The sequence below is a fragment of the Sinohyriopsis cumingii genome, chromosome 1, assembly GCF_028554795.1.
Source record: "Sinohyriopsis cumingii isolate HCF-2022 chromosome 1, ASM2855479v2, whole genome shotgun sequence".
NCBI lineage: Eukaryota > Metazoa > Mollusca > Bivalvia > Unionida > Unionidae > Sinohyriopsis > Sinohyriopsis cumingii.
Window position 1 is genome coordinate 72,537,558 of NC_142961.1, and position 141,544 is coordinate 72,679,101.

At 38.0% G+C, this 141,544-nt stretch overlaps 1 protein-coding gene and 1 long non-coding RNA gene across 2 annotated transcripts; both read right to left on the reverse strand.

Moving 5' to 3' along the window:
- Window positions 1–32,424: 32,424 nt before the first annotated feature.
- On the reverse strand, window positions 32,425–76,408 carry LOC149807111 (pancreatic lipase-related protein 2-like). The gene is made up of 9 exons (XM_089962142.1): window positions 76,252–76,408; window positions 67,059–67,381; window positions 65,863–66,091; window positions 64,902–65,021; window positions 47,280–47,405; window positions 45,638–45,877; window positions 42,976–43,090; window positions 34,147–34,341; window positions 32,425–32,972 (listed from the first exon to the last, which is right to left on the reverse strand). Exons 1-9 carry the CDS (start codon window positions 76,286–76,288, stop codon window positions 32,864–32,866), a joined length of 1,494 nt encoding a protein of 497 aa, XP_089818268.1. The 5' UTR covers window positions 76,289–76,408; the 3' UTR covers window positions 32,425–32,863.
- On the reverse strand, window positions 49,026–56,234 carry LOC149807112 (uncharacterized). The gene is made up of 2 exons (XR_016421809.1): window positions 51,090–56,234; window positions 49,026–49,390 (listed from the first exon to the last, which is right to left on the reverse strand). It is a non-coding gene; the product is annotated as an uncharacterized LOC149807112 (long non-coding RNA).
- Window positions 76,409–141,544: the final 65,136 nt, after the last annotated feature.

Below are 141,544 nucleotides of genomic sequence, written 5' to 3' on the forward strand. Positions count from 1 at the left end.
AGCTCAGGTATGTTAGTGTGAATAGTAGATTATGGGTTTTTTAGCAAATGTGGAGAGTATAGTTAGGGTTATATTATATGAAATGAGAAAGTAGGGGGATGTTTTCCTTCACGTCCGCGCGATGTTTGGTCATCATCTAGGTAAGATCCATTTTATGTTTTAGGGGGATGTTTTCCTTCACGTTCGCGCTTTTCGTATAAGAACCCACAGTATTAGTTGTTCAAACCATTCTGCAAAGAATACAAAGAAGATGGCGTCAAACCAAATGGACAAATTACAAACCTTGCAAGACGTTTTAGACAACTTAGGAATAATGGAACAGATGCTATTAAGACTGGTTGAAGACCATTATTCCTATAGTCCCCATCGTGTGAAGATGGAAATTAATAACTTAAGGAAAGCAAAGGACAAAATTAGTGGTGTCATGAAAGAGATCAAGGAGGAGAAGGAGGATGAAGAGGAAAGAATAAGAATACGCAATTGGAACGAAAAAATTGAAAAAGAAGAAGAAAATGAAAAGAAGAAGAAAGAAGAGGAGGAAGAGAAGAAAGAAGAGGAGAAGAAAAAAAAGAAAGAGAAGAAGAGTGTAGGAGATAAAATAAGAACTTGGTGGAGGAAAAGAAGAAATTAGAAGAAGAAAACCCAAAGGCCCTTTTCAGGGCCAGCCATATTTCTCGAAAAGAGATAGTCTTTGAATTGCCTACCCCTTTTTTAAAAAATTTTTTTTTAAAAAAAATCCCATGTTAAATTCCCCTTGTCCGTAGAGTGTCCCACGATTTATTCCCATGTTAAATTCCCCTTGTCCGTAAAGTGTCCCACGATTTATTCCCATGTTAATTCCCCTTGTCCGTATATGTTCCCACGATTTTTCGCCATGTTAAATTTCCATTGTCCGTAAAGTGTCCCAGGGGTGTTTTGACTGGAATTTCCATTGTCCGTAAAGTATCCCACTTCACTACTGTTATGTGAAAGATGTAATGAAAATTGAAATTACTTATTGATCTGCAAGACTGCTACGCCAAAAAAGATACTTGAATGTTGTGAGGCATTTTGTCAATAACCAACATTATTACAGTGTAGTTTTGGAACTGAGTCAATAACAATTGATTAAAGACTATGCAATGTTCCTAATAACTGAATCAGGAGTTAGATGAGGAAATAATATAGTACCAAATATATACTTCAAAACAAATAACGAATGCCATGTAGACGCTGAAGGTGAAATGAGAAATGGCGGAGAATATTATCAACCAAGATCAATCCCATGTAAATGTAAATCCCATGTAAATGTACTAGATGATAATACTTACAGCAGGGGATGAGCCAATCTATGCCTATCATGTATTTTACATAGACACCCCCCCCCCCCCGAAAAAATCAAATTCATCAAAGACACATTGATTTACTTTGATTTATTGTTTTGAACAGAGCTTTAGTGAAAACACATTATTGGCTATATCAGGCCGAGGAAATGGGAGTTAAGCAGCTTCCCAAAAGACAAATCGAGACAGCCGACCCCGGCTGACCTGGGAGCGTATATCATGAAACACAATCTAATATGAAGGAAATATGACGAAAGGTTTAGTGGCATTTTGATGCAAATGTAAAGCTATCAATACATATACAAGAAGATTTCAACGACTACCCATTAGCACACGAAAAACCAATTCAGTGTGAATTTTATTTATTACCACTGAGGGCACACAATATTCAAAACCATCAGCACTAAAGTTAATTTACACATTGAAGAACAACGAGAGATACGCTATCCACCATAGTAATTTAAAGTTTTATGTTATGGAATTAAAGAAGATACATATGGTTGCATTTTTAACCAAAGACATTGGCTAAAATAATTAATTAAACTGAATACCGCTCTAAAACAAAAATCAATAATGACTTTGAAAAAGATTTTCAAACACATTAATAATTCTTATTTCACAATATAGGTGGAAAATAAACGCAAGAGATTTTTTTTCTCGCATATATCAGAAACATTTATTACTTGCAAGGACAACATTTATAGATCTGATGCTCGACAGCTTTTTTAAGTAAAAGAAAGTACCGAAACCTATTTGTGGTAACTTCACTGTGTTAGAAGTAAGTGGTTAATGATATACATATTCTTTATGTAGAGACAACCCACTTTTTTCCATGAAATTAAGGTCAGTATTCAAAGGACGTATTCAAAGAGAATTTAAGATAGATAATACATAATATAAATCAATGAAGCCACGTCGAAACATTGATGGCGAAACGACCACGATGATGATGATGATCGCCAACGACACATTTGAGCGTGAGACAGAAAAAGATATACATCTCACAAATTACATAAAATCTGTCACAGGATGAATAGCTATGGCAAAGTTTAGTACCCTAGGAATACAACATATTCTAAAAATGTCCAAATTAATGTCGAAGTTATTCAGACTTCTTTCTCTCACCCTTACACACACACACACGCACACGCCGTACGTCAGAGACGCAACCGATTTAAAGAAATCGTTATAGTTTACTTTGGATATGTGACAATTATTCTGTTGTGAAAGAAATATAAATATGTTTCTGATTATGCATACATGCCGAAAACAACAAATTAGCCTCAACGAGATTTGAATCTTAATGAGGCACGTTTTAAGTAGATTCAATTTTATACAAAACAATATATAAAGTAAAGGACTTACGAAATGTACGAACAAAGTTATTAAGTGACACCACAGTGAGAATATAGAAGTCATACTTGTGCGCAAAATATTGGTCTTGAAATTGTAAGAAATTTACAGATATGTTAAGTTAAAGCTTCCTTGTTTTTCCGTGTATGCATAGTCTAGTCGTCTGATGCAGATAATGTCGATAATATCTCTCCTCCTCATGCGATCGTGCGTCTTTTATAGTAAACTGGTACCCAGACGTGTCTTGCGCTCGCTTCACAAAGAATCAGTAAGCGCTAATAAAACAATGGTTCACGTCAGTAGCTATCTAAGCCAATGTAAAACATTACCGAACTGGTGATTTCTACGAAACAATAGATGGCTCTATGACGAACTGGTAGACATATTATATTAGGATGTCTTAAATCATTCATGTTAAGTAATGCCCCCCCCCCCCCAACTTTAATTTTTATTTAATAAATATATATAACCTTGGTTTAATATTACTGCTCTGAGAGATAGATAAGTGCCTGTAGCTGTTGTCTCAAGTGGACTCAGTATTAAACACACATAGATTATACTTGTACGGGTTTCTTAATAAGAGAGGAAAATGTCGTATCGGTATTATGTTAATCAAAACCATACGTATGACGTATAATATACACAATACAGTGCCAATGGTAAAGTCTAAAATGTGTAATCAAAGTTGTTCCTTGTCGTTATCTTCCTGTCTACACATTGTAATTTACACACAATAGAAAACTTAAAATTTTTGTTCCAAAAGTTCTAATCAATGGGTGAATATTTGAGAACAATGAATAGGATTGAGACAACACAAACACAACTGCTACCGCCACTACTACAACTGCTACTGCTAATATTACTACTACATATAATTACTACTACATATAATTACTACTACTACTACATATAATAATAATAATAATAATAATAATAATAATAATAATAATAATAATAATTTGTAATACTACAATTAATAATAATAATAATCTTTATTTTCTGTAGTATATGTCTCCGGCCCAGGTTATATACATATATGAAACATCCTGAACAATCACGAAATATAACAATTCCATGATAAACGTACACTCTCTAATATTTATAGATTTAGCTAGATAAAGAACAACATTTTATAGATTCTTACTATTATTATTGATTATCTGCATAAAACTTCATGTGATGTGCAATACAATGAACATACGAAATGTCGGGCAGGATATCTTTGCTGAGGCAAGTCTGTCGTTGGAAGCGGGTAAGTATTTCGTTGATAAATAGTTATAGCATCTGTTAATTGAGTAGTAAGTTGAGGCATGGTATCACTTACTGATAGTTTTACCTTATGATAGCAGCGGAAAGACAGGTGATTAAAGAATATCGCGCCATCGGCATGGAAGACTTCGGTTACGAGGGAGTCCGTCTCGCAGCGTTCATGGAAGAGCGAGTTAAAAAATGGACGGCATAGAAATCAGAAGAAAGAGAAACCCAGAAAGAGCTGGTCAGGATATAAGCGGCTGCGAAGGAGAAGGAAATAGAAGCAGAAAGAGAAACACAGAAAGAGCTGGCCAGGATAGAAGCTGCTGAGAAAGATAGAGAAGCAGAACGACGAGCGGCTGAGAAAGAAGCATAACGACGAGCGGCCGAGAAGGAGAGAGAGAGCTCGGTCACGCTCTCGAGATGGAACAGCTGAGAGAGATGACACAAGACCAAATCGTGCAGGAAATGGACGATCAATTGCTGACCAACGTATAGCCCAGATTTAATGAAAAGCAAGAATCTATTGACGATTTCCTCGTTCAATTCGAGAAACTCGCGTGCGTGCATAAGAATCCTGAACAACATTGGGCAATCAACGTTTCGGCCTTTCTGCAAGGAGCCTATAGAGACGTTTATCACAACTTAGCAGCAGACGATGCAGACGATTAAAAAGCATTGAAGAAGGCCCTTCTTTGCCATTATCGGCTCACAGCCGAAACATACCAGAAACGTTTTCGAGACTCAAAAAAAAAAAAAAAACAACAAACAAACAAACGGAGACACTCACAGTTTCACACCCGATTTAGCGGGTTATTTGAGAAGTGGATGAAAATGGCAGAAGTCGACCGGTCATATGAAGGCTTACGTGAAGCGATACTCAAGGAGCACGTCCTGAGTACGTACACGCGAGAGTTCACAGTTTTCCTAGCGGAGAGGGAGCATAGGACGCTCGAAGAGATTGACAGCATGGCCAAAGGATACGAACAAGCGCATTCAAAGACTGAAGTATATGTGGCTAGGGACAGAGTTCGTTCTACTGAGTCGCGCCGTGTGCTTGAGGGAGAGCCAACCGTACGTAACCGTCCTGGGGATGGGAAGGTCGGAAGTGGATCTACGGGTAAATATTCCATTCACCTACCCGGAATGCTTCTACAACGGAAAAGGCTTTGCAGGACGGCGAGAGACGCCGACGTGCTACAACTGCGAGCGTCCTGGGCATTTTGTCAGGGACTGCCCCAACGGCAGGTCGACCCAGGTGAATGCTGTTGCCAGGGAGAAACGTGGGAGCGAGGCGATCTGTAAAACAGTAAACCTCGCATCCGCCACCGTCAATATGGAAGGTGGCACCATCTTGTACGACACTGGATGCTCTGTCCCCAGCCCTTGTCCACAAGAAGTATATGAAGCCAGAGGACTATACAGGGGAGGTAATTGAGGTCCAGTAAGCCAACAGCACGCGTGACTCGATACTAGTTGCCCTCATTAATCTCGAGTCACCTTACGTAAAAGGGAAATCGAAGCCGCGTGTTTATCTGGGTTGGCACATGACGTCATACTGGGATGTCGTTATGTGTTTCTGCAATCTAACCCTGAAACCTGTACACCGGCACCGGTGAGTGCAGTGGACACCAGTTCCAAGAGTCGTCAGGCGGAGACGACGCCGATAGAAGTTACGTCGTTGCCGGATGGTAACGTACTGCCAGCCGAGTTGAAGAAACTTTAGCAAGAAGACGCAACACTCGCGCAGCTGCATAAACACGCTGAAGAAGGGACGGAGAAGAGAACTCCGTATGGCGAGGTGAGGCTTTTTTACAAGAAGGGGATCTTTTACCGCCACCCTAGGAAAGGACACGAGCACTTCAAGCAAGTCGTATTGCCTAAGGATATGCGAGGCGAAGTGTTGAAGTTCACACATGAAAGTCTCAAGGGAGGACACATAAGAATTGCCAATACGCATGATCGTCTTGTAAAAGGATTCTATGAGCCGGGGGTCCCGGGCGATGTTAAGAGATTTTGTTTCTCATTTGACACGTGTCAGATAATGACACCGAAACGTATCATCGACCCGTTCCATTGGGGAAATACTCCTCTTATTGATTTACCATTCCGCCGAGTCGCGATGGACTTGATCAGACCCATAAAACCCGCCTTCGCTCAAGGAAATCGGTATATTTTAACGGTCATTGATTACGCTACACGCTATCAGGAGGCGGTCGCGTTGTGTAATATCGATTCGGAAACCGTCGCTGAAGCGCTGGTTAGAATTTGGTCACGAGTCGGAGTACCCGACGAAATCCTGACCGATCAAGAGACGCAATTCATGAGTCGCGTGATCGGGCAAGTGAATGGACCAATGTTGATTAAGCATCTCACGACCACACCATATCACCCCCAGTACAACGGACTGGTCGAACGGTTTAACGGGACCCTGAAAAACACCCTTAAAAAGATGTGTGAGGGCCGTCCCAAGGATTGGGATCGTTATATTCCCGCAATACTTTTCTCATATCGGGATGTACCACAGGCGAGTTTAGGGCTTTCACCCTTTAAACTCTTGGATGGGAGGACCGTGCGTGGCTCCATCGCCGTGCCGAGGCAACTGTGGACCGACGATCACGCTGTCAAAGAGGTACGACAAGGAATTCTTATGTCACTTGTTTAGGCTCGAATAAACAGTAACACAAGAAAGAGTGAAAACAACAAGCTTTGAAAAATACAATAATTTTTTTCCCTGGAAAAATTCTGTAAAAATGAAAAAATATGAACTTACGGTTTTAAAGAATCAAATCCAAAAATAATCCGAGAATAATCCAGGAATAAAATTGTATTAGTCCTAATAACAAAATGTTCTACTGATTTCACATTCGAATCCCGACGAGGAATCCAAGATGGAAGACGACAACGTATACCGCAATATGTAGTGTTGAAGTCTACAGTTCCTTGTAGAAATAAAAAGTATTACTCCTGTTTCTGATAGCTGAATAAATTTTTATAAAATAACTGTCCTTGTTTTACAATATTACATGAGCACACGTATTTTCCAGAAAAATAACAGATTTAATCCTTTTGAATCCAAATAATTTGAAATAACTCCAAACAGCACAACATACAACTAACCGTTTAACAGCCCAACTTCTACTGAGATTAACTCTCCATAACATGGGTTATATGGGCTGTCTAAAACATAAACAAGGGTCACGTGATCATATTCTGGAAGTTTATAGAAGCAAATACTTGTTACAGATCACGTTTACCCAGTGTGACCCTGACGAAAACCAATCATTTTTACTAAGAAATAAAAAATAAAACAAATTGTTCATATCTTAAAGACAAGGTCCATCATGACCTTGGAAACAACCAATCATTTTAAAATAAAACAGAACTTGTTTACGAAGGTTGCTACAAAATTCTGAAACAATGTCAGGATTTAGATCATCTCCTGGTGTTTATAAACAAACAGTCAAGGTCAACCTATTTTCTAAGAAAAGTATCATCTCTAGTGAATAAATTTACATTACAATATCATGCAATGAAAAATTATTTTTTTAAAAACTGACAAAAAATTATATATATATATATATATATATATATATATATATATATATATATATATATATATATATATATATATATATATATATATATATATATATATATATATATATATATTAAATTAGATATAATTAAATCAAATATGCATAACACTTCCCCCAAATAAAAAGAAAGATTTATACTTAAAGCTTTCTTTTTACCACAGAATAATTATACATGAGGATTAAAAGAACACATATAAGTGACACGGTGTACGTGAAATAATATATTGTTATACACGGGAAAGTGCGTCTGCTATTAAATTATATATTCCTTTGACGTGCCTGATGTCAAGATTATATTTCTGTAACAACAAACTCAATCTTAGTAGTCTTTGATTTTTATTTTTCATCTTGCCGATGAAAGTAACGGGGTTGTGGTCACTAAATACAATAATTGAGGAAGGAGCTGAACTAAGGTAAACTTCAAAATGTTGTAATGCCAATATCAAAGTCAAGCATTCCTTCTCGATTGTTGAATAATTCCTTTGGTGCTTATTTAATTTCTTGGAAATATAGCACACTGGATGATCAATACCACTTTCATCTTCTTGAATCAAAACTTCTCCAACCACAACATCACTTGCATCAACAGACAGTTTAAAAGATTGACTGAAATTCGGAGCTGTAAGAACTGGTGCGCATTTTAGTATGGCTTTCAACTTGTCAAAAGCCTCCTGACATTTTTAAGTCCAAAGGAACTTGTTTTTCTTACTCAATAAATTTGTCAGAGGTTCAGCAATTAAAGAAAAATTGGAATAAAATTTTCGATAGTATCCGGCCATACCTAAAAATCGCATCAGTTATCTGATCTTAAAAGGAAACGGGCTCCGAACAAATTTTTTTCGGGTCCTGGAGCAGTGTTACTACAGGAGCACGATGGGGCCCTTTTTGCGTCCCCTATGGCAGTCGGAAACTGTCTGCAGTGGAGAGGAGCTACTCCATATCCGAGAAGGAGTGCCTCGTAGTCGTGTTCGGGATATCACAGTTCGAGCGATACTTGTACGGGCGGAATTTTATATTGGAGACCGACCATCGATCACCCCCGTATCTCGCACACGAGAAACAATCGAATGGGCTCTTGATGAGATTGTCGCTGTTTTTACAACAGTACCAGGTGCAGATCAGATACGTAAGGGGCACCGAGAATGTAGGTGCGGTTTGCATGAGAAGGAGCGCTGAAACTGCATAGTTCGCTCAGTAGAAGATTATGTCGTGTGTATGTTCGTGTCCGTCATCAGCGTGAAGCGCTGTTATGATTTTGCATTTCATGTTGCGAGTAACTGCACATATTGGCACTTCGAAACTAATTCCAGGGAATAAAAATCCTATTTTATTCTCAAGTGTAGGGAGGTGTCATTTTGTGAAGACAGCCCTCATGTATACAACTTACATGGGGTGGAGAATGTCGCCACGACATTGGCGCCTGACCTTTGTTGCGCAATATTGCGGCTTTAATCGGCACTAGAGTAACAAAGCGGGAGAGGAAGTAACTGGTAAAACCGAAAGAGGTTGTTTATTCACACCTAAGCTTCGGCCTAGCCGCGGGAGAAAAAAATTTGACATGTGCACGAGGAACTAGGCAGAATACAGTTCAAAGAGACCTCATTATCAAATCAGGGCTGAGTTAGGGAAATATGGGTGGGGCACCTGTCCGAAGCAGGCCCTTATTCCGCAGGTCATTTTACGATCACTTCAGTACCACCAGGACTTTGACCAACGCAGAGTTAGGGAGTGAATTCTAATAGGTATGCTCCGAATGCCCGGCATTCGTAAAAAGGTAGAGCCGGAATTCAGACTTTCGGTGCTCTATGGAGTTGTTCGGGTTGGACCGAGTGCCACCCAAATGTGACGAAGTAGGGAGAAGTGGTTATAGAGGTCACGGGACCGGATAGAATAACGGAAGCAGAAGTTCGAAGGCAGACCGGTGTACGGAAGTGGAGGATGTGGAAGGGTGATGGAATGAGTACTGGAGTACCAGTCACGGAAAAAGAAATAATACAGATGAGTCAAGTAGAAGGAACAGGTGAAAATACTCTCACGTTTCACATCAAATGATGAAACTGGCATATTAAGAAGGTCGACTAAATGGAGAAATTGTGGAAATTTACTTGTGTTGTTTGAATATTTAGATCTGTTATTAAATTGTTATTCCTCACATTTTATTTTTGGTATATTATCCAACTAGACCGTCGCCATTGCTGACTGGGGGCTAGGAGCTATATATATATATATATATATATATATATATATATATATATATATATATATATATATATATATATATATATATATATATATATATATTAAAAAGAGTATACTTCCTCCTACGATATTAACAAAAATACATTTGGAGACAACGTTAGGCAGTTTATCAAAACAATTTAGTCTTATGTTCCAATTATCAAGTGCTTTTTTGTGTGTGCTTGAGCTGCTAGCCTTTCTTGACGCACATATCCCAGAGTTTTAGAAGAGAATGTTTAATCTGGTATTCACTAAAAATACCAGCATTCATATCCACTCAAATGACTTTCTTTTCGAAAGACTGCAATTTTTATTGTTCTCCTTCCCCACTCAATGTTGATCTGTAGTTTCCGAGTGCTGCAGTATTCTTTTATTTTATTTAGAATTCTTTGAAGTTGAAAAACAGTTTCAGCAAATCCAAGCAAATCACCTGGATACAACAGTGCAAATAAATGTGAAATAATAATAATAATAATAATAATAATAATAATAATAATAATAATAATGCAATTGTTCCAATGTTGCCTGAATTTAGTTGTTCTAACATATAGTAATTGGATTTTTTTTTAAAAACAATTTCCATTTGAATGATAAAAACTAATTTACCATAGTAAATCTTGCAGCTACTTAGATTTTTTGATTGATTGATTGGATTTATGTCGCGTGCGCCAAGAAGGGAATATGCGACGGGTTTATTCCCGCACAGCGGGATGCTAAATGTTCCTGAGGGTAGGAATTAGTGCCACATCCCCCAGGCGTTTATGTGCTCAAGGAGCACTGCTAATTTAGCCGTTAGGTCGTAGGACTATATGTCTCTAATGACCTGAATGAAGGGCTTTCATGAGTGGGAATGGGCCCAACGCACACTCATGTTAACAAAGAGTTGATTTCAGTCCGTTATTGACTGTACTAGGTTTCGACCCAAGCAGTATGTAACGCCCGTTGCGATTGGTCGCAACGATGACGTCACATCGGGACACCTAGCTTTAGGCGGGTGGAAATTGTTCCACATCTCCGCCGTGGTACATGTCCGAGAGAGACAAGAGGGCAAGGATCTCGGCAAGCCAGCCATGGATGTCTTGCACTCCCAAGAACGCCAGCCCGTACTTAGTCAAATTTAGTCTAGTTGTACTAATGGACAATAAAAAAATGCCAATAATGTGTTAGCCACCTGTGCAATTGGGTCAAATCAAAACAAGTTGTAAAATTTTCCTACGTCCTAACAATCGTAAAATTTCTAGTACATAGTGTACATTATAGGTGCCCTACAAAGTTTTAATAACTAATATGTCTTAGCGACATATAAAAAGTTTGGTCGCTGTTAGGTCATAAAAGGTTTGAATTTTGAACCGGTGGATTGAAGGATCAAGTTAGTGTACATAATAGTTTTATCGAAACGGGATACCAAGCCAAAATGGTTCCCTGGATAAGAGGCAATATTGATAGCCCTTAGAAGGGCTTTTTAAGCAAAAGTTCCTCGTTTTTCTTCTGCTTCTTTACATTTCTCCGCAGTCCTTTTTCCTCTCAGGTAATTTCAGGGAAATGGTAGCAGTGTAGCGTAGAAATGTAGTTAGCTGCTTCTACTAGCTGCTGAACTGGGTAGTTCTTGTAGGCCTTTTGATAGAATTGTGTAAGAATTCCGACACCATAGTGCCACTCGCTATTCATTTATTTTTGCTTTTATTTATGTTAGGTGTTTCATGCGCGCGTTGCACGCTTATTTGTGTCCGACTGAGGCAAGGGAGGTAGTGACCAGGAAGGCAGGCGACCATCTGCAGGCAGGAGTCCGCTCATTCCAGGGTACTGGTCTAAATGGATGTACTCACTTAGATGCTTATAATTATAGCTTATTAAAAATTGTTGATTTATTTTCCGTATAAAAAGTGATGTTTTGTTTTCCGTATGCAAAATGATGATTTGTATTCCGCAAAAAATGTGACGATTTGTTTTCTGCATAAAATGTGATGATTTGTTTTCAGTGTAAAAAGCCATTGTTGATAAATTCCGCATTCAATGTGATAATTTGTTTCCGTGTTCAAAGTAATGATTTGAATTCTGTGTAACTAACTGATGAGAGAACGTTTTTTTCGTATACAAAGTGATGATTTGTATTCCGTGTAAAATGTGATTCCGTATAAATTCTGTATAAAATAGGATGATTGGTTTAACTCGACACAAGAATATTAGGCTTTCCAGTGTACTCATATTACAAAAAGCCTTCTAAGTTAAGCATTCAAGAAAACAATTCTCCTTTCATCTTGATATTTTATGTCACAAATTGAATGATTTAGCAGATTAATTATCATCTAGATTTATGATTAACCAATTTCCATTTACTTAACCCTATTTTCGTGGTCAATAACATGTTTGACTAACTACAGGGTCTCATTACAAATGAAATTCAGACAATATGTAAATTGTTATTGTGATGGAGTTTCAATATTCATACAAAGTTAGTCAAACATGGAAGATCTGTCTCCCAGTCCCACCTTCACCCCAATCATTACCATCAGGGTCGGCGTCGTACGTTGTGGAACTAGGGCTGAAAATCTTATAACGTTAGTCTTTGAACTCTCTCTCTCCTTCCACAATTCCTATATCCATTTAAATGAATTTTAATTTCCTTTCGATGAGCCTCATTGAAAGCGATGTCGTCCCAGTGGTTTTCATGGTAAATTTTGAGATTCCCAGCTGTGAGATAGGGTCTACACAAGAAATCTTACTCTTTTACATAGTTCTGGTGTCTGGTCAATCTTCCTTTTGAGAGATTTACATCGTTTTAGCTTGTGCTAATCCTTATGCTCAAATGGCAAGTGAATAATGCTTTGAAGGTTCTTTCGAAATGCCATAACTCGGCTTGTGAAATATCGTTCGCTTGAAAAATCACGTCAGACAATGTATCCAGTGTCTTCATGTGTGGAATATATTCTCAAGTATCTAACACAGTGCTGTCCAACCTGCGACCCACGGGCCGCATACGGCCGCGGGCTGATTTCAAATGGCCCGCCAGAGCTCTAGCAGCTATATAGTCGTTGCTTTTCAGTTTTCTGCGCGGCAATCGGCTTCAAAAAAATTATTTTTCAGTGGCCCATGGTGTCAAAAAGGTTGGACAGCACTGATCTAATATGTCAAATGTATCGCAATATTTTAAGAATTCTGCCATCTGAGACAGAACAATGGGATGCATAATACCAGCGACACAACAGACCTTCACCTACCTTCATGCTACAACTGTATTCATATTTACATCAAATAGTCCCCCAAAAATGCTATTTTCAGAAAATAATTACAAAGATTTGTTGATTCTGTCGAAATCAATTTATACAATTTTCAGAAGAGGAAACAAAACCCACGAACATCTAAGGCTTGCTCTGTGTTTATCTTCACTTTGAGTGTTTACATTTGTTACTTTGCACGTGACCCTATTGTGGTATAAAGTTTTCCTTACAGTTTATCCAGAAATAAACGCTGCTCAACCGGATCACATGGTTTCTTTCTAACCAATGGAAATCCTCGTTACATTTAAAAACAATGCAATTGCAGTTAGTTCACGAGAAATCCCGATGGCTGAATTACATCGACTGAGATAGCTATTACTAGTTGTCTAACTCTGGATGCCATGGTGATGACCACACATACTCGAAAACTTCTTTCCTACCTTAAATTATATTTGCATGGAATTCAACATTTTAGAATTTACAGACTCATATTTCCCCTCCAGATTTCAGTAAGCACTATTCCCCTATCTCTAAAACATTTCGCTACATCCTGCCTAACTAATCATTCCGCTGTAATGAATGTAAAAAATTTTGCTAATTTAATTACACCCAACGATTTTCCCTTTGGTTTTAGGGTAAATCTAATTGCTAAGCATATTCTTCCAAAAAGTGATGAACTTAAATGAACCGTTGCTACGCTTTGTATTATTGATATCGTTGGTCTATGTGTTAAAGGTTGAGACAATTCTGCTGACGATTTCTTAAATACCATTATAGGTCACGGTTTGGAGAGAAAAGGCAGAATGCATGACCGGTGGGATTGTTGTTTATATTTCGATCCAGTCATTCAAAGTAAACACGTATGTTAATATCTTTAAAATGATATCATATAATCAACATGGATAAAGGTTTCCCTGTCTAAATCAAAACCCTTTTGCTCAGTTTACCGTCTCTCTAACTCTAACTCGCGGGATTCCCTGTCTAAATCAAAACCCTTTTGCTCAGTTTACCGTCTCTCTAACTCTAACTCTAACTCGCGGGATAATTGGATATATATATATATATATATATATATATATATATATATATATATATATATATATATATATATATATATATATATATATATATATATATATATATATATATATATATATATATATATATATATATATATATATATATATATATATATATATATATATATATATATATATATATATATATATATATATATATATATATATATATACAGACCTTTCAATCACTCTCATAACAATTTGTTCCGTTATGAACTATCCTCAGCGTTGAGGAACGCATAAATTGAATCACTCGGTCAGACCAATGGGATAAAATTTCGTTTAACGGATTATTACTCTTACTTAATAAACGTATTCGAACAAAACCTGATCGGAGTCAAACGACACACATAAACGGAATGTTACTCTGATGACGTGAAATTTGCTAGGAAAGTGGCAAAACTTTTGCAGAACACAGATTGGCCGAATTATGAAACTTTGAAAAAATGAAAAGAAAAACATTATTTTTGTTGACTTTTTCACAGAAAGCATATAAAGCTCACTTGGAGGCATTTTAAAGCATATCATTCTTTCTCTGTTGAAATTACAGTAAATAATGAAACTGTACATAATGAATATGAAATTGCAAACAGGATGAAACATTTTTCGTATCTATTACCAATCACATGAGAAGCTATTACCATCCAACAACTTTTCCTTCTTGTCTGTTTTGGAAGTGAAACGGGAAGATTCTTCTATTGAATAATCATACCTAGTTTCTCTGTTGATAAAGTTTCGAACATTCTTTTCAGTAACGACACGAAGAAAGGAACTAGTGCCAAACTATTATAGCTGTATGTACATGTTTTAGCCAACTCTCTGAGTTCTTCAAGTTTTATTTAGAAGCTGGTGTATTCTGTGATACCTTGAAGTAAGTTAAAGTGTTTATAATAAAAACAAATTAACTTATTCGACTTATGTCTATCATGTACGTCATTTGAAAAAATCGAGAAACACATTTTACCCACACGTGTAGCTATCTCAATAAAAATGACTTTCTACATCAATCTCAGTCAAGGTTTAGCATTGGAAACCACTCATCAACATTAGAACTAATAAAAAATGGCGTTCGGCAAGGCTCTATTTTATGACCTGTTCTTTATCCATGTAATACTCTAATTCCGACATATTTACTAATAACACATCAATCCACCATTAGGGTAGCTTTGCATTCATTATCATTTATCATCTTCGGAAAGTTATTCAATCTACACAAAAGTGGTGTACACAAAATAAAATGAACATCAAGCAATAGTTGTATTACCATTGACACCATTCAGAACCTACCGTCAGTTTCTGCATGGACGTAAAATTTGTATACTCGCGAATATTGTTAGGTATCTACACTGACAATAATGTTCATCGAGACACACAAGTAATAACATTTGGTATTTGCTGAATCAACGGATTCACTTAACAAAATTATTTTTAATTCTGTTTCTGAAATTTTTTACTGAAGTACCAGCCAAACCTGATCAGATTACTTCAGTGCAAGAACGAGCTGCCCGAAGAATTTATATATATCTTTTAGTTTTACACCATCGTCTAAAATGTATTCGATATTAGAATGGTTACCATGTTGGGATTTTTTTGAACTGCAAAAATGGTTGCGTGATGAACAAAACGGTCAATGGCAATGTACTTCATTATCTGTCTTATCTCACCAAACTATTAACATATGACTGACATTCGCTCTTTTCAAAATAATATTTCTTTTTAACAAGATCAAACTCTTCCGGTTTCAAAAAATTATTCGTTGAATCGGGTAAAAAATTACAGAATACTACTCATAATGAAATTACAAATTCAACTTCGTACCGTAATTTCAAGGCCGAATGACTTCCCTTTGGATTACAACTAATGACATTCAATCTTATATTCCAATTTAAAATATGCAAATATTTTCTTTTTTCCCCTTTGTTTTAGTCAATGATATCATTTTTCATTTTTACTGGAATTTGGAAGAGAAATAATTTAAAAAATCACTGGGTTTTAATGTACGAAACATTTCTTCACCATCCCGTCAACAAAAGCAGCAGAGAGAGTGGACAGACCTTTGTCTGAAAAGCGTCGAAACGTCGAAAATAAGCCTTCCTACGAACGATCGAAAAATAAAAAGCGTCGACAGATTTAAAAAAGAGTCGACACTTTACTGAGAGAGTCTTACCGGCATTTGTCTAATTAATATTACTCCATTGTCGTTGGTGATTTTTTCTAGTTTATTTTGCACGCTGTTTACGCAATTACGTCTTAATTGAGGTCCCACCCTCTCTGCTGCTATAATTAAATCATTATGTTATATTAAAATAATGGTACATCCGGAATCTCATACTACAAGGATAGCTCGAGAACGATTAGAAGCAATCAAAAAATTTCTTCCTGCCAGAGACTCGTTTAGAGAAAACTTACGAAAGCAGCAACAATCACAAGTTGAGTACGAAGAAGACACTAAAAAACTATTAAAACCCGTCACTGCAGCTACTAAGAAAGCTGCAGCGGCTGTTGAAAAAACTATATGGGGAGATATTAAGGAGGAAGATGAGAAGAAGAAAGAGGGTATTTTTCCAGTATTAAAACAAACCGCAGAACAAACTGAAAAAATAGCAAGTTTGATATCAGGAAGTGGAACTTCCCGAAGTGGAATTTCCCGAACGCGGTAATCAACGTGTTAGACGGAAATAATTATAATACATGTAAAATGTTTAAGCGCGTATCCGACACAGCATTTGATATGGAAGCACCTGTCCTTAAAGATGAATCGGTACGTGATTATCAGTTTTATTCTTATGACGCACGAATGCCAGATCAACGTGGAGGAAGAATTGAACTACAAGTTCATGACACAAGTAGATATTTTCTACCTGCTGAGGCTTTTATTGAGGTAGAAGGTACAATTGTAAGAACAAACGATGCTAATTACGCAGATGCAGTAAAAGTTGGTTTTGTCAACAACGGGATCATGGCATTATTTGATAGCGTCACATATATGATCGATGGAAAAATATTGAATCAATTCAGAATAATGTCGACGTTGCTACAACAATAATAGGATTATCAAGATATTCTGAAGATTATACAAGATCAGCATGTCCCACAATGATGTTTGTAAAAGATAATTCTGGTCACCCCGATGATATTCCGTATAATATAAGACAACCAAGAAATTTTGCCAATAACGCTAATGCTGATGTGGCGCCGGTGGTTCATGGTTCTAATCCAGATTTCAACCTGGGATTTGCAACGCGTAAAAATATGTTGCTAGGAGCCAATAGAAGTTTTCATGTACAATTCCACTATCGCATATTTTTGGATTTTGTAGAAATGTTAGAAACGTTATTTTTGGAACTAGACACACGGTTGTTCTTGTAAGAAAGGGTGATGATAACGATGCTCTGTGGAGACCTGCTGGTGATGCTGGTAAAGTAATACTAAAAAAACTATCGTTATGGATGCCGGTAATGACTCCAACGATCGCAGAAGAACAAAAATTGATTTCTTTCATGGACACAGGTGGTAAATCCTTGTTGTCATGGTTAACAACAAGCACAGATAGTATACAAACTGACGTTAACGGTCAGTTTACATGGCATATAGCATCACAACAAGGTGTTTCTGCGCCACGGCATACTTTTATTGCGTTTCAGAACTATGATCGTTTAAATAATCAAGAACGTACTCATATGATATTTGATAAACTAGGTATCACATATATTTCTTTACGGATAAACGGACAACAAGAACCAACAGAGAATATACAACTAAATTATGAACAAAATAGTATAGGACGTGTATATCATCGTTTGATGTCATTCATGGGACGTGATCAAAATGTAGATACTGGGTTGCAAATATCACAATATGATTTCAGAACTTTGTATCCGATTTATTATTTTTCACTGGAGCATCTTGATCTATCAAAACAATCTGTCGTTGATATACATCTTAAAGCAACGTTAAATACAGGTGGTGTTAATTATAGAGCAATCGCGGTTATACTCAGCGATAAAGCCATATTACTAGAAGGTGGTAATGGTCAAATGAGAGTCGTTGATGCACCAGTGGAAAATCTTTAATCATTATTTGGAGTGTGGCAAGTATTTATCATAAAATACCATATCATCACGTTAGTGTCAGTCTGACTCCTGGTCAGATTAAAAACCTTCAGTCAAATTCAGCAAAAAACTGCGGAATGAAAATATCACTAAAGCGAGATCAGATCACTGGTGGTCAAAATAAATTATCATTATCAGAACGTCAACTTAAACATTTCAACGGCGCAAAACAATCAAAAACAGGAGTCAAACTTAACCTCTCTGGGGTGTGATTAAGGAATCAGTTAAAACCGGTGCTATTTTTCCACTTCTCGCGACTATTCCAGTGTTAATAGCTGCTGCCGCTCCAGCCGTAGCAAAAGCAGCCGCATTAGGTGCTGTTGGAACAGCTGCTGGAATGGTTCTAAAGAAAGCAACAGGAAAGGGGGTACAAGAAAACGCTGCCTAAGATTACCGGGATCTCGTTGGGAAAGAGGTCTGAGGCTTCGAGGATCACTTCGTTAGATGCTCCAATATCAAATTTTGATTTACTCGATGCTGCTAAACGATTAAAAATAAAAAACTTCAGAGGTGTTTTTATGCGAGATCAATTACCGAAACAACCGAATGAATTCGAAACAGGTATTATTAATCTTGACTCGAATTCAGGACCTGGTACTCATTGGGTATCATACGCGGTTGATCCACGTGGAATCGTTTATTTTGACTCATACGGATTAGCTCCACCGCGTGAGTTTATCAAGTATGTTGCTGCCCACACAAACAATGACAGATTAGCTAATATGCGGCCGTGAAGTAATTAATGTACTTAACGCTATATCAAAATCATCCAAACCACCACATAAAGTCGTGCATGATTATACAAGCAACCGATTCGTTTTAAACAGATCTTAGATCTTATATAATGGTTGATATTTTCGGAAGAAGATCTGTCGAAGTACGGGCATATTACCAACATCGTATACACAGTATCCTCGGGATTCGCAACCTGGTTGCAGAAAAATAAAACTATCAAATATACCTCAACAGTCACTGGCGTGTACAGGCTGTCTGTGTTCAGTGCTGCAAAATTTGAAATATTTACAACGTATCCATGGCGTCATTCAACTTATAAGTTTTCCTGGGTTGTATCTATTATATTAAATAGCGGAAACGAAGAAATATTTATTCTGGAAGCAGCTGATAAAAAAATTAACCGCAACATCTTACTGGTGGTGTGTAGAATTTGTAGCTGAAACACCTCAATTGGTTACTGTATAAAATATAATGAGTACCTCAATTGCATCGCAACATTACAGGTACAATCAAGCGCGTGAATGGCAAACGAACTTAAAGATCGAGTCGAACAATACACGGTAAAAGTAAAGAAATATCGACGACTAGTTATCGTTGACGTGATCGTTTATTCAGTATTCGCTGTTGTTGCTTGAACCGGTGTGATATTATCAACAATGACAATGATGGCACCAGTAGCGGTAACTATTTGTATTTCAGCTACAACAACGATTGCAGGTGTTCTCAATATCATTGCAAAAAAAACATGTACTTGCACGGATGAAAAGTTATCCGATTACATGAAAAGATTACATACAGCGACGGTCGCATACTCGAAGTTATCTTCGTTGTTATCAGCAAGCCTCAACGATGGAATTATCTCTGATTCTGAGTTTTCAGAGATGATTAAAATATACAACTGCGCTGGTATTAAAGGTACGAGCATTAATAATGACGGAATTACTCTAGCAGATCGTGACGAACACAGCCCCGCACAAGACCACGATGATCTCGGTAAGCTCGACTAATCCCGAATTTAGTATCAATTTTCCAACTGCAATTCCAGTAAAAGAAATTGCACTAGCGCAATTACGAGTATACCATAGTTGGCCAAATATCAGATCGAAATCATTTAATGGTACACCAGCAAATAATTCACTTGTATTTGCTAATAAGAATAAACCCGATGGAACACCTGACTGGGTTGTTGTTGGAATACCAACTGGTAGTTATGAGATAGAACAATGAAGAATTTGCGCGTAGAATAAAATCAATAACACGAAAGGATCAAAAATATCGATTAACATTCATGAGCCGACGCTATCTTCTGCAGTCGAAATAAACTCTCCTGATTATGTCGTTAATATTTATCAGTCCACGATAAGATCCGTACTAGGATGGCCGGATGTTCCCCTACTGCATGAAGGACCACCAGAACCAAAATTAATTGAATTTATCACGGACGAAACAAAGTTTATAACAACTCCAGAATACCGAAATTTGTATCCATGGACCGGTAGGGATACTCGTATTATTCATGATGGAAAATGATATCCTATGGTACCGTTTTCTATCATTAATTTTGATATAAAAACTTCAACTAATATTGTTTATGAAAGAGATTTCAAATCATCAGCTAATAGAATTAAAACTGAATACACTACTACATTAACGACATTAGCACACTTATTTAAAACTATATCCTGGAGTATCCCAATATCAATCTAAAACATCAGATCATTGCAACGATACAACATTTAAATCAAATTGTATTAGATCTTAAATACGCTAATCAGACTATTATTGAGGTAATAAATGCTAATAATTATATAGAGACAGGAAGAAAAAGTATCAAACAAGCATATATTGATCATTATAAAATAAATGAAGCAGATTTATTAAATTTTACACCACCAGGATTTGAAACCGGCGAATTGATAAGATCACTCAATGATCGTTTCAATAAAAACTTTCCTGAAATACTAACTGTGTGGAGAAAAATAGCCCCACCAGCAACTGTTCTTAGATATAATAATGATCCACACGGAGGCGTTAGACATGTATCTCCGGGAATCGTTAATATAACTTCAACGATCGCGGTTAATCTACTTTGTGATCTGATCGATGGTAGCTATCAAATAGATCTCGGAAAATCAAATCGGGCTCAACAAGGATACATTTTATACACGTTCATACCACAAGTTCCCCCTGGGGATTTGATCATGCAAGAACCAACTAATCCTGTTTATCTGCGGTGTCATAATACTATGTTAACACGAATAAATTTTAAACTAACTGACCACCTTGGACACTTAATTGATCTGCGTGGGGAACAACTAGTTGTGAATCTGTATGTGAAATCTTAAGATTTCTGTCGTAAGACTTTTATCGTAGATTTTTCAGAAATATTTTATTTTAACAGAAATATTTTATTTTATCACAAATATTTTATTTATTCTGAAATTGATATGGTGGTTGATACTCAAAATCATATAAATCGATCAGTTTGTTAATTCTGATATGTATTTAGGTAGTCAAAACCATGTAAATCGATCAGCTTGTTAATTCTGATGGGAATTTAGGTAGTGAAAATCATGTAAATCGATGTTTTGCAAAAAATACTACAAAAATATCTTATCATTCTGAAATATTTTATTGTGAAATATTTTTTAATTCTGAAATTGACATGGTAGTTGATACTCAAAATTAACAAAATCAATCAGATTGTTGATGTGGTGGTTGGTACTCAAAATTAACAAAATCAATCAGTTTTGCAAAAAAAATACTACAAAAAAATATCTTATTATTATTCTGAAATATTTTTATTTTATCAGAAATATTTTGTTTTATCAGAAATATCTTAAATTGATATGGTGGTTGGTACTCAAAATCGTGCAAATCAATCAGTTTGTTAATTCTCACTAGTAAATGGGTACTTAAATTCGTGTAAATCAATCAGTTTGTTAATTCTGACTAGTAAATGGGTACTCAAAATCGTGTAAGTCAATCAGTTTTGCAAGTAATCTGAAAGAATTATAATCTGAAATATTTTATTTTGAAATAATTATTATAATCTGAAATATTTTATCAGAAATATTTTGTTTATTCAGAAAATGACTAGTAAATTGGTGCTCAAAACTAACAAAATCAATCAGTTTGTTAATTTTGGCTAGTAAATGGGTACTCAAAATCGTGCAAATCAAAAATTTTGTAATCCTGATATGTAGTTAGGTACTCAAAATTAACAAAATCGATCAGTTTCGCAAAAAATACTACAAAAAAATATTTTATTATTATTCAGAAATATTTTATTTTATCAGAAATATCTTATTTTATCAGAAATATTTTATTTTATAAGAAATATCTTGTTATTGTTCTGAAATTGATATGGTGGTTGGTACTCAAAATTATACAAATCAATCAGTTTTGTAATCCTGATATGGTGGTTGGTATTCAAAATTATACAAATCAATCAGTTTGTTAATCCTGATATGGTGGTTGGTACTCAAAATTATACAAATCGATCAGATTTTATGAAAAATAATATATTTCTGATAAAATAAAATATTTCAGAATAAATATAAAATATTTCAGAATAAATATAAAATATTTCAGAAAATAAAATGGAAAATATTTCAGAAAAATAAATTATTTCAAAATAATAAAATATAAAATATTTCAGACTAAATAAAATATTTCAGAATAAATAAAATATTACACGTGTTCGGTCGTTTCATCAGTAACGAAGTTATTCGCTGACATAATTTTTCTTAATTGTCTTATACGAGTACTAATCGTTTTCTTTGCCTCGGATTAGTGGGATAACTCCGATCTAATTTTTTTCTACTGAGGCAGAGAGAGGAACAAATTCCTTGACCTGATCATCTTTTGCTGCAGCTAGTGACCGGAACATATCCGCCTGAATTCGTTTTATGAACTTGTATTCAGACGATATTGTAAAACTACCATCTGTTTTGCTTTGTTCTAAGAATTCAAAATCAGAAATAATCTTTTCAGGATTCAGTTCATCAGATATATTAATACTGTCTTTTTCAAATTTTTTAATAGCAACAATTACATCATTGATATTTTCATAGTTCATTATTTAGTATATATATATATATATATATATATATATATATATATATATATATATATATATATATATATATATATATATATATATATATATATATATATATATATATATATATATATATATATATATATCTTTAAAATAAAAAATATATCCCCATGTGAACCCCTAGTCGAGTGTTCTAGCGAGTTCAGAAGGGGCACAGCACAACATATAGTATTTACATATTTACAGTACAACCCAGAACTCATAGCTTGCCACCGCATTCTGCCCAGTTCAACACGAAACACAATCCCCTATGAGAGCCCCTAACCCGTCAAACAACGGTCTAGAGGCTCAAGAGGATGTATTTGGTGAAGACAGCACAACATATAATCCCCTTATGAACCCCTAATCGAGTGTTCTAGCTAGTTCAGGGGTATATGGAATATATACAATGAATGACAATCCGCACATGAACCTCTATTCGAGTCTTTTAGCAAGTTCAGGGGGTATATGAAATATATACAATGAATGAATGACAGTACAAACATAAATCTTAATTAAGGACAGCATATTAAGGACACAACATATACAATATCCACATAATCGAGTGTTCTAGCGAGTTCAGGGGGTACATGAAATATATGCAATGAATGAATGACAGTACAAACATATATGATATATATACAATGAATGAATGACAGTACAAACATATATGAAATATACACAATGAATGAATGACAGTACAAGCATATATGAAATATATACAATGAATGAATGACAGTACAAACATATATGAAATGACAGTACAACACGTAGTATTTATAATATTTACATATTTACAAGGACGGCACAACATATACGGGAGGCCTTCTCTACACTCAACAGATTTTGACACCCACCCCCGAATAATCAGCCCGTGGGTGATACAAAACATGTATCCACCACCAGTGACGTGGTAGGTGGGTATCTTTTTTCTGTTGAGTTTCGAGGCTTTAAGCGGAACCCCCCAATTAATTATAAAAATCGCAAATACGCGTAAACCACGGACAGTTGTCAGTCATGGGATTCGATCCTGGGACCTCGAGTATCAGGGTCCGATACGTTATCAACTGAGCTATCGAATCATGTAACAATTATACGTTCCAGAAATTATTATATAGCTACGGTTTTTGAATAGATTGTAAGTTATACACATTTCTGCATTAAAACAGCGGTTTCTGAGTAAATTGTAAATATTTCTGTATTAAAACAGTGGTTTTTGAATATATTGTAAATATCTGCACTAACAGCGTGTTCTGCCTCGATTTCTCTTAACAGATTGTAAATATCTGCACTAACAGCGTGTTCTGCCTTGATAAAATATATATACATCTCCTACCACTGCACCATCAAACGTTTTATCACCTACAGATCGGTTTAAATATTTATGCATTATAACAGTGGTTTCTAAACAGATTGTAAATATCTGCACTAACATCGTGTTCTGCCTCGATTTCTCATAACAGATCTAAAAATAACTCGCTATGTTGTGCGATGTAAAATACGTTTATTCTTCTATTATGCAAGCTAAAAAACCATAAATATCTTTCTCCGAGTATTATTATTGATATTAATTACGACGTAGATGGCTAATTGACTAATTACGACCATAAAAATCAGAAATCTACGGAGAAATATATATTTAGAGAATTATCTCCCTTTCGCATAAGTTCAAAAATAACTAGTATACGAGTGTACAATACTGGGTCCATAAAATATATACAATTTAAGGTAATTGCTTGATAGTGATGATAGTTTATCTCATTAACAATATTGGAAAATAATGTTTATATTTCTTGGAAAGAGTGGATTTGGTTATATTTTCCGCGACAAATTGTACAGAAGGCGGATTAACATTAAAATATTTCGCAGCTAAAGTCATTGATTGAAATATAATTTATTCGCCAGTTTCTATGTTTTAGATTTTACCACCCTCTTTCTGGTTGTTTTACATCTCCCAGTATTACCACGTGTATTATTCTCGCTCTGTGTAACATCTTGAAGATTGGATAAATAATTATTTTGACCGATCACAAGACCGTCTTTGATCAACCCCTTGTGACATTCATACACAAATCGATGACAGAGATAAGGTTTCTTCCCAGCAGTAAACAATAGGTAACCAGTATTATTAATATAACCAACTGGTACTTTCTTCTGACAATTTCTGATCATACCATCAATATTTTGATTCGTAGTTTCTTATTATATAGGATGTGGGACAAATTCATTTTGCTCCATTATACAATAATATCATTTGTTTAAAACATAATTTGTCTGAAAACTTAGTTAGATAACCTCCATGGATTTTATAGCGTTGTCATTGACTCTGTCAGGGTCATTATTTTTTATCATAATATCTTTTAAGCTCGCGATATCGTTTACCACCACAACACGCACACAATTGTGTTTTTCTCGTACTCCAGCGCCACATCGCAGACATGGTATTGGTCCTAAGCTTCCACGGTGAACGGACTGCAAGTGAATCCCGCAGAATAAATTTTTACAGGATTTATTACAACGAGCTAATGATCCGATCATCAACCATTTGCTCTTGTTCTGTTGAGACATTGTATATATAATATTTTTTATTTAAATACTTGTCAGAAATATAATATGGATGAGTTTGAGAGATTATCCAGAATCAAGCCTTGGAAAACAAGTAAATTCAACCTCGACAGGATATCTTCTGATTTACCAATACGAGATCTGGTTGATCGGAGAAATAAAAGTTTGATCAATAAAATTCACGACGCCAAGAAAAAATTTCACGCAGATGGTGCATCTCATGTCGTTCAAGATTATTCGCATTGACAAAGTCAAGGCCAAAGGTGTCGATGGTATCATCGACGCTACGATGAATGACGAAATAGCGGCAGCTATTATTAAACAGCTCGATGATAGAAGTTATCCTTTCAGAATAAAATTTGTCATACTTGCAGAAACAGATAACTGGATTATCCGTAACAAATATGATCCTGTCCACGGTAATAAAAAAAACTGTCATACTAAGTAGAAATTCCAAACCAGGTCTATTCATCGGTATTGACAAATCGTATTATGAGCGAGCGTATCCTGTAACAGCAGTTATTTATGGAATCTATGTAATAAATGAAAAACCTAGCGTTGATAAACTGGCGCCGATGAAATTTTCAAAAATAAACTGTGTAGCTGAACGAGTAATAGAACATTTTACAAACGCGGCCCGTGGAAACGGTTTAACAGATAAAAGACGTAAAATAATAAACACGTGGGGAGAAATTGTTAAAGATACCGGAGCGTCTATCAAAAATGTCGTTGAGTTAGGAAAAAAATAAAAATTCCCAATAACCGTAGCGACGATAACAGGAGAGATTTTGTATGAATCAAAATATAAATCAAAAGGAGCTTCGATCGAAATTATTGATCATAACGCACACGCGTGGACTGACGCAGTAACAATATTTCCACGAAATCGAACTGTTAAATTTTATGATGATAACATGTTTGATTTTATTAACAAAATAAATAAAAACGATCCTGTGTCAGTGTGGTTATTTAAGAGCTCAGATGATGAGAAATATGATCAATTTGTGCGACCCACGGTCAAATATATCGTAAAGAATCCCTTCATGAAGAAATGAAAAATCTTGCTCAAAAATATTCAGAAAATATTGATGAGTTGCTCACCAACTGTTTTACTGTTCCATCTGTTGCAGCTCATGTTGCTAGAGAAAAAAATTCGTGGAAACCAACCCGAAATGAATTTCTTTCGGATATACAATCAAGTTGTGTCGAGTATGGCCACGGCGGATTGTGGAATACCAAATATAATTACAACGATTTGATATCTGTTGATATGGTTGCGTGTTATCCAGGAAGTTTTCTCTGATACGGAGATTGTTCTAAGTATTTTGCAAGGTTCGGTCATCCAACACATGAAATGACGCGAGTATCGATAAATGGACCATTGCCGGATTTTGATCTAACTGGATTTGCTTGTGTTGAATCATTCGCGTTTGCTATGGATCTTCATACGATATATTATGTTTGGTTTGGTAGACATTTCTCAGAAAAAACGCTGGGCACCAATAGTTTTATTACGATATATGCTCGATTGTGCGATATTGGTATCATTGGTGGTTAGTGAGGCAATTATGTCATATAAGAAACAAACCGAGGTTTGCTTACCACCGAGGGAAAATATCAGTCTCGATGAGGTCATTAAAGAATTTAGAGAAAAATGTCCTGATGCTTTCAAGGATGATATCATCAAAGAAGCTCCTAGAATCCTCGAGATTAAACTCAATAATAGCGATAAAACAGCAAAGGATCTTGGAAGAAAAATAATAGGAAAGTTTACTCAAGGTGGAGCATATGATCATAAACAACGTCATGCACGATTAATACTGGATGATACCGAATACGATTTTATAGTTGCTGATGCAGCAGCGAGAAATATATTTATAAACCGCGAAGATGTTTATTTATCAAATGAAACACAATTAGGTACGATTGTAAGCATATGGATGGAGAATCGCCTCAGTATACGCATTTAAGATCATCGATGTTGGCCTACGTCATTTTAAATTTACTATCTATGATAAATAAATTTCCTGATACCTCAGTTAGGGTTGCAACGGATTCGTTCTATATAGATAAGAAATATTCAACGTTGTTGGGTGATTTTACGGACGATGATGCACCGTGGGGTTCATGGAGAATAAAGAAAGAAAATATACTTGATTATTCAGAATCAGCAGATGTTACAATCAAAGATGATTATTATAAAAATCAACGATCAAATATATCATCGACAACTTCGTTGTACTTATCACAGCTTCTTCCGATGGAAGGGTGATACATGGACATCTTTAAGGATGGGCGAGAAATACATTCCAAGGATTATAATCTGGGATGAAATATGTACTGTTTCGTTGGAAACACTAAAAACATTTCTTGATTGGTTATTAACGAGAAATACTGCTGTGATAATGTGCGGCGATCATGGTCAACCACCACCGTTTGTTGGACCATCTCCACATGGATGGCTAAAGAACTTTGTCGATTATTACGAAGAAATGAATGATGATCATAGAGCACTTGATGCAGAATTAAAGGAATTTAAAAAATTAATTAGAATACAACCGAATAAAATTCATTGGGAAGTAATGCGCGAGATAATTTCAGAAACATCCATGAACGACCTTTTGCGCGCGTGGAGACCAACCGATTTAATAGTTGCAAGTAGAAAGATAGTTCGTGATAAACTTCAACGGGAATTGTTTCAGTTGCATAAAGAAAAATATCCAACATTGCCAGTTCCGTTATGTTATCGACCAGCAGATACGCTACGACAAAATATTGACGTTGATATACCAGGACAGACCGAGTCAAGGAAACAGAATCTTGTGCTGAATGATATTGTCGCAGTTGATGTTGATGTTGTTGAAGATGCTCTACGTGCTGATAAATCCCCGTGGACGCTTGGATACGCAATGACGATTCATTCATCTTAAGGATTAACTATTACTGATACAGTTGTTTGGATCGTCGATGATCACATCGAATGGTCGAACTTAGTTTATCTTGCAGTGTCTCGAGTTAGAAAAATATCTCAATTGAGACGAATCGTCATGGACTCGTCAGTGATTAATGATGATATTGACGAATGTCAAAATGATATAATAAGAAAAAAATTATCTGGTTATAAACAAAGTGACAAAAAACATTTTGATCTTGATATTGAATATATTAACACACTGAAACAATAACAGAATAATAATTGTGCAAGTTGTAATTGTATAATGTTATGGCAGTATCTGAAAAATGATCTAAGACAATTTACCGTAGACAGAAAAAATAACAATCTTGGTCATACACAAGAAAATACTATGTTGACCTGTCTTGAGTGTAATCGACGTAACGGAGCTAGTTAAGTGATCGCGGCGGTAATTGAGTGACCTCGGGAATTACTTGTAATTGTTCACGTACAAATCCACGTTGAGGAGCAGTTGAATCTAATCGGTAGATTGCAGGTCTACCAGTGGAACTTGTCACGGTGGGTATCTTGTGTGTGGTAACACTCCAAAGAGGATCAGTCGCTCTTTTTTTACCACCTTCGAGTTCACCGGGCTCATATAAATACCTGACAGTGATATTACCTAATACTGTCTGTGCTGAAAGATCACGTCGTTGGGTAGGTATATTTTTTTTGTAATTGCATTAATAGGTTTCATGTTGGTTGTTCGAGTGATCTCATTATTTAATGCAGTTATCACACTTGGTAATCTTGCAACCCATTCACGAGATCTCGTATCCTGAATAAATTCCTTCGCGTATTGATATCCAAATAACCGCTCAGCGAGTGTTCGATTAAATCGTTCAACAATTGCCTGATCACGATGAATTGCAGTATGTCCTCGTCGTATTTTGGTATTATGTTGTTTCATCAGCGATGATACTGGACCAAGAAATTCCTTGCCAGGATCAACCTGTAGCAGCTGTGGCCATCGTAGACCACCTCGTTGATAAATTCGTTTAAAAGCATCGGCTACCTCAGCAGCTGTCTTCGTTGATAGCGGTTCTGCTTCTTTATATCTACTTGCAACATCAACAACGGTTAGCGCGTATTTGTACGTTTTTCTACGTACAGTATCATGTGGTAAAAACAGAATATCAGCTTGATGAACTTCATTAGGAACACTGACATTGAAATGTGCAGAGTGAATTTGCTTAGGTGGCGGTAGGTAAATTTGCCATATTGCCTGTTTGGATAACCACGTTTTAGAAGTAGAATGTTTAACTGCTGCTGCATCAGCAAGTTTACTCATTGCTGCTTTACCTTTCCAGTATCCAACTGGGGAATAATAAATCGATTCCATTTTATATATTACCAGCCCCTGGCGCTAATTTACCTTTCATCGCGGATCTTACTAACCAATTAGCTAATTTTTCTTTGATATCTTTATTTTTTATAGAATTTAGCGCATGTATTAATTTCACATCTGCAATATGCCTATGTTGTAGATCATTGCTTTTATACGCAACATCATGAGCATGACATGCTTTATCAATAGCGTTTATTCGTTCCTCGCCTGGTTTTGGTTGATCCTGATTATCAAACCTGATATCGAGTCGAGTACCAGGACCGCAATAATTATATCCTGGTAGATGTTTTTCTCCTGGGTATTTAGCCCACGGAGTTCCCGGTAATTTTCCTAATTTTGCTGCAATATCACCTCCTCTTTGCTTTTTTTTTAACGCTGACTTTGTCCCTGACTTATCACCGGGAATAAATTTAAATTTATTTGTACCACAGCGCGTACACTTACCCGTAACCGCTGATCTGTTTTTTTTTGTGGTAATAGTTGTTAGTGTATCCGTCGGGGTACGCGTTCTGCACTTCACACAATATAAATCCATGGATATTTTATACAGCATGGATATAATTGATTTCTCAGCGACAAGAAAACGAGAACCTGTCAAGCACCATCCTGCGTTACCGAATTCAATTAGAATGATAATAATTGGCCCATATGGAAGTGGAAAGACACGGTTGTTACTTAATCTTATAATGAGATGGTTAAAGTGGGATAAATTGTATTTGGTAGCCCCGTCAGTTGATGATCAACGATGTTATGATGTGCTCAAGGATTTTAATGAAAACGCGCGATTACTGGATGACGATGTTATCAAGTTTATAACCGATATTGATGAAGCACCATCAGTAGATTCCATAGACGGATTTATTAATAATTTGGTTGTATACGACGATGGATGTGATGTTGGACAAACAATCAAATCCAGCTAGGATTTTTTCTCGAGGTAGACATAAAAACACCGATGTCATTTATGTTACTCAACGATACACACAAATACCAAAAGTGATCAGAGATTCCTATAATATTTTAGTTGTGTTTAATGGAGTTGATACACACACGATGAGAAATATTCATCAAACTTGGTGCAGCGGTGACATGGATATAATTAAATTCAGAAGCTTCTTTTCACGAGCGCAAGCTACTCCGCATGGATTTAAAACAATAAATTTGCACGATCCTAGAACAAGATATCGTATTGGACTTGATAAAATATTTGGATAAATTAATAGCAGCAGAGAGGGTGGGACCTCAATTAAGACGTAATTGCGTAAACAGCGTGCATAATAAACTAGAAAAAAATCACCAACGACAATGGAGTAATATTAATTTGACAAATTCCGGAGAGACTCTCTCAGTAAAGTGTCAACGCTTTTTTAAAATCTGTCGACGCTTTTTATTTTTCGATCGTTCGTAGGAAGGCTTATTTTCGACGTTTCGACGCTTTTCAGACAAAGTTCTGTCCACAATCTCTGCTGCTACAAACATGAATCAAATTATGACCAAGAAATTTTAGTTATTTTTTACATTTGCGTTAATCATGTGGTAACTATGGCCACCTCGTAAACAAAAGAAGCAAGTTCAAATCCCACAATGTGCATTTACTTTTATTTTCATAAATTTGTATGTGTAATTCTCCTTTAATGGTGTGTGGGGGGATTATGTTGCCACTGACATTTTCAATACGAATATGCACAAAACACAACACTGCATAAAGGGTAAAGCCCTGCTATTTTCGTGCGGGATGCAGTAAGAAATCTGCAACTTTAATATGGTACATATGTTGCTAGCGAATAGATTTCAGCATAAATTTAAAAATAAAATTTGCTGTCAATAACGGATATATTTCATCCTGTGGTAAGTATTTTCACTGTTTTTCACGTACTCGATGAAATATATCCGTTACTCACTCGTGTGAAGCAAACATCCGCTCTTAATTATTTTACATGTTATTCTTCACTGCTTTATAATTAGGATTACGAGCGATTTTGAACTGATATATATATGCATATGCAGTTTGTATACATTTTCATGAGGATCATATGGGAGATTATTTTTAAATCTACAAATAACATGCTCTTAAAATAAAGACACTCTTTCTTCTTCTCCTTCTTCTTTTTCTTGTTCTTGTTCTTGTTCTTCTTCTTCTTCTTCTTCTTCTTATTATTATTATTATTATTATTATTATTATGTCCTTTCTGAATTTTGAAGTCAAAAGCTGAAGATTTAAGGATAAAGACTTTCTATCAAAGTAAACATTATTGCTGAATTTGCGCTGAAAAATTGTACAGAATTTTCGTACTCTAGAGGTTTAATTTGTGATTGTACTGAACAACTTCGATAGCATGTAAATTTAAATATTCTGACATTTTGTTTTCAAGGAGTGTACAGTACCTATGGATATATGGCTTGACAATATTTAGCAATTTGTTCAGTGGACGATTGAATCGACGTTAGTCATAATAGTCCCTTCTACATTCAAAGCAAATCATTAAACTGCGCTGGTTTTGTTTTTGGTGATATCTTTATCACTTCATAGCACAACAAAATTCATTCCCCAAATTTTCTAAGCTTTATTTCGAATAAGACATATTACTAGGGTTAAGAGGTCTGATGTGGCAATGGGGTCAGTGCCGGATTACCACATAGGCAGAGTAGGCACCGGCCTATGGGTCCCACGCCTTTTAGGGGCCCCGCGAAAACGGATCAAACTAATATTGATAAAACGTATTAGGAGATAATTTGCAATGGATGGGCCCCAAGATTTCGACTACGTAATCCGGCACTGAATGCGGTTAAGGCCTAGTTAGACTGAATGTTTCATCTACGTAACTTCTACTTGCAATGTGTCAGCAAGCGTTAACTTTTATGCAGTTACATTACATTTAGATGTGACTGACGTAGTCTTACATAGTTTGATGTAAATATGTTCAAGTATATATATTAGAAATAGTAACACGAATTTATATCCCGAATTCTTCTTATCATATTATTCCATTAGAAGGAGCCTCGCCGGCCTGGAACGCATTTTTCGAGGCTGTCTTGTATTCGTAAGTAAACAGTGTTCCCGTTCGTGATTAATCGGTCATCCCCGCAGAAATAGGCCCTGAAATGGTGAGAAGTCTTCAATTTACTTAGTAACATGACAATTTATTTTCTGTCTACGCATCCCGTACGACAGATTTTCTCTACACTTTCGTAAAAATATGAGCGACTGTATTAATTAGTCAAAAGCATATTATCTACAAGATTTCGTGTTATTTTGTCAGTTCATCCTTGAGTCGTTTTTGTTGACGAAAATCTGTTTATTTCTTCTGTGCTAGCATTTTCTTCTACGCCTATCTATATAATTGTGACTTAATCTTGATTCCTAGCCGTGGAAAGGCTTATTAAGCTTTATTCCTAACTTCTTATAAGCTTATATGTAGAATTGTGTTTTAATTTTTAGTCGTATTATCGCTTAATAACCATCAAGGTAAGATGTATTGAAAATTATGTTATGGTTCTTTCCTTATTTGTAATTTTTTTACTAGTATTACGGTGTGAAGATATCATATAAGAGCAATTAGGGCAATTATTGCTAGCCAATTTATGTTAAAAGCACGAATACACAAACACACGCGCAGACACACTATATATAATCTTAACGGTACGTTAGACTATTATTATATATTACAATCAAGCGTTGGCCAAGTCAATGGCCAATCTAGTCACAACATATTTGTGATGATGGTGGGAGGTGCTTCGTCTGAGTGAAGATGTCATTTGTGTGTGACTCGGTACGGTGCCTGCTGAGGCGAAAATGGTTAGCATGTGCAGAACGGGTAATTTGTACATGATTTGTTGGATAAACATATAAACACTAAACTAATTTCTGATACTATTTTATGTTTGTTTAAAATTTCTTTTAAACGGAACAATTTGGAATGACTAATTTATTTTATTAGGGCCAAATCTGGGATGACAAATTTATTTCCAAATGCCATCTTTGTGTACAAAATAATATCTGATTTTTTGTTTTTATACCGACTGTGTGAGAGACTGAGCAACACTACCTGTCATCGAAGCTGTGATATTTATAAGAAATTGGATTTTAAATGACAGTAACCAGAATGTCGCAAAACATGAAGGAACCATCGAATATATCTTGTCCAACGTTTTCTATAAGCACAATTTTCAATGAATTAAATTTAAGCCGCTATTGCAATATAATACTGAATATTTCCCTACAAAACTCTCCTTATTAACGAAGCCAATTAGATCAATGTTAATTCACTTACGTCTGTCCGGTCTGTATAGAGGTGACAGTCACATGACGGATAGAAACGGATGCCGATGTATAACTGTATCCCAACCACCAGAAAATTCCCCAAGTCCTCGTAAAGGTCACGCGAACTTCCCGGATTTCGGTCAAAGGGTAGATGTCATCATAAAGGAAATGTCGTTCCTGACCAGCCTCAAACTGCTTGTTGCCGCTGCAAAACAGGCAAGATTTGCTAATACATGTATTCCGCATTAAAGCACGTTGATTAAACCAAACCAGTGTTTAGTATCGGGGTTAAATTAAGTCGTTATTTAATAATTGTTGCGAATTTCATGGAAATCATTAGCTCTCATATGTTTCCAAAACTATATAATAAACATACATGTACCTCCGAATTAAAAAAAGAAGATTTTTTTTAGACAGCTGTGTGTATTTTCTACAAATCAGAAATTACGAAGAACTGAGAAATAGCAAATAACCATGATTTCCCTATAATTAATAGACACATTAATTTAAAAAAACAACCAACAAAAACATGGAAAGTAACATTTTAATTAAGAGAGAGAAAGAGAGACAGAGAGAGACAGAGAGAGATAGTCTCCCTAAACACAGTAATGGACAGTAATGGGCAGTAATGGACAGTTGGGCTGTAATGGACAGTAATGGGCAGTAATGGACAGTTGGGCTGTAATGGAGAGTAATCGAAAGTAATGAGGACAAAAATACAATATTGCGAAAGAAATTACAGTAATGTACATTAAATATTATAATTTTTATTGTATGGATTTAAATACATAAATCATAAATAACAAATGTGGTTGTTATATTGTATTATTAGTACTGAGAATAAGTTTTAATGAAAATAATAGAAAATAAAATGTAACAACTCTCTCTCTCAACCAAAATTTGACCAAGTTCTATTGCTGTTATGGGGTTTTAATGAAAGCATTACAAAGATGAACAAGTTTCTCTCTTTGCTCCAGATCTGTATTGGTTACAACTTTGACAAACTTTCATTGTATTTATGTGGTTCGCTCAGCTCTCATCCTTCTCTCTGGTGAGGATTTTCCCTCCTGAAGGTGTCTTTGATGTAGTGATTTTACCATTTGTAGACCTTATTGTTAGCTTATTTCTACCCTTGTCTTTGAGAAACTTTGGAAATAATGCTTCTCGTTCATTTCCTTTTTTTTTTACATCTCACGTCAATAGAAACTCTGTGGTGCATATAATCGGATGCCAGCTTGAAATTGCCTCTTCCAATCAACGATCTTTCGGCGTCTTTATACTGGGAACTGTAAGATCGATTGTAGTGCGTCTTTAAGATCGGATATTTTTGTTGCTTCCAATTGCTTCCAATCTTCATGATATTATTGTCAGACTCTGCATTATTATTTGTCCAGTGGGCGTCCACATTTTGTACCCTCTGAGAAAGTTAACATGATCTTTCAGAATTGGTAACATTCGATTTTCAAAATATGGCTGGAAACCCGATTCTTTTTCCGCAATGACATCTGTTGCATATTTTATGCTTGCTTCTAATACTACAGAATTATCTGCACGTGAAATTCCTTCGTCACCGAAAAGGGTGTTTACAATTGACTTTCTGTCTTGCACGTTTACGCCGACCCTAGTTTTTAAATAATCAGTGACATGCTTCTTCAAGTGAGGGGTACGAACAATATGTGTCGCTCCAGGGAATGACCGCTTTAAACTTATACGAACCGCAGTTTCGTCATCTGTGCCGACTATCAAGGTTTCTATTTCTTCATCTGCGAAATGACTGGCAATTTTTGAGAAGAAAGCAATGTAAGTTTCAAAGTCAGATTTACCATATAGAAAAAACTGGTTCTTTTATGTGCTGTTTTTGAAAACTGTTGAAGTTAAGTACATTTCACCAAGATTTATTGTTTTGTCCACACTTAATACCGTTCCCTCCTTCGTACAACATCGTTTTATATCCTGTATCTGTGCGTAAGTGTACATTATGATGAACGGACCGGAATCAACGTGTCGGACACTTCTAATGAAAGGGTGATGAGAATGAACTTTACTTTCTACATTTAGAATGTGGTCGGCAGGATTTCTGTTGTATACACATCTTTGACGGGTTGTCGTTTTTGTTTTTTTGTCTCTGTTTAATGTTTTGGACAACCTTGATATTTTTGGGAAAGTCATCAATATCCTCTTCTTGGTTTATTTTTTAGTACACGTTTTTTGCAGAGTCCTGTTTTGTCATACTTGCAGCCAACTCTTTTACGCGTTGTGTATTTCTTATGTATTCTTCATGTACTTCTGGTTTTAATGCGTTTCCATTAATTGTTCTCCCGGGAAATGCATTAACATGCTCCATTAATTGTGACAGACTTAGTGTCATAGAGTGTGGCACATTTCCTATCCAAGTTACACCTCGCTTGTATTCTAGAGAGTTCTTGTGTTTGCTATATGTCCGATGCAGAACTAACACGTCCAAAGCATCTGGTTGTGGTTCAAGTGGATGGTAGACGCGCACACCGTTTAATTGTTTTTCAGTGCAATATTGCCAGTCTCTATTTATAACGCTGACCAGTTTCTCGTTTATTGTAACAAAATAATTTGTGGGAGAAGTACCTTTCACCCACGTGCCACAGTCATCCCAAAACTCTCTCCTCTTACTAGTTTTCGTTCTCTTCTCATTTAATGTATTGCCAACTATAAAGAACACGTTTTCCTTTATGCCAGGTGATACACGTGGTTGTGCACTGTGATATTCATTCAGGTTTAAAAGTCTCAATGTATCTGTTATGTCCATAAACTTCTCGTTCTTAAAAATCCTGCTGTGAGGCCCAGCAACGGTAACTTTACTCGAATTCTTGTAACAGAAACATTGTTCCAACTGACCTTGTTTGTCTTTATTGATTCCAGTGCAGGGTCAATAACGTCATCTTTGTCAAACTGGCTGGTATATCTGTTTGAACAATTGACGTATGTTGAAGCATTGTTCTTGAATGACCACGAGGAGCGACGGCTACGTTTCAGAGTCTGCCAGTCACCGTCATCAGATTGACGCTTATGTGTGGACGTTCCCATGCTAACGTCACGTTCAGGCGTGTAATTACTGGATATTCATTGATGGCCAGGATACTAGTTGACGCTGTGAATTTACTTGGAGGGTCGCTGACGGTTGGGTTACTGACGGGTCGTTCAGTGACGGAAGGGTTAATAATTTGTGGTTCTCTGACGATTAGTGGTTCACTGACAGTTTCAGTAATGATGGTCAGGTTCTTGATTTGTGGTTCACTGACGGTCCTGGTACTGATGGTCGGGTCACTGATTGACGGTTCACTGACGAACGGTTTATTGATGGGTGTATCATTTACATCGTTTTCAACCAAAAGCCACGAAATGGTTAGGGGTCCATTTTCTTAAATATTTTTTTTTACCAAAAGAACCTTAGCTGGTTTGGCTAAATTGCTCCACATTACTGAAAGCATTGATCTTTCTGCTGCATGGTTGAAAGTTGTATTTAGAGCCCTAAATGCCAAGTCCTTTGTCCCGTTTACAGCTGGATAAACACTACGTAACGGACGCTTCGTAACCATGGCAAGAGTAATCATAGTCCACACCGAGGAAAAGCTCCCAATCTGAGCGCATTCTAACACGGCATCGGAATAATCTGGCGAAAACAATTTAATAGTTGATTTATTTGGATTCCCATATATCACTGACTCTCCAAGCACCATCATTAAAGTTTGTCTTGTAGCGCAGTTCAACGGACTGGGATTCATTACCGCACAAAAGGATTGAGACGGCATTGGAAAGATTGTCTCCGTCCCCAGTTGTTCTTAATTGTATTCCTTTCTCAGCATGATACCGAAACAAGATGTCAGCAGGAATTTCATCTATTGGGAGACTGGGATGTTCAGCAGACTCGCAAGAAAAGTACCTATCATCAGTCAACAAAACCTCGCTCAACTGAAGCTTTGAGTTCTAGGAAGTTTATTACCGGCATTATAAAAAAAAAAAACTTGAGTCATTACAACATGTATGATTTGCAACATATACAGACACAGCATAATACATTAATACCGTATAATACAGACACAGCATAATACATTAATACAGTACAATACATAATATATCATTTAATTTTATGTAAAGTATGAATCATCTGATAATGAATTTGCTGAGCTGTATGAATACCACCATGAGAGAGAGAGAGAGAGAGAGAGAGAGAGAGAGAGAGAGCTTGTTTTATCGAGGTAATTGAATTCATCAATCATAATGTTATTATGACATTCGGTACATCTTCCTTTATATTGACTTTATTACATTACATTGATCATTTTCAAGATATATACCGGTATGTTATCAACAGCTAATAACATCGAGTTGATCAAATTTTCTTATCGAAGACTCAATTATAAGACGTAAAGATAGAATGTTAATTTAAAGGCTAAAAATTACCATTCTGCAATCGGTAACATACATTAATCAATCCGATAATAAAGCCAATGATAAAATGCAATTAATTCTGAAAAACATCTACTTTACCAAGTTTAATTGAATTTAAGAAATGTACCGTTATTAATTATTTGTTACATTTGATGTTGTTAACATTGCAAAAACAGGACTTATATACGATTGAGAACATGTTATTTATTATTGTAATCCTTCTTTCATATTTCCTGTTTACATCTGATAGCATATTAAGGAAGCAGTGCAACAATTGATAAATTTTATAAGAAATTTTGAATTTTATGTAGATACTGTATAATGTTAAATACGGATAACAGGAGGTTTGCACATTCAAATGAAAGATTGTACTGACAGCTCAAAGAAATTGCAAGCAGAATATAATAATAGTAATATAAATTAAAGATTGTAAAATATAAACTAAACAATGCATAAGCAATCCAAAAGAAAACATGCCTCACACAAAAGACAACCCGACTCACAAGCTTTCTTACAGTCACCACAGATTGAGAAGTTTAACACAGTGATATACAAAAAGTAAACATATTAACAGAATCTTTTTCAGTTAATAATAAATTTCTGCATTTTTTGTATCAAAATGTGTTGTTTTTTTTGTTGAACATTAATAAAACAATATAACAACCACATTTGTTATTTACGGTTTATGTATTTAAGTCCATACAAGAAAAAATTATAATAATTTATGTACATCACTGTAATTTCTTTCGCAATATTTTATTTTTGTTCCTATTACTGTCAATTACTCTTCATTACAGTCCATTACTACCCACTGCTGTGATTACTGCCCATTACTGTCTATTACTACCCATTACTGTCAATTACTGCACATTACTGTCCATTACTATCCATTACTGTCCACTACTGCCCATTACTGTGTTTAGGGAGACCGACCACAGCCACCCCAAAAATGTGTAAAATACTTTCTTTCAAAACCCTTATGCGACTGCATTTTCAATAAAGAAATTGTTTAATAAAAAAGGTTCTATTTATAATAACATACGCCCCCACCAAAATATTTTTCAAAACAACGATTGACCCCCTCCGCCAAAGATCTTTCACGAGATTTCCAGCTAACCACCATTCTATCCTCAAAACAGCATCCTGAGCACAAAATAATAAAATCTGGAAGACTGACTAAATTGTCACAAGTAAATGTAAAATATAAATTAAAAACGCACAGTTTATAGTTATAAGTTAAACATTACACAATTCAGCTCTGAACTACGTAACTATATGGACTCTGAAACTGAGAAGCAGCGACAAATCAAGTCAAGCCCATTAGTACTAAGAAACAAAACAAATAACCAAATATATAAAATATAGAATATAAATTTTGGTACTATGGCCATAAATCTTCAAACAGAAATTATTACGTAGCAATAATATAGAATCTCAAAAAATAAATTAATATTGACATTTCAATGTAAACAACTGGACAGTATTAGAAATGAGCGACCCAGCTTTGAATTTTGTAGGCATGAAATTCTCGCAACTGCGAAACAGCTACAGTTATCTCTCCTTCCATATTTATAACCACCAATAAACAAATAAACTTAATATTATTTAGAAAAAAGAAAATATAAGTTGCTGTTTGTGACTCACTTGCCACCACTAAACACTAAATCTAACACAAATAAAATGTTTACTAATTAACAATTAAAATATTGAATAATATAAAAAAAACCCAATATAATAATAATAATAGTGATAGTAGCAGTCATAGTAGTAGTAGTAATAGTAGTAGTAGTAAATAAACAAGAAACATCCAAAGATAAAAGGAAATAATCAGGTACTACATGCCCCGTTAACTCAGCATTGCTCTGCTTAAACATTTATAACTGATGTGCAATATTCCTATAAAATAAAAAGCAAACAACGCAATTTCGATGATAAAATTTTAGAAACATTAACTTTCTTACTCTACACTCTTTTGTAAATATTGTGTAATGAAGTAAACTCGGCACGACATATACAATTATGAATACATTTTGTAAATATTATGTATTGAAGTAAACTCGACACGACATATACAATTATGAATACATTTCGTAAATATTGTGTAATGAAGTAAACTCGACACGACATATACAATTATGAATACATTTTGTAAATATTGTGTAATGAAGTAAACTCGACACGACATATACAATTATCAATTCATTTTGTTAATATTGTGTATTGAAGTAAACTTATAACATTTTTCATTGTAGTAAACTCGGCACAAAGTATATGATTATTATAGTATATGATTATTATAACATTCTGTACTGAAGCGAACTTGACGTATACAATTATCATAACATATTGTATTGAAGTAAACTCGGCACGACATGTACAATTTTCAGAACATTTGGAGCTCAACAACCATCTACAAAATCTTAGGACCAGAATGACTTTGGATTTGTGGGGTTAAAATCCATTTTAGCATGCTACGACTCTGTGGTTTGAACTAAGTAACTTAAAGAAGCAAAATGAACAAGTGTAGTAAAAATAACAATTTAATTATCTCAGTAACAAAATGAAAATTTAAGAGCAACTTACAATATTGTGAATTAAATCCCAAATAATCCTAAATGATCTTTCACAAGTTCAAAATTATAGAGTGTTCCGAATTAATTAAAGTCCTGACTGTGTTAAATTACCAATTCTTGAATAAGTTGATGTACTAATATTCCTGATTTATTTCAGTAATATAAGCCAGAATGCCTTTGAATGAATTCACAATAATCCGAAAGTAGTGTTTTAGTCCAATATGTGAATGAGAGTTTTGTAATTCCAGTGAATAATTTAAATAAATGATTCCTCTCAAATTATACATGAATACAGCTAAACTGATTCTATAGAATGATATTAAAATACGATTGAAAGCATTGTTGACAAAACCCTCTTTATATACATCCACACTTGACCTATGTCGTAACAGCATTTTGGGAAATAAAAAGCTCAATCATTTTAATGAAAACGTACAGTAAACTGTAAACAAATTGAGGTCTTGAACTTAAATTCAAGGAAACATCAATAAAAAATCAGGTCGATAACAGAATTTCCATGTGAAAAACCAAGATCCAGAACTCACATCCAAGTAAAAATATCTTTAGAAAATGATATTAGTCAGGTAGGCCCAAACACGTACCTTTAATTATACCACTCGACATCCGATACCTCCCCCCACCACCACCACCAGGAATACAAGTTCTGACTACTAAGAACTGGAAACATTACAACTTAAAGTTACGGCTTTTTATTGGCGACGTGAAGAAAAAATTATGATGTTAAAGTTATTATTCACTCAAAACACAATACCTAATATTATTTTGCACGCACTAAGATAAGATTACTGCAAGTAAGTTAAAACTATAAATACCCGTGCATACAAAATTCATAGGCTGTCATCTATAATGCCGAAATCAATTTATTATTTGAAATTTTTCTATCACATTATGCTCTATATCTGTTTATTGAATCATTAATGCCAAAAATTGAAATGTTTTGATTTGTAAAGGCTTGAAAGTAAAATAAAATTTTCTGTCTAGCGTACTCCCCCTTTAAATAGTGTATAATATTGTTATCAAATGGAGTGTTAAACTGTATATCAAGATATAGAAAGGGTACAGTGCTTATCAGTTCTTTTTTCTTCAAATCTCATATTCATTATTTAACTGTAGCGAATTCATAACAAAAGTGTCAAATAAATACAAGGGCGCCAATGTGGTCCGATTTTGCATCTGTCCAAAAAGACCTGTTAAGATCTTCTACTGACTGGCCGCGGCTACACACACACGCGCGCGCTCGCGATTACCGTGGTGGACAATACAACCTTGTTCCAGTCAATCGGCAGGATTGATGATTAGTAGTGAAAACTAGAAGTGAGACGCAGCGTTCTACATATTACTGTCTATCAATATTGGAGAAAATTCTTAGTTCAAAGTTAGTCTTAGCGAATTTATACAAACTGAAAACAGAATACAGCCATTTACTTCACGTCGGCAATCAATATTGCTATTCAGTTTGCGATTTCGTTGGATTAAAGAAAGCCACTGAGAGCACAAATCTATCTACAAGAATGTTGCAGAAATACCCTCTATTGTTCTTCCTGTGCCATCCTAGCGTTTCCTCAAGTACATAAGTTTATCGAAATTTTATAACTTTTCAATACCATTTTAAACCCCGTCATTGATGATTTGCTTCGTCTTCTCGAGTGTACATTTTTAAAAAGTGGGAAATATGGTAATACCCTTCACACGAGACATGCCCAAGTTGAATGACTATTTAAGTAGAAAGATGTCTAAAAGGATGACTGTATTTTAAGCTCACTGGTGGCAATACTGTTAAACATATTGAACAATAAGTACGACTGATGTTTACAAAGTACCTGTTGATCTCAAAGAAGTCGGAAGGTCGACCTGGAGCTACCAGCTGAACCCTGACGCGACCGTTGGCGGGGGCCATTCTGTCACCAAAGTGCACCGTCACATGTTGATAGTATCCTGTAAAAAGAGGTATTATAAGCATGAGGTATATTTTTATTTTATTAACTGTACAATTTGCTTTATAGCTCATTTTTTTTTGCCTTGCCAATATTGGCGGTTTTCTTAAAATAAAATTAATGGTGATATTGGACTTTTCCTTGATCGACGCCTTTTGGTTTATTATAGACATATTTTGTGCTATTCAGGCGCTACCTTTTGTTCCTATAGTCCAAGATAAAATCCCGTCAAACGTATTCATTATAGACAGTACATATAGACCTTATTATACCATTGAGCTAGGGCCACATAATCCCTTATTATTAGTGTAGCAATTATACCATTGATCTATGGCTACGTAATCAATTTTGTATTAGTGAAACAATTATACCATTGATCTAGGGCCACGCAAACCTGTTTTAGTAGTGTAGCAATTATACCATTGATCTATGGCTACGTAATCAATTTTGTATTAGTGAAACAATTATACCATTGATCTAGGGCCACGCAAACCTGTTTTAGTAGTGTAGCAATTATACCATTGATCTATGGCTACGTAATCAATTTTGTATTAGTGAAACAATTATACCAGTGAGCTAGGGCCACGCAAACCTGTTTTAGTAGTGTAGCAATTATACCATTCCTCTAGGGCCATATACTCATGTTTTAGTAGTGAAACAATATACATTGATCTAGGGCCACATAATCCCTTTAATTAGTGTAGCAATTATACCATTGATCTATGGTCACATACTCATTTCTTAGTAGTGAAACAATTATACCTTTGATCTAGTGCTACATAATCCTGTTTTAGTAATGTAGCAATTATACCAGTGATCTAGGGCAACATCATCCTGTTTTAGTAGTGTAGCAATTATGCCATTGATCTAGTGCTACATAATCCTGTTTTAGTAGTGTAACAATTATACCATTGATTTAGGGCCACATAATCCTGTTTTAGTAGTGTAGAAATTATATCATTGATCTAGTGCTACATAATCCTGTTTTAGTAGTGTAGCAATTATACCATTGATTTAGGGCCACATCATCCTGGTTTCGTAGTGTAGCAATTATACCACTGATCGAGGGCCACATAATCCTGTTTTAGTAGTGAAGCATATATACCATCAATCGAGGGCCACATAATCCTATTTTCGTGCCAAAATCTTGAGATAATTATTTGTGCTATTTGTTTAGTTCGGTAACATTCCAGTTTATTTGTGACTCAAGAGCATTATGGATGTCAAAATCGACTTAAAGACCATTTAGCGTCAGGGATCAAACATATGGACGCAGTTGGGATACCTTTCACATGCTGTAGTTTTTAAATACGCCTTATGCAGAATAAGCGCCATTTCGTCTTTTTTCTACATGGTCAATGCAACTGAAAATTACCAATTTCGTTCTGTCTGTAAGAATATTGTAGAACATTAGTCAGTTAAACATTAAAACATTTTTATAAAAAAAACAGTTCAAACGCAAACTATTAAGAATTTCTTGCCCTGCAGTTTTTGTCAACTATTTGTGTAGTCCTACCGACTTGGAAAGAAAAGCAAATAAACAATCCTGCCTACAATCGAATCATTAAGTGGATTGAAGTGAAGAAAATCATGGGACAATGAAGACAAAATTGATCTAAAATAGGAAATGTTCAATAAAAAGTAAACCTTGTGTTTCATAATATAATGTTTGTTTTCCTGATATATTCAACACGAAACCTCTCCTTTAGAAAGTTGTTGTGTCCGGTTGTGGTTTAAACGAAAGACGATTATTCCGACTACTGTGTCCATATCAATGCTGTATTTAGTTTTTTACTTTAAAAATTAAATTAAAAAATCCTCGGGAAATAGTTTTCAAGACAAAAGGCAATAACGAAAGAATTTTATCTTAGAATACTATCACTATCAATGTAGTTGTCTCTTCAGAACTAAAGAAATCCGTAAAAATAATGTACAGCAAATTTAAATGAACCAAAAGAAAAGGGGCATAATTGTGAATGATATAGCGTTTATAAAACAAAGACCATGTACCGCTGTTTGTAGCGATAATTCTTTCAAAACACTATTAACGACATCTCTGTTCCTAATGTCACCAACGACCTTTATGTAGCGTAGTTTCTAATGAGGTGGACCAAATATACACCATAGCTATTGTGGCCATCGATGCGGTGCTGTTACTACAACATAGAGAGCCATAGATACACAATCGGAAACAGTTATCAACAGTTCGTTCCATTTGTAGGTAGTTACTCGTGTTATGAGTGAAATAAAATTTTAAGACTCAGATCCTTCAATCAGAAATAAGATTTTACCCTATTCTATCCTCTTGACCCCAATATTCTCTTACAATCAAACTAATTATTCAACATCAGTTCTGAGATGTTACCATGGTAAAACGTATCATGAACAAGCTAAAAAAATAGGTCATGTGGTTTCGTCGAAACAATTCACGATAATTTGCTGGTATAAAAATACCCTTCAGAACGAAAGCTCGAGCTCGTATGATGAAAACACGTAATACATTGGTACAATTTAATTCGTTGCTTTTATAAACAACTGTACGACATACCGCAGTATGGATCGTCTGGTCTGGTTCTCAGATAGAAGCTCCCCCTTGCCAGGCTCTGCTCAGCCAAGAAACCCAGTTTAGGACAGCCATTAGGTTCGCATCTCAAACAGTTTCCATCGTTTCTGTCAAGGGCTTCGAGACTGGGACACGGGAAGGCAGTGAAATGACATTCTGAGTTGATAGATTCAGTGAAGAGGGCGATGGCACGACTGTGACTGCAGCTCAATATGTCCTCGGCATCTAGGTGCGATAATGAAAGCATTTACATGACTCTACAGAATATATAATATCTATGAATATAAAAGGACGTACCATATGGGTTCTTATGATCCAGGTAATATGTAATTGTGTTTTTCTATAGGCATCGAGAAGATAAGGTCCAATTCGTTATGTTGTAGATGATTTGAACTTAAGCCAAAAATAATTTGAATTCATGTTCATATATTTGCAGCTAAAAGTGAGTAAAAAAAAGTTAGTGTAAGCGAAACCGAGTATTTGGCCATTTAATAAAAACAACCGTGTATTTGCCATTTTTAAAAACAACCGTGTATTTTGTTCATTTTAATAGCAAACAAACCTTTTGTTAACACACATTTTCGAAAACAAAACACGGTGATATTTCAGCATTATTTTTGTAATGTCTGCCTCTACAACATACTTAAAAACGTCTTGGTTCTTACTAGAGCAATGCCCATCAATAGAAAATAAAATTACAATTTTGCACTATAACACAAATGATCTATAAGTCTTTGATTTCTTTCACAGAATGTGCTTTTATTATTCATTCTATCACATTTGTATGTAATTTAATGCTTATATTCTTGTTCAACAGTCCAAGGTCAGTCCCGAGTTTACTTTATTGATCCGACACTACAATGGACCATAAACAGAAAGAAACATGAAGTAATATTGACCCTTATAGTACGTCTCCGCTAATTTTAATTTAACTGAGGGTATTCTTTGAACATGAATTCGAAAAAGTTTTGAAACTGGAAGAAAAGAAAAAAAAACATGACATCGGGATATTTTACACAAGTACGTAGTTCGCATACCCACCCACCCCGCCAAAGAACCCCCAAAACTCCACAATGAAAACAAAACAAATATGCCAAACAAAATAACAAAAACAATAACAACAGTGGCAAAAGAATCAAGCAACCAACCAAACAAAAACAAAACAATCATTACGACCTGTCTCAAATAGTATTTGAAGAAAAAAATCAAAAGATTGAAATAAAGTCATGATTCTCTGACATGTATTTTGCTTGTCTTTCCATACTGAAAATTTGCAGGCCACGTTAGGAAGAACGGAACAGTTAATTGAAAAAAAAATACATTACAGCAACTCGAGTATGTACAATTAAAAATCAGTTATGACTTATAATCAAGATTTTAATCAATAAATAGCAATTAACGTTACGAAAGTAAGAAGAAAAAAAATCTATTTTCGAATATTGAATTTTCATTAGAAGAAACCAACTTTATAAAAGTTAGCGTGTAATATATACAAGAATCATCTTTGTAAAATGCATGTGTACATTTAGTGTGATGCATGTACGGTTGAGCTAAACTTGTTAAAAAGAAAGTGAGAAAACGATTTGATAATAATAATGCTACATGCAATACAAATTTTGTATTGTACTTTCTAGTCCTTTGTAGTATGCCGTTGACATTAAGTTTGTTACAGTCTCTTCGATGCATCCGGGCTGGTATTTCCCACCATTAGGGTAAAAATCGACGTGTCCCACGGAATCAAACATTCCATATCCTAGAGAAAAAAAGAATAGGTGGAAAAATATATCCTAACAAATGTATGTATGTATGTATGTATGTATGTATGTATGTATGTATGTAAGCACACCATTACATATCTACGGTTAAAAGCTTGCTTAAAAGACAGACATGCTGCTAAATTAGCAAATAGGTTTGTAGGTAAATATATAGATTTTTAGGCAATAGAAGAAAAATTGACATAACCTTTATTTTTCTAAATCATACTCATAACTGAGACGCATCAGTATAGCTCTGTTTGGAAAATATGCAAAACATCATTATCAAGTAATTGGTGTAGATTTTGATCATATTGGACTAGTTAGTAAATTACTTGATTAGCAGGTTTAGTTACAAACTTAAGGAGAACAAATATTCGCTTTTGTCTTGAGCTTGGAGCCAAGCGAACGCCGAAAATGGTCTGCTAGTAAATAGATACAATTTCATAAATTATTCAGTTTTAGTATCTGAGGCAGCGACGATTACGTCTATCTATAGCATCTGTACTATATATGTGTGGCCTAGGCGTAATGCGTACGATTACATCTATCTAAAGTATCTGTACTATATATGTGTGGCCTAGGCGTAATGCGTACGATTACATCTATCTAAAGTATCTGTATAATATATGTATGACCTGGGCGTAATGCGCACGATTATATCTATCTATGGCATCTGTACAATACATGTATGACCTGGCCATAATGCGTAATATTGCATATACCTATCGCATCTGTACAATATATGTATGGCCTGAGAATAATGTATACGATTACAGTTATCTATAGCATCTGTACAATATATGTATGGCCTGACCATAATGCGTACGATTACATCTACCTATAGCATCTGTACAATATATGTATTGCCTGGACGTGATGCGTACGATTACAGCTATCTATAGCATGAATACAATAATTGTAAGGTCTGGGTATGACTCGTACTATTACATCTACATATAGCATCTGTACAATATATTTTTTGCCTGGGCGTAATGCGTACGATCTATCTTTAGCATGAATACAATAATTGTAAGGTATGGGTGTGATTCGTACTATTACATCTATCTATAGCATGTGCACAATATATGTATGGCCTGGGCGTATTGCGTATGATTACATTTATCTATAGCATGAATGCAATAATTTTAAGGTCTGGGTGTGACTCGTACTATTACATCTACATATAGCATCTGTACAGTAACTGTACAGCCTCGGTGTGTCTCGTACGATTTCATCTATCTATAGCGACAATACAATATATGCATGGTCTGGGCGTAACTCGTATGATGATATTTATCTAAAGCATCAATACAATACTTGTAAGGTCTGAGTGTGACTCGTACTATTACAGCTATCTATAGCAACAATACAATATCTGCATGGTCTGGGTGTAACTCATACGAGTGCAGCTATATTTAACATCAACATAGTATATGTGAGTGTTAGACTGACCCAATTGTTACGTGGCCTTTAGTTTGGTAATCGTTAGCTAGGGGGTTATTGACCACAGTGTTATTGCCCGGATCGAGTAAATAGTAACATAAAATATGAAATTAATGGTTGGAATAACAGAGATAAGAGCAGAGATACAGAATAGAACAACACGAACCCCCGTATGTAAAATATATCGCTTTAATCATTTACACAAACAAAATTAAATTGATCATGACATTTGATTTATAAACTGTCTCATATATATATAAATTTACCAAATTTATAAGAAATGCAATTAGCCGTTCTGCTCTTTAAAAAAAGCGATAAAACAAACTTCATCACAGAGTCGAGTGAATGACCGAACTCATTATTTCAGCATGCTTGCATAACCTGGTTGTTTCCCGTCTTCACGAGGTCAATGTCGGTGACAGGTTGCCGTATTGCATTTCCTCTTCTCTTTATCTCTCCAGCCTCTTCGAGTCATCAATCGTCCCCTTTTTGTCAGCTCTCTGTCCCACTGCATGGTGCGTATATGGAGCTATTTCTCCTTTTAATAAATACAAACAAACACGCAACCTAAATATTTGCGAGGCTTTTTCTAAAGGATTGAACAATAAACCCCACGCGTGTTACGTCACATATCGTATTATCGTAATTCAACAGAAACTAAGCCTAATATAGGTCATTTTGCAACTGGTACACATAACCGTATTACCATGAAATTAATGTCTTTAGCCACATCCCTAAACGAAACCATGACATAACTAGACATCTAAGTAAATAGTACTACGCCCTATAAACCACTAACTGGAAGATGTGTCGGTCGGTGGGCGTTACAAGGCCAAATACCACTAAATCTCAGTTAACATAACTCAGTTCTTAATTATACAAACGAATTAATGGACTACACATTTTGTCTCACCTACATTACTTGCTAACTAGCAATTCACTGACATAACATTTCCAGACACAGTAATATCAATTCCTAGCTTCCATATAATTTAAAACAGATGAAGCTACATAATTCTCACATTTAGTATCATACGTAATGCATGTCTTATTTCACTTGTTTAGGCTCGAATAAACAGTAACACAAGAAAGAGTGAAAACAATAAGCTTTGAAAAAAATACAATAATTTATTTCCCTGGAAAAATTCTGTAAAAATGAAAAAAATATGAACTTACGGTTTTATAGAATCAAATCCAAAAATGATCCAAAAATAATCCGAGAATAAATTTTTAGTAGTCCTAATAACAAAATATTTTACTGATTTCACGTTCGAATCTCAACGAAGAATCCAAGATGGGAGACGATGACGTATGCTATAGTCTGTAGTGTTGAAGTCTACAGTTCCTTGTAGAAATACAAATAATGACACTCCGGTGTTTGAAATCCAAATTAAATTTAATCAATGTCTTTCCAACATTTCTGTGTGAGCACTCCTCAAAATATTTGCAGAGAAAAAAGAATTAATCCTTTTGAAATCCAACTGATCTGAAGAAAATTATGACTCAAAATCTGGCTACAATAAAATAACTTAACATCAGTGGAAATAGCCCAAAACAGAGAAATCTCTCTCTACGCATCTTTTTAAAACTAACAGATACTCAGTAATGGTAAAACCAGAATTGCGAAACACAAGGCCACGTGACCGTGTTTACATATAAAAAAAATTACGTACACAGAATATGGCATTGATTAGACCAATGATTTTACTCCGAGATTTTAAAAAAAATTGTTTACATCTTAAATCATGACCTCGACAACAACCAATTATTTTAAAATAAAAAAAGAACTTATTTACGTGGTTGCTACTAATTTTGAATCAAGGTCAGGATCTAGGTCAACACCTGATGTTTAGCAGAGAATGATTCAGGTCAACTGATTTTCTGGAAAAATATCATCTCCAGTGAATAAATTTACATTATAATAGCATATAATGTAATAAAAAATTTAAAACTGACAAACAATTAAATTAAAATAAATATGAATTAAATCAGATGTTCGTAACACATGAAACTCCTAAATAAATTATTCCTATTACATACATTCGAACAAATTCATATAAATAAAATATTGTATTACATTCTTAGAATACACGAGTCATATAACATTTAAGACAGACAAATGTAAACAATTTGTGTCCGAACTCAAGGAAAATTGATGTATGAATTTAAAATTAATACATGCAACAAATAATTAAAAACTTATGTCAATAAACATATTGTATGCGATTGAGACAAACCTTGTGTTTCCGAGACCAGCCTTCTTTCTGTGAAACCGAATCTCTATTTTTCCTCAAGTCCAGTGTCCCTCAACTTCCAGATACCCGTCCCTTGGACAATTTAACTAGAAATACTTGTTATTTCCAGGAACCGACTTCTTGCCTCCCTGAAGAAACTAAGTCTGATTACTTTCGCGAAGGAAATTATTAAAACTTGGAATTTCTGCTGCGAAACACACTCCTCGTTTGGCTTAGCCAATTAGGGTTAACTTTATAAAAGCGCCAAAAATTTAACACGCTCACCGAAGTTAGAATAATTATCTCTATTCCTCTTTTACTAATAGCTATTTCTGAAAAAAAAACTCATTTTATCACACGTATTTCAAATGGCCCAAAATTGTCTCTAGATTGTCTCCGCCTTCTCGTTTCCCCGCTACGTATCCCCAATTAATATAAACGTGTGACTGTTATCCCAATGGCTTCTAATTAAAAATCAATAATGCGCCAAACCAGGAAGTTTAAACCATTGCGTCTAGCACATACGTTAAAGTTATTTTTTTACTTGTCACGCTGATAGCGACAAGACTGACTCGTGTGTGTGTTGCAATAACATTTTTCTTCAAAATTCACTTTGTCACAATAGACATGGTCTGGGCGTAACTCGTATAATTGCAGCTATCTATACAATCAATATAATATATGCACATATTTATAACATCAATATAATTTGCATCATGTGTAGTTCTTTGGATACAAAATGTCAGATATGCGTATAAACAGCTATGAGAATGCTAAGTGCTTTGGTGGGTCGGTCACCAGTGGGATTGCGGATATCATGATTCCCGCGAATCGGCATGTAGACATTCGAACAGAGAAATAGAACGATGCCAGGCGGTCCTCCCTCCGAAGTTCCCCATACCAGTGATAAATGCACAACTGATGGACGCAACAGCGTCAAGATTCTTGATTGCTGGGGAACGTAACTAATCAGCAAGGCTAGCACATGGTAACATACTTGGCTTTTACTAATAATGATGCCAGAATTTAAAATATTGAAAACCTTGGACAGATCTAAAAGAATTGGAAATTTTGTAAACATATGAACTACTTGTGCGAAGCTACATTGCACAAAAAAAATGCAACAGTTATCGCAAAGGAGATATAAATATTTAAGGAATTTAAGATAAGAGAAATATTTTAACATAAAAGAAATAATTTCTGCCTAGAGACATAAATATTTATTTACAAGTTTGGACGCGATAAAGCTCTGTTCAAATTTGACTTAATTTAAGACTATCGATTATGAGAATAAAAGTTTAAATTTATTGGCAGCAAACATTAAACACAATAAAATTAAAAAGGAAAACACTCTAATGTTCTCAGAATGATGCAGAATTACAAAGTGCCCCGAAAAAAGTAGCAACCTCTTTGAATATATTATTCTTAAAACAGAGTAACATGACGAAAGAATAAAATTCGAATTTAATATGGGTAAATACAGGAATGTTAATGCGGCTAGATGAATAGTACAATTTGATATGGGTAAATACAAGAATGTTTATGCGGCTAGATGAATAGTACAATTTGAAGATCTCGTAAACTGTACAATTTCAATCTAAAATAATTCGACAAACACTCAGAATTTATGGTAAAGAAAATTCAGCTTAAAACTGACTTGGTATACAAGGAAACTGTAGCAGAGCAATCGGTAAAAATATCAAAATTTGACATAAATTTTAAATCATTCCTAAGTTTGAAAGAATTGAACAAAAGCTGCAGACTGTTGAAAATTAAAGAACAGGTTTAGAAGGTGATCCCGTTGGCCTCTTGAAAACACCAAAATACAATTTATTTGGCATTAACTATTCTTTATATTTAAAAAAAATCCACATAAAACGCTTATTTAAGTCACGTATGTGATCCGTGGCGTTTTGGTGTTGCACTGATAATTGATATTGGGGTTGTTTATGTAGCTTTCAGCGGATTTGGTACAACATTGTTTGGATTTGTTGCAAAAAGACATGATGAAATAGTAGCTGCACCCCTCCCCCAATAACACATACATTTACAGATGTGTCAAATTATATTTCAACCCCCCAAAGTCCTCTAATTTTTACAGATACATAATAATAATAATAATAATAATGATAATAATAATAATGAGGACTTTGTATAGCGCCTAATCTTTAGAAGTTCTAAGCGCTTTACAACATTACACAATATCTATAAGATAAAAAACATATAATAATATTATTACAAAAACAAACACCATGAAATTAGAAAAACATTAAAAAATAAAAAACATGCTGAGAATATTTCAGGTTGGAAACATTATTAGGTCTTTAAGTTTGTTCTTGCAGTCGAAATAAGTGAGTTTTGAGATCCCTCTTGAATGTGATCACTGTGTCTTTTTGTCTAAGTTCAGTGGGCAATTCATTCCACGTTGCTGGGCCCTGGTATGCAAAAGAACGCTGTCCATATGACTTTGTTTTCATAGTGGGAATAATGAGTATACGATTGTCAGAAGAGGGGCGTAAGTATCTTGCTGGTGTGTACACATGGGTGAGGTCGGATAGGTATGTTGGACTAGAGTAAGACAGTGAAACATAGCACAGAGAACAAATTTTGTGTTTGATTCTGGATCGAACGGATAGCTAGTGTAGGGTACAGAGCAGCGGGGAGATGTGCTCTGATCGTGGTACTCTCTGTTTTGAACTTTTTGAAGTTTCTGGAGTAGATATTGAGATGAACCAGATAGAATTGAGTTACAATAGTCCAGTCTTGAAAGTAGTAATGAACACACAAGTGTTTTAGTGGCATCAACTGAAAGATATTAGCGAATTGAGCTGATACGTCTCAGCTCAAGATATGCAGCCTTGCATATGTTCATGACATGTTGGTGCAGTGTGAGAGTACTGTCCAGAGTAACAGTTAGGTTTCGTACTGATTGTGTGAATTTAATGTTGGCGTTGCTGATATTTATTGTTTGAGGTAAAGGATGTGAATGAGAAAGTCTTTGTGTTGTGATCAGAATGGCATCATCAAATAAATGACCATACCTAATTGTATTTTGAAGTCTATCTACTTGAACATTTGGTATATTTAACGCAGATTCAATAGCATGAAAGAAATACATACTCTCTTTAACGTTCGCATTTAGTACAAGCTTTATTTTAACCCATTTAGTCAAGTCTGTATAGGGGCTTCTTCTGAGAAGATGATATCTGTTTGCATAGTCCATCATGTCAAACATCCATTTAGTACTTTCCCTTATTTCCATCTCAAATGTCTATCATGTCAAACATCCATTTTGCACTTTCCCTTATTTCCATCTCAAACGTCTATCATGTCAAACATCCATTTTGTACTTTCCCTTATTTCCATCTCAAACGTCTATCATGTCAAACATCCATTTTGTACTTTCCCTTATTTCCATATCAAACATCTATCATGTCAAACATCCATTTTGTACTTTCCCTTATTTCCATATCAAACGTCTATCATGTCAAACATCCATTTTGTACTTTCCCTTATTTCCATCTCAAACGTCTGTCTATCATGTCAAACATCCATGTTGTACTTTCCCTTATTTCCATATCAAACGTCTATCATGTCAAACATCCATTTTGTACTTTCCCTTATTTCCATCTCAATCGTCTATCATGTCAGACATACATTTTGTACTTTCCCTTATTTCCATATCAAACATCTATCATGTCAAACATCCATTTTGTACTTTCCCTTATTTCCATATCAATCGTCTATCATGTCAAACATCCATTTTGTACTTTCCCTTATTTCCATGTCAAACATCTATCATGTCAAACATCCATTTTGTTCTTTCCCTTTTTTCCATATCAAACGTCTATCATGTCAAACATCCATTTTGTACTTTCCCTTATTTCCATATCAAACGTCTGTCTATCATGTCAAACATCCATGTTGTACTTTCCCTTATTTCCATATCAAACGTCTATCATGTCAAACATCCATTTTGTACTCTCCCTTATTTCCATATCAAACATCTATCATGTCAAACATCCATTTTGCACTTTCCCTTATTTCCATATCAAACGTCTATCATGTCAAACATCAATTTTGTACTTTCCTTTATTTCCATATCAAACGTCTATCATGTCAAAGATCCATTTTGTACTTTCCCTTATTTCCATCTCAAAGGTCTATCATGTCAAACATCCATTTTGTACTTTCCCTTATTTCCATGTCAAATGTCTGTCTATCATGTCAAACATCCATTTTGTACTTTCCATTATTTCCATCTCAGTCGTCTATCATGTCAGACATCCATTTTGTACTTTCCCTTATTTCCATATTAAACATCTATCATGTCAAACATCCATTTTGTACTTTCCCTTATTTCCATATCAATCGTCTATCATGTCAAACATCCATTTTGTACTTTCCCTTATTTCCATCTCAAACGTCTATCATGTCAAACATCCATTTTGTTCTTTCCCTTTCTTCCATATCAAACGTCTATCATGTCAAACATCCATTTTGTACTTTCCCTTATTTCCATATCAAACGTCTGTCTATCATGTCAAACATCCATGTTGTACTTTCCTTTATTTCCATATCAAACGTCTATCATGTCAAACATCCATTATGTACTTTCCCTTATTTCCATCTCAATCGTCTATCATGTCAGACATCCATTTTGTACTTTCCCTTATTTCCATATCAAACATCTATCATGTCAAACATCCATTTTGTACTTTCCCTTATTTCCATATCAAACATCTATCATGTCAAACATCCATTTTGTACTTTCCCTTATTTCCATGTCAAACGTCTATCATGTCAAACATCCATTTTGTTCTTTCCCTTTTTTCCATATCAAACGTCTATCATGTCAAACATCCATTTTGTACTTTCCCTTATTTCCATATCAAACGTCTGTCTATCATGTCAAACATCCATGTTGTACTTTCCCTTATTTCCATATCAAACGTCTATCATGTCAAACATCCATTTTGTACTTTCCCTTATTTCCATATCAAACATCTATCATGTCAAACATCCATTTTGCACTTTCCCTTATTTCCATATCAAACGTCTATCATGTCAAACATCCATTTTGTACTTTCCCTTATTTCCATATCAAACATCTATCATGTCAAACATCCATTTTGTACTTTCCCTTATTTCCATCTCAAACGTCTATCATGTCAAACATCCATTTTGTACTTTCCTTTATTTTCATGTCAAACGTCTGTCTATCATGTCAAACATCCATTTTGTACTTTCCATTATTTCCATCTCAATCGTCTATCATGACAGACATCCATTTTGTACTTTCCCTTATTTCCATATTAAACATCTATCATGTCAAACATCCATTTTGTACTTTCCCTTATTTCCATATCAATCGTCTATCATGTCAAACATCCATTTTGTACTTTCCCTTATTTCCATATCAAACGTCTATCATGTCAAACATCCATTTTGTTCTTTCCCTTTCTTCCATATCAAACGTCTATCATGTCAAACATCCATTTTGTACTTTCCCTTATTTCCATATCAAACGTCTGTCTATCATGTCAAACATCCATGTTGTACTTTCCTTTATTTCCATATCAAACGTCTATCATGTCAAACATCCATTATGTACTTTCCCTTATTTCCATATCAAACGTCTATCATGTCAAACATCCATTTTGCACTTTCCCTTATTTCCATATCAAACGTCTATCATGTCAAACATCCATTTTGTACTTTCCTTTATTTCCATATCAAACGTCTATCATGTCAAACATCCATTTTGTACTTTCCCTTGTTTCCATATCAAACGTCTATCATGTCAAACATCCATTTTATACTTTCCCTTATTTCCATATCAAACGTCTATCATGTCAAACATCCATTTTGTACTTTCCCTTATTTCCATCTCAAACGTCTATCATGTCAAACATCCATTTTGTACTTTCCCTTATTTCCATCTCAAACGTCTGTCTATCATGTCAAACATCCATGTTGTACTTTCCCTTATTTCCATATCAAACATCTATCATGTCAAACATCCATTTTGTACTTTCCCTTATTTCCATATCAATCGTCTATCATGTCAAACATCCATGTTGTACTTTCCCTTATTTCCATGTCAAACGTCTATCATGTCAAACATCCATTTTGTTCTTTCCCTTTTTTCCATATCAAACGTCTATCATGTCAAACATCCATTTTGTACTTTCCCTTATTTCCATGTCAAACGTCTGTCTATCATGTCAAACATCCATGTTGTACTTTCCCTTATTTCCATATCAAACGTCTATCATGTCAAACATCCATTATGTACTTTCCCTTATTTCCATATCAAACATCTATCATGTCAAACATCCATTTTGCACTTTCCCTTATTTCCATATCAAACGTCTATCATGTCAAACATCATTTTGTACTTTCCCTTATTTCCATCTCAAACGTCTATCATGTCAAACATCCATTTTGTACTTTCCCTTATTTCCATGTCAAACGTCTGTCTATCATGTCAAACATCCATTTTGTACCTTCCATTATTTCCATCTCAATCGTCTATCATGTCAGACATCCATTTTGTACTTTCCCTTATTTCCATATTAAACATCTATCATGTCAAACATCCATTTTGTACTTTCCCTTATTTCCATATCAATCGTCTATCATGTCAAACATCCATTTTGTACTTTCCCTTATTTCCATGTCAAACGTCTATCATGTCAAACATCCATTTTGTACTTTCCCTTATTTCCATATCAAACGTCTGTCTATCATGTCAAACATCCATGTTGTACTTTCCTTTATTTCCATATCAAACGTCTATCATGTCAAACATCCATTATGTACTTTCCCTTATTTACATATCAAACGTCTATCATGTCAAACATCCATTTTGCACTTTCCCTTTTTTCCATATCAAACGTCTATCATGTCAAACATCCATTTTGTACTTTCCTTTATTTCCATATCAAACGTCTATCATGTCAAACATCCATTTTGTACTTTCCATTATTTCCATCTCAAACGTCTATCATGTCAAACATCCATTTTGTACTTTCCCTTATTTCCATGTCAAACGTCTGTCTATCATGTCAAACATCCATGTTGTACTTTCCCTTATTTCCATATCAAACGTCTATCATGTCAAACATCCATTTTGTACTTTCCATTATTTCCATCTCAATCGTCTATCATGTCAGACATCGATTTTGTACTTTCCCTTATTTCCATATTAAACATCTATCATGTTAAACATCCATTTTGTACTTTCCCTTATTTCCATATCAATCGTCTATCATGTCAAACATCCATTTTGTACTTTCCCTTATTTCCATGTCAAACGTCTATCATGTCAAACATCCATTTTGTTCTTTCCCTTTTTCATTATCAAACGTCTATCATGTCAAACATCCATTTTGTACTTTCCCTTATTTCCATCTCAAACGTCTATCATGTCAAACATCCATTTTGTACTTTCCCTTATTTCCATCTCAAACGTCTATCATGTCAAACATCCATGTTGTACTTTCCCTTATTTCCATATCAAACGTCTATCATGTCAAACATCCATTTTGTACTTTCCCTTATTTCCATCTCAAACGTCTGTCTATCATGTCAGACATCCATGTTGTACTTTCCCTTATTTCCATATCAAACGTCTATCATGTCAAACATCCATTTTGTACTTTCCCTTATTTCCATCTCAATCGTCTATCATGTCAGACATCCATTTTGTACTTTCCCTTATTTCCATATCAAACATCTATCATGTCAAACATCCATTTTGTACTTTCCCTTATTTCCATATCAATCGTCTATCATGTCAAACATCCATTTTGTACTTTCCCTTATTTCCATATCAAACGTCTGTCTATCATGTCAAACATCCATTTTGTACTTTCCCTTATTTCCATCTCAAACGTCTATCATGTCAGACATCCATTTTGTACTTTCCCTTATTTCCATCTCAAACGTCTATCATGTCAAACATCCATTTTGTACTTTCCCTTATTTCCATATCAAACGTCTATCATGTCAAAGATCCATTTTGTACTTTCCCTTATTTCCATATCAAACGTCTATCATGTCAAACATCCATTTTGTACTTTCCCTTATTTCCATATCAATCGTCTATCATGTCAAACATCCATTTTGTACTTTCCCTTATTTCCATGTCAAACATCTATCATGTCAAACATCCATTTTGCACTTTCCCTTATTTCCATATCAAACGTCTATCATGTCAAACATCCATTTTGTACTTTCCTTTATTTCCATATCAAACGTCTATCATGTCAAACATCCATTTTGTACTTTCCCTTATTTCCATATCAAACGTCTATCATGTCAAACATCCATTTTGCACTTTCCCTTATTTCCATATCAAACGTCTATCATGTCAAACATCCATTTTGTACTTTCCTTTATTTCCATATCAAATGTCTATCATGTCAAACATCCATTTTGTACTTTCCCTTGTTTCCATATCAAACGTCTATCATGTCAAACATCCATTTTGTACTTTCCCTTGTTTCCATATCAAACATCTATCATGTCAAACATCCATTTTGTACTTTCCCTTATTTCCATATCAATCGTCTATCATGTCAACCATCCATGTTGTACTTTCCCTTATTTCCATGTCAAACGTCTATCATGTCAAACATCCATTTTGTTCTTTCCCTTTTTTCCATATCAAACGTCTATCATGTCAAACATCCATTTTGTACTTTCCCTTATTTCCATATCAAACGTCTGTCTATCATGTCAAACATCCATGTTGTACTTTCCCTTATTTCCATATCAAACGTCTATCATGTCAAACATCCATTATGTACTTTCCCTTATTTCCATATCAAACATCTATCATGTCAAACATCCATTTTGCACTTTCCCTTATTTCCATATCAAACGTCTATCATGTCAAACATCATTTTGTACTTTCCCTTATTTCCATCTCAAACGTCTATCATGTCAAACATCCATTTTGTACTTTCCCTTATTTCCATGTCAAACGTCTGTCTATCATGTCAAACATCCATTTTGTACCTTCCATTATTTCCATCTCAATCGTCTATCATGTCAGACATCCATTTTGTACTTTCCCTTATTTCCATATTAAACATCTATCATGTCAAACATCCATTTTGTACTTTCCCTTATTTCCATATCAATCGTCTATCATGTCAAACATCCATTTTGTACTTTCCCTTATTTCCATGTCAAACGTCTATCATGTCAAACATCCATTTTGTACTTTCCCTTATTTCCATCTCAAACGTCTATCATGTCAAACATCCATTTTGTTCTTTCCCTTTCTTCCATATCAAACGTCTATCATGTCAAACATCCATTTTGTACTTTCCCTTATTTCCATATCAAACGTCTGTCTATCATGTCAAACATCCATGTTGTACTTTCCTTTATTTCCATATCAAACGTCTATCATGTCAAACATCCATTATGTACTTTCCCTTATTTACATATCAAACGTCTATCATGTCAAACATCCATTTTGCACTTTCCCTTTTTTCCATATCAAACGTCTATCATGTCAAACATCCATTTTGTACTTTCCTTTATTTCCATATCAAACGTCTATCATGTCAAACATCCATTTTGTACTTTCCATTATTTCCATCTCAAACGTCTATCATGTCAAACATCCATTTTGTACTTTCCCTTATTTCCATGTCAAACGTCTGTCTATCATGTCAAACATCCATGTTGTACTTTCCCTTATTTCCATATCAAACGTCTATCATGTCAAACATCCATTTTGTACTTTCCATTATTTCCATCTCAATCGTCTATCATGTCAGACATCGATTTTGTACTTTCCCTTATTTCCATATTAAACATCTATCATGTTAAACATCCATTTTGTACTTTCCCTTATTTCCATATCAATCGTCTATCATGTCAAACATCCATTTTGTACTTTCCCTTATTTCCATGTCAAACGTCTATCATGTCAAACATCCATTTTGTTCTTTCCCTTTTTCATTATCAAACGTCTATCATGTCAAACATCCATTTTGTACTTTCCCTTATTTCCATCTTAAACGTCTATCATGTCAAACATCCATTTTGTACTTTCCCTTATTTCCATCTCAAACGTCTATCATGTCAAACATCCATTTTGTACTTTCCCTTATTTCCATATCAAACGTCTATCATGTCAAACATCCATTTTGTACTTTCCCTTATTTCCATCTCAAACGTCTGTCTATCATGTCAAACATCCATTTTGTACTTTCCCTTATTTCCATATCAAACGTCTATCATGTCAAACATCCATTTTGTACTTTCCCTTATTTCCATCTCAATCGTCTATCATGTCAGACATCCATTTTGTACTTTCCCTTATTTCCATATCAAACATCTATCATGTCAAACATCCATTTTGTACTTTCCCTTATTTCCATATCAATCGTCTATCATGTCAAACATCCATTTTGTACTTTCCCTTATTTCCATATCAAACGTCTGTCTATCATGTCAAACATCCATTTTGTACTTTCCCTTATTTCCATCTCAAACGTCTATCATGTCAGACATCCATTTTGTACTTTCCCTTATTTCCATCTCAAACGTCTATCATGTCAAACATCCATTTTGTACTTTCCCTTATTTCCATATCAAACGTCTATCATGTCAAACATCCATTTTGTACTTTCCCTTATTTCCATATCAAACGTCTATCATGTCAAACATCCATTTTGTACTTTCCCTTATTTCCATATCAAACGTCTATCATGTCAAAGATCCATTTTGTACTTTCCCTTATTTCCATATCAAACGTCTATCATGTCAAAGATCCATTTTGTACTTTCCCTTATTTCCATATCAAACGTCTATCATGTCAAACATCCATTTTGTACTTTCCCTTATTTCCATCTCAAACGTCTATCATGTCAAACATCCATTTTGTACCTTCCCTTATTTCCATCTCAAACGTAGTATCAAAATGTTAACCAAACGTTCAATGTCATTAATCATTTCACTTCTCTTTAAATTGTCAATAGCTTTGGTTCTATGGTAACATTTTTGTATCGTCTTTTTCTCCTGTTTCAGCTGATCGTTTTATAAACCTGGTCTTTAAATCAAATTGAGCTTTTACAGAATCGAATTGGTGAACTGTTTAATTTTTTATTGATGATGTTTAAATTTGACTTAATATCATTTAAAAAGCCATGCAAATCCTGATTGTTCAGGCCTTAAAATCTGTGCATAGTTTGTTTTTGGGATATTTTTGTTTATGTCCTGTCTCTTCACCGGCCCAATTTAGTTTCTTCTAGTTTGTTAACGTAGTTAAGGAATTTTTAATTATTTCTTACATGATTTGGTATTGTCATAACATAATTTAAATGTTCATTTAAGTAGAATTATATACAATAAGTTTTACAGTTCAAAATTTTGTATATGTGCAATTAAGTAGTTTTTAGCAAAACCCAAGCCCGGTGACCAGGTTCTAGTCTTGCTGAATATTTGAACTCTCCGGCAGTCATAGGATATAAAGGTTATCAAGACAAAGATATCTACATAGATATGGTAGCATATCAAAACCTTGGCTAGCCAAGATGCAGTGTGAACGACTGCTCAGGTCAGGTCACTCGTAAACTTTTAAAATCCGTGTGACCATTGATGCCATACTTATAACAAAAGTTACGCCATATCTCCCAGCTGCTTGTCTATTAGGATGAAGCTGGAGTCCTGTGATCAGACAGGTGGCGAACAAGCAGAGTACAGGGTGTCCCACAACCATTCATGCATATTTACAACGTTTATATGTAAACCATTGTGGCGCAGTTTATAAAGACAATGTAGGTAAACTTTTATATATATATATATATATATATATATATATATATATATATATATATATATATATATATATATATATATATATATATATATATATATATATATATATTGTGCTGACGATGCATATACTTGCAACCTTTGGCATTACGCCTGGACAATGTGGTTTAAGTTTCAAACACAAAGAACATTATGACGTTTATCCGTTTACTAGAAGACGATATATTGTATTCGGTGCATTCAAGCCAAAACCAGCATCGCTCATCATACTCGTAGTCTAAATAGTCTAGTAGCTGTTTGTTGGCTTGGAATGAGTCATTAAGTTAACATATATTGCAGACATACATGAGGCAAAGTCCCTGTTTTAGTGGCTTTTGTAATTAACACTGTCAGTTGAATCATTTACTGACTGGTCTGTATGTTCAAATGGGCACTACTTAATAAACATCGAAGTATGCAGAGCACCGTTATAGAAGCAGTCTTCTTGCAAACGTTACTTTCCATTTTTGATTGATAGGTCGGTAATTTGCAGTTTATCATGTTGCTCTCTGTAATGAATATTCGTTACACAGAACCCTCCAAACAAGAACCGCTTTTACCATTGCGTGTTTGAGAAAGTATATTTTCATAAGAACGTTAATAAGATTTTAAGCAATAATTCATTATAGTTCGTTAAACCCGGGGCTGTAATAATTAGCACCAAATGTAGCTACAGAACACAATCCTTCCACGAGACACCCTCGGTTCAAGCTGATTAAAAAAAAAAAAACCCCACAGCAACAACAAAACCCCAAGCAATACGTATGTTATATTGAGAGTCATACCCTGGACAAGGAAGATAGACGTGTAGCAATATCAGAGTTATAGCCCAGAAAGGGAAGATAAACGTGTGGTAAAAATAGAGTTATAGCCATTATTAAAATTAGAGTCATAGCCCAGACAGGGAGAATGGACGTGTAGTAATATTAGAGTCATAGCCCAGACAGGGAGGATAGACGTGTAGTAATATTAGAGTTATAACCCAGGCAGGGAGGATAGACGTGTAGTAATATTAGAGTTATAACCCAGACAAGGAGAATGGAAGTGTAGTAATATTAAAGTTATAACCCAGACAGGGAGGATAGACGTGTATTAAAATTTTAGAGTAATAGCTCACTATTAAAGTTAAGTCATAGCTCAGACAGGGAGGATAGACGTGTGGTAAAATTAGAGACATAGCCTAGACAGGCAAGCTTTCTGACACTCCCACGTTGGCCTAGGCTGAGACTCGAACAGCGCGGACAGAGGGGAACTGTGAGTGATCTGTAAAGGCGAGCACCTTAGACCATTCGGTCAACCGGGGCCTCAAGAGAGAATTGATGCATATTAAAATTAGAATTATAGCCCATACATTGAGGATAGACGTGTATACAAATTAGAATTATAGCCTAGACACTGAGGATAGAGTTAAAAACCAAGATAGGGAGGATAGACGTGTATACAAATTAGAGCTGTAGCCCAGACATTGAGGACTGAGTTAAAGCCCAGACAGGGAGGATAGACGTGTATAGAAATTAGAATTATAGCCTAGACACTGAGGATAGAGTTAAAGCCCAGACAGGTAGGATAGACGTGTATACAAATTAGAGTTGTAGCCTATACATTGAGGATAGAGTTAAAGCCCAAACAGGAAGGATAGACATTTATAAAAATTAGAGTTAAAGCTCAGACAGGGAGGTTAGACGTATATAAAAGTTAGAGTTATATCCCAGACAGGGAGGATGAACTTGTATACAAAATTAGAGTTGTAGCTCAGACATCGAGGATAGAGTTAAAACCCAGACAGGGAGGATAGACATTTATAAAAGTTAGAGTTCTATCCCAGACAGGGAGGATAGACTTGTATACAAATTAGAGTTGTAGCCCAGACAACGAGGTTATAGTTAAAGCCCAGACAGAGAGGATAGACGTTAATAAAAATTAGAGTTATAGCCCAGACAGGGAGGATAGATGGAAGGATTAATCAAAGCATACCTGATATGTAATCAAACTCCGAATCATCTGTATGAATGACATCCACAAAACCAGCATCAGTTTGGTCTAACCTGACCAAAGGGTCTGTGTCAATAAAATTAGGTGCCGCTGGATCCAGACCTTATTTGAAACAAAGGAAACTAAACTTTATTCTCTCTCTCTCTCTCTCTCTCTCTCTCTCTATATATATATATATATATAGTCTGGAAAGAACACTTGATGATAATAATAACAATAATAATAATAATAATCAGAGGATAATAACTTTACAGTATGGAAAGAAGTTAAAATATTTTGTGTGATCATTGACTTTAATTCAGTGATTGCTGGTATTATGAAAAGTCAGTTAAATATGGGGATGACAAACTGTGACATTTACAGCAGTCATAGCTGCGTGTTTTTGTAGAAAGACGACACCTCCGTGTTTAATAAATTTTAAAATCAGTTGTTATTTAGTAAATGATGAAAATGAGTATATACGTTGAAAACCATTAACCTTTCTAGTAACTGATTACAATAAATGTATTCATTGAAAATCATCAATTATTTTGTTAAAGATGAAAATAAATGTATACGTTACTTCTGACTAGAGGGCTTTCATAGACATTTAATTAGCTGATCCAAATATTCAGACCCTAGTCTGCCTCAGAGGTCATGAATCTACATTACTAGAGTGCAATCTGATTACTGTTACTAAATATTAACCACAATGTGCATTGGAACAAGTTGCACTAAAACAAAATCACACGCAGAATACTGATATAAAACTTAAAAGAGAGCCTTTTTTCTTCCCTTTCTTGTTATGTATGTCCTATATTATTTTCTTGAGAACCAATAATTATATTTCACCATCATACTCCTACTTTACTAATAGAAAAAGACTCTCATTTTATTATAATTTGGCCGCCAATAACGTTGTTCTAATGTTTTATTATTATTCATAAAGTGAAAATAGAGATACCCGTAATTCTTCCGAGACCATGGATGCGTTCACCAACATATCCCGCCACGTGAGCGCCTAAACTGTGACCAATCAAATGTATCCTTTGAAACAGAGTCTCCTCCCCCTGAGCCAGAGAGTGGATCAATAAGGCTATCTCGGCTCCAACTATTCGTGTATTTGCCACAGCCTGGGTATAAGGAAGCCACGCCCCATCACCCCAGTCTACTACAATCACGTTGCAATCCTCCTTAAATGTAAAGCATAAATTAATGTACACAAGTCTAAGGTATGCAGATATATGCAGTTAATCCAAATGTTCCACATTGGTCAATGCTGGCTTTTTTCCGTCCATTTTGACTTTGAATGGTAATCCATATTCTATGAGAAAGAAAACAATTCTTGTCAAGAATTAGCATAAACCTGTTAGATAGGTAGAAGACGAAGAGGATGTAACTCTATTGTCAATAACCGTGAACTGGCACAAGTGTGCCTCTTACGAGTCCATTGTGTAAAGAGAATGATACTTAAAGAATGCAAAATAGAATGAAGCAATATATTTGCAAGGCAACTATGCTTTCGTGATCGATGGGAAACTGCAATGCCAATTCATGAGTTCTATTTCACTTCTACACCTTGTAATTAAAGTGGCCGATAAACTGACTTATTTCATAAACGACACATTGAACGATGATACCTACTTAAACTCTATGGCCTTCTTATTTGGTGAAAGGATATATATTTAAAACGTTTACGTAATTATTAGAAAATTGTAGTCCTGAAAATAAGAGAGAGTCCTGTTGGCAAACCAAGTTTGGAAAGTGTCCAGTTCACCACTGGCACATACATTATCACTATATTACTATACCACCATCCCCTCCACGAGTCCATGGTGATATTATGGACAGGGTATCCATTACTGAAGTTGAAGTGAATGATAGCTGTATGAAAAATAATTACTGAAGTTGAAGTGAATGATTGCTGTATGAAAAATAATTTTACCAGCTTGTAATCCGGGTACTATGACCATATTTGTCTTTAAGCAACTAGAGAATTTAACTATTTCTCACACATGATTGATAAAATAAGCTGACCTTTAAGGCAGATTGTACTTTGTACTTTATATTTTTTATATATGTATAATGGTGTTGTAAACATTCAGAATAAATGTTATATGTCTTTCATGTCTGGAAGACACGAAACAAGAGTTATGATACCTTTTTCAAAAATTCGTCGGTCATGTCCTTGATCCACTTAACTTGACCATGTTGAAGGAAGCCATGAATGATGAAGCGGGTGGGTCTCGCTACGATGAAGTTGGATGAGCGGAGACGTTCCGTGTTGCCCGCCATCAGAATCTGAGCTTCGATCTGATTAGAGCGGGTGTAGAGGAGGAACTTGGTCCGAATTACACTAGGTGGTTCAGGCAGGTCGTTGGTGTTGTTGAAAGGAGGATCGTTTGAGGTGCAACCAAGATCCGGTTGATAGATTGAGTTAGCATCAATTCTTATGAAGACAGCATAGCCCTGAGACGCTAAGCCTAGAGCAAAAAGTATGGATTAGTTCAGTGTCAAATGTAGAATGCTGTCACATATAATGTATCTAGCATTAAAGGGTTGCTGAAGCTGAGTTAATTTGCGTTCCATCCCAGCTTTCTTAAAATAAACCTGAAATGACAAGGCTGTGAGTACTGAAAATTATCGTATTAAACTCAACACATACCTTGCAAACAGTATCCTAAGCTAAATGATGCTGCGTATTAGGTAAAAGTGGTACAGTACAGGTAGAGAAATTTTAAATACTTCATCAAACCATTCGGAGAAAAAAAACTGAGTCAAGCATAATTCGGAAAGTAACAACTTTCTCATTAATGACTACATGAAGTTTCACGATAGCTTCATGTTTCAAAAAATGGTGTTTAAAAGCTATGTAAAGTAGTGATGCTTGAGATAAAGGGGGAAAATGGAGATTAGGAATGCTTAAGACATACAAGAGGTATGGAGAGTATGAATGCTTGAAATACACGAAACACTATGGAAAGTAGGGATGCTTGAGACATACGAAAAGCTATGGAGAGTAGGAATGCTTGAGACATACTAAAAGCTAAGAATATTATGAATACTTGAGACATACGAAAAGCTATGGAGAGTAGGGATGCTTGAGACATACGAAAAGCTATGGAGAGTAGGGATGCTTGAGACATACGAAAAGCTATGGAGAGTAGGCATGCTTGAGACATACTAAAAGCTAAGAAGAGTATGAATACTTGAAACATACGAAAAGCTATGGAGAGTAGGGATGCTTGAGACATACGAAAAGCTATAGAGAGTAGGGATGCTTGAGACATACGAAAAGCTATGGAGAATAGGAATGTTAAATACATACAAGAGCTTTGGAGAGCAGAGATGCATGAGACATACGAAAAGCTTTGGAGAGTAGCGATGCTTGAGACATACGAAAAGCTATGAAGGGTAGGAATGCTTCAGATATACAAGAGCTTTGGAGAGCACGGATGCTTGAGACATACGAAAAGCTTTGGAGAGTAGGAATGTTAAATACATACAAAAGCTTTGGAGAGCATGGATGCTTGAGACATACGGAAAACTTTGGAGAGTAGGAATGTTAAATACATACAAAAGCTTTGGAGAGCAGGGATGCTTGAGACACACGGAAAACTTTGGAGAGTAGGAATGTTAAATACATACAAGAGCCTTGGAGAGTAGGGATGCTTGACATATACAAAACGCTTTGGAGAGTAGGAATGTTAAATACATACAAAAGCTTTGGAGAGCAGGGATGCTTGAGACATAAGGAAACCTTTGGAGAGTAGGAATGTTAAATACATACAAGAGCCTTGGAGAGCAGGGATGCTTGAGATATACGAAACGCTTTGGAGAGTAGGAATGCTTAAGCCATACAAGAGCTATGGAGAGCAGGAATACTTCAGACATTCGAAAAGCTATGGAGATTAGCGATGCTTGAGACATACGAAAAGCTATGGAGAGTAGGAATGCTTCAGACATACAAGAGTTATGGAGAGTAGTGTTATGTATATTTGATTTAATTTAATTGTTTGTTTGTAAGTTTAAAATTTTTTAATACTCCATTACTTGCTATTGTAATGTAACTTTATTTACTTGAACAGAGTTCAGTTCTGACTGATTTTTTTTTGACGTAAACAACTTAAACAAAATAACTATGTATCTTATGCTGACCTAATTCCTAACCTTGAATCAGAACCAGTCAGGGTTGTAGTAAACAACTTTTTTTTAAAAATTCTTTCCCAGAGTAAGATTCATAAAGTGATATCGAGGTTATACTTGGAGTACGTGACAAATAACATGCAGCAATTGTTACAAATTCTGTCTTTTCCAGAATATTGACCCACATCCTGGCATCTGTTTTGCGTTGTAGCCAGATTTATTATTGCTGTTTTGAGAAAGAATAGTCATTAGTGCCTTAACACTTGAGAGGTTAAAGTGTTTTATGTTGTGACCAGTTTTTTTTACTAATTATTTTGTTTTCTTCAAATTATTTTGATTCCAAGAGATTATTTTTCCCTGGAAATACTTATGCTCTAAATTAATTCTTGGACAAGGACAGTTATCGAAATTTACACAGAATTCAAACACTAGAATATTATTTTCTGTGATTCAACAAAGAAATTTTGACACACCAGTACGACACTGTCCACATGATACGTCATCGAGTTCCATTTTGGATTTCATCAGGATTCGAACTCAGTTTCATTAGGACATTTTATTACTAGGACTTCTGCTTTCTAATTCTTTGATTATTCTTGGATTATTTTTGGGTTTGATTCATAAAACCGTAAGTTATTTTTCTCATTTTTAACTTGTTTTTCTAGGGAAATAAATTATTTACTAAATTTTACAAAGTCTGTTGTCTTCACTCTTTTCTTGTTACTGTTTGAAATAGACTAAACACGTAACAGTAGGAATGCTTTAAACATACGAAAAACTATGGAGTGTAGAGATGCTTGACACATATGAACAGCTATGGAGAGTAAGAATGCTTGAGACATACGAACATCAATAGAGAGTAGAAATGCTTGAGACATACGAAAAGCTTTGGATATTACGAATGCTTAAGACATACAAGAGCTATGGAGAGTATGAATGCTTGAAACATACAAAAAACTGAAGAGTAGGGATGCTTGAGACATACGAAAAACTATGGAGAATATGGATGTTTTAGACATACGAACAGCTATAGAGAGTAGGAATAGTTGAGACATACGAAAAGCGTTGGAGAGTAGGAATGCTTGGGACATTTTAAAAACTATAGAAAGTACTGATGGAAAATAGTAGATGTACGAAAGCTGTGCGGCTGTGCGAAATCTACCAGACTTAAATGTCAATGGATCAATTTTTTGTCTGTTAAAAGTAGATTCACAGTTGTTCGGTTTATTATGTACAGAGAGAAATGTGGCTATATTGGTCTCGTTCACGATATACAAGAAGACTTGTATATTTCAACAGACAGATACGTAATGTTACTGCGTAAACACTGAAGTTATTTAGTAGACATATGGACATTTGTTAAAGAAAGTAAAATCGGATATCTTACTTGCACGCAAATTTTAAATAAAAATAATCGGCCACAGGTCTTTGATAAGATCAATATTCAACAGACTACGGGCCTTTGATATGCACAATGTTTAAGAAAAGATAAGATTCGGCCGTGTAACTGAAACTATACTGTATTTTGGATTAACTTATACAGCCTTTGAATATCATAAATTTCCTCTGCAAGATGCATAAGTAAAGCAAACAATTTAGCGTTCGGTTAGCTCTGTCATGCATAGATATAGATGGAATTTATGCCTTGAACGTGATGTTTAAAATATGTCTTCGGGGCACCGTATATATCTCACTCTGATTTCCTAATACGCTAGAGATTTTTTTTTTTTTTTTTTTTTTAATAAATTTCTTTGCACTGCTTCACCAGGTTCAGAAGTAACTAGAATGTTTTAAAAGAGTAATCGCTAAAAGGATCAGACTAAATCTTCGCCCCTTAGCAGAATGTCATGCACCTTTACGTATAGTATCTTTTTATTTATGACTTCAAACCCGTTGAATCTATGGAATAAAATTCCATATTAGGGGACCTGGGTGGACGAGTGTTGTAAGATGATCTCCTTAAAGACAATTCACATTTCACCTCTGTGTGCGTGGATTCTGTGTGGCTCGGACAATGTAGGTATGTGAGAAATATTGCTAGTAGATTCCCGTGGGGCTGTGGTTTGTTTTTGGGGTCTTCCTATGCTCTTCCTCAACCAAAAGTACTGACCGCCACTTAAAGTTTTATCATGCACTGAAAAATGGTGCTAAACCCACAAACAATTTCATACTAAGAAATAAAATGTACCAAATGTCAGAATAATGACTGGGTGACGAATTCCATTTCCTCTTTGAGTATGAGTTCTTTAGGTAGGCTAGGCTGAATTTGCTTATGAAATTTTATTATATAGGTCAGAATACTTTGAGCAGACCTCTTCTGAGTAGTGTTATTTGATCGTGTGCTTAACGTTTGTCCGTGATTGTAAGTGGCATTTCAGATAATGTAAACAGGATGTTTATAGGGCTAACTGCAAGTTTAAAATAGAATGCTTTCAAGGCATTTGAGTTCGCAACATTCTAGGCCCAGTCTTTTTCAAAATTATACTTGAATATTCCATTAGAATGGTTCACATCTTTGATCAACTGAAAATGTGTATAAATAGGGATTCGATGAGCACATAATTCATTTATGTTTTAGGTCAGTCTGTAGGATTCAATTAGAGATCAGAGTTTAAAGTTGTATTCAGGTATAATTCGAGAGAAATTATTTCTTTAAAATATTTTATTGGAGTTACTAAAGTGTCCAATCACTTTTTGATCAATGCACCTCATTAAATTCTGGACTATTACACATATTTTGGATTATTGTGAAATCATTCAAAGACACTCTGCACTGCATCATAGTGTTATATCAAGACATTTAAGACCATTCGAATTCATTCGGAACATTCTAATTTTAGATTTGTGATAGGACATTCAGGATTATTTGGAATTTAACTCACAAAAACCGTTTAGTGTCTCTTGAATTGTCACTTTATATTGCAGAAAAATAAGTTGCATGTTGATTTTACACACACACACACACACACACACACACACACACACACACACACATATATATATATATATATATATATATATATATATATATATATATATATATATATATATATATATATATATATATATATATATATATATATATATTATGTAGTGTGTCATTGACTTTGTCCACGATTGAGGTTAGAAGTTTGGGTAAAAATATGTTAACTTAGCTTTGAGTAATAGATACAACCTTAAGCAGTGTTATAGACAGTCATTTTGGTGTAACCCCCTCTGATGGTGTCACCCAGTTTGCACCCCCCCCCCCCGAGATGTCACTGCCTTAAGATTCCAGAAATGATTTTTTTAAACAATTTGATGGAAAGTTACACTAAGATAACAGGTCATGTGGGGACCTATAAAAGATTGTAAGGGTAATTTTTGTAAACAACTTATTACATAGCTAATGTTTATATATGATTGAAGATGATATTTCAAAACAATTATTACTTTTAGATCAACGTGTTTACGTGACCTTTTGACCTGTGAAGTTTCTAGAAGTGATCTTGTTTATGAATTTGATGAGAACATATCCCTCAAGCTGGTTACCTTATTGTGTCTTAGCTTTTGATATAAAGGTACTGTTAAACATAAACAATTTTTCCTGTCAGTTGTGATCAGATTTAATTTGAGAGGATTTGTTTAAATTATTCGTCGGAATTACAAAGTTATTAGTTGTACTAAATTACTTTTTAGACGTATTCTGAATCCATTCAAGGACATTCTAGATTACTTAATCAAGGCTACAGGCAAATCAACACATTCTCTACCAGAATTTATTCGAAACTACTCTATACGTTTGTACCAGTGACAGAACATTTAGGGCAATTTGGGATTTCATTCACAATAATGCAAGTTCCTTTTAAATTTTCACATTGTATTCAAAGGAAATAAATTGTTGAAGTTTACAAAAAAATTTTGGTTTTCGCTCTTTTCGGATAATTAGTTTAATAACAGAGAGTCGTAACAATTTAAATTGCTGGTTTCACTTTTTTCTGTTGCATAGTTTAAGACCTAAATTAACAATAGGCATCCAGTTAGTTCATTACATGACCATTGCTTTCATAAGTACTGTTGGTTCCCACCTGTTAAAGCTTGAATATTTTTCTTAACTTTGAACAACTAATTTGCACTTCGTCTTTTTCTAGCATTTAGTTATTGCTTATAAAATTAAATCATAATTTGTATCAAATAAAAATGCTGTACATTTTCTGTAGACTGTACAACTCTTGAAAAGTATAATTTCTAAATTAAGCGGCAGAATGAGGTGACTAAATAAGAGCAAATGTGAAATAATTTGAACCGGTCTACGTTGGCAACTGTCAAATATAGACCTGTTGTTCTGGTTTTAAAATTTTCGTGTTATATTATCGGAGTTGACATCATTTAATGACTATTAAATTGAATCCAGTCTTTACAACATTTTGAAAAGTTGATAGTAATTTAAAGTGCCGTATCTGTATCTGAAGGTGAACATAATATTGTATCTTTGAAATTCTTCCAACTGATTTTTTGTTGCAATATCAAATACGTGTCATTTGCTCAGTTGTATGCATTTGTTCATGTTGTGATGAACCAAGTTATATTTTATATTATAATCATTAAAAAACTAAATAAATTACCGGTCAACTGCTCATGTGTGGGAACGTTTAAATTTTAAAATGCAGGGCCTAAGGGCAAAATGAGTGCATACAATTCTGACGCTGAAATAACATGAACCGTTCTAAGTCATAACCGTAAATACAACCAACTATCTATTTCACGCATTTCTTTATAATCTATGATATACAATCATCACTTAAAAGTCAAATCAATTTGATGAGGACTGTACAATCTTTTTATACAGCCAGTTGTAAATCTAAAACCCGAGCATACAATTATATCTTTGAAAACCTGTTGCAACTGTCGTATACATGCTAAATCGGTATCGTAAGTATTTCTGTCATTTGCTATATATTTAACGGTGAAACTAGTCAGAATGTTTAGTGACTGCCCTAAGAGAATAATTAGTAAATAGTAAAACAAACAGGCATATATGAAGACAAACAAATATATATGAAAGCACATTAGCAGACAAACCAAATATCCTTGTCTCGCTCCCTATTTTACTGATGTTGCTAAATTTACAGATTTCTTTTCATTCTCATTGATTTACGAAACAATTGCAAAATAATTCAAGATTCTAGATTTTTCATGTATGGTAATCAGGAATATCTCAACTATTTTATTTTATTTATTTCATCAATATAACCCTTTAAATTGATAGGAAATGATCTCGATGCCAAAGCCCTTGTGTATTTCTTTTTTTGCCTTATTGATACATGTTGCGAAAATAATATAATGCATACGAAATCAACATTTTCATTTTCTTATTTTTTTTTCTTTTTGATGTGTAGTTCCGAAGAGAGGCGAAAGTATCTTTCAAAGAAGCAACGGTCTCTATCTTTACGTACATTGTGTGGCGGACTTTATACTTAAAACTTGAAAACATACATGCACATGATCCTGTGTGATATTCCTAGACATTCTTTGAGGTGGAAGCACAGGCCCAGTGTTCTCACTGACTGTAATGCAATCCTCTGAGTGGTGCTGTATGGTTCCAAATGCAAGATACCGTTTACATTCCAGAACCATTAATAGAAAACAGGCTATCAATAAAGATAAGCTTCCAAATGGTATCCTACTTCTAAAATCACTAAATATTCTGACCGAATTTCCTCAAAAAATTACAATTATCTTAAAGTATTTTTAAAGCAACATATTTACAAGATTTAATCTAGCATACATCATCCAGCATCCCTATGTTGCCATTATCTTTAATATTGTATAAATTTTAAAGAATTTTAATATCTCTATGTTTTGTGTTATCTTGTACTCCATGTTTACATTTATTTGGAAGGGTTTATCTTCCTAAACTTGTACGCATTTCAATTTACATTTTTAGAACTATATCTTTAGCTAGGACCGCATGGGCACTATTGCGTTGATGTGCCTTAGAACTACTAGATACATTTAGCTAGGACCGCATGGGCACTATTGCGTTGATGTGCCTTAGAACGCTGCTAGATACCTTTAGTTAGGACCATATTACCACTACTGTACTGATGTGCCGTAAAACACTTCTCTATACTTTTGGTTAGGGCCATAGAGATAATACACCTTAAGTTAGGACCATATAGCCAAAAATGTGCTGTTGTGCCGTAAAACGCTATTCCGTGTATTTAGTTAGGACCATAAAGCCTCTAATGTGCTGATGTGCTGCAAAGGCTACAACATACATCTTTCATTTTATTTTATCTGATGCTATGTTCATTCCTTTTCACTACTTTGTAATGGATACATATTAAATCAAAAATGTATCCAGGTTTAAGATATTCCCTCTTATAACTTGTTCATGTGTGTGTGTGTGTGTGAGAGAGAGAGAGAAAGAGAGAGAGAGAGAGAGGGGGGAGTGTGTGTGTTTGTGTGTGTGTGTGTGTGTGTGTTGGGGTGGTGGTGAGGAAGGTGCATGTAATATTGTGAAATTTGGTACCATTTCCCCGTTGGTTTATATAAAGACAATTCAAATAACAATGATGCATTCGTTCATTTCTTTGTACTTTCACATATTTTACATATATTATATTTTGGATACTGTACATTATGTACGCAATCGTCTTCTTATTATAGTAAGTATCTCTATGTACAAGAGGGATATTTGTGTAAATTTTCAGAACTTAAAGCTTATCCTAGTTCTATAATTTTGAATGCAATGCAAAAATAATTAAACCCTGATCGCAAAGTTCCCATGTTTTGTTTACCAAATATTAAGAGAATGAATGAATGAATGAATGAATGAATGAATGAATGAATGAATACGATCAAACTCTTCTGTCAGCGCACTTTCTAGATATTTGTATTATCATATTACATATCTTTATTATCTTGTTAAAAAGGTGATGTCAATACAAAAACTTTGTCTAAAAAAGAAATCACAAGCTCACATAACACCATGTCCTTACAAACAATCAGTCTCACGAAATAATGTGTGGCACTTTGCGAATAGTAAGTTCGAATCCAAAAGCATTGCCATAAAAATAAAATTTTCGGGAATTAAAGAGTATATATAACTCGGAAGGTATAATTAGAACATGTTATGTGTAAGCTCAAATAGAGACAGTACTAAACAGTAATTGAAATGGCAATTGTCTAAAAGTGGAGATAGCATATCGAAAATCATACTTACAGACACTAAGCGTTAGTAGAATGTACTGATCCATCATCCTCTGTAAGACGTACACTGTAGACACCCCGCACAAAGCAAAGCCTCAAGTAATGGAAGATAAGTAAGTTGAGGTATTATCGTAGAGCTGTATTTACAGGAGCCACCTCTGCTTCCATCTCCGATGTCTTGAAATTCAAGACCTTTATTGACCAATAATGTTGTCAATGTACCAATTGTATTTCGTCATGAAGATACCATATTTTCATCCAAGAGCAGTGAATCTGTGGATAGAAGTGAGTAATAATACGAAAATAATGGTACATACGGTAATATGTCAGAGAATAAAAACGTTATTTTTGTTTTACCTTGGAACTTTCTGCTGATAAGATGGATACTTAAAGTAATTGGAATTTGGGAAATCTTTTTTAAATTATACCTTCTTCGCAGCTACCGTATATAGTCTAATGCTATTCAACATGTAAATCATAGGGCTTAAAATATTTTTCAAAACAAACAAATATTTATTTAGTTTTTTCAGTTAGGTATTTTTTTAACCGAAGATTATATCACTGTCTGATAGGTATACAAACCAAACGAGAGGAAGAAAGACTTTCAAGCCAGCATTTGTGTCAATATTAGTCCTCATGTTGTTTTCACTCCATTACTTATTTTGATCGTCCAAAAGCCAAATAAGTCCGTGGGCTGTTCCATTAATCATTCCTTGTTTAAACATATTTTAGTACGATAAATGTTGATAAATGGGTCGGACTACAAGTTCTCACAATTTAGAGTAAGCCATTTCTCTTCAGTCAATACTACATTTTCATGGGTAGCGGCACGAAATTAATATGATTTCATACATTGTTATGTAAGCATACATAATTCAGGATATTTTATGTGTGTGTGTGTGTGTGTGTGTGTGTGTGAGAGAGAGAGAGAGAGAGAGAGAGAGAGAGATTGAGAGAGAGAAAGAGAGAGAGAGAGAGAGTACTGATTCTTGCAGAAACTGGACAAGAATATACATACCAAACTGAATACAAAGCAATAAACGAGGAATATCACGTACTTATCTTGATGGCAGTAATTAAATGGGTCGAGACATTCGATTTTGAATATTAATTATGTAAAGCGTTTCGTGTCTTTAATATATGTTTTAGCCAGTTAGGGTCTGACTAGACCAGGCCATCTGAACCCCAAAAACATAAAATAATCTTTTCTCTGCTATGGACAGGGTCACAAGCCACACTTATCGACGGTGACGCCCCTGTAGTGCACACGTCCCACCCTACCCCCGCTGGAGCAACCCAAAGCATCTTAAGCGTCTGTTTGGGAAATCATATATTTTGCGTTAAAAAGACATGTATCATATATAGTCAGATGAAATATATCTAAAAATAGTTTGCCTCCTAATAAGTTTGAACGGATACTAATTTGTCCCCTTAGTACATTTTAGTGGATATTGATTTATCCCCCTAATAGATGCGAGTACCTCTTGGTTGATCAATACTAGTGGCAAAAGTGACCTCATCAAAAGCATGAGCAATACATGTTTCAGCTAAAGGAATAAATTCTTGGTCAACATCATTCTCAGGGGTTATTTTTGCCATAGAGAATTCATTTTCAGTAGGATCAACTTTCTGATCCAAACTCGGCCTGTCAGTTAAAAGTGACTTAACCACAAGTAGTATATGGGGTCACCCTAGCGTCAAGTGGACTTACCATGCAAAAACAGTCGATTCACTCTGGCGTCAAGGGGAATTTAACATGGGAAATTTTAACATGGATGGAACTGTAGAGCGTCAAGGGGAATTGAACATGGAAATTGAACAGGACCGGTACTTTAACGTCAATGGGACTTTAACCTTAAAATATGGGGTTTGCACTTTGTCGTAAATGGAAATTGAACATGGGAATGTCACCTGGATGTCAATGGGAATTGAACTTTGGGTGACGTCATGAGGTTTATAGGGTCAAAACATTTTATAGGGATTTTAATGTATTTGTAAGGACAAAGGGTAGATAGGGACAAACATACAAATACACATTTAAACACACAGAAAAGACGACAGAAATGTTCTAAAACAAACCTCACAGAGAGAATAATGGCTCAAAAAAGAAAAGTCTATTGTATGGGTTCAAAACATTTATTCAAGTATATACATGGGCTCTCTGGCCTGTGCTTTGGTCTAAGCACTATCCATTTAATACATAAACATTTCTACATCAAACAAACCTATTTACTAGTTATTTAGTTCTTGGCTCTAGTAAACCTGTTTACATTTAATGTTCATTTATAAGAAAAAGCTAACACAAAACAAGTAACATGCAATCAAATAGGACAAAGTTCATGTTTCTCTCTCTCTATTCCTCTCACACGTTGTTAAAAATCTGGTCAGCTAGCACTTGTGTCCCAGCGTAGATATTTCCCATCACTTAATCCGTTTCATTCATAAATCGGCTGTTATATCCATCGTGCTAGGTACACTTATCAGTAAGCAGATCAAGTGCAGTCATCGTCTTCTTCCCATGGAGGTACAATGTATACCATATGAAAGGTTACTTTTCCTTCGTTGATGTCAAATTTTCCTCTCATCGACTGCACGTCTTCAATAGCCCTAAAAAGTTTGGACGAAGTTATTTCTGCAGGTGTGCTAAATCCGAGACATACAGGTGAGTTCAAACTGTCGCGATACATAGATAGGCTCAAACGACCTCGATCTTTGACTTGGCAATGACATTTGAGTTCCTCTAACAGTGAGTCAAGTAGGTCCGTAATGAAACCTGCTACTTCCTCGGCTGAAATGTCAGACGCGAAGTCTCTAAATTTCACCGTGTAGGTGTAAGTTGTCGTTCTAAATTTTCTTGAGGTCGCTGTCTGAGTCATTTGGATGCTAAAATACTCCTGTAGGTCTACTGAATCCTTTCCCTTCTTGGACGCACTTTGCTGTGACGGTATGGTAGTGAAAGAGGTCAGTGATGTTTGTTCCTTCTCTTTTTTCATCTGCGTAGAGTGATTCATCTTTCTCGTTGCTTGTCCTCGCAATGAAGTGTCGTTCTTGGAAGTCGTCCCTTTTTATACTGGGTGATATCAGTATGTCCATAAGGTAAAGTTTTGTGGTCTGGAAGTTTCACTAGCTGCACGTAGTTTGTCATGGCGTTAGTACATAAATAACTAAGATGTGTTACTGCATTGGTGATGTGATAGTGAGGCAAAGAATCACACCCGAGTTTCTCGTTGGACTTGAGTCTTACGCTCTATACTTGCTGTTTGAAGGGATTCATTTTTTCTCAATTGGTCTTAGTAGTGACAATGAACTGTTGGTCTTGGACGTTGTCCTTTTTTATATGCTGACCAATATTGATGTGACCGTACGGCAAAGTAAAGTGGTTGGGAAGTCGCACTCGCTTCTGGTACACGATTTGATAGACTTTTTCCAAGGGTCGACTGACGATGTGGTGAGTGGGTAAACGTACAATCTTGTTCGGCTGGTAGGTGGTCACTTTAAAGTTTGCATCCTCTCCAGACTGCAATGCTTCTTTCAATACGCCAAAGTTGACCACACGACTGGTACGATAATTCAGAGTCAATCCTTTCACTTTACACTCTGTGTGCACTTATCCTTGTGGGTCCCGGTATTCGTAGCCGTAATTTTTAGGACCGCCACTCGCGAAACTTAGAATCTTGTCGTCAGGATGTTCGTCTGTCCAGGCTCCTAAACGGTCTCTTTCGATGTTAGGGTGTTGCTGACCCGGTCGATCGATGTAGATGCAACTGTCCGTGTCAAAGTACAGGACGCGATCCCCTAACAGTTCTAAAGCTTCGTACAATTGTAAGCGAGCATGAGCTGTCACGTAAGCCGCAATGATGACATTTCCAAAAGGGTCGTCTTGTACAAAGTCCAGATCTTCTTCGTAATTGACCAAGATTAAATTCTCTCGAACGACGTCCACGTGTTTCATGTATTTGGTTTTGTCGTGAATCATCTGGAAGTAGCGGGAAGGTTCTGTCAAATATTCCGTCTTGGGTAAACACGGTCGTTGTGCCATTTTACCCCACAAGCAATTTAACATCACTTTGGCAAACGATCGCCTGCCTTCGTTTTTCTCGATGTGGTCTAAAGTAATGCCTTCTTGTTCCCGGTATTTCTCTTTGAATTTTATTTGGTCTTCGGGAGTGTGACACCAGGAAGGATAGCCGCTGACTTCTTGCTTCAGTTTCAAAAAGGCATCCACGTAGTCTGCGAAAATGCCTTTCTGAGTAGGGTCACCCTTGTGGTATTGTTGTGTCTTGGGAAAGTGGCAAATTTCGTACACTTCTAACAGTTGGTATCCCATGTCCATAGCTTTGAACAATTCTACGCTGACCCAGGTTCCCGTCAAGGCCCGTTCTTCCTGGGTGTGCTGACACGGCTGATCTTGGTTGCACGTTTCGGCACAAGTACGGCACAAGGGAAACATCAGTTTGCCTTGACAATGGTGAGGTAAGACGGGATGGTATAGGTTCGTGGGAGGCAAAACTTTGCACTTGATCAAGCCTTCGTATTGTCGAATGTTGACCAGGTCGATGTGTTCCGTCAGCAATCGCGGGTGCCCTGTAGGAAAGTGACAATATTTGCACACGTAGGGATACAGCGAACACACATCCAAGTATTTGATTTCTTCTCCTTTCTCTTCGTCGGCTTGGTACAGCAAACAGGTGGCATTGGTCCTTCCTCCGTACAAACTATCCCTCGGGTTCAGGGGGTCCATCAGCTTGTAACTTTCCACGACACGTTTAAACTCGGGATCGATTTTCAAACGGTGATCGTATTCGTGTTCCCACATTTCCACCACTTGGTATCCTTGCTGTTCTAACTTCAAGCGTCGCTGACAAGTGTCCTGGTACAGGTCTTCCATGGTCCGTTGTAAAAACTGATTTTTAGTGTCACGGTCAGGGTAGCAGACGGGACATCCGTGAAATAAGCAACCGTTAAACTCATACACGATCTTGGGGTTTTTTAAGTCCCAGCCATCGACCGAATACGTTCCGATGGTCCTTTCGCCTCCTCCGTTGCGTGCATGCTGAATCCATTTGCCTTCCTTGTCGCACAAGTAATGTAACCAGCGTAGGGCTTTGACCGAGTATTGACGCTTGACATAGTTGGTCGTTTGAGGACTGATGACAGCCACGGTCTTTTGAGGCATGAATCGTTGGCGGTACACTAAGGAACACGCTTTGGCAATGGTGCAAGCTTCTTTCAAAGGATCGACCCCTCCGTGTTCCATGAACAGTTCTCGAAATTTTCCACAGCAACGTCGTAAAATGTCCACGTCGGAACGACAATACTTTAACATTTCTTCCTGAAAGTCGAAGGGGTCAGAGGCATGAGCCTGGAACCAAGCGTAGAAATCTTCTCGTTGTTCGGTACGCATGTTGTCGGGGTCGTAATAGTGAGCCTCAGGCAAATGGGGTAGAACGGCATGTTGATTGGCTTCCGTATTGAAAAAGTGTGGAAAGTACCCTTTAGCCATTTCTGTCATTCCAAACGTTTTAGGCATTCGACTCAAAGGCATGGCCAAGTAACTCATCGAATCTTTAAACTGCACTTGTCCCACTTGCATGAAAATGATTTTGGCTCCGTTCAAAGTGACTTTAGGACGTTCGGTGCCATGTTCCGTATAGTACCTCAAAAGAAACTGTCCATCGTATCCGGAGAAATTGTGAGCCATCACTGTGGCATGGCGATGACAATCTCGGTAACATTCGATGTCCTCTTTGCTCCATGTCTTGTCGATGGGGTCTAAGACCCATTTGGCAAAATCGTCTAGCGTCTTTGGTCCTCGAAAGATTTTTTCACGCCCTCCAGGAATTTTGCTGCAGTGAGGGCAATAACTGAAGATAGGTTCTTGAATACACTTCTCGCACGCTCGATGAGCCACGCAGAAATTAGGAATGTGAATGCCAGCCTCTTGCATGCATTCGAAATCGAAAAAGATGAAATTGGTCCTTTCTTCTTGTGACCGTCCTCTTTCTCTGGTGGGGGTTGGTATTTTTGCACGTAACATTGGTGTTCCAAGTCCACGATGTGGTGACAAATGTGACATTTTTTTCTTTCCTGAACATACGTGTGCCTTGACACTATTGGTACGTATGCCTTGTCCACACGCGGGGCACAATCTCAGCAGTTGACAAGCGCATTTCTTCTGTGAACCTTGCGTCTTCAAATGTTGTTGGTAACAGGTAGGGCTGACAAACGTGCGCAGACAAGTTGAACAAGGCACTGGTTTTTCGCTCAGACAGGGTTGAGAGGCCAAACATCCTGAGCATTTCCATCCACAATGTTTGTGTTGCTCTCGATTATTATAACCATAGTCACATTTCTCACAATAATAAACATATCCCAGGAATCCAGTGATACTGGTAATGGTATCGAAATGTTCATCGTGATGATAAAGGTGAATGTATTTTCCGTCCTTAAAATGTTGGCCTCGAAACAACAGAGGCCCGCGCATTTCTTGAGGGTGCACTTTCAAGGTGTAGCGTGGAGCTAGGGCATCTTGCAATTTTTGCATCTCAGGAATGCCACAGGGTGTGTCTTTGGACAGTCCGGCTTGTTGTAACAGGAGTTCTGCTTCATTTCGTTGTTTGGCTCGGTCGGATTGTTGAATAGTTTTCCAGGTTCTTTTCCATTCTACCGTCTCGTTCTTGTTGGCATAGGTTCGTCCCACCACGATGGCACGGGCTAAACACATCTGGTCATGAGGGTTGTTAATTCGGACGAGACTTGTTTTGGTGTTGCGAAGGTCGTTCACCAATAAGACCTTTTTGCGTCCTGTCCCTTGAGGAAGAGAGACGTGAGCCATTTTCAGTGTGGCTTTACCATCGGTGATGTCAAACTTGTCATTGGATTGTTGCACCTGTTGTATCTTGTCCATGACTTTGGAAGGGGTCAGTTCTGCGGGTCTGCTAAACTCGATCCAAACAGGGGATTTCAAGCTGTCGTGTTGTATGGATAGTGTCAAGCGATCGTCTTCTTTGGGTTGACATTGTCGCTTGAGTGTGGTGAGCAAAGAATCCCACATCTCGGTGATGAACCCTTCTGCTTTCTCCAACGGTACGTCGGACTTGAAATCTTTAAACTTCACCGTGTAGGTGTAAGCCGTGGTTCTAAATTTTCTAGAGGAGCGCTTTTCTGTCTCTCGAATGTGATAGTACTTTTCAGGGTTGACTGGTGAACTTTGGTTTGGAGTAGACTCTCTCTGTCTGGTCGCAGACGTGGAAGGTGTTGGTTCAGGTTCGCTCATGTCTTCTATTTGAGCGAACACTTCTTTTCGTGTGTGAGGCGATACGTCACTTCGCTGCCTCTTACGTTCTTCTTCTCTCTCACTGAAATCGTGCGATCGTTTCATCTCGATTGCTGATTCAGAAATGATTTAACCAAGTTCATTCTTTCCATATATACCCTCTCTACCTCTCGTTGTGACAATGACTTGGTATATTTCACAAGGCAAGTGAAAGCCAAGCATATAGGAACCCAACGACAGCGTTGCGTCTTAAACACCTCATGCATCTTGACGACCCTTCGATTCAAACCCTACCACGAAAGAAAATAGTTGCAAGAAAAATAAAACAGACAGTTGGTGTCTTCAAGAGAGCTAGAGACGGCACTGTGTCGCTGGGACACGTACGTACGTACTCCAGAAAACTACGCTACTCGACAACGTGAGTGTGCTTGTCAAAATGTTTGAGTAAGATTAAAAATGTTTGTTAGTTTCAAAACGCGAACCAGTACTGTGGCCGTTTAATATTTGATGTGGCAAGAAGAAATGGTACAATACGCAACAAAGGGTTTGTATGTTTACACTCCAATCTGTCTGTACTGCAATGGTAACAGCGCTCTTGCGTTGGCATTATTTTGCCACACTACCTTAAAAAAAACCCCAATGCATCACTCATCATAAACGATTTCATTGGCTAAACTTATTTTCTTACCGCTTTCGCTTCGAATTGACTTCTGTACCTTTTTGCACAGCGACAAGATCGGACGTGTTTTTTTTTATTCTGCGGCTGGTCGCTACACTACTGTCAACAAGCCCTGAATTTACAACCAAACAATGTGTTACACATTGTAAGTGACTTCATTGGCTAACCGATATTTTACAATTCTGTCTCTATTGATGTGAGTGTGCTTGTCGAAATGTTTGAGTAAGATTAAAAATGTTTGTCAGTTTCAAAACGCGAACCAGTACTGTGGCCGTTTAATATTTGACGTGGCAAGAAGAAATGGTACAATACGCAACAAAGGGTTTGTACGTTTACACTCCAATCCGTCTGCACTGCAATGGTAATAGCACACTTGCGTTGGTATTATTTTGCCACACTACCTTTAATAAAACCCCAATGCATCACTCATCATAAACGATTTCATTGGCTATACTTATTTTCTTACCGCTTTCGCTTCGAATTGACTTCAGTACCTTTTCGCACAGCGACAAGATCGGACGTGTTTTTTTATTCTGCGGCTGGTCGCTACTCTACTTGCCCTGAATTTACAATCAAACAATGTGTTACACATTGTAAGTGACTTCATTGGTCAGTCGATATTTTCCACCGCCTTAGCTTCAAATTGGTTTCACTTGTTATTCGCACCGTGAGATGATCAGACACGTTTTTCTGTACCTGACCATTAGTCACTTCACAAACAATAAAACTAAAACACAAATGATCACGCCATGAGCGGCTCATGGAAATTATGTTAGTCATGTTACGAAATATAGCACGACTTGTTTGGATGTACTTTTCCGTGGTCACTCTTTAATTACATGCGTCTTCAGTTCACTCTTGTGATATTTTTTGTAAAGGGTGTATTTTTTCTATGGATGTGATTGTGTTATGTTCTATATGTTCTTTTATGTTTTCAGTGATTTTACTTTATATCTATATTTTAATTTAGATGTATAGACTATGTAGTCTGAAATAAAGAATTCTTATCTTATCTTATGTAAATGGAATGAGTGTTTCTTTGAAACTTTCATAAGGAAAATGTGCCATAAAAACAAACGTACGTGTCGTCATATTTTTAAAGTAGGAATACATGATCTCTCTCTCTCTCTCTCTCTCTCTCATTGTAGTTTTGATTTATACCCTAATGGAATATGTTCCCGTTTGAAGATACCTCTCCAAAATTGTGATCAGTAGTCACCATAATTACGTGAACTGTTCGTCATGTCATTTTTTTCAAAAGTTTACACTCTAAAAAATTGTAGAACGATTTTTTTTTCTTCCATCAGTAAATCTTTGTATGAAATAAAAGCTTGAGTTTGCACAATTCTGGTATCTTAACTTTATCCGGTTTTGGAACTGCAATATGTCACGCAATTTTTTTCTTTTAACGTTAGATTTACAGTTTTTCAGAAAAAAGACAATCACACGGCTTTTTTAAGAATGAAACAAATGACATTGCACTGTATAACCCTGCCTATGGTTAACTCTGAATTCTAAAGTCAAAACATGGGTTCAGGAAAAAATGTAACAATGTTCGTCCTATATTCTCTCAGTTTACACTGAGGATAGGACGAACATTGTTACATTTTTTCCTGAACCCATGTTTTGACTTTAGAATTCAGAGTTAACCATAGGCAGGGTTATACAGTGCAATGTCATTTGTTTCATTCTTAAAAAAGCCGTGTGATTGTCTTTTTTCTGAAAAACTGTAAATCTAACGTTAAAAGAAAAAAATTGCGTGACATATTGCAGTTCCAAAACCGGATAAAGTTAAGATACCAGAATTGTGCAAACTCAAGCTTTTATTTCATACAAAGATTTACTGATGGAAGAAAAAAAAATCGTTCTACAATTTTTTAGAGTGTAAACTTTTGAAAAAAATGACATGACGAACAGTTCACGTAATTATGGTGACTACTGATCACAATTTTGGAGAGGTATCTTCAAACGGGAACATATTCCATTAGGGTATAAATCAAAACTACAATGAGAGAGAGAGAGAGAGAGAGAGAGATCATGTATTCCTACTTTAAAAATATGACGACACGTACGTTTGTTTTTATGGCACATTTTCCTTATGAAAGTTTCAAAGAAACACTCATTCCATTTACATAAGATAAGATAAGAATTCTTTATTTCAGACTACATAGTCTATACATCTAAATTAAAATATAGATATAAAGTAAAATCACTGAAAACATAAAAGAACATATAGAACATAACACAATCACATCCATAGAAAAAATACACCCTTTACAAAAAATATCACAAGAGTGAACTGAAGACGCATGTAATTAAAGAGTGACCACGGAAAAGTACATCCAAACAAGTCGTGCTATATTTCGTAACATGACTAACATAATTTCCATGAGCCGCTCATGGCGTGATCATTTGTGTTTTAGTTTTATTGTTTGTGAAGTGACTAATGGTCAGGTACAGAAAAACGTGTCTGATCATCTCACGGTGCGAATAACAAGTGAAACCAATTTGAAGCTAAGGCGGTGGAAAATATCGACTGACCAATGAAGTCACTTACAATGTGTAACACATTGTTTGATTGTAAATTCAGGGCAAGTAGAGTAGCGACCAGCCGCAGAATAAAAAAACACGTCCGATCTTGTCGCTGTGCGAAAAGGTACTGAAGTCAATTCGAAGCGAAAGCGGTAAGAAAATAAGTATAGCCAATGAAATCGTTTATGATGAGTGATGCATTGGGGTTTTATTAAAGGTAGTGTGGCAAAATAATACCAACGCAAGTGTGCTATTACCATTGCAGTGCAGACGGATTGGAGTGTAAACGTACAAACCCTTTGTTGCGTATTGTACCATTTCTTCTTGCCACGTCAAATATTAAACGGCCACAGTACTGGTTCGCGTTTTGAAACTGACAAACATTTTTAATCTTACTCAAACATTTCGACAAGCACACTCACATCAATAGAGACAGAATTGTAAAATATCGGTTAGCCAATGAAGTCACTTACAATGTGTAACACATTGTTTGGTTGTAAATTCAGGGCTTGTTGACAGTAGTGTAGCGACCAGCCGCAGAATAAAAAAAAACACGTCCGATCTTGTCGCTGTGCAAAAAGGTACAGAAGTCAATTCGAAGCGAAAGCGGTAAGAAAATAAGTTTAGCCAATGAAATCGTTTATGATGAGTGATGCATTGGGGTTTTTTTTAAGGTAGTGTGGCAAAATAATGCCAACGCAAGAGCGCTGTTACCATTGCAGTACAGACAGATTGGAGTGTAAACATACAAACCCTTTGTTGCGTATTGTACCATTTCTTCTTGCCACATCAAATATTAAACGGCCACAGTACTGGTTCGCGTTTTGAAACTAACAAACATTTTTAATCTTACTCAAACATTTTGACAAGCACACTCACGTTGTCGAGTAGCGTAGTTTTCTGGAGTACGTACGTACGTGTCCCAGCGACACAGTGCCGTCTCTAGCTCTCTTGAAGACACCAACTGTCTGTTTTATTTTTCTTGCAACTATTTTCTTTCGTGGTAGGGTTTGAATCGAAGGGTCGTCAAGATGCATGAGGTGTTTAAGACGCAACGCTGTCGTTGGGTTCCTATATGCTTGGCTTTCACTTGCCTTGTGAAATATACCAAGTCATTGTCACAACGAGAGGTAGAGAGGGTATATATGGAAAGAATGAACTTGGTTAAATCATTTCTGAATCAGCAATCGAGATGAAACGATCGCACGATTTCAGTGAGAGAGAAGAAGAACGTAAGAGGCAGCGAAGTGACGTATCGCCTCACACACGAAAAGAAGTGTTCGCTCAAATAGAAGACATGAGCGAACCTGAACCAACACCTTCCACGTCTGCGACCAGACAGAGAGAGTCTACTCCAAACCAAAGTTCACCAGTCAACCCTGAAAAGTACTATCACATTCGAGAGACAGAAAAGCGCTCCTCTAGAAAATTTAGAACCACGGCTTACACCTACACGGTGAAGTTTAAAGATTTCAAGTCCGACGTACCGTTGGAGAAAGCAGAAGGGTTCATCACCGAGATGTGGGATTCTTTGCTCACCACACTCAAGCGACAATGTCAACCCAAAGAAGACGATCGCTTGACACTATCCATACAACACGACAGCTTGAAATCCCCTGTTTGGATCGAGTTTAGCAGACCCGCAGAACTGACCCCTTCCAAAGTCATGGACAAGATACAACAGGTGCAACAATCCAATGACAAGTTTGACATCACCGATGGTAAAGCCACACTGAAAATGGCTCACGTCTCTCTTCCTCAAGGGACAGGACGCAAAAAGGTCTTATTGGTGAACGACCTTCGCAACACCAAAACAAGTCTCGTCCGAATTAACAACCCTCATGACCAGATGTGTTTAGCCCGTGCCATCGTGGTGGGACGAACCTATGCCAACAAGAACGAGACGGTAGAATGGAAAAGAACCTGGAAAACTATTCAACAATCCGACCGAGCCAAACAACGAAATGAAGCAGAACTCCTGTTACAACAAGCCGGACTGTCCAAAGACACACCCTGTGGCATTCCTGAGATGCAAAAATTGCAAGATGCCCTAGCTCCACGCTACACCTTGAAAGTGCACCCTCAAGAAATGCGCGGGCCTCTGTTGTTTCGAGGCCAACATTTTAAGGACGGAAAATACATTCACCTTTATCATCACGATGAACATTTCGATACCATTACCAGTATCACTGGATTCCTGGGATATGTTTATTATTGTGAGAAATGTGACTATGGTTATAATAATCGAGAGCAACACAAACATTGTGGATGGAAATGCTCAGGATGTTTGGCCTCTCAACCCTGTCTGAGCGAAAAACCAGTGCCTTGTTCAACTTGTCTGCGCACGTTTGTCAGCCCTACCTGTTACCAACAACATTTGAAGACGCAAGGTTCACAGAAGAAATGCGCTTGTCAACTGCTGAGATTGTGCCCCGCGTGTGGACAAGGCATACGTACCAATAGTGTCAAGGCACACGTATGTTCAGGAAAGAAAAAAATGTCACATTTGTCACCACATCGTGGACTTGGAACACCAATGTTACGTGCAAAAATACCAACCCCCACCAGAGAAAGAGGACGGTCACAAGAAGAAAGGACCAATTTCATCTTTTTCGATTTCGAATGCATGCAAGAGGCTGGCATTCACATTCCTAATTTCTGCGTGGCTCATCGAGCGTGCGAGAAGTGTATTCAAGAACCTATCTTCAGTTATTGCCCTCACTGCAGCAAAATTCCTGGAGGGCGTGAAAAAATCTTTCGAGGACCAAAGACGCTAGACGATTTTGCCAAATGGGTCTTAGACCCCATCGACAAGACATGGAGCAAAGAGGACATCGAACGTTACCGAGATTGTCATCGCCATGCCACAGTGATGGCTCACAATTTCTCCGGATACGATGGACAGTTTCTTTTGAGGTACTATACGGGAACATGGCACCGAACGTCCTAAAGTCACTTTGAACGGAGCCAAAATCATTTTCATGCAAGTGGGACAAGTGCAGTTTAAAGATTCGATGAGTTACTTGGCCATGCCTTTGAGTCGAATGCCTAAAACGTTTGGAATGACAGAAATGGCTAAAGGGTACTTTCCACACTTTTTCAATACGGAAGCCAATCAACATGCCGTTCTACCCCATTTGCCTGAGGCTCACTATTACGACCCCGACAACATGCGTACCGAACAACGAGAAGATTTCTACGCTTGGTTCCAGGCTCATGCCTCTGACCCCTTCGACTTTCAGGAAGAAATGTTAAAGTATTGTCGTTCCGACGTGGACATTTTACGACGTTGCTGTGGAAAATTTCGAGAACTGTTCATGGAACACGGAGGGGTCGATCCTTTGAAAGAAGCTTGCACCATTGCCAAAGCGTGTTCCTTAGTGTACCGCCAACGATTCATGCCTCAAAAGACCGTGGCTGTCATCAGTCCTCAAACGACCAACTATGTCAAGCGTCAATACTCGGTCAAAGCCCTACGCTGGTTACATTACTTGTGCGACAAGGAAGGCAAATGGATTCAGCATGCACGCAACGGAGGAGGCGAAAGGACCATCGGAACGTATTCGGTCGATGGCTGGGACTTAAAAAACCCCAAGATCGTGTATGAGTTTAACGGTTGCTTATTTCACGGATGTCCCGTCTGCTACCCTGACCGTGACACTAAAAATCAGTTTTTACAACGGACCATGGAAGACCTGTACCAGGACACTTGTCAGCGACGCTTGAAGTTAGAACAGCAAGGATACCAAGTGGTGGAAATGTGGGAACACGAATACGATCACCGTTTGAAAATCGATCCCGAGTTTAAACGTGTCGTGGAAAGTTACAAGCTGATGGACCCCCTGAACCCGAGGGATAGTTTGTACGGAGGAAGGACCAATGCCACCTGTTTGCTGTACCAAGCCGACGAAGAGAAAGGAGAAGAAATCAAATACTTGGATGTGTGTTCGCTGTATCCCTACGTGTGCAAATATTGTCACTTTCCTACAGGGCACCCGCGATTGCTGACGGAACACATCGACCTGGTCAACATTCGACAATACGAAGGCTTGATCAAGTGCAAAGTTTTGCCTCCCACGAACCTATACCATCCCGTCTTACCTCACCATTGTCAAGGCAAACTGATGTTTCCCTTGTGCCGTACTTGTGCCGAAACGTGCAACCAAGATCAGCCGTGTCAGCACACCCAGGAAGAACGGGCCTTGACGGGAACCTGGGTCAGCGTAGAATTGTTCAAAGCTATGGACATGGGATACCAACTGTTAGAAGTGTACGAAATTTGCCACTTTCCCAAGACACAACAATACCACAAGGGTGACCCTACTCAGAAAGGCATTTTCGCAGACTACGTGGATGCCTTTTTGAAACTGAAGCAAGAAGCCAGCGGCTATCCTTCCTGGTGTCACACTCCCGAAGACCAAATAAAATTCAAAGAGAAATACCGGGAACAAGAAGGCATTACTTTAGACCACATCGAGAAAAACGAAGGCAGGCGATCGTTTGCCAAAGTGATGTTAAATTGCTTGTGGGGTAAAATGGCACAACGACCGTGTTTACCCAAGACGGAATATTTGACAGAACCTTCCCGCTACTTCCAGATGATTCACGACAAAAACCAAATACATGAAACACGTGGACGTCGTTCGAGAGAATTTAATCTTGGTCAATTACGAAGAAGATCTGGACTTTGTACAAGACGACCCTTTTGGAAATGTCATCATTGCGGCTTACGTGACAGCTCATGCTCGCTTACAATTGTACGAAGCTTTAGAACTGTTAGGGAATCGCGTCCTGTACTTTGACACGGACAGTTGCATCTACATCGATCGACCGGGTCAGCAACACCCTAACATCGAAAGAGACCGTTTAGGAGCCTGGACAGACGAACATCCTGACGACAAGATTCTAAGTTTCGCGAGTGGCGGTCCTAAAAATTACGGCTACGAATACCGGGACCCACAAGGATAAGTGCACACAGAGTGTAAAGTGAAAGGATTGACTCTGAATTATCGTACCAGTCGTGTGGTCAACTTTGGCGTATTGAAAGAAGCATTGCAGTCTGGAGAGGATGCAAACTTTAAAGTGACCACCTACCAGCCGAACAAGATTGTACGTTTACCCACTCACCACATCGTCAGTCGACCCTTGGAAAAAGTCTATCAAATCGTGTACCAGAAGCGAGTGCGACTTCCCAACCACTTTACTTTGCCGTACGGTCACATCAATATTGGTCAGCATATAAAAAAGGACAACGTCCAAGACCAACAGTTCATTGTCACTACTAAGACCAATTGAGAAAAAATGAATCCCTTCAAACAGCAAGTATAGAGCGTAAGACTCAAGTCCAACGAGAAACTCGGGTGTGATTCTTTGCCTCACTATCACATCACCAATGCAGTAACACATCTTAGTTATTTATGTACTAACGCCATGACAAACTACGTGCAGCTAGTGAAACTTCCAGACCACAAAACTTTACCTTATGGACATACTGATATCACCCAGTATAAAAAGGGACGACTTCCAAGAACGACACTTCATTGCGAGGACAAGCAACGAGAAAGATGAATCACTCTACGCAGATGAAAAGAGAGAAGGAACAAACATCACTGACCTCTTTCACTACCATACCGTCACAGCAAAGTGCGTCCAAGAAGGGAAAGGATTCAGTAGACCTACAGGAGTATTTTAGCATCCAAATGACTCAGACAGCGACCTCAAGAAAATTTAGAACGACAACTTACACCTACACGGTGAAATTTAGAGACTTCGCGTCTGACATTTCAGCCGAGGAAGTAGCAGGTTTCATTACGGACCTACTTGACTCACTGTTAGAGGAACTCAAATGTCATTGCCAAGTCAAAGATCGAGGTCGTTTGAGCCTATCTATGTATCGCGACAGTTTGAACTCACCTGTATGTCTCGGATTTAGCACACCTGCAGAAATAACTTCGTCCAAACTTTTTAGGGCTATTGAAGACGTGCAGTCGATGAGAGGAAAATTTGACATCAACGAAGGAAAAGTAACCATTCATATGGTATACATTGTACCTCCATGGGAAGAAGACGATGACTGCACTTGATCTGCTTACTGATAAGTGTACCTAGCACGATGGATATAACAGCCGATTTATGAATGAAACGGATTAAGTGATGGGAAATATCTACGCTGGGACACAAGTGCTAGCTGACCAGATTTTTAACAACGTGTGAGAGGAATAGAGAGAGAGAAACATGAACTTTGTCCTATTTGATTGCATGTTACTTGTTTTGTGTTAGCTTTTTCTTATAAATGAACATTAAATGTAAACAGGTTTACTAGAGCCAAGAACTAAATAACTAGTAAATAGGTTTGTTTGATGTAGAAATGTTTATGTATTAAATGGATAGTGCTTAGACCAAAGCACAGGCCAGAGAGCCCATGTATATACTTGAATAAATGTTTTGAACCCATACAATAGACTTTTCTTTTTTGAGCCATTATTCTCTCTGTGAGGTTTGTTTTAGAACATTTCTGTCGTCTTTTCTGTGTGTTTAAATGTGTATTTGTATGTTTGTCCCTATCTACCCTTTGTCCTTACAAATACATTAAAATCCCTATAAAATGTTTTGACCCTATAAACCTCATGACGTCACCCAAAGTTCAATTCCCATTGACATCCAGGTGACATTCCCATGTTCAATTTCCATTTACGACAAAGTGCAAACCCCATATTTTAAGGTTAAAGTCCCATTGACGTTAAAGTACCGGTCCTGTTCAATTTCCATGTTCAATTCCCCTTGACGCTCTACAGTTCCATCCATGTTAAAATTTCCCATGTTAAATTCCCCTTGACGCCAGAGTGAATCGACTGTTTTTGCATGGTAAGTCCACTTGACGCTAGGGTGACCCCATATACTACTACCACAACCTAAACTCCAGCTAAGGCATTGCTTAGTAATAAATGAATGCCCTCAATGGGCAAAGAATACATTGCTCTGACTGTCATGGGTCCTGAGACTAAGTCTGATGCCAACTTATAATTTCAATTGCATTTTCCTAACTTCTTTCTCATTTGCATTGGAGTCTGCATCTGTATCTCTCTCTCTCTCTCTCTCTCTGCAATTGTATTTCTCTTTGTTTTCCGTTTTGTGATTTTCTATTTTGATGTGTATGTGATGTGATTTGGATTGTTAACGTAGCTTTAACAATTTTTCAGTCATATCTCTACGATGTCTGCTGTGTGGCAGTTTATAGTGATGTCTAGCACTGGGACATCATGCCGCAGACATGTAGCATGATGTCCCACCCAGTCACATTATCCCGACATCAGGCGGACCAGTCCTAACACTAACCTCTTAATGCAGATTTTAGTTCCACGTTTGTAAGTCTTTGGTATGATTCCGCCGGGGATCGAACCCACGACCTCCCGCATCCGAGGCGGACGCTCTAACCACTAGGCTACCGGAGCGGTCAGATATTCTATTTTGATCCTTTCAATTTTAAGCTGAAACTTTATCAATTTTATTTTCAACTGGTTTTATAATTTTTTTGTTTTAATTTCATTTCAGGGCCAGATAGAGACTTACTAAATCAAACCCAAAGCACATATATCTAAATGATTCTTGTCCACCAAATATTTTACCAATTTTTTAAAAATTTCTTCCTTCAATAAAGAAGCCATCACTTCAGATAGATTATCTGACAAACTTAATAAATTCGTCGTTTTTCTAACCTTCCCTACGTAGGATTTAGCATTCTAAAACTTTAGATGACATTGTGAAACCTTGTTGGGTTCACTAAAGTTGTCTAAATTAAGTTTAAATTAAAGCACCTGGGATTAAGAAAATAATGAAGTACAGTAAATTTAAATTTAAAACAAATTAAGTTTTCTGAAATATTTTAAAGAAAGTCATATCCCGGATGAGGTCCCTCTTTTATGTTATGATTCTATGGCCTAATGCTAAGTAGAAGAAAAGAGCACACAAAAAACAAGTTTGTAAAATTCAAGAAACAGTTATTTCTCTTGATACAAGGTGAAAATTTAAAAGGAAATTAACCGTATTGTGAATTAAATCCAAAATAGTCCTAATAAGGCCTATTACAAGCTCAAAAGTATAGTGTTCAGAATGGATTCCATTGATGGTACAAAAGAATTCCAATCTTGAATGTGCTGATGTGCCAGTAGTCAGAAATAGTATTGATGTGCTATCAGATCTGATGTATCACAATGATGTAATATAAAAATTCCTTGAATGAATTCACAATAATTCCAAAATAGTGGTCATATCCAAAAATGATCATTGAACACTTTGTGATTCCAGTGAATAAATAAATATATCCTTGCAAATTAGACCTGAACACAACTGAACTTAAAAACAGGAATGAATAATGCTGATGCAAACAACCCTAATATAAAAACCTAAGACTGAATAAGAGGGCCATGATAAAGGTGAAAAGTTCATTTCCAGAACATTCTATGTTGTAAACAATTTGTCTATCCACACTTGATCTGCATCACAATAACCATTTTCTGAAAATACTTTATCTTAATGGACATTTCCATCAAACTGTAAACAAAATTTCTATAAAATTCTATGGTCAGCATCAAGGCTGTATCTAGAACTCAAAGCTAAGTGCCGCTCAGTTGGCTTAGTGGTAGAGTGTCTGCCTTGGATGCGGGAGGTCGTGGGTTCGAACCGCGGCGGAGTCATATCACATACTTTTTAAAATGGTATTAACAGCTGCCTCACTTGGCGCTCAGCATTAAGAAGTTAGTGTTAGGATGGTTGGTCTGGTGTCAGGATAATGTGACTGGGTGGGATATCATGCTACATGTCTGCGGCATGATTCCCAGTGCTAAACATCACTATAAACTGTCACACTGCAGACATCGTTGAAAAATAAGACTGAAAAATTGTTAAAGCTATGTTAACAATCTAAATCACACACACACATGCACGCACGCACACACACACAGACAGACACACACACACACAAACCCTAAGTAAACATGTTTACCCATATGAATTAGTCATGTAGGCCCCATTTCCTATCCTCAGTTATGGACAAACCACAATCAAACAATACATATTAAACGCACATAACACCTGCATCTATCTATCAGTTACCCTTGATGCTAATCCCAATTTATTCATTTGCACGTTTCTTGATCTCCGGATTTCTCCTTTCTCTTTGGCTCAGCACTTGTTCCTTACTCAGTTCAATTATTCGATAATGGGATGCATTTTGTTTTACCTCTCTGTTTTATTCTACATCCTGAATGACTTTATTTTTCTCCACATGAATTTATTAGGTTTGTTTCCTGCTTCCTATTCTGTAACATAATGCAATGCAAGGAATATATGAAACAGCGATCCAGACTAACATTGATATTGATAAATTAATCTAAACAGTAATTCATTAGACTTTTGTGTCAAGCCCTTGAAACATGCACTGAGAAACTGGTTATCATTTTCTATGTTTACAATAAATATGAAGAAATCATGCACATTTTTTCTTCATTTATTCTTGTATTACATATCATCTTGCTTCTGCTCTTGAAACAAATGTATGAATGAATACAGCTTGAATCTTCCAAACAAATGTATGAATGAATACAGCTTGAATCTTCCAACCTATTCTGATTAAGGCCTCTGATGATGAAAGTTGTCTACTTAAATTTAAAATTGTTTAGACGTATTTGAAATAAATGCTTATGATGAAAATGTGTAGGGTCAAACAGTGAAACCCTTTTATAATACTATTCATAATAATGCATGCTTGGATATATCATGCTAGGGTCATAGCTTCTAAATGAACCATGTATTATATTTATCTACAGAACGGTCTTGCACTTTATACCAACCATAAGAGGCTCCCCCGTAAAATCTATCTGGCATCTTATATCCAGTATTGACTTTTAACAGACCAGTCACATTGCCTGTTTCACTGACCATCCTGAAAACATCCTATATCATCACGAAAAGCTGGGGACGATATCAAAACAAATGACATCACCTATCTTGTAGCTGATGAGGCCCACTACATTTTAGAATGGGAAGGGGGGGGGGGACTTTAGACCAGAGTTCAAGAGGTTTTCCACGATAGGGCCGTGTATACAAAACTTCCTAGGAATATATGCAGTGACTGCAACAGAAAGTCGAACGTGACAGTGGAACATTGACAGAAACCTAGGAATGAAAAGGTTTATTATTTTAAGCACCACACCAGTTTTGAATGAAAATATTTCCATTGCATGTAATATTAGGTCTTGTATGCGATCAACATGAGGAAGACACACTGTAGAAGGTGCATATGACTGTGTACAAGCCATTACGTTTGGGGTTAAGTACGTTGAGTACGAATTTCCTTTGACAACTGTATCCTGCAAGTTGCAGTGGCCGGCATAAGACACTGAACTTGCCAAGCGACTCCTAGGTCATTATTCTAGAGGGACTGTGCATGATCTGAGGAAACTGCATGTGTGTTTCAGTTTCACTCCCAGGGAGCTGACTATGTAGTTACTATACGTATCTCATATTTAAAGCCCACAAAAATGTTTTATAGTTAAACCAAACAGTTATTTACTGTATTTGTGTATCACACATTACCCTATGTAAGCTCTGTGGCAAATATAACCAAGCATATTATGGACTGCTCCATAAAACACATTAGTAGTTATTAAAAAGCAGAACGTGATGCGGCAACAAATCAGGGTTTACACTGATTTTAGATGGCTCCATGTTAGACACACTGAAATATTGCAAGTATGTTTTTATATCAGTTTGTTTATCATGACACCATGGCATATTCCTATATTATTGGCAAATTCTTTTTAAAGTAATGGTAAACTTTGGAACAATCAAGACTAATACCTTTTAAAATGCAAAAAGCATAATAAAAGCCCAAAAGCATGATAAATGCCCAAAGCATGATAAATGCCTATAAACATAATAAATACCCAAAAGAATAATAAATAATACAAGATTTTAATTAAAGAGTACATGTTTATTCAACTCTCATGCATGTTTTAAAGATCCAAGTTCATAAAACACTGTTCAGTTATCAAATCTATCCATAATATTAGTACCACATATGAACTTCACAAAGTCCTCTAAATTACTAGTGGTATACAGTAGGCACAATGAGAAAGATGGTCATTATAAATTTACATAAGTTAATGCAAACTAAAAAAACTCGCACTAGAAGAAGAGAAATAAATGTTTAAAATTACTTCTTTTACTACATGATACTTATAATTAACACATTTCCATATTTATGGTGTTCTGGGTCCATGTTATTTACATTTGACCTATACTTGTACGTGAATATAAATGGCATAAGATAACTATGTCAATGTGTATTTATTCCTTATTCATAAGCTTGCCTGTCATATAGGTTGCTAGAGATCAAAACATGGCTTCCCCCCAAAAAAATTATGTCACAGTGAATGTTGATTTTATAAGCTATGATTCTATAATATTGTTTTCAATCAATAAATAAAATGTTTTATCTATGAGAAAGGAGCAAAATGTGTCAGCATGTACAATTAAAAGGCAGCAATACATCTGTAATAAGAAATCAAAATACTGTATGAAAACAATACTTGCATCATATTATGTCATTATTATCAAAAATGTGTGAAAATGATACTTGCATCATATTATGTCATTATTATCAATCATGTGTGAAAATGATACTTGCTTCATATTCCGTCATAATTATCAATCATGTGTGAAAACAATACTTGCATCATATTATGTCATTATTATCAATCATGTGTGAAAATGATACTTGCATCATATTATCTCATTATTATCAATCATGTGTGAAAATGATACTTGCATCATATTATCTCATTATTATCAATCATGTGTGAAAATGATACTTGCATCATATTATGTCATTATTATCAATTATGTGTGAAAATGATACTTGCATCATATTATGTCATTATTATCAATCATGTGTGAAAATGATACTTGCATCATATTATCTCATTATTATCAATCATGTATGAAAACAATAATTGCATCATATTTTTTCATTATTATCTATTATCTGTGAAAATGATACTTGCATCATATTATCTCATTATTATCAATCTTGTGTGAAAACAATACTTGCATCATATTATGTCATTATTATCAATCTTGTGTGAAAATGATACTTGAATCATATTATGTCATTATTATCAATCATGTGTGAAAATGATACTTGCATCATATTATGTCATTATTACCAGTCATGTGTGAAAATGATACTTGCATCATATTATCTCATTATTATCAATCTTGTGTGAAAACAATACTTGCATCATATTATGTCATTATTATCAGTCATGTGTGAAAATGATACTTGCATCGTATTATCTCATTATTATCAATCATGTGTGAAAATGATACTTGCATCATATTATGTCATTATTATCAATTATGTGTGAAAATGATACTTGCATCATATTATTTCATTATTATCAATTATGTGTGAAAATGATACTTGCATCATATTATGTCATTATTATCAATCATGTGTGAAAAAAATAATTGCATCATATTATGTCATTATTATCAATCATGTGTGAAAAAAATAATTGCATCATATTATGTCATAATTATCAATTATGTGTGAAAATGATACTTGCATCATATTATCTCATTATTATCAATCATGTATGAAAACAATAATTGCATCATATTTTTTCATTATTATCAATTATGTGTGAAAATGATACTTGCATCATATTATCTCATTATTATCAATAATGTGTGAAAACAATACTTGCATCATATTATGTCATTATTATCAATCTTGTGTGAAAAAAAAATAATTGCATCATATTATGTCATTATCAATCATGTGTCGAGAAAATAACTGCTTGAAATGCTAAAGAGCATTTGAAATATATAACTTTTTTAAAGAAAATACAAACTGAATAATTTTGCATGTTTTATCTATAAAATAATCGTGAAGAAGACCTATTGAATTTCATCAACCCTGTCTATTAATTCATCTTTAAAATAATGAAGTTGCGCTTTATGAAACAATTTCATCAACCCTGTCACTATTATTTCATCTTTAAAATAATGAAGTGTCACTTTATGAAAAGATTTCATCAACCCTGTTACTATTATTTCATCTTTAAAATAATGAAGTGTTGCTTTATGAAAAAGTTCTGTAAGTAGGCAAACATTACTTTGCAATGCCAAGTAGCACTCTCCGTTCAGTTTTTAAAAAATGGTGACATCTTTGTAAAAAAAATAGTATGCCAATGAAATGTTGTAAATTAGACCAGCACTTTCCAAAAGACATAATACTCTTGTCACATAGGGCAAAGGAAATATCTAGGATATCAAAGAAAACTAGAAAAATAAAAAGAAAAGAATAAACAGAAATAATAAAATATAAATGAAAATGTTTTCACAAGTATTTATCTCCACATTTCTTTTAATCTCCAGACATTACATATCCCCCCAATGCAAATAGGTCATGGAATACTGTGAATTTCAATCCTATAAGGCAGTGATCTTGTAATTTTACAGAGAAAATATTCAAAATAGATGCTGTGTTAATATAAACTTAAATTACGAATGACTAAGACAAACTTCAACACTTAAACCACCATCTTGTTCAAGACATTATATATGGGTACAAGTGTAGCAAAAAAAGAAAAATAAATATTGGTATAAACTTCTAAGCATGTAAAATTATGGATCCCACTTTAAAATTCAGCTATAATGTGTATATAATAGGCTAAAATATAAACAAGCACATAGCTGACTGTTTAAGACACTTCTTTATACCCTGACTCGTCGAAAAAATGATGAGGCTAATGAATTTCATTTTCCCCACTGTGCTGGGATATTACATGGTGCGTGGTCTGGGCATTTAATATTGTTCTTGTGTTCATTTAAAAGCATGTGATTAGTTGTATACTCACCAGCCCAATACATATTGTCGTTAATGTGGGCAACTTCTCGTGTCAGTTGATAGCTTCCGTTCTGTGGTTCAAAAACTTGTATGATGACAGTCTCTCTCTCTCTCCGAAATAAATTACGGATGTAATTGGTCATCATTGCGAACTATATTCTGCACAGATGATCTATTCTGATTCTGGCAAAGGATCCTGTTTTTAATAGTATGATAGACCACAGGGGATGTCATAACGTATAATAGGGGTGATCTGAGGAAATATTGTCACTCGGTATGATGTATTTTCCCCATCTTGTTATTGCTTTATTTTTTAAAAAAAAATTTTTGTTGTTGGGGGTGGGTGGGTGTAACTTTAAGCTGGCGTTGAGCACATGTGCATATAAGAATAAGGCGGTAAAAGGAGATAAAGTCATAATCGGAACAACCTTGTTGTTGTTGTTGTTCTGGGGTTTAACGCCATTTTCAGCACAAGATAGGCCATATATGGCGGCCAGTATAACTGGTGGAGGAAGAACCCTGGAAAACCCAGGAAAGAACCACCGACCCACGAGAAGCTACTGGCAGGCTCTCCCACGTACCCACGCTAGCCGAGCCTTGGACTCGAACATACGCAGACAGAGGTGAGATGGCTCGGAACAACCTCGGTAATTAGTGTTCTAACCAATGTGATGCACTCCACCAGAGGCGCATCACCAAACGCATCAAATCTACGTTTATTCCTACAACTATTTATTTCACGACCTGACGTAAAATATCTTTTTTTTTGGGGGGGGGGAGAGGGCGCCATCAGACAGATGCCCCCACATTTCCAAAAAAATTTAAAGGTTCTTTTTTATGTGTTGATATATCCCTAGTCTGATAAATCAACCCCACAAATCTGTGCTGATACTGATAGTCGATGTTGTGGTCACATGTTCATTAAAATGTGCAATTTTGCGGCATGCAAATAATTTCGGAACAAATCCGTGTACACTTTAGACACATACCGGTAGTTGGTAAGAGCCATATCAATCGCGAAATTCAAAATCATAAATGGCTACAGTACAGATGGTTGTGCTATTCCAGGTAGATTTAGTCACCAAACATGATTTGCTCAGGAAATATAATCTACATGGCAGCAAAAGAACCCTTCAGCCGACGGTAGCAGTAGTGAATAGGGTCACCCTAGCCTCAATGGAAATAAGCATTACAGGACCCCTTGGGTCACTCTAGCCTCAATGGAAATTTAACATGGGGAAAAATCATGGGTCACTCTAGCCTCAAGGGGAATTTAACATGGAAACAAGTCTTGGGTCACTCTAGCCTCAAGGGAATTGAACATGGGGAAAAAGTCTTGGGTCACTCTAGCCTCAAGGGAAATTGAAAATGGAACAGGGTCGGGACCCTATTTTAATACGGTCCCGACCTGATGGGTCTATGGAAAGGGAACAGGCGAAAATTGAAACAGGGAGGGGTCTCTATATTTTTTTTAAAATAAAAAATAAAAATGTGTAGGCAATTGAAAGTCAGTCTCTTTTCGAGACCTATGAGTGGCCCTGGAAAGGGCCTTTGGATTTATGTTAATATGCCCTTAACATAAGGGGCATCTGCGGCATCTTCTTGTCCTCAAGCTGCGTCTTACTGCAGGGCCATAAATCATAGTCCTCTTGAGGCATCCTTGTCTTTCCACATATACTCTTCGTATGCACAAACTGGTGTCTGACTTGTGGACAACTGTCCACTTGGATCGGACATACATTAGCATGTCCGTCCTGAACATCATTGAAGAAACAAGGGTGGATGATTCGACTGTGGTCCACATCTTGAAGCAACGAGAACAGGTGAATCAATGCAGTGAACTGCGCTTATTTATAGGTAGAGGAAGGATTGAAACGGATTGAGTTCATTGACCAATCCAAACACGCGTTACAAAATTCAGTCCGAAGAGAACAGTCTGTGACGTCACGTGGTCTATATAGATTCGCTAGCGCCTGTGCGCTGTCAATCCATGCGACAGTGATTCAACATGACGGAAACTCAGAAAACCATTGGGGTGCACCAGCAGTGGAGACCACCCAAGGGAACCCGGACTTACTTTCAGAAGAGGTAAATTGGGATTTTGTGGATTTTCTTACCTCGCAAGAATTTGTTCCGGAACCTTCGTCACCTTCTTCATTACCGCACGTGGAGAATTTTAGACAGAGACAGAAAGAAGAATTGGAGAAATTTAGACAGAGACAGAAAGAAGAATTGGAGAAACAAATGTATCAGACTTCTTTATCACGGCAGTAGTGAATGGGGATACATTAGCGACAATGGGAATTAGCATTAAAAACACCACTGGGTCAGATTAGCGACAATGGAAATTTAACATGGAGAAAAATCGTGGGTCAGATTAGCGACAAGGGGAATTAACATGGGAATAAATCGTGGGTCACTCTAGCGACAAGGGGAAATTAACATGGGGAATAGAGTTTGGGCTTTTGGGATTTTTTTTTTTTTTTTTAAATTTTTTTTTAAAATAAGGGGTAGGCAATTGAAAAGTCATTCTCTTTTCGAGAAATATGGCTGGCCCTGAAAAGGGCCTTTGGGTTTTCTTCTTCTTCTGCTTCTAATTTCTTCTTTTTCTCCACCAACTTCTTATTTTATCTCCTACACTCTTTCTCTTCTTTTCTTTCTCCTCCTCTTCTTTCTTCTTCTCTTCCTCCTCTTCTTTCTTCCTCTTCTCATTTTCTTCTTCTTTTTCAATTTTTTCGTTCCATTTGCGTATTGTTATCCTTTCCTCTTCATCCTCCTTCTCCTCCTTTATCTCTTTCATGACACCACTTATCATGTCCTTTACCTTTCTTAAGTTATTAATTTCCATCTTTACACGATGGGGACTATAGGAATAGTGGTCTTCAACGAGTCTTATTAACATCTGCTCCATCATTCCTAAACTGTCTAAAACGTCTTGCAATGTTTGCCTTTTGTCAATTTGGTTAGAAGCCATCTTCTTTGTAGAATGGTTTGAACGACGAATACTGTGGGTTCTTATAGTGAAAGCGCGTACGTGAAGGAAAACATCCCCCTAAAACATAAAATTGATCTTACCTAGATCATGACCCAACAACGCGCGGACGTGATGGAAAACATCCCCTACTTTCTCATTTCATATAATAAAACCAAAACTATACTCTCCACATACGCTAAGAAACAATAAATAAACCCATAATCTACTATTCACACAAACATACCTGAGCTCTTACAAACACTAACACACAAACACATACCCTCACATTTTTTAAAAAAGAGTTAGTGTTTATATTCACACTACTCTACCTACACACATTGGCAAATTGATGGTTATTTTTTTTCTAGAGTATTGGGTAGCCCTGAAAAGGGCTGTTTTTTGGAACTTCATGGACACCTGGTTAATGGTGGCACCTTCCAGGCCTGGTCCCCCAGTTACTTTTTACCTTTTGGGGGGAGAGAGCAGAGGCAGGATATGTGGCTTCAGAATCCCAATTTTCGCTCTCTGGGATTCTGAAATTTCTTCTTCTTCTTCTCTCCTTTTCCTCTTCCTCTTCTTTGTTTCTTCTCTCCTCCTCCTCTTCTTTGTATTTTCTCTCCTCCTCTTCTTTGTTTCTTCTTTCCTCCTCCTCTCTTATCCTTCCGTCTTCCACAATGGCTTCTGTGGCCAGTTCATTCAACAGGCGCCTGGCATATTCCAGATGCACATGAAGTTCCAACAGTTTCGCTAGTCTCGTGTTCATTTTTGGTGTTGATCAATCAACAAGGGTAGTTGGACTGCCGAACGAGTTTCAATTTATACTGAAAGCGCGGACGTGAAGGAAAACATCCCCTAAAAACATAAAATTGATCTTACCTAGATCATGACCAAAGAAACAACGCGCGGACCTAAAAGAAACACTCGCTCACTTTTTTATGCTACCCATTCCTATTGTAAAAATTTTTTTCATGAATCACTTCAATAGACTATCCACATACGCAAAAGTAATCCAATCTAACCTCAAATCTACACCTCAAACACCAAAAAAAGACATCATTTTAATCTACTATCCACACCAACGTACGTGAGCACTTACAAACACAAACACACAAACACACAATCGCATACCCTCACATTTTTTTAAAAGAGAGTTAGTGTTTATATTCACACTACTCTACCTACACACATTAGCAAATGGATAGTTATTTCTTTTCTAGAGTATTGGGTAGCCCTGAAAAGGGCTGTTTTCTTTTTGTTTGCTATGCCAATCTTTTTTTAGTTTCTAAGAATGCGATGTCCTCTGAGGATAGACTTTCTGGCGATAGGTCTGCTTCTTCGGAAAGAGAAGAAGAACTCTTTGGTGTCGATACGACAATCGACAAAGCCTCTGTCAGGTTCAGGTTGCTGTTGCTGCTGCTGCTGTTGTTGTTGCTGCTGTTGCTGCTGTCTCTGAAGTCTGTACTTCTCTGTCCATTCTTCTTTCTCCCTGTTCATTTCTTCTTTGAAGAGCTCTTCTATCAGGTCTTCAGTGACTTTTAACATTCTCACATTCTCTATTTCTTCTGGCTTCGGTATCAGACTGTGTCTGACCCTATGCAAATTCACGTAGGCTTCGTTGAGCTTAGCTAGTTTGGAGCACATCTTCGTGGGAGGATGAGTCGACAATGGATGGTTAGACTGGAAACAACCCCGGTTCTTAAAGTCAAAGCGCGGACGTGAAGGAAAACATCCCCCACACGGTTTTCGAGCCGCAACGTTCAGTGAGTGTCATGAGAGGGATAGTAAGAAATGAAAGAGCATCAATCCAACATTCTTATAGCTAAACAAAAGACAAAGGCATTTTTTTCAAAACACAACATTTTTTATTCAAAAATCACTTAACACTAAACAACAACTCTAACATTTTTAACAAAAATCCAACATGATAACATCTAACAATTGTTTCAAATCACAAACATTTTTTTTCTCAATTGACAATCTACTTTAAACAGGGCTGACAACGTTGTGAATGAAATTGTGATTTCCACTGTTGGAAATCATTAGGCCATTGATGGACACTACGTTTCCTAGCTTGAGACAAAAGATAAGCATAATGGTCACAAAACCATCGATCTACTTTCACATCGTTTCTAGCAGAAGAACGAGGATCAAAATGAGTCACTAAATGTTCTAAGGAATAGCCCAGGCTGCGATGATGCAGAAAATACACACAGTACTGTCCACACACCAAGGAATCTGTGCCTTGTAATTTCACGTTATTGAATCGGGTGGTCTGAGCATTTCTTCTCATAAAGTCAATGATATCGTCTTCCAAAGGGGGCAATCCATAGGAATCGAAATATTCCACACATCCTTCTTGAGGAAAGTAGACGGCTACCCAGTGGGTTCCTGGGAGATGACTGTCGTCCGTGTTGATCACGTAAGCTTGATGGTCTTTAGCTTTGCGATGAGGGAGTTCATCTTTAGCACAGACGACAGGATTCCAAGAAGACGTATACGAACTGTGGTTCAAAAGGTAATAAAGTTCCCAGGTATCCATTGATTTGTGTGTGGTTTTTTTTCTTCTTCTTCACAGGTAATAATACGTCGTCAATTCGATTCTGACTTTTTGCTTGAAAATGTCTGACAAATAACCGTTTCTTCGTTTCGTCTCCTCACTTTGATTCAGGAGAGCTTCGATACGATGGATCTCTTGAGTGGTTAATGGTGGACAAGAATGTTCACGCAAGTCTTTATACCACTGGTGCAACACGTCTTCGTCCGAGATGAGACTCCAAGCCTCGTCCAAATACTCGTCCAATTTTTCTTCTTGACTCAACATCAGGCATTTATCGTGTTGAATTTGACTGGGATGAGCGTTTTGACATCCATAGCAATTTTTCTTGATCAATTCTGTCATTTTTTCGACCAAGTGTTTGGCAAAACAGGAGACTAAATGGGCTTCTTGTTCTGGCCATCTCGATTTCATCATGATCACTTCTTCTTCTTTTTCCACGGTCTCCTCACATTCCATCTTTAAAGTTTCTCCACTAGGTAAAGAGGGATAACAGTCTTCCATGGCTTCTAAAAATCTAGAATGACTTCTCTCAAACTGTTGATTTCTGTGGTATTATCGAATTCAGCATACAGGATGACGTTCACTGTTGCTGGTAGTTCTTTTGCAAACTGAAGTTCCACACGAATCTGGCCAGATTTTATAGGGTGGAAATGTCCCTCGTCGTTGCCTTGGTCTGGAGTGAAATCGAAAGCCCACAAAGCATAGCCTCCTGCGTAATCGTCGTACGTAATACCGTGACTGGTGTTGGTTCCTAACTGGCCGGTGGCTTCGTACAGGGACAAGTACGATCTCGAGTAATTCATCTTTGTGGGATCAAAGTCAGGTTCGAAAGGTCGGGTACACAAGGTCTTGCCATCGCGTCTGACTTCGATTTTCTTCACGTCGAAGTGTTGAAAGTTGAAAGGATTTTCAGCGAAGGCTCCGTTGAAGGCTGAATTCGAGACCATACCAAGGACTAAACGCTTGGGTAACTGTCCTTGAAACAGATGATCTTCGATCATAGAATGCTGTCCCTTGGGAATGGTGAACGTTTTCACTTCCACACGTCGTATGGGATACTTGGCGGTCGTTCTGCTCAACGTTTGACTGATGTCGTTACCTACTTTGGGTAACACTTCCACGCGTCGTACATAGAGTTTGGCCTCCTCGATTTTGCTTTTAGGATTGCCAGCAGCAGTATCAGCCAACAAATGGAAAGCGGCACTGCTACGATTCAGTCTCAAGCGGACATTGACCCCGTTCAGCAAATATTTCTCTTGCAACCACATGTCCAAATGCAAACGATCCATCAGTTCTAAACTCTTTCCACCTAGGATTTTGCTTCGTCTTTCCACAAAGCCGTCATTGTCTTTATCTGTTTCCTCAAACGCCTTCGCTTCGTCAGGTTCCCATAGCACACAGGCATTGAGATGAGTATTCTTGGCATCTATTCCGTACGTCAAGAGATTTTCCAGGTAGGCACGGTAAGGGTAAGTATCCATGCTGCTGCTAACCAGTTTGTTGTTCAAGTACAAGTCCACTTCGCTGAACAAGGAATGCATGAAATTGTTGACGGGAGCTATATTCTCAGTGTCTGCTACTTCACCATTATCCTTATCTAGAACTTTGACTTTCAAGTGCAAGTAACTGCTATTCAGATCGATGTAATCTTCGGGTTGTCCTTTGGTTTCAAACTCGATGGGAGCGGAATCGGTCAATGAGGAGACGGGGTGAAATTCCACCCACTGGGATTCTTGCATCGTCATCATGGTGGTAGGGGGCATGGCAAACAGATCCAGTTCCGTCTTGGAACAAGCGCAAGACTCTCGGTGCATCATTTTGTTCTGTTCTTTCTCAATAATCGAAAACGTCTAAGTCTCGAACGGTTCTTCTTTTCTTGGCCTTTCTAGCTTGAAGTCTGGTGAAAGGGTGTTTTCTTCGTCGTCTCTTTCTACCTTGTCCTTGCTGAATGCCTGACTCGGTAGCGTGCAGGGCATTTATAGGTGTGTCTCGTCGGCCTAAAATGTCTTTGCCCGTTTGCAGCAAGACATTTTTGCCAGCCCTCATGAAGGCTTCTTTAGGGTTTTGTTTGTCGATGATGACATTTTGGAGAAATTCTTTGCCTTGCGTCAGTGGCGCATCTTTCAAGGCGTGCAATCCGCGTGTCACCATCGGTTTCAACACTGGGGCCACCGAACGAAAGGCCGATTTTAACATATCTCCTAAACCGTGTCCTCGCTGTCGAGCAACCCCTCGGTACACTGGATACATGACTTACGAGTCGTGAGAGAACCGTTTTCGAAAATGGAGTTTCACCGTGACTTTTCCTTTGGTGAATGGAATATTTTGTCCCAAATCTCCTTTTATAGCAATGTTGACCGTGTCCAAATAAGACTTGCTGACGGGCAAATAGTGAGGATGGACAAATTCCCGGTGGACGTGGTAAGTGTTTCCCCCTTCCTCGTCAGTGGCCGTGGCAGAATTTACTTTGAAAGGAATGACACGCAGTAACGGCACGGAGGTGTGTCCCACCACGTTGTACTCCACCACATCGGAGTACACGAAGATCAAATTCAGTCCTTGGTTCAGTTCTACCGGGTAACGAAAATATCTTGCAAAATGCATGTTGTTGTCAATCTTTGCTCTCTCAATTTTTTGGGTCAGCTTATCCGTGACCATATTGAGGTCTCCACCCAAAATGTCATACAATTCAGGGCAATATTTAATACGTATACTTTTTTCATCACTATCAAATTTGATGAGTAGACGGTGAGACAGTTTGTGGTACTCGATGGTGACACGTTTACCTTCTCTGGGCAGAACTTTGTCAAAGGTTTCATAGAATTTATCAGCGATGGTTTCCACCAAATGTTGACCACTAAAATAATGGCCTGAATTAATTTTAAAGCGATAAACGAAAAGAGGAGGAGAAGAGTCACTGCTGCGGGGTAATAGCTCAATTGCAAGATGTGAATTATGTTGAGGACTGCCCGTCATCTTTTGCTGCAGTGCTGGGTCCAGAATTTCGACGTCAAAAGTGTTTTGAGTTTCAGTGATGTTTTTGATTTGTGTTGGGTGAATCATTTCCACTAAAGCCACTTCCCAATGAGCTTCGTGATCTAAGGGGATGGCCTGAGGTAATTTGGCCGTATAACAGCACAACGTGTTGTGGGGAAACACCTCCATGGAACTGTCACTGGGTAAGGTTAAGTAAAATTGGTTTTGGTGACTCATAATTCCAGAGTTCTGTGGCTGTCCGAGGGGTTATTACTGGACGTCAGAGGCGTGTCTCCGCCCAAAATGGGGTTCTGGTTGTTATTGGAGTGGTGACTGACACTGGCACTGGACACAAGGTTCCCGTGGTTCCCGTTCGAGGAGAATTTCAGGGAGGGATTGGGAAGCAGGTAACCGATGCAACTGCTCAATAAAATGGTCCACAATTGTTTGTCTCCTTGTTGCAAACTCAAATTGGCAATGGCTGCCCCGATGACACAATACACCACGAAGATTTGGCAGAAAAAGACGATTTACGTTTTAGGCACACGTTCTCCACACCACACCCACAAGGGTTGTTTTTGTAAATCTTGCACAGAAGAACTAGGTGAAGAAGGAGTGGTCGACGTAGCTGCGTCTGCTGTGTGAAAGGGCATGATGGTCACTTCTTTTTATAGTCGATGACTTGCGATGCGTCGATCCAAGAATCAAAACTGGGTGGATATCCTTTCCAACGTACTTTGACTTCTTTGACACGTCGTTTGCCCACTTTACGGGTTCTGCGTTCGAGAATGCTTAAGATGTCGTACACGTCGTCTTCTTTTTTGGTGTCACGTTGTAACTCGGGCAAATAAAACGTTCCTTTGAGCACTTCTCCGTTCATGTCTTCCAATTTATAGACGGCAGGATGACGGCCATGCACTCGTCCAGTGACGCGAAACAATTCGGTCGTCCAGTTAAGTAAGTAACCTTTGTCGAAAGTGCTTTTGGTTTTGCCAATGCGCACCCAATCTCCTACGGCCAACTCTCCACTTTTCTTGGGGACAGCCCTCGTCGGGGACGTACCAAACAGGCGCTCAAACACCAGTACTTCGTTGTCGGGAGTCACTTCTTGCGGGGCACGTCCGATGCTTCGATGGTAAAATTGGTTGTACGCTTGCACCAGGTGCGGTAAGATGTCGATGTACTTCAGAGTGTGGTGATGCGTAAAATATTTCCACATGCGTTCTTTCAAAGTGCGTTGAAAACGTTCCACGATGCTGGCTTTGGTTTCGGGATTCTCGGTGGTAAAAAAATGAATGTCACGTTTCTTTAATTCTTTTTGGAAAGCTTGGTTCAGAAATTCGGTGCCTTTGTCCGTTTGCCATCGAAGAGGGTGACGACCGCTTTGTTTCAACACCCGTTGCAGGGCTCGCACTAACTCACTGCTCGATTTGAAAGTCAAGGGCACGACCCAGACAAATTTGGAAAAGACGTCGATGACACAAAACAAATATTTGTAGCCACGATTGTAACTGGCCAAATGAGAGACATCGGCTAAATCGGCTTGCCATTGATGATCGATGCCTTCCACTCGGGTGCGACTTCTGGCAAACTTGCGTCGAATGGGTTTGTGTAAAGTGTAGGTAGCTTGTTCTTGTAACCATCGTTGCACTTGAGGTAAACGGAGACTTTTCAGTCGCGTTTTGGCAGCACGATACAATTTTTGAACTCCTGCGTAACCTGCAGGATGAGAGGGATCGTAGTAAATGCTGGCTAAGACTTTTTCCATTTTTTGTGTTGGTTGGTGTGTTAAAAAGACACCCAGTCTTGGAGGAAGCTGCTTTTTTTCTCTTGGGGTACTTTCTTGGATTGCAATGCTTTGCGTGTGCGACCGGCAATAGGTGTCGAAGAGGAGGATGTCTGAGCGGGGGATATCGGTTCTTGTTTCACTTCTGTCTTCACTTTCTTTTTCTCTTGTGATGAAGAAGGGGTGGCCATCATCTTTTTAATCCATCCAATTCTGGAGGTAGGTGGTGTTGTTAACTTGCGTACTTTTTCTGGTGGAGTTTGAAACCCTTCTTCTTCTTCTTCTTCTTCTTTTTCTGTCTTGGTCACTGGTAGTGGTGGTACTTTTACTGGTACTGGTGATGGTGCTGGACTTTTCATCAAGGTCTTAAAATCTTTCAAAGTGGGTAGAGCTGTTTCGTCTAAAGCTTTCTGGTGAAAGAGTTGCAGTCGTTGCAAGAGTTGACCGTACTTTTGCGATTTTTCTGTTTCGGACAAATCTTGGCGATCCATCAAAGACTGCAATTCGTGTTGTAACTGGGACATCTCGCTCAAATGGGCATTGGGAGGTAAATGTGGGGTGCGTTGTTCTTGCCACCGATGGTATTCCATCCATCGTTTGTAAGGCACTAAAGCCAGTTTTCGTCCTTCCATGGGGTTGTCAGGGGTCTATTCTGAGATCTTGGGACTTCCGAGGGCCTTTTTATCTTGCTCCCACCAGTCCTCCCAACATGGTTCCCAAGACTCCTTTCAGTATGGGGCATAACAAGAGAGGTAAAATGCCTCCACGTTGCACTAAGATCTTCTTTTTTTGACGAATGGGAATTTTCTTTGGAACCATTTGACGAAGAACGTGACGATGTTTGCCTAAGCATTGTTTCTGGTGTTTGGACAAAGGGATCGTGCCTTTCAAAACGTTCAAACAACATTCGCACACGGTATCGATGACCTCTTTGGAGGCCGTTTGAATGAGTTTTTTTCGTAGGGGTGGAGAAGCTTTGGACAGGACAGATAACATGTCCCCATGTTTGGCTAAACGTGGTGGCAGTCCTTTCCTTTTCTTTCCTTGGGGTTTTCTGGAGGGTGACATCTTTGAGTCTTCAGGAGCACCAAAAAACACTGATACCCCGACTTGGTCACAGGCCTTTTTTATACTGGAACGCGTCGCCACTGATTGTCTTGACGTTGTATTAGTTTGAGGACAGGCATGATACGTCGTGCAGGGGTACGCAACGGACTAAATCGAGCCAGTTCTTGCTTGGACAAATCCAGTAAACTTTGTAAGATGCCCGATCTTTCTTGAACTTTGATTTTGGGAGAAGGTACTTTGTGAGCATCAGCAATTGCCACTAAATTGGAGGGTCCTGCTACTGGGGAAGTTCTTTTGGGGGTCATCAACGGAGAAGTTCTTGGTGTGATCAACGTCTCCAAGTACTCTTCAGTTCTCGGTGTCATTAACGGAGAAGTGGATAAACGTGAGGCTGCCGGAGACGCAGTCACCGCTGTGGCAGATCGTGGTTTGCGAGTGTAAGGTTGCGTCCTGGCCGAAGTGCCTCTCTTGCGACTAGTTTTCTTCTGTGGACTTTTCTTTTTCTGGGGACTTTTTTCTGTTTCTTTTTCTGGGGGCTTCTTTTCTTTTTCCGGGGTGGTGTCTGGTAAGAGGAGGGTCCTGCCACTGGAGAAGTTCTCCTTGGGGACCTGGTCTTTTTCTTCTTCTTGGGGCTTCGTTGGACCTTTTTCTTGGGGATAACTTTGGGGGCATTAGGATCCCATCTTAAGAGAGAGCGAATGATGACCCCTCCTAGAGTACCGCTCCCTCCAGGTTTCAAAATGATTTGTTTTTTGGTTTGAGTGTCGATGCGGGAATCGGCCAGTTGGACCAAAGCGACTTTGTTTCGATCGAAAAAGCGTTTGGTTTAATGAGGAATCTGAATGATTCCTTGGAGTATTTGAGGTGCCGTCACCGTGAACCATCGTAAGACTTCTTTGAGACTAGCTTCTAAGACACGAGCTCGTTTTTGTGGATTTTTTTCTCGACTGATGCCATACAAGGCACGAATCAATTTGACGGGAAGATGGGACTGAAGGGACGTCATGTTCACACTGTGTGAGACAGACGAAAAAGGGTCTGAGGTTTTTATAGATTTTTTTTATGGGGAGTGAAATGAAGTCGAGGACGGAGACGTGTACAGGACAGGCCCTCCATCTTGGCACCAGTGGTGAAACAAGTGGGTACGAAATCGCAAATCCTCGGGAGTCGTAGGTTTCAAATCGACGAGTAAATAGGCGTGTGGTGTTTGAGTGGCATCGTCGCACGCCCGAGTCAGCCAAGGGGTTCCTAACTGTTTGGCTAAGACTTGCACTTGCGATTTATCTCGAGGGCTTTTAAACAAGACCACGTAATGCGCATTGAGACTGATGGTGCGATGGGCTTTACTTTGTTGAAACAAATTTTGGGTGATGTAAACGACACTGCCATTACGGTGATGCCCTTTGCGCGTGAACCACAGTTTAATTTCTTCTTCGTCTTCTCCTAACATGTCGTCGAAAATGACCAAATGGGTTTGACGGGAGTCAGAGACGATGCCGTCGTCTTCTTTAGGAATGCCTTCCACAAACACGATAGAATCGCCTTGACTTTCTCGCAAGAGGTTGTACGCCGATTGCCACTCTTTGTAACACCACACGATCCGTTGAGGTGGCCGATCGATCAACTGATGTTTATGTTCGATCAAACGTTTGACGAATTCGGTTTTGCCTGAACCGCTAGGTCCAGCAATGAGCATGTTAAAGGGATGGCGAAGATACAAAGCCTCCCAACTGGCACGATCTAAGTGTTCGTCGATGACTTTGACAGTAGAGGAAGAGGGAGCAGAGACAGCAGAGGTAGCCATTGTGTGAGAAATGTCACTTGTGACACGAAAACAAACAAGACAAGAGTTTATATACTTTTTCAGAACACGTTTATTGAATGTTTTTTTTTCCAAACATGAATACGAAAGACAAAAATACATAAAAGCCAAAGGCTTAAGTACAAGAATAAAAGGCACATGATAACCATTAATGTGGAATAAACACAAGTGTCTGTATAACAAGAACATGTTTTGGGTAATGTTCTAACCAGTTCTATAGTAGGGGGTAAGGTCACACAAGTGTCCTCCCGAAAGGGTCTTTTAGCCCTGTCCACGATAGTCCCGTCCTGGGTGACGGGTTCTTCTGGCACCGTCACTAACACGGGTTGAAAAGTAACTTTTTTCCTTGAACAACTCTCGTGCATACTGGGCCACTTCTTGGGTCCAAGGCTCAAAATCCCATTCTTTCCAGGCACGGACATCTGTCCAATGGGGATGTAAATCACAAGCTACACACACATCGTCATACACGTCTTGGGTAGCTAAAAGTTGACGAATCTTTTTTTCCTGTTGAGGTCGAGAAGTATCCAGATGAAAACGCAAGGCTTTGAGCAAAAGGAGTTTTTCGTGACCATTTAAGGCCATTGAGGTGGTAAGTACTGATCGTAAAGAGTCCACAAGGAATCGGCTGGTAAACGAAATCCCAGAAAACAAGTCACTAAGACACACACCACTTGTCGTCCCAAATTGAATGGATACAGTTCTTGTAATAATCGGTGGTAATGATCCACGGTTTGAATATGGTCATTGAGTTCCTTCCACGGAATCTGTTCAATAATATGTGACATAATCCGTGGCATGGCAACTTGATTTTATAGTGTCTTTGTTTCGGAAGCAATAAAGGTAATTTCTAACCAAACATGTTCGTTCTCCAGTAGGGAATTTAAATGCTACATACTGTAACTGAAACGTTAGAGTTTGTCTAGATGTTTCGTCTTTTTCTAAGCAGATTCCATGTAACAAATGTTTGGTAATCCTTTAACTCGTCTTCCTCAATACGTTGCAGTAAGTGAATCTCGAAGTAACCAAAATTACGATCGTCTAGTCCATCATCATCCCCAAACTGAAAGTGTTCAACAAGGTCTGACCACTGAAAAAATTTCTGACGAATCAGTCCTCTTATACCATTCAGGTACCAGTGGTTAAAGATCTGGTGACGTAACGGATGCAATTGTTCTTTACGTTTCACTTGTATTTTCACCAGCTCTCGCAAAATCCTTTCTCTCAACTCCTCAGGCAAGCCCAAAATGTTCTCTTGTAAAGTATCCATAAGTATATACACTGTTTTTGGAATCGTTGGGTGGTGGCCAATAGCCTCGTTTAACCTTGTGCCTTATGTAATATCCACTCATAATCAGTCTTCTTGTACTTTGGAACAGAGCATAATTTAAAAACGGATGAATCACTTTGAGTTTGCGTTTCACTTGTATTTTGATCAGTTCTCGGTAAATGCGTTCTCTCAACTCCACAGGCAAAGCACGAATGTTCTCTAGCAAAGTATCCATGAATAGGTCATACTAAATCCTCTTTGGTCTGACACAAGAAATGTACTGTTTGCACAAACATGGTTTTACTTCAGTGTCGAATTTAAATCCTTTAGTCACTAATTTGCACATTACAATTCGTTCAGAAGTTTCCTCTTTCACTAAGTTGACATTGTGTTCAAGATGTTGGTAATTCGTTAACTCTTCCTCTGGAATTCGATGCAATAAGTTTACAATGATGTAGGTAGAATCGTCCATAACAAACCAATCCTTTTTAAAACTAGAGGATCGTTCATCAATGTCTGTCCGATGGAACACTTTCAATTGAATCAATCCTTGTATAGCCTTCAGGTACCAGTGGTTCAAACACCGGTGACGTAACGGATGCAATTGTTCTTTACGTTTCACTTGTATTTTGACCAGCTCTCGGTAAATGCGTTCTCTCAACTCCACAGGCAAAGCACGAATGTTCTCTTGTAAAGTATCCATGAACAGATTATGGTAAGTTACTTCAATGTCTCGGTCCCACTAAGGGTAAGTAATGACAATTCGGTGACCATCGATCATGTTCAACGTAGGCCTAATCTTGCGGTTCCCAGTGGTGAAGTGACACACCGCAACTGAAGCACTTGACTTTATCTCCTTCGCCCAAGTAGAAAAATCCGGCTCTGGCTAATTCTTCGGGGGTCGGTCCTCCCAGATATTTTGGCCATTTTCCTTTGAACGGCTGAAGACGATTTTCAAAGTCGCAGTATTCCGACAAACGCACAGGAAACGAATATTCGTCTTTCACAGGTTCGTTTCGATGAGGGTTTAGTGACATGGGCAGGAGTTTGCTCAGGTCTGGATGACATCCGTAGGGAGGTAGACGTGAAGGTGAACATTCCCCTTTAAAACGAAGCCCAGTAAAATGTCCAAGAGGACGAGCGCCATCACTTTCGCATCCCTCAAGTTTGACACGCACAGCATCCCTTTCCATGATAGGGGTAGTGACACTAAAGTTCCCATGATGCTTTACGGCATCGCTAAGGTCACAGCGTACAGCATCGTACCCATCGCAAGGCTCACAATCGCATTCCACTTCCGAAGCCTCACAATTGAATTGTGCCTTTCTAAACAACTTGTTCTGTGTTTCTCTGAAAGTATTCATCTTGTTCGCTCGGTCTTGGAAGTCACAATGAACTATCGATCTTGCCCAGGGTTCCTTTTTATATACAGACCAATACCGACGTGACCGTACGGCAACGTAAAGTGATTGGGAAGTCTCACTCGCTTCTGGTACACGATTTGATAGACTTTTTCCAAGGGTCGACTGACGATGTGCTGAGTGGGTAAACGTACAATCTTGTTCGGTTGATAGGTGGTCACTTTAAAGTTTCCATCCTCTCCCGATTGCAAGGCTTCTTTCAATACCCCAAAGTTGACCACTCGACTGGTACGATAATTCAGAGTCAGTCCTTTCACTTTGCACGTCGTGTGCACTTCTCCTTGTTTGTCCCGGTATTCGTAGCCGTAATTTTTGGGGCCGACACTGACGAAACTTAGAATCTTGTCGTCTGGATGCTCGTCTGTCCAGGCTCCTAAACGGTCTCCTTCGATGTCAGGGTGATGTTGAATCGGGTGATGGATGTAAATGCAACTGTCCGTGCTAAGGTACAGGACGCGTTCCCCTAACAGTTCTAAAGCTTCGTACAATTTTAAGCGAGCATGAGCTGTCACGTAAGCCGCAATGATGACATTTCCAAAAGGGTCGTCTTGTACAAAGTCCAGATCTTCTTCGTAATTGACCAAGATCAAATTCTCTCGAACGACGTCCACGTGTTTCATGTATTTGGTTTTGTCGTGAATCATCTGGAAGTAGCGGGAAGGTTCTGTCAAATATTCCGTCTTGGGTAAACACGGTCGTTGTGCCATTTTACCCCACAAGCAATTTAACATCACTTTGGCAAACGATCGCCTGAATTCATTTTTTTCGATGTGGTCTAAAGAGATGCCTTCTTGTTCGTAGTATTTCTCTTTGAATTGTATTTGGTCTTCGGGAGTGACACCAGGAAGGACAGCCGCTGGCTTCTTGTTTCAGTTTCAAAAAGGCATCCACGTAGTCGGCGAAAATGCCTTTCTGACTGGGATCACCTCTGTGGTATTGTTGTGTCTTGGGAAAATGGCAAATTTCGTACACTTCTAACAGTTGGTATCCCATGTCCAGAGCTTTGAACAATTCTACGCTGACCCAGGTTCCCGTCAAGGCCCGTTCTTCCTGGGTGTGCTGACAAGGTTGGTCTTGGTTGTACGTTTCGGCACAAGTACCACACAAGGGAAACATCAGTTTGCCTTGACAATGGTGAGGTAAGACGGGATGGTACAAGTCCGTGTGAGGCAAAACTTTACACTTGATCAAGCCTTCGTATTGTTGAATGTTTTTCAGGTCGATGTGTTCCGTTAACAATTGCGGGTGCCCTACAGGAAAGCGAAAATATTTGCACACGTAAGGATACAGCGAACACACGTCCAAGTATTTGATTTCTTCTCCTTTCTCTTCGTCGACTTGGTACAGCCAACAGGTGGCATTGGTCTTTCCTCCGTACAAACTTTCCCTCGGGTTCAGCGGGTCCATGAACTGGTAACTTTCCACGAGGCGTTTAAACTCGGGATCGGTTTTCATACGGTGATCGTACTCGTGTTCCCACATTTCCACCACTTGGTATCCTTCCTGTTCCAACTTTTGGCGCCGCTGACACGTGTCCTGGTACAAGTCTTCCATGGTTCGTTGTAAAAACTGATTTTTAGTGCTACGATCAGGGTAACAGACGGGACATCCGTGAAATAAACAACCGTTAAACTCGTACACGATCTTGGGGTTTTCTAAGTCCCAGCCATCTACCGAATACGTTCCGATGGTCTTTTCACCTCCTCCGTTGCGAGCATGCTGAATCCACTTGTCTTCCTTGTCGCACAAGTAATGTAACCAGCGTAGGGCTTTGACCGAGTATTGACGTTTGACATAGTTGGCAGTTTGAGGACTGATGACAGCCACAGTGTTTTCAGGCATGAATCGTTGTCGATACACTAAGGAACACGCTTTGGCAATGGTGCAAGCTTCTTTCAAAGGATTAACCCCTCCGTGTTCCATGAACAGTTCTCGAAATTTTCCACAGCAACGCCGTAAAATGTCCACGTCGGAACGACAATACTTTAGCATTTCTTCCTGAAAGTCGAAAGGGTCCGAGGCGTGAGCCTGGTACCAAGCGTAGAAAGCTTCTCGTTGTCCGGTACGCATGTTGTCGGGGTCGTAATAGTGAGCCTCAGGCAAATGGGGTAGAAAGGCGTGTTGATTGGCTTCCGTATTGAAAAAGTGTGGAAAGTACCCTTTAGCCATTTCTGTCATTCCAAACGTTTTAGGCATTCGACTCAAAGGCATGGCTAAGTAACTCATCGAATCTTTAAACTGCACTTGTCCCACTTGCATGAAAATGATTTTGGCTCCGTTCAAAGTCACTTTAGGACGCTCGGTGCCTTGTTCCGTATAGTATCTCAAAAGAAACTGTCCATCGTATCCGGAGAAATTGTGAGCCATCACTGTGGCATGACGATGACAATCTCCGTAACGTTCTATGTCCTCTTGGCTCAACGTCTTGTCGATGGGGTCTAAGACCCATTGGGCAAAATCGGCTAACGTGTGCAGTCCCCGAAAGATTTTTTCACGCCCTCCAGGAATCTTGCTGCAGTGAGGGCAATGACTGAAGACAGGTTCTTGAACGCACTTCTCGCACGCTCGATGAGCCACGCAGAAATTAGGAATGTGAATGCCGGTCTCTTGCATGCATTAGAAATCAAAAAAGATGAAATTCCCTTTCTTCTTTTGATCGTCCTCTTTCTCTGGTGGGGGTTGGTATTTTTGCACGTAGCATTGGTGTTCCAAGTCCACGATGTGGTGACAAATGTGACATTTTTTCTTTCCTCGACATACGTGTGCCTTGGTACTATTGGCACGTAGGCCTTGTCCACAGGTAGGGCACATTCTCAGTAGTTGACAAGCACATTTCTTCTGTGAACCTTGCGTCTTCAAATGTTGTTGGTAACAGGTAGGGCTGACAAACGTGCGCAGACAAGTTGAACAAGGCACTGGTTCTTCGCTCAGACAGGGTGGAGAGGCCAAAGATCCTAGGCATTTCATTCCACAATGCTTGAGTTGTTCTCGATTGTTATAACCATCATCACATTTCTCACAACAATAACCGTATCCAAGGAATCCAGTGATACTGGTAATGGTATCGAAATGGTCATCGTGATAATAAACATGAATGTATTTTCCGTCCTTAAAGTCTTGGCCTCGAAACAACAGAGGTCCACGCATTTCTTGAGGGTGTACTTTCAAGGTGTATCGTGGAGCTAGGACATCTTGCAATTTTTGCATCTCAGGAATGCCACAGGGTGTGTCTTTGGACAGACCAGCTTGTTGCAACAGGAGTTCTGCTTCGTTTCGTTGTTTGGCTCGGTCGGATCGTTGAATAGTTTTCCAGGCTCTTTTCCATTCTACCGTCTCGTTCTTGTTGGCATAGGTTCGTCCCACCACGATGGCACGGGCTAAACACATCTGGTCTTGAGGGTTGTTAATTCGGACGAGACTCTTTTTGGTGTTGCGAAGGTCGTCCACCAATAAGATCTTTTTGCGTCCGGTCCCTTGAGGAGGAGAGACGTGGGTCATGTCCAATGTGGCTTTTCCATCGGTGATGTCAAACTGGTCATTAGATTGTTGCACGTGTTGAATCTTGTCCATGACTTTGGAAGCGGTCAATTCTGCAGGGGTGCTAAACTCGATCCAAACAGGGGATTTCAAACCGTCGTGTTGTATGGAAAGTCTCATGCGATCGTCTTCTTTGGGTTGACATTGTCGCTTGAGTGCAGTGAGCAGAGAATCCCACACCCCAGTGACAAACACTTCTGCTTTCTCTAACGGCACTTCAGCCTTGAAATCTTTAAACTTCACCGTGTATTTGTAAGCCGTGGTTCTAAATTTTCTAGAGGAGCGCTTTTCCGTCTCTCGAATGGAATAGTATTTTTCAGGGTTGACTAAGGGTGGTGAACTTGGTTTAGAGGTTTCAAATTCTGGTTCACTCATGTCCTCTTGAAAATCACTGGCATGAATTTGTGCCAAGATTTCAGCCCTGGTACGAGGCGATAGATCACGTTTCTGCCTCTTACTTTCTTCTTCTTCTTTCTTCTCGAATGAATAGGATCGTTTCATCTTGAGTGCAAAACGTCAAATGACTCAAGTTTAAACACCATAGTCTAATTTATAGTCATGGCAGACCAGCGTATATAAAAGGGTGTGTGTCTTGTCCTTTCACTATTCATTTCACTCTCAAGCCGAGCGCAACGATGGAAGAGACTAACCAAATCGAACGTTCCGTCAGAGCTTTGCGAGGGGTCATTAGAAAATTCTCTTCAGACCAACCCACGGACTACTCTCCTTCCTTTCGAGATAAAAGTCAAGATACTTGCTATATCTGTAAGAAGAAAGGGCATTGGTCTTCAGAGTGTCCAGACCGTCAAAAAAGAAAAAAAACAGGGACTAAAAAAGACAAAAGTAAAGATACCTGTTATTATTGTAAAGAAAAAGGACATTGGTCTCCAGATTGCCCAAAAAAAGAAACAAGAGGAATCAGAAGAAAAGAGGAATTCTTCAGAAGAAGAGAGAGATTCTTCAGAGGAAGAGAGGGATTCTTCAGAGGAAGACAGGGATTCTTCTGAGGAAGAAAGAAGACAGGTGAAGAAAAAGAAACAGGAGAAGAAAAGAAGAAGGGAAGAAAGTGAGGAGGAAGAAGAAGAGGAAAAGAGTGTGACGGTGAAAAAATTCAAAAAACAGAGAGACTAAACAAGGAGACAGAAGAAGTCAATGAACTTTAAATTAAAGTGTTCTGTTGTGAATTGTGAATTGGATTGTAAAAAATGGAGAAAAGAATAAATTAATGATACAAGGTAAGTGTTTTTGAGTTTTGATTTTAAAATAAGAAGCTACACTCACGCACTCATACAAAGATACGTACTATAGGGGGTAAAATGGGTTGTTTTTTTGAGTTATTGGCAAAATTGAAGGGCTATCTCTTTTTCGAGAAATGTGGGTGGCCCTGAAAAGGGCCTTTTTTCTTTATGGTGCAGGGGTGAGTTTAAGCAATCAACTTTAACTGCCTTAAGCCTTTGCCACGGCCAAGGCCTACTTCTGGACTGCGTAATGTTGATGATGATGATGATTCGGTTGTAATCACTAAGGGTGGTACGGTAGGTTTAGTCACAGGGTTAACGTGTTTAGCTCGGGAAGGTCGTATTCTCTTCGGTCGTGATAAAGAAGTCTGATACATTTGTTTCAGACTTCTTAACTCCGCTAAAATGTCCAACAGTACCGTGACCGTTTGATTTTCACCCTCTTGTTTCTTTGCTGCTACTTCTTCTTGCTGTTGTTGCTGTTGTTTTTTTCTTACCTGTTCTTCTTGCTGCTGTTGCTGTAGGAGAAAAGCTTGTTCCTCTTCCTTTTGTTGTTGTATAAATTTCTCCAATTCTTCTTTCTGTCTCTGTCTAAAATTCTCCACTTGCGGTAATGAAGAAGGTAACGAAGGTTCCGGAACAAATTCTTGCGAGGAGAGAAAATCCACAAAATCCCAGTTCACCTCTTCTGAAAGTAAGTCCGGGTTCCCTTGGACAGTCTCCCCTGTTGGTGCACCCCAATGGATCGTTTTCTGAATTTCCGTCATGTTGAATCACTGTTGCATAAATTGACTGCACACAAGCGCTAGCGAATCTATATAGACCAACTGACGTCACAGACTGCTCTCTTCGGATTGGGTGCGGGCTGACTGAATTTTGTAACATGTGTTTGGATTGGTGAATGAACTCAATCCGTTTCAATCCTACCTCCACCTATAAATAAGCGCAGTTCACTGCATTGATTCACCTGTTCTCGTCGCTTCAAGATGTGGACCGATGTGCAGTCTTCTACGCTTGTGTCTTCCATGATGTTCCGGACGGACATGCTCATGTATGTCTGATCTAAGTGGACCGTTGTCCACAGGACAAACACCAGTCTGTGGATACGTAGGATCTACATCGAAAGACAAGGATGCCTCAAAAGACGGCTGATTTACGGACCAACAGTGAGACGCAGCCTAAGGACAAGAAGAAGACCAATGCGGTGCCCTTTATGTTAATGGATACATTAACATAAACCCAAAGGCCCTTTTCAGGGCCAGCCATATTTCTCGAAAAGAGAATGACTTTTCAATTGCCTACCCCTTCTTTTTAAAAAATTTAAAAAAAAAAAAAATCCCAAAAGCCCAAACTCTATTCCCCATGTTAATTTCCCCTTGTCGCTAGACAGACCAACACTATAGTTCCATGTTAAATTCCCCTTGTCACTAGAGTGACCCACGATTTATTCCCATGTTAATTCCCCTTGTCGCTAATCTGACCCACGATTTTTCTCCATGTTAAATTTCCATTGTCGCTAATCTGACTCAGGGGTGTTTTTAATGCTAATTCCCATTGTCGCTAATGTATCCCCATTCACTACTCACGGCCGAAGAGAATACGACCTTCCCGAGCTAAACACGCCAACCCTGTGACTAAGCCTACCGTACCAGCCTTAGTGATTTCAACCAAATCATCATCAACAGTGCGCAGTCCAGAAGTATGCCTTGGCCGTGGCAAAGGCTTAAGGCAGTTAAAGTTGATTGCTTAAACTCACCCCTACACCAAAAAAGGCCCTTTTCAGGGTCACCCGCATTCCTCGAAAAGAGATAAACTTTCAATTGCCAATAACTAAAAATAAAACAAACAAAAAAAGCCCCATTTTACCCCTATAGTACGTGTCTGTGTATGAGTACGTGAGTGTACATTCTTATTTTAAAATCAAAACCCAAAGACACTTACCTTTTTATACCTAATTTATTCTTTTATCAATATTTACAATTCAATTCACAATTCACAACCCAAAAACTCTAAAAAGTTCATACACTTCTTCTGTTTCTTTGTTTAGTCTCTCTGTTTTTTGAATTTCTTCACCGTCACAGTCTTTTCCTCCTCTTCCTCCTCACTTTCTTCCCTTCTTCTTTTCTTCTCCTGTTTCTTTTTCTTTACCTGGCTGCTTTCTTCCTCTGAAGAATCCCTCTCTTCTTCTGACTCCTCTTGTTTCTTTTCTGGGCAATCTGGAGACCAATGTCCTTTTTCTTTACAATAATAACAGGTATCTTGACTTTTGTCTCTTTTAACCCCTGTTTTTCTTTTTTGACGGTCTGGACACTCTGAAGACCAATGCCCTTTCTTCTTACAGATATAGCAAGTATCTTGACTTTTATCTTGAAAGGAAGGAGATTAGTCGGTCGGCTGGTCTGAAGAGAATTTTCTAATGACCCCTCGCAAAGCTCTGATGAAATGTTCGATTTGGCTAGTCTCTTCCATCGTTGTGCTCGGTTAGAGAGTGAAATGAATAGTGAAAGGACAAGACACACACCCTTTTATATACGCTGGTCTGCCATGACTATAAATTAGTCTATGGTGTTTAAACTTGAGTCATTTGACATTTTGCACTCAAGATGAAACGATCCAATTCATTCAAGAACAAAGAAGAAGAAAGTAAGAGGCAGAAACGGGATCTATCGCCTCGTACCAGGGCTGAAGTCTTGGCACAAATTCATGCCAGTGATTTTGAAGAAGACATGAGTGAACCAGATTCCAAACCCTCTAAACAAAGTTCACCACACTTAGTCAACCCTGAAAATTACCATGACATTCGAGAGACGGAAAAGCGCTCCTCTAGAAAATTTAGAAACACGGCTTACAAATACACGGTGAAGTTTAAAGATTTCAAGTCCGACGTACCGTTGGAGAAAGCAGAAGGGTTCATCACCGGGGTGTGGGATTCTTTGCTCACCACACTCAAGAGACAATGTCAACCCAAAGAAGACGATCGCTTGAGACTTTCCATACAACATGATGGTTTGAAATCCCCGGTTTGGATCGAGTTTAGCACCCCTGCAGAATTGACCGCATCCAAAGTCATGGACAAGATTCAACACGTACAACAATCCAATGACCAGTTTGACATCACCGATGGAAAAGCCACACTGTCCATGACCCACGTCTCTCCTCCTCAAGGGACTGGACGCAAAAAGATGTTATTGGTGGACGAGCTTCGCAGCACCAAAACAAGTCTCGTCCGAATTAACAACCCTCAAGACCAGATGTGTTTAGCCAGGGCCATCGTGGTGGGACGAACCTATGTCAACAAGAACGACACTATAGAATGGAAAAGAGCCTGGAAAACTATTCGACAATCGGACCGAGCCAAACAACGAAACGAAGCAGAACTCCTGTTACGACAAGCTGGCTTGCCCAAAGACACACCCTGTGGCATTCCTGAAATGCAAAAATTGCAAGATGCCCTAGCTCCACGATACACCTTGAAAGTGCATCCTCAAGAAATGCGTGGGCCTCTGTTGTTTCGAGAGAAAGACTTTAAGGATGGAAAATACATTCACGTCTATCATCACGATGACCATTTCGATACCATTACCACTATCACTGGATTCCTGCGATATGTTTATTACTGTGAGAAATGTGACGATGGCTATAACAATCGAGAACAACACAAACATTGTGGATGGAAATGCTCAGGATGTTTGGCCTCTCCACCCTGTCAGAGCGAAGGACAAAAACCAGTGCATTGTTTCACTTGTCTGGGCACGTTTGTCAGCCCTGCCTGTTACCAACAGCATTTGAAGACGCAAGGTTCACAGAAGAAATGCGCTTGTGAACTGCTGAGATTGTGCCCCACGTGTGGCCTTTCTACCCCATTTGCCTGAGGCTCACTATTACGACCCCGACAACATGCGTACCGAACAACGAGAAGCTTTCTACTCTTGGTACCAGGCTCACGCCTCGGACCCTTTCGACTTTCAGGAAGAAATGCTAAAGTACTGTCGTTCCGACGTGGACATTTTACGGCGTTGCTGTGGAAAATTTCGAGAATTGTTCATGGAACACGGAGGGTTTGATCCTTTGAAAGAAGCTTGCACCATTGCCAAAGCGTGTTCCTTAGTGTACCGGCAACGATTCATGCCTGAAAACACTGTGGCTGTCATGAGTCCTCAAACTACCAACTATGTCAAATGTCAATACTCGGTCAAAGCCCTACGCTGGTTACATTACTTGTGCGACAAGGAAGACAAATGGATTCAGCATGCCCGCAACGGAGGAGGTGAGACGACCATCGGAACGCATTCGGTCGATGGTTGGGACTTAGAAAACCCCAAGATCGTGTACGAGTTTAACGGTTGCTTATTTCACAGATGTCCCGTCTGTTACCCTGACCGCGACACTAAAAATCAGTTTTTACAACGAACCATGGAAGACTTGTACCAGGCCACTTGTCAGCGACACCTAAAGTTAGAACAGGAAGGATACCAAGTAGTGGAAATGTGGGAACACGAATACGATCACCGTTTGAAAACCGATCCCGAGTTTAAACGCCTCGTGGAAAGTTACCAGTTCATGGACCCGCTGAACCCGAGGGAAAGTTTGTACGGAGGAAGGACCAATGCCACCTGTTGGCTGTACCAAGCCGACGAAGAGAAAGGAGAAGAAATCAAATACTTGGACGTGTGTTCGCTGTATCCCTACGTGTGCAAATATTGTCGCTTTCCTGTAGGGCACCCACAATTGTTCACGGAACACATCGACCTGAAAAACATTCGACAATACGAAGGCTTGATTAAGTGTAAAGTTTTGCCTCCCAAGGACTTGTACCTTCCGGTCTTACCTCACCATTGCCAAGGCAAACTGATGTTTCCTTTGTGTCGTACTTGTGCCGAAACGTGCAACCAAGATGAACCTTGCCATCACACCCAGGAAGAAAGGGCCTTGACGGGGACGTGGGTCAGCGTAGAATTGTTCAAAGCTCTGGACATGGGATATCATCTGTTAGAAGTGTACGAAATTTGTCGCTTTCCCAAGACACAACAATACCACAAGGGTGACCCCACGCAGAAAGGCATTTTCGTCGACTACGTGGATGCCTTTTTGAAACTGAAACAAGAACCAGTGGCTATCCTTCCTGGTGTCACACTCCCGAAGACCAAATACAATTCAAAGAGAAATACTGGGCACAAGAAGGCATTACTTTAGATCACATCGAGAAAAACGAAGGCAGGCGATCGTTTGCCAAGGTGATGTTAAATTGCTTGTGGGGTAAAATGGCACAACGACCGTGTTTACCCAAGACGGAGTATTTGACAGAACCTTCCCGCTACTTCCAGATGATTCACGACAAAACCAAATTCATGAAACACGTGGACGTCGTTCGCGAGGATTTGATCTTGGTCAATTACGAAGAAGATCTGGACTTTGTACAAGACGACCCTTTTGGAAATGTCATCATTGCGGCTTACGTGACAGCTCATGCTCGCTTAAAATTGTACGAAGCTTTAGAACTGTTAGGGGAACGCGTCCTGTAGTTTGACACGGACAGTTGCATTTACATCCATCACCCGAGTCAACAGCACCTGACATCGAAGGAGACCGTTTAGGAGCCTGGACAGACGAGCATCCAGACGACAAGATTCTAAGTTTCGTCAGTGGCGGTCCAAAAAATTACGGCTACGAATACCGGGACCCACAAAGACAAGTGCACACGACGTGTAAAGTGAAAGGATTGACTCTGAATTATCGTACCAGTCGTGTGGTCAACTTTGGGGTATTGAAAGAAGCCTTGCAATCTGGAGAGGATGAACACTTTAAAGTGACCACCTATCAACCCAACAAGATTGTACGTTTACCCACTCACCACATCGTCAGTCGACCCTTGGAAAAAGTCTATCAAATCGTGTACCAGAAGCGAGTGCGACTTCCCAATCATTTCACCTTACCGTATGGACACGCCGGTATTGGTCTGTATATAAAAAGGAACCCTAGGCAAGATCGATAGTTCATTGTGACTACCAAGACCGAGCTAACAAGATGAATACTTTCAGAGAAACACAAAACAAGTTTAGAAAGGCACAATTCAAGTGTGGGGCTTCTGAAGTGGAATGCGATTGTGAGCCTTGCGATGGGAACGATGCTGTACGCTGTGACCTTAGCGATGCCGTAAAGCATCCTAGGAACTTTTGTTTTCACTACCCCTATCATGGAAAGTGATGCTGTGCGTGTCAAACCTGAGGGATGCGAAAGCGATGCCACTCGTCCTCTTGGACATTTTTCTGGGTTTCGTTTTAAAGGGGGATGTTCACCTTCACGTCTACCTCCCTACGGATGTCATCCAGCCCTGAGCAGACTCCTGTCCATGTCACCCAACCCTCATCGAAACGAACCTGTGAAAGACGAATATTCGTTTCCTGTGCGTTTGTCGGAATACTGCGACTTTGAAAATCGTCTTCAACCGTTCAAAGGAAAATGGCCTAAGTATCTGAGAGGACCGACCCCCGAAGAATTAGCCAGAGCCGGATTGTTCTACTTGGGCGAAGGAGATAAAGTCAAGTGCTTCAGTTGCGATGTGTCACTTCACCACTGGGAACCACAAGATTCGGCCTCCGTAGAACATGCTCGATGGTCACCGAATTGTCATTACTTACCCTTAGTGGGACCGAGACATTGAAGTAACTTACCATAATCTGTTTATGGAAACTTTACAAGAGAACATTCGCACTTTGCCTGTTGAGTTGAGAGAAAGGATTTACCGAGAGCTGGTCAAAATACAAGTCAAACGTAAAGAACAATTGTATCCGTTACGTCACCGGTGTTTGAACCACTGGTACCTGAATGCTATACAAGGACTGATTCAGTTGAAAGTGTTCCATTGGACAGACATTGATCAACGATCTCCTAGTTTTAAAAAGGATTGGTTTGCTATTGATGATTCTATCTACTACATTGTAAACTTACTGCATCGAATTCCAGAAGAAGAGTTAACGAATTACCAACATCTTGTACACAATGTCAACTTAGTGAAAGAGGAAACTTCTGAACGAATTGTAATGTGTAAATTAGTAACTAAAGGATTTAAATTCGACACTGAAGTAAAACCATGTCTGTGCAAACGGTACATTTCTTGGGTCAGATAAAAGAGGACTTAGTATGACCTATTCATGGATATTTTGCTAGAGAACATTCGTGCTTTGCCTGTGGAGTTGAGAGAACGCATTTACCGAGAACTGATCAAAATACAAGTGAAACGCAAACGCAAAGTTATTCATCCGTTTTTAAATTATGCTCTGTTCCAAAGTTTAAGAAGACTGATTATGAGTGGATATTACATCAGGCACAAGGTTAAACGAGGCTATTGGCCACCACCCAAGGATTCCAAAAACAGTGTATATACTTATGGATCCTTTACAAGAGAACATTTTGGGCTTGCCTGTGGAGTTGAGAGAACGCATTTACCGAGAGCTGGTCAAAATACAAGTCAAACTTAAAGAACAGTTGCATCCGTTACGTCACCAGATCTTTAACCACTGGTACCTGAATGGTATAAGAGGACTGATTCGTCAGAAATTGTTTCAATCGTCAGACCTTGTTGAACACTTTCAGTTAGTGAATGAACTAAACGTTCGTAATTTTGGTTACTTCGAGATTCACCTAGTGCAACGTATTGAGGAAGACGAGTTAAAGGATTACCAACATATTTTACGTGGAATCTGCTTAGCGGAAGACGAAACATCCAGACAAACTCTGACGTTTCGGTTACAGTATGCAAGAATTAGATTCCCTACTGGAGAACGAAGATGTCTAGTTAGAAAGTACCTTTATTCCTTCCGAAACAAAGAGACTATAAAATCAGGCTGTCATGCCACGGCTTATGTCACATGTAATTGAACAGATTCCGTGGAAGGAACTCAATGACCATATTCAAACCGTGGATCATTACCATCAATTATTACAAGAACTGTATCTATTCAATTTGGGTCGACAATTGGTGTGTGTCTTAGTGACATGTTTTCTGGGATTTCGTTTACCAGCCGATTCCTTGTGGACTCTTTACGAAGAGTACTTACCACCCCAATGGCTTAAATGGTCACGAAAGACTCCTTTTGCTCAAAGCCTTGCGTTTTCATCTGGATACTTCTCGACCTCTACGGGAAAAAAAGATTCGTCAACTTTTAGCTACCGAAGACGTGTATGACGATGTGCGTGTAGGTTGGGACTTACATCCCCATTGGACAGATGTCCGTGACTAGAAAAAAGGGGGTTTTGAGGCTTGGACCCAAGAAGTGGCCCAGTATGCACGAGAGTTGTTCAAGGAAAAAAGTTACTTTTCAACCTGTGTTAGTGACAGTGCCAGAAGAACCCGTCACCCAGGACAGGACTGTCGTTGACATGCCTGAAAGACCCTTTTGGGAGGACACTTGTGTGACCTTACCCCCTATAGAACTGGTCAGAACATTACCCAAAACATGTTGTACAGACACTTGTGTTTATTCCACGTTGATGGTTATCATGTGCCTTTTATCGTTGTATTTAAGCCTTTGGCTTTTATGTATTTTTGTCTTTCGTGTTCATGTTTAAAACATTCAATAAACGTGTCCTTTAAAAAGTATATAAACTCTTGTCTTGTCTGTTTTCGTGTCACAAGTGACATTTCTAACACTATGGCTACCTCTGCTGTCTCTGCTCCCTCTTCCTCTACTGTCAAAGTCATCGACGAACACTTAGATCGTGCCAGTTGGGAGGCTTTGTATCTTCGCCATCCCTTTAACATGCTCATTGCTGGACCTAGCGGTTCAGGCAAAACCGAATTCGTCAAACGTTTGATCGAACATAAACATCAGTTGATCGATCGGCCACCTCAACGGATCGTGTGGTGTTACAAAGAGTGGCAATCGGCGTACAACCTCTTGCGAGAAAGTCAAGGCGATTCCATCGTGTTTGTGGAAGGCATTCCTAAAGAAGACGACGGCATCGTCTCTGACTCCCGTCAAACCCATTTGGTCATTTTCGACGACATGTTAGGAGAAGACGAAGAAGAAATTAAACTGTGGTTCACGCGCAAAGGGCATCATCGTAATGCTAGTGTCGTTTACATCACTCAAAATTTGTTTCAACAAAGTAAAGCCCATCGCACCATCAGTCTCAATGCGCATTACGTGGTCTTGTTTAAAAGCTCTCGAGATAAATCAAGTGCAAGTCTTAGCCAAACAGTTAATGACGCCTTGGCTGACTCGGGCGTTCGACGATGCCACTCAAACTCCACACGCCTATTTACTCGTCGATTTGAAACCTACGACCCCCGATGATTTGCGATTTCGTACCCACTTGTTTCACCACTGGTGCCAAGACGGAGGGCCTGTCCTGTACACGTCTCCGTCCTCGACTTAACTTCATTCCACAAAAAAAATCTATAAAAACCTCAGACCCTTTTCGTCTGTCTCACACAACGTCAACATGACGTCCCTTCAGTCCCATCTTCCCGTCAAATTGATTCGTGCCTTGTATGGCATCAGTCGAGAAAAAAATCCACAAACACGAGCTCGTGTCTTAGAAGTTAGTCTCAAAGAAGTCTTACGATGGTTCACGGTGACGGCACGTCAATTACTCCAAGGTATCATTCAGATTCCTCATCAAACCAAACGCTTTTTTGATCGAAACAAAGTCGCTTTGACCCAACTGGCCGATTCCCGCATCGACACTCACACCAAAAAACAAATCATTTTGAAACCTGGAGGGAGCGGTACTCTAGGAGGGGTCATCATTCGCTCTCTCTTAAGATGGGATCCTAATGCCCCCAAAGTTCTCCCCAAGAAAAAAGTCAAACGAAGCTCCAAGAAGAAGAAGAAAAAGACCAGGTCCCCAAGGAGACCCGTGTCTCCAAGAACTTCTCCAGTGGCGGGACCCTCCTCTTACCAGTCACCACCCTGGAAAAAGAAAAGAAGCCCCCAGAAAAAGAAACAGAGAAAAAGTCCCCAGAAAAAGAAAAGCCCACAGAAGAAAACTAGTCGCAAGAGAGGCACTTCGGCCAGGATGCAACCTTACACTCGCAAACCACGACCTGCAAAGGCGGTGACCGCGTCTCCGGTAGCCTCAGGTTCATTCACTTCCCCGTTGATGTCATCAAGAACTGACGAGTATTTGGAGACGTTGATTACACCAAGAACTTCTCCGTTGAGAACCCCAACAACTTCCCCAGTGGCAGTACCCTCCAATTTAGCGGCAGTGGCTGCTGCTCACAAAGTACCTTCTCCCAAAATCAAAGTCCAAGAAAGATCGGGCATGTTACAAAGTTTACTGGATTTGTCCAAGCAAGAACTGGCTCGATTTAGTCCGTTGCGTACCCCTGCACGACGTGTCATGCCTGTCCTCAAGTTGATACGTCGTAAAGACAATCAGTGGCGACGCGTTCCAGTATAAAAAAGGTGTGTGACCAAGTCGGGTATCAGTGTTTTGGTGATCCTGAAGATGTCACCCTCCAGAAAACATCCCTCTTCTAAACAACCCCAAGGAAAGAAAAGGAAAGGACTGCCTCCTCGTTTAGTCAAACACGGGGACATGTTATCTGTCCTGTCCAAAGCTTCTCCACAACTACGAAAAAAACTCATTCAATCAGGTTCCAAAGAGGTCATCGATCCCGTGTGCGAATGTTGTTTGAACGTCTTGAAAGGCACGATCCCTTTGTCCAAACACCAGAAACAATGCTTAGGCAAACATCGTCACGTTCTTCGCCAAATCGTTCAAAAGAAAATTCCCATTCGTCAAAAGAAGAAGATGTTGGTCCAACGTGGAGGCATTTTACCCCTCTTGTTAGGTCCCTTGCTGAAAGGAGTCTTGGGAACCATGTTGGGATGACTGGTGGGAGCAAGATAAAAAGGCCCTCTGAAGTCCCAAAATCTCAGAATCGACCCCTGACAACCCCATGGAAGGACGAAAACTAGCTTTAGTGCCTTACAATACCATCGTTGGCAAGAACAACGCACTCCGCATTTACCTCCCAATCCCCATTTGAGCGAGATGTCCCAGTTACAACACGAATTGCAGTCCTTGATGGATCGCCAAGAATTGTCCGAAACAGAAAAATCGCAAAAGTACGGTCAACTCTTGCAACGACTGCAACTCTTTCACCAGAAAGCTTTAGACGAAACAGCTCAACCCACTCTGAAAGATTTTAAGACCTTGATGAAAAGTCCAGCACCATCACCAGTACCACCACCACCACTACCAGTGACCAAGACAGAAAAAAGAGAAGAAGAAGAAGGGTTTCAAACTCCACCAGAAAAAGTACGCAAGTTAACAACACCACCTACCTCCAGAATTGGATGGATTAAAAAGATGATGGCCACCCCTTCTTCATCACAAGAGAAAAAGAAAGTGAAGACAGAAGTGAAGACAGAAGTGAAACAAGAACCGATATCCCCTGTTCAGACATCCTCCTCTTCTACACCTATTGCTGGTCGCAGACGCAAAGCATTGCAATCCAAGAAATTACCCCAAGAGAAAAAGAGTAGCATCCTCCAAGAGTGGGTGTCTTATTAACAAACAAACAAAAAAAATGGAAAAAGTCTTAGCCAGTATTTACTACGATACCTCCCATCCTGCAGGTTATGCAGGAGTTCAAAAATTGTATCTTGCTGCCAAAACGCGACTGAAAAGTCTCTGTTTACCTCAAGTGCAACGATGGTTACAAGAACAAGCTACCTACACTTTACACAAACCCATTCGACGCAAGTTTGCCAGAAGTCGCACCCGAGTGGAAGGCATCGATCATCAATGGCAAGCCGATTTAGCCGATGTCTCTCATTTGGCCAGCTACAATCGTGGCTACAAATATTTGTTTTGTGTCATCGACGTCTTTTCCAAATTTGCCTGGGTCGTGCCCTTGACTTCCAAATCGAGCAGTGAGTTAGTGCGAACCCTGCAACGGGTGTCAAAACAAAGCGGTCGTCAACCTCTTCGATGGCAAACGGACAAAGGCACCGAATTTCTGAACCAAGCTTTCCAAAAAGAATTAAAGAAACGTGACATTCATTTTTTTACTACCGAGAATCCCGAAACCAAAGCCAGCATCATGGAAAGTTTTCAACGCACTTTGAAAGAACGCATGTGGAAATATTTTACGCATCACCACACTCTGAAGTACATCGACATCTTACCGCACCTGGTGCAAGCGTACAACCAATCTTACCATCGAAGCATCGGACGTGCCCCGCAAGAAGTGACTCCCGAAAACGAAGTGCTGGTGTTTGAGCGCCTGTTTGGTATGTCCCCGACGAGGGCTGACCCCAAGAAAAGTGGAGAGTTGACCGTAGGAGATTGGGTGCGCATTGGCAAAACCAAACGCACTTTCGACAATGGTTACTTACCTAACTGGACGACCGAATTGTTTCGTGTCACTGGACGAGTGCATGGTCGTCATCCTGCCGTCTATAAATTGGAAGACATGAACGAGGAAGTACTCAAAGGAACGTTTTATTTTCCCGAGTTACAACGTGTCACGAAAAAAGAAGACGACGTGTACCACATCTTAAGCATTCTCGAACGCAGAACCCGTAAAGTGGGCAAACGACGTGTCAAAGAAGTCAAAGTACGTTGGAAAGGATATCCACCCAGTTTTGATTCTTGGATCGACGCTTCGCAAGTCATCGACTATAAAAAGAAGTGACCATCATGCCCTTTCACACAGACGCAGCTACGTCGACCACTCCTTCACCTAGTTCTTCTCTGCAAGAATTGCAAAAACAACCTTTGTGGGTGTGGTGTGGTGTGGAGAACGTGTGCCTAAAACGCAAATCGTCTTTTTCTGCCAAATCTTCGTGGTGTATTGTGTCATCGGGGCAGCCATTGCCAATTTGAGTTTGCAACAAGGAGACAAACAATTGTGGACCAATTTATTAAGCAGTTGCATCGGTTACCTGCTTCCCAATCCCTCCCTGAAATTCTCTTCCAACGGGAACCACGGAAAACTTGTGTCCAGTGCCAGTGCCATTCACCACTCCAACAACAACAACAACAACAACCCCATTTTGAGCGGAGACACGCCTCTGACGTCCAGTAACCCCTCGGACAGCCGCAGAACTCTGGAATTATGAGTCACCAAAACCAATTTTACTTAACCTTACCCAGTGACAGTTCCATGGAGGTGTTTCCCAACAACACGTTTTGCTGTTACACGACCAAATTACCTCAGACCATCCCATTAGATCACGAAGCCCATTGGGAAGTGGCTTTAGTAGAAATCATTCACCCGACTCAAGTCCTCAGTGTCCTTCCCAATCAAAATTTTTTGATGTGGAAGTTCATGACGAGCAAATGCAACAGTACTTGGATACCCATGTCAAATATAATAAGAAAACCCCTGGCACAAAAACTCAAAAGTACACCATCTATCACTTGTTCATTCCCCCAGGCTATTATTTTAGTGGTCAACATTTGGTCAGCACCATAGCCTCCAGGTTTAATGTCGTGTTTCTGAAAGCTTTGGAAAGTGTCAATAAAAGTGTCTCCCTGGAATACCACAAAACATCTCGTCGCTTCTGGTTGAAATTTGACGGGAGTAAAATCGTGTCCATCTTAATTCGTCCTGAATTGTTTGACATGTTGGGCGGAGACATGAACATGAGAATGGACATGATCAAGAAAAAGGAATTACCAATCATTTACGACAACGAGTCTTTTAGCAAGTTATTTCGTGCCCCGGTAGAATTGAACCAAGGACTGAATTTGATGTTTGTGTACTCCGATGTGGTGGAGTACAACGTGGTGGGACACACCTCTGTGCCGTTACTGCGTGTCATTCCTTTGAAAGTGGATTCTGCCACGAACGCTGACGAGGAAGGTGGAAACACTTACCACGTTCACCGCGAATTTGTACATCCTCACTATTTGCCGGTCAGCAAGTCTTATTTGGACACGGTCAACATTGCTATAAAAGGAGATCTGGGACAAAATATTTCATTCACCAAAGGAAAAGTCACGGTGAAACTCCATTTTCGAAAACGGTTCTCTCACGACTCGTAAGTCATGTATCCAGTGTATCGAGGGGTTGCTCGACAGCGATGACACGGTTTAGGAGATATGTTAAAATCGGCTTTTCGTTCGGTGGCTCCGGTATTGAAACCGATGGTGACACGCGGATTGCACGCCTTGAAAGATGCGGCACTGACGCAAGGCAAAGAATTTCTCCAAAATGTCATCATCGACAAACAAAACCCCAAAGAAACTTTCTTGAGGCCAGGCAAAAATGTCTTGCTGCAAACGGGTAAAGACCTTTTGGGTCGACGAGACACGCCTATAAATGCCCTGCACGCTACCGAGTCAGGCATTTAGCAAGGACAAGGCAGAAAGAGACGACGAAGAAAACACCCTTTCACCAGACTTCACACATCTAAAGCTAGAAAGGCAAAGAAAAGAAGAACCGTTCGAGAGTTAGTCGTTTTCGATTATTGAGACACAGAGAAAAAATGATGCACCGAGAATTTTGCGCTTGTTCGAAGTCGGAACTGGATCTGTTTGCCATGCCCCCCACCATGATGACGATGCAAGAATCCTAGTGGGTGGAATTTCATCCCGTCTCCTCTTTGACGGATTGCGCTCACATCGAGTTTGAAATCAAAGGACAACCCGAAGATTACATCGATCTGAATAGCAGTTACCTGTAGTTGAAAGTGAAAGTGATCGAATCACCCAACGCTCACCTAGCCGATGATCATGTAGTAGCTCCCGTCAACAATTTCATGCATTCCTTGTTCAGCGAAGTGGACTTGTACTTGAATAACAACCTGGTCAGCAGCAGCATGGATACTTACCCTTACCGAGCGTACCTGGACAATCTCTTGACGTACGGAAAAGAAGCCAAGAACACTCATCTGGATGCTTGCGTGGTATGGAAACCTGACAAAGCGACTAAGTTCAACAGCATTACAATTGCTGGGGATGCTCAAAATACAACGGGATTTGTAGAACGACGAACGAAAATTGCTGGAAGTCGTAGTTTAGAACTGATGGATCGATTGCAGCTAGACATGTGGTTACAAGAAAATTATTTGCTGAACGGGGTGGATATCCGCTGGAGACTGAATCGCAGCAGTGCCGCTTTCCATTTGATGGCTGCAGAAAATTCCACTTACAAAACCAAAATTGAAGAAGCCAGACTCTACGTGCGTCGTGTGGAAGTGTTACCTAAAGTGGGAAACGACGTCAGTCAGACGTTGAGCAGAACGACCGCCATGTATCCGATACGTCGCGTGGAAGTGAAAGCCTTTACCATTCCTGCTGGACAGCGATCCATGATCGAAGATCATCTGTTCCAAGGACAGTTACCCAAAGGTTTAATCCTTGGTATCGTCAAGAACCATGAAAATCCTTTCAACTTTCATCATTACAAAGTGTCCAAAATTGAAGTCAGTCGCGACGGCAAGACCTTGTGTACCCGACCCTTTGAACCTAAATTTGAACCCGAGAAGAATTATTTGAGATCGTACTTGTCGCTGTACGAAGCCACCGGACAGTTAGGAACCAAAACCAGCCACGGCATTACGTACGACGATTACGCAGGAGGCTACGCTTTGTGGGCTTTCGATTTCACTCCAGACCAAGGCAGCGACGAGGGACATTTCCACCCTATAAAATCCGGCCAGATTCGTGTGGAACTTCAGTTTGCAGAACCTTTACCCGTAAATAACACGGTGAACGTCATCCTGTATGCCGAATTCGATAATGCCATAGAAATCAACAGTTTAAGAGAAGTCATTCTAGATTATTAGAAGCCATGGAAGACTGTTATCCCTCTTTACCTAGTGGAGAAACTTTGAAGATGGAATGTGAGGAGACTATGGAAGAAGTTATCATGATGAAGTCAAGATGGCCAGAACAAGAAGCCCATTTAGTCTCCTGTTTTGCTACATTCCTGGCAGATATAATGAAAGAATTGATCAAGGAAGAATGCTATGGATGTCACAACGATCATCCCAGTCAAATTCAACACGACAAATGTCTGATGTTGAGCCAAGAAGAAAAATTGGACGAATATCTGGACAAAGCTTGGGGTGTCATCGAGATAGAATTCGTGCTGAACGAGTGGTATAAAGGCTTGGATAAACATTCTTCTCCTCCATTAACGTCTCTGGAGTGCCGTCGCATCGAATCTCTCTTTGACCAGAATAAGAAGTCGGAGCCAAACGCCTTTTACTTGTCAGACATTTTCAAGCAAAAAGTCAGGATCGAATTGATGACTTATCATTACCTGTGAAGAAAAAAACCACACAAATCAATGGATACCTGGGAACTTTATTACCTTTTGAACCACAGTTCGTACACGGCTTCTTGGAATCCTGTCGTCTGTGCTAAAGATGAACTCCCTCATCGCAAACCTCAAGACCATCAAGCTTATGTGATCAGCAGCAGAAACCTGAACCTGACAGAGGATTTGTCGATTGTCGTATCGACACCAAAGAGTTCTTCTTCTCTTTCCGAAGAAGCAGACCTATCGTCAGAAAGTCTGTCCTCAGAGGACGTCGCATTCTAAGAAACTAAAAGATTGCCATAGCAAACAAAAAAACAGTCCTTTTCAGGGCTACCCAATACTCTAGAAAAGAAATAACAATCGATTTGCCAATGTGTGTATGTAGAGTAGTGTGAATATAAACACTGACTCTTTTGTGGTGTGAGTGTATGTGTTTGTGTGGATAGTAGATAATGATCATGGTTTTTTTTTGCTGTTTGACGTGCGTGGAGAGTAGATTTTGGGTTTGATTTGATTGCTTTGCGTATGTGAATAGTATATTGAAGTGATTAATGAAAATTTTTAAATTAGTAATGGGTAGTATAAAAAAGTGAGTGAGTGTTTCTTTTAGGTCCGCACGTTGTTTGGTCATGATCTAGGTAATATAACTTTTGTTTTAGGGGATGTTTTCCTTCACGTCCGCGCTTTCACTATAAATTGAAAATCGCTTGGCAGTCTAGCTACCCTGTTCATTCGTTAACAAGACAATAAATATCAGAATAAGCAAACTTCTTGAACTCCAGATACATCTGGAATATGTCAGGCGCCTGTTAAATGAACTGGCAGCGGAGGCCATAGTAGAAGAGGGAAGAATAAAGAAGGAAGAGGAGGAGAGAAGACAGAGGGAAGAGGAGGAAAAGAAAATAGGAGAGAGGGTGGCTTACAAGATACCAGAGACAGAGGATTGGGGTGCTGAAGCCAATCATCCTCCCTCTGCGTTCTCAAGAAAAAAAGTAAAAGGAGACTGGGGAAGAAGATGTGTGTGTGGTGCCAGGCCTGGAAGGTGCCATTATTAACCAGGTGTCACTGGAGTTCAAAAATAAACAGCCCTTTTCAGGGCTACCCAAACCTTTAGAAAAGAAATAACAATCGATTTGCCAATGTGTTTATGTAGAGTAGTGTGAATATAAACACTTACTCTTTTTTCCGTGTGTGTGTGTGTGTGTGTGTGTGTGTGTGTGTGTGTGTGTTTGTAAGCGCCCACGGACGTTTGTGTGGATAGTAGATTATTGGGTTTCATTATAATGCTTTGCGTGTGTGGATAGTAGATTTGGGGTTTGTTAATTGCTGCTTCACTTATGTGGATAGTATATTATATGAAATGAGAAAAGTAGGGGATGTTTTCCTTCACGTCCGCGCGTTTTAAGTGATAATCTAGGTAATATCAATTTTGTTTTAGGGGATGTTTTCCTTCACGTCCGCGCTTTTCGTATAAGAACCTACAGTATTCGTCGTTCAAACCATTCTACAGAGAATAAAGACAAGGAAGATGGTGGCTGTAACAGAATTGTTTAACCAGTTGAAGGATATTTGGTATTGGATGGTGGATGGAGCCTATGTAGTGGAAAGGATTGAACGTGAATGGAAGCATGAAGTTACCAGGGATTTTGTCAGAAGGCAAGTGACCAACCTGAAATTAGCTATGGATCTGGTGAAAGAGATGATAGAAGAAGAAGTAAAAAGACTAAGAGGCTTTATAAATCCAGAGTATGTAAAGACTGGTCACTTGAAAGAAGCCATGGATAATGTGCTAGAAGTAAAGTGTTTTTTGGAAGACATAATGGAATGGACAGAGTGGTCATTCGTCAAAAAAGGCCTGGACCAGCTTAAGAAATCGGAAGAACTAATGAGAAAAGTAATGGAGGAAGAAGTCAAGAAGATTAAAGAGAGATGGAATAAAGAAAGAAAAGATCAGGAAAACAAAAAGAAACAGGCAGATTTTGAGAGGCTCAATCAGAATTGGATCAAAGTCCAGGAAAAGTTTAGAGCCTTGGGCCATTCAGAATGGATGCCAGAGGAGAAAAATAAGAAGAAAGGAATAATGGAAAAAGTGAGGACTTGGTGGAAGAAGTGGAGGAGTTAGAAGAAGAAGAAGAAACCCAAAGGCCCTTTTCAGGGCCACTCATAGGTCTCGAAAAGAGATTGACTTTCAATTGCCTACCCTTTTTTATTTTTTTATTTAAAAAAAAATAGAGACCCCTCCCTGTTTCAATTTTCGCCTGTTCCCTTTCCATAGACCCATTAGGTCGGGACCATATTAAAATAGGGTCCCGACCCTGTTCCATTTTCAATTTCCCTTGAGGCTAGAGTGACCCAAGACTTTTTCCCCATGTTCAATTCCCTTGAGGCTAGAGTGACCCAAGACTTTTTTCCATGTTAAATTCCCCTTGAGGCTAGAGTGACCCATGATTTTTCCCCATGTTAAATTTCCATTGAGGCTAGAGTGACCCAAGGGGTCCTGTAATGCTAATTTCCATTGAGGCTAGGGTGACCCTATTCACTACTGGTAGCTGCACAGCCACGAGAAATACCGGTAAGTGTATAACATATAAACAGATGTGTGCAGCCAAATTTGAATGCAGATAATTGCAGCTTTTAATGAATAGGTGATATCATCCCCTCACCCGAAAATCAATATCATCACGGGTGAAGGGCTGATTTATCGGCCTAGTATATCACCCGAAGGTGTGTGTGATTGTATTCTTTTATATAAAATAATTTCAATCAAAAATTTATTTATTCACAAATTTTTGACGGGATATTTTTTTCTCCAAGTGTTATCTAAAGGGTTTTTCGTCCGATCTAGGCTTGTTCCTAGTCAGAATATCTCCCCTTGTTGTGTAGCAGTGACCTTTGCCAAGGGTCTCCTACGTCCTGTGTATGCGATATATATATATATATATATATATATATATATATATATATATATATATATATATATATATATATATATATATATATATATATATATATATATATATATATATATATATATATATATATATATATATATATATATATATATATATATATATATATATGTTTGTTACATTGTTTGTGTGCTATAGATGTATGTGATAGGCCAGCAGTTATATCAAATTTCCCCTCGAGTTTTCATCTTCAATTTTCGGTATGTTTATAGAGAAGAGATTTGCTTAGTATAATTATTTGTGGACTTTAATCTATTTTTTTTTTAAATTATAAATTTTGAAATCTATGAGTTCGAAAGAGAATTGGTGCCTTTATATAGTATGAAAGAAATCCTACTGTTTTTATGTATGCGATTTAGTGTGGCGATTCTCTCTTTCCTGAGATTTGATTTTAAAATTGCAGGCATGTACTCACTAAGAAGCCGCATATTCTTTATTTCTTATTTATGCTTCTCTGATTTTTGGAGCACAGCCCTGTTTCAGATACTCAATACTGGTATACTTATTTTCCAAAATACATTCCTTCTGTCTGTCTAGACTGATATGTGATTTTAATATATTTAGTAGACACCCGGTATTTCAAGACACCCCCCCCCCCCTTCACTTCTTTCCCATTTATTTGTACTGTTTGTCGATTTGCTGCACGATGAATTTTCTGAAGCTCTTTCGCAGGCCTGGTCACTTCGCGTAGCGCCTTGTGATATAGCCCTGCCATGTCTATGTCTCTTCTCCATTATGCAGGTCCCCGTATCCTCTATTTCTAATGTAATTTGGGAAAGGATTTATAAGGATTATGGAGAGAAAGAAAAAACGGGAAAGGGGAGAGTGAAAGGGTTTTCCCTAATAAAAGCGTTTTGTTTATTGGTTTTCTTTTCTTTGAACCTTTGGGTATCCCCTGTTAATTTGTTTTGACAGAGTAAAATTTGACTTTTCATTCAACCAATATTTCTATCAAAAAGTAAGCGCAGACTACTGTTACATACACTGGATTCATCACAATGAATTCAAAACATTAAAATATCATTAAAATACCGGGGAGAGGGATGGGATTATGGTTC

Coding starts and splice junctions, on each gene's coding strand:
- LOC149807111 (XM_089962142.1), bottom strand. CDS start 76,288: ATGATGGATCAGTACATTCTACTAACGCTTAGTGTCT. Junction 47,406..64,901: donor GGAGTTTGATTACATATCAG/GTATGCTTTGAT, acceptor TTTTTTCTCTAG/GATATGGAATGTTTGATTCC. Junction 45,878..47,279: donor ATACTACAAAGGACTAGAAA/GTACAATACAAA, acceptor TATCGCACCTAG/ATGCCGAGGACATATTGAGC.